At 41.0% G+C, this 124,567-nt stretch overlaps 4 protein-coding genes across 6 annotated transcripts in view; all 4 read left to right on the top strand.

The window, feature by feature from the left end:
• kifc1 (kinesin family member C1) overlaps positions 1-936 on the top strand; it is a 25,027-nt gene extending 24,091 nt beyond the window's left edge. The window contains exons 16-17 of the mRNA XM_062046297.1: positions 673-748; positions 837-936. Coding sequence (XP_061902281.1) covers positions 673-748; positions 837-881 — 121 coding nt within the window. The 3' untranslated portion in view covers positions 882-936. The remainder of the gene's footprint in view (positions 1-672; positions 749-836) is intronic.
• An 11,422-nt stretch (positions 937-12,358) lies between these two features.
• Positions 12,359-33,090, top strand: zbtb22b (zinc finger and BTB domain containing 22b). Of its 2 annotated transcripts, XM_062047409.1 has the most exons (6): positions 12,359-12,530; positions 12,750-12,939; positions 19,967-20,167; positions 22,334-23,005; positions 23,206-23,496; positions 30,683-33,090. In XM_062047409.1, exons 3-6 carry the CDS (start codon positions 19,967-19,969, stop codon positions 31,613-31,615), a joined length of 2,097 nt encoding a protein of 698 aa, XP_061903393.1. In that variant the 5' UTR covers positions 12,359-12,530; positions 12,750-12,939; the 3' UTR covers positions 31,616-33,090. The 2 variants fall into 2 exon arrangements, with proteins under 2 accessions (XP_061903393.1, XP_061903391.1); XM_062047407.1 differs by lacking the exon at positions 12,359-12,530 and having other exon boundaries at positions 12,732-12,939.
• A 1,055-nt stretch (positions 33,091-34,145) lies between these two features.
• On the top strand, positions 34,146-79,739 carry LOC133650307 (uncharacterized). Of its 2 annotated transcripts, XM_062047405.1 has the most exons (11): positions 34,146-34,178; positions 34,689-34,898; positions 39,490-39,548; positions 45,025-45,045; positions 45,127-45,393; positions 45,461-45,548; positions 54,240-54,469; positions 54,538-54,825; positions 56,646-56,824; positions 70,158-70,250; positions 78,535-79,739. In XM_062047405.1, the coding sequence occupies exons 3-11, from the start codon at positions 39,500-39,502 to the stop codon at positions 78,934-78,936; spliced, it is 1,617 nt and encodes a 538-aa protein (XP_061903389.1). In that variant the 5' UTR covers positions 34,146-34,178; positions 34,689-34,898; positions 39,490-39,499; the 3' UTR covers positions 78,937-79,739. The 2 variants fall into 2 exon arrangements, with proteins under 2 accessions (XP_061903389.1, XP_061903390.1); XM_062047406.1 differs by lacking the exons at positions 34,146-34,178; positions 34,689-34,898 and adding an exon at positions 35,720-35,851.
• Positions 79,740-85,954: 6,215 nt separating this feature from the next.
• Positions 85,955-103,315, top strand: tcf19l (transcription factor 19 (SC1), like). Its single transcript, XM_062047404.1, has 6 exons — positions 85,955-86,186; positions 90,646-91,275; positions 94,994-95,163; positions 98,038-98,425; positions 101,008-101,497; positions 101,587-103,315. Exons 2-6 carry the CDS (start codon positions 91,002-91,004, stop codon positions 101,912-101,914), a joined length of 1,650 nt encoding a protein of 549 aa, XP_061903388.1. The 5' UTR covers positions 85,955-86,186; positions 90,646-91,001; the 3' UTR covers positions 101,915-103,315.
• Positions 103,316-124,567: the final 21,252 nt, after the last annotated feature.

The following is a 124,567-nucleotide window of genomic DNA, read 5'->3' as shown; positions in this document are numbered from 1 at the left end:
ATTTGGCTGTCATCCGTCTTAATTATGAGACACAATTGTGTCAAAGTCATGATTTTTTTATTTCATGCTTGAAATAAGAAATTATTACTTTAAAAAAGTAGTTGTATACTTGTGAGTGTTAATGACACAGCTTTGCAACACTTGATATTCTAGTTTCAAGCATGTTTTACTCAATATAGCTCATAGAATCTCAGCAACAAGCTGTAATATCTTACTGAGATAATTTAGGACCAAAACACTTAAAACAAGTAAAACACTCTAACATAAAATCTGCTTAGTGAGAAGAATTATCTTATCAGACAGAAAATAAGCAAATATCACCCTTATTTGAGATATTTAATCTTACTTAGATTTCAGTTTTTGCAGTGTGTATCATAAGATTTTTTTAGTTCAAATTAAGCCAATAACATTTTTTGTGGTCTCCTTTTTATTTTGAAAAGAATTGAGATACATTTTGGTACCAGTACCAAAATATTGCTATAATTGGCCATTATGCAATTTATGTTCATGGAGGTACAAAATGTGAGCAAAAAGCACGAGAAGCAAAACAAATCAATCAGAAGAACCACAATTCCATTTCCTTCTTTTTCAGTGTCGCAAACAAGACGCAGGAAACATTTTAGCATCTCTACTATATTTGTAACACACTAAAGTGGTTTGTTTCCATTCCAGTCTGATGTTTGTCAACATTGCCCCTGAGCCAGACAGCTTTGGGGAAACTCTGAACTCCTTGAGGTTTGCCAGCAAGGTGAGGCGCCGCCATGTTGCCTTCCCAACAACCGCTACCTTCAGACGCCTCAACTTTTTTTCTGTGTGCCTTTTTGCTCCCTTCGCAGGTGAACGATTGTGTGATTGGCACTGCAAGCGCAAACCGCAAGTAGACCTGGACCACCACCTTTTTTTTTTTAACGAATAAACTATCACTTTGATTCTTTTGATGAGTTTTCATTATGTGGTCACTGGTCTTTACCATTCAGTCCCTACCTGTAATACAGTATACCAAAATAAACCACTTTCCTATTATTTCAATGATTGGACACAGAACTAACGAAGAATAAAAATGCTTACATTTTACATTGTAATATTTTTTTTCCCTTCTGTTTATGGCAGGGGTTCTTAACCTGGGTTCGATCGAACCCTAAGGGTTCGGTGAGTCGGGTTTGGCGGAGGTCAAGACACACCCGAATTGTCGTGTAAATAAAAACGTCTCCCTATTGGCGTATTACGGATACGGCAACAGCAGAAGTCAGACTGATTTGCAGGTGTGTAATTTGTTGTGAGTTTATGCACTGTGTTGGTTTTGTTCTTTGAACAAGTTGATATTCATGCACGGTTCATTTTGTGCACCAGTAAAAAAAACATGGTAACACTTTAGTATGGGGAACATATTCACCATTAATTAGTTCCTTATTAACATGCAAATTAGTTATATTGGCTCTTAACTAGTCATTATTAAGTACTTATTAATGCCTTATTCGGCATGGCCTTATTATAACCCTCTAACCCTACCCCTAATCAAATAACTCTAAATTAAGTCTTTGTTATTTAATATGTTCCCTTAGTGTCCAAAAAATGCTAAATTAAGTCTTTGTTACTTAGAATATGTTCCCCATACTAAAGTGTTACCAAAAACATATAACTTTGTCTTGAATTTGAAAAAAAATAAAATAAATTTTTTCACTAAAGAAGGGTTCGGTGAATGCGCATATGAAACTGGTGGGGTTCGGTACCTCCAACAAGGTTTAGAACCACTGGTTTATGGCATATTACATGTATTTTTGCCAACCGCCAGAAAAGTGCACTGTTTTTGTGTACCTGATATATTTGTTGATATCCAATTTATTATTTCAGTACAATTTACACAGTTTTAAAGGGCTTTATTAATGAAGTTGGTCTGGCGCCTTGCTCTGTATGTTCACTTGTATTTTGCAAGTTATGTTGTGTAAAGTATAATCTGTGGCCAGAAGGAGACACAAGTTTCATACACACGTGAACATGGCTGCCACCTAGGTATATTGTGTTTTTCAACCACTGTGCCGCGGCACACCAGTGTGCCGTGAGATACAGTCTGGTGTGCCGTGGGAGAGTATATAATTCACTTCACTTCACTTCACTTCACTTCACTTCACATATTTGAGTTGAAAATATTTTTTGCAAACCAGTAATTATAGTCTGCAAATGATGTGTTGTTGTGCTGTCTAGAGCTCGGCAGAGTAACCGTGTAATACTCTTCCATATCAGTAGGTGGCGGCCGGTAGCTAATTGCTTTGTAGATGTCGGGAACAGCGGGAGGCAGTGTGCAGGTAAAAAGGTGTCTAATGCTTAAACCAAAAATAAACCAAAGGTGAGTGCCCCTAAGAAAAAAGCATTGAAGTTTAGGGAAGGCTATGCAGAACAAAACTAAAACTGAACTGGCTACAAAGTAAACAAAAACAGAATGCTGGACGACAGCAAAGACTTACCGTGGAGCAAAGACGGCGTCCACAATGTACATCCGAACATGACATGACAATCGACAATGTCCCCACAAAGAAGGATAAAAACCACTGAAATATTCTTGATTGCTAAAGCCAAAGCAGATGCGGGAAATATCGCTCAAAGGAAGACATGAAACTGCTACAGGAAAATACCAAAAAAAGAGAAAAAGCCACCAAAATAGGAGCGCGAGACAAGAACTAGAACACTACTCACAGGAAAACTGCAAAAAAGTCAGGGGGTGATGTGACAGGTTTTGACAGTACACCTACTTTGAGACAAGAGCTATAGTGTTGCATGGTTGGTTATGGTTTAAAGTCATATCCAACAATTGCGACAATGACTTTTTACTGTTAACTGAGTTTTGTTTTTTAATGATTTCTGCTGGTGGTGTGCCTCTGGATTTTTTCAACGTAAAAAATGTGTCTCGGCTCAAAAAGGGGGCGGCATGGCGTAGTGGGTAGAGCGGCCGTGCCAGAAGCCTGAGGGTTGCAGATTCGCCCCTCGCCTCTTACCATCTAAAATCGCTGCCGTTGTGTCCTTGGGCAGGACACTTCACCCGTGCCCCCGGTGCCGCTCACACCGGAGAATGAATGAGTTGTAAAAATGAATGATGGGTTCTCACTTCTCTGTGAAGCGCTTTGAGTGTCTAGAAAAGCGCTATATAAATCTAATCCATTATTATTATTATTTTTAAAAAAGGTTGAAAAACACTGCTTTAAGATACAAGTTAAGTGTGAATCCAGTCCTGCATCTGGCACCTAATGATTCAATCCGATGCCACGGGTGGCGATTGGATTAAGAAACGATTCGCTCAATCAGAATGTATTATTTGATATAATTAAAGTTTTTCAAGACAAATGAAAAAAAAGCTAATTCTGGTTGCGTGGAGATGGCTTGAAACGTCTTAAAAACATTTGATTCCTTTTGAAAATGTTTCTTCCCCCCCTCTTTTTTGACTAAATTTTTGTAAAAGTTAGTATCGAGATATGACTGTGAATCGATATTTTTTTTTTGCACTACAAATAAAAATATTGGGTTGAATGTTTGCCGGTGAGGCAGTGCCTCAACTTGCCACCAGGGGGCGGGGGTAAAAGACTTAACCATGAGATGTTCAAAAACGAAGTAATAAAATAAGTTTTAACATTTCTTTTTTGGTCTATGCTTTCTTTGTGATTTTGGTGTGGTTCCTGTATATTTTGATCATTTTGATGGTCAAAATCGCGGAAACTCCCGTGTTTCTTGATCAAAATAAAGCGCCTCCATGGCTACACACAAAGTGTATTGAGATACACTGCTGGGAAAAGGCAGTCCGTGAGGCAGCAAGTACCTCTGCCTCACGGTAGGGGGCGATATATTGTCAACTTGCACTTCAATGCCTCAGCAGTACTCTGACTCGCCACACTGGGAGAAGTGGGGGCGCTCAAGTTTTATATTAAACTATAACAAACATAGTATTTTTATTAGAGTAAGCCAGCGTTTGTGGTTGTTTCATATATTATTATAAAATATTGTTTCATTGCTTGGAATTAAATGAATGTATGCCGATATGGAGGATTATGTACTGTATCCAAGATTAAATACTTCTCTAAACTGGATTTTAAGACAAAATGAATGTGATCATACAAAGTAGGTTTTCACGGAGGATAGCTATTGCTGCTTCAGATACAAATACAGAAAGGTAAGACACACTCACAATACTTGATTTATTTTGTTTAAAGTTTAAAAAAAAAAATTATTCTCTGCATTTGACCCATCACCCTAGATCACCCCCTGGGATGTGATCGAGGGGAGCAGTGAGCAGCAGCGGTGGCCGCGCCCGGGAATAATTTTTGGTGATTTAACCCCCAATTCCAACCCTTGCTGAGTGCCAAGTAGGGAGGTAATGAGTCCCATTGTTATAGTCTTTTGGTATGACTCGGCCGGGGTTTGAATTCACCACCTAGCAAATGGGACCAAAAAGTATATAATAATAGACTGACCATACGTCCTCTTTTCACCGGACATGTCCTCTTTTGCGGGGCTGTCCGGGCGGGGTATCTTAAATGCCTCAAATGTCCGGCATTTTGAGTTAGGGTTGCGTGTATTTTCAATGTACGTCCAGGGTTAAGAAGGGGTTAAAAACAAAAAAAAATTGTGAAGGTGTGCGCACGCAGCAGCATTCGTGAGGGAGGGGCAGAGACAGAGAGAGCAAGAGAGTGGATTGATTGAAACTTTTATTAGTAGATTGCACAGTACAGTACATCCATCCATCCATCCTTTTTCTACCGCTTGTCCCTTTTGGGGTCGATGGTAACACCCGAATAAGTTTCCAACTTGTTTAAGTCGGGGTCCATCAATTCATGGTACAAATATATACATAAAAAAAAAACTAAAATATTTTGAAATGAGGGATACATCTGAAGTTGATGTAGACTCCAGAGATTTAAGCGTTAAATATAAAATGTATGTATGCCCTGGCACACCATTATCATCATTTCATGACCCAAGCAAAACACTTTTTACATTTTTATACTGAAATAAATACACCTACAACTTATTAAATAAAAACATAGAAAAAACTAGCAGCAGCGGTAAAGTTTAGATCCCTGAAGGAAAGAAGAAAGTGAATGAATGTTTATAACTGAATACATTTACATATGCATACAAATTAGTTTTCTTTTTTTTAATGAATTAAGTAACGTTTATGACAACCTTTTTCCAAAACACAATATAGAATGTGAGATATAACAGGATAATGCATACGTTTATCATTTGTTTTCAAAAACGCTTGCAAAAAAGTGGGACCCCAAAAATGTACTGTGGGGCCCCATTTTTATGACTTGATGGGGTCTCTTGGACCCCATTTTGAAAATTGCTAGCGCCAACACTGCTGTCAACAAAGGAGAAAAAAATGCTTTATTTAAATAAATATATTATTTATAAAGCAAGTTCGAGTATCATTGGCAAATTTTCACCTTGTCCCGGCCTTGGCACGCATTAGGGCTGTGAATCTTTGGGTGTCCCACGATTCGATTCAATATCGATTCTTGGGGTCACGATTCGATTCAAAATCGATTTTTTTTTTCAATTCAACACGATTCTCGATTCAAAAACGATTTTTTTTGCCCGACTCAAAAGGATTCTCTATTCATTCAATACATAGGATTTCAGCAGGATCTACCCCAGTCTGCTGACATGCAAGCAGAGTAGTAGATTTTTGTAAAAAGCTTTTATAATTGTAAAGGACAATGTTTTATCGACTGATTGCAATAATGTAAATTTGTTTTAACTATTAAATGAACCAAAAATATGACTTATTTTATATTTGTGACAATATTGGACACAGTGTGTTGTCAAGCTTATGAGATGCGATGCAAATGCAAGCCACTGTGACACTATTGTTCTTTTTATTTTTATAAATGTCTAATGATAATGTCAATGAGGGATTTTTAATCACTGCTATGTTGAAATTGTTACTAATAATATTGATACTGTTGTTGATAATATCCATTTTTTTTCACTACTTTTGGATTGTTCTGTGTCGTGTTTGTGTCTCCTCAATTGCTCTGTTTATTGCAGTTCTGGGTGTTGCTGGGTCGGGTTTGGTTTTGGAATTGGATTGCATTGTTATGGTATTGCTGTGTATTCTTTTGTTGGATTGATTAATAAAAAAATAGATTTTTTTAAAATGAGAATCGATTCTGAATCGCACAACGTGAGAATCGCGATTTCAAATTCGAATCGATATTTTCCCACACCCCTAGCACGCATATACACTACCGTTCAAAAGTTTGGGGTCACATTTAAATGTCCTTAATTTTGAAGGAAAAGCACTTTAAACTAGTCTTAACTTTAAAGAAGTACACTCTATACATTGCTAATGTGGTAAATGACTATTCTAGCTGCAAATGTCTGATATTTGGTGCAATATCTACATAGGTGTATAGAGGCCCATTTCCAGCAACTATCACTCCAGTGTTCTAATGGTACAATGTGTTTGCTCATTGGCTCAGAAGGCTAATTGATGATTAGAAAACTCTTGTGCAATCATGTTCACACATCTGAAAACAGTTTAGCTCGTTACAGAAGCTACAAAACTGACCTTCCTTTGAGCAGATTGAGTTTCTGGAGCATCACATTTGTGGGGTCAATTAAACGCTCAAAATGGCCAGAAAAAGAGAACTTTCATCTGAAACTCGACAGTCTATTCTTGTTCTTAGAAATGAAGGCTATTCTACAAAATTGTTTGGTTGACCCCAAACTTTTGAACGGTAGTGTATGTGTCCTCTTTTCGGGATTTCAGAATATGGTCAGCCTACATAACAACTTTTATCAAATACTTTTTGGACCCATGTATCATATCATAATATCATTGAGATAACGTTTTTATGAACGCGAATATATTTTTTTAAATTATATACACTACCGTTCAAAAGTTGGGGTCACCCAAACAATTTTGTGGAATAGCCTTCACTTCTAAAAACAAGAATAGACTGTCGAGTTTCAGATAAAAGTTCTCTTTTTCTGGCCATTTTGAGCGTTTAATTGACCCCACGAATGTGATGCTCCAGAAACTCAATCTGCTTCTTCTTCTTCTTCTTCTTGTGATTTTATGGCGGTTGGCAAGCAACCTTGTGGTGAGCATTACCGCCACCTACTGTAATGGAGTGTGGATCGAGGTGGATTCCTACTCTAAATTATTTTATTTAACCCAGTGTTTTTAAAAAATGTGTGTATTGCTTTATAACCTGTGTGTTCTGAGTGCAATCCTAATATATCTTCCACTGCTAACCTAATATTCTCTTTCGCTAACTTATTTCCCAGTATTTCCCTTCCTCTATTATATTTTCTACAATGTATTAAACCATGTCTTACATGTTCTATCTGTTGGCAAGAATCACACAGTCCTGTAGCATGTTTCCCCATCAATTTCAATGAACTATTTAGATATGTATGTCCTAATCTCATTCTAGTAATAATGTCTTCTTCCTTCCTATTTCTATTGCCTCCTCTCATTACACCTACTCTCCTCTGGACTTTGTAATACTCTCTACCTTTTGTTTCCTTATTCCAATTATCCTGCCACTTTTCATTGTGTTCTATCTTAATGATGTTCTTCACTTCTTCTTTACTGTGCTTAATCTCCATGTTTACTTCTGTTTTAGTGGTTGCTTGTTTTGCGTACTTATCAGCTAATTCGTTCCCCTCAACTCCTACATGAGCAGGAACCCAAAGAAATGTTACCAGACCTCCCGCTTTATTTATTCTGTAGACTGCCTGAACTATTTCATAAACTAAATCTTGTCTTGTTTCTGACGCTATGTTTTTTATGCTAGTCAATGCACTGCTGGAGTCCGAGCACACGACTGCTTTTCTTGCTTTATTTTCTTCTATCCAATTAATTGCCATATAAATTGCTACCAATTCTCCCGTAAAAACAGATAATTTATCACTAATTCTTTTATTTAATACTATGTTTCCTTGTGGAATAACAGCTGCTGCTCCTACCTTATTATTTATAGTTTTTGATGCATCTGTGTACACCATGATGTTGTCTAAAAACGTTTCCTCAATCCATTGTTCTATCTGGTAACTACCGGTATTTAAATTTCTATTCTTTAGTAATTGCATGTTTACATTTGGGTTTTCATACATCCACGGTGGTATTGCGGGGATTGGTACTGTAGGGCTAACTTTAATATTATCAATTTGAACTTTATTACATCTGTCTCCTATTATCCACCCAAAACTATTCATTTTTTTCTTCTCTTTTTCTTGGCAGTTAAATAGTACTTGATGGGTTGGATGTCCTTGCTTGGACCCTTTTAAGTTTGCCCAATAAACTACTGACAGTTGATCTCTCCTCATATCTAAAGGTTTTTCATTCATCTCTACTTGTAATGCTGCAACTGGGGTTGATTTAGTAGCTCCACAACATAATCTTAAAGCCTGTGATTGGATCCTGTCTATTTTCCCAAGTAATGTTTTTGCAGCAGATTGATAAATAATGCATCCATAATCAATAACAGATCGTATTAAACTGATGTATATTGCTTTCAATGTCTGCCTATCAGCCCCCCAGTCTTTACCCCTCAAAGCCCTCATTACATTTAACACCTTTTTACTTTTCTCCACTATTTTGCTGATGTGGGTTGACCAGTTATTTTTATCAAACCATATACCCAAATATTTAAATACTTGTACCTCTTCTATATTTTCTCCATAGAGTTTAATTTGGATCTTGTTTTGTACTTTCCTCTTTGTAAAATGTATGACTTTTGTCTTTCCAACAGAGAATCTTAAACCCCACGCCGTTCCCCATTCTTGAACTTTATTTACCGCTTTTTGACTCTTCTTTTCTATATGATTAGTATTTCTACCTCTCTTCCACATCACTCCGTCGTCAGCAAACAGTGCCACATCCACTAACCCTTCCACTTCACTAAATACTTAATTTATCATTATTGAAAATAATACTGGACTTATTATACTCCCTTGCGGGGTCCCATTTTCCACTTCATATACTCTGCTGTATTCATTCTCTATTTTTACTAATATTTTTCTACTTGTTAAGAAGTCTTTTATCCATCTATACATTTTCCCTCTAATCCCAATTATATTTAGTTTTATCAGCAACCCCTGTTTCCACAACATATCATAAGCTTTCTCTATATCAAAAAATACTGCAATTATACTTTCTTTCTTTATTTGTCCCTTTCTAATTTCCTCTTCCAGCTGCACTGCTGGGTCGTTTGTGTTTCTTGCTTTGCGAAATCCACTTTGGTAGTTTTTTATTATTTCTTTTGACTCTAAATAATACACTAGTCTTTCATTAATCATTTTTTCCATTACTTTACCCAAATTTGAGGTCAATGCTATCGGCCTATGATTACCTGCCTCTTCCGGGTCTTTCCCTGGTTTGCATATCGGAATTATTACAGCTTCTTTCCACTCTGCTGGTAATTTCCCTTCTTCATATATCCTATTATATAATTTCAAGACCACTTCTTTGCCAATGCTGCTTAAGTTTTTGATCATCTGATAACTCACCTGGTCTTTTCCTGGTGTTGTATTTTTAACCTTTTTCAATATTCGAACCATTTCATTCAAATAAAATTTCATATCTATAGTGTTGGTTAAACTATTATCATTGTCTTCCACCATTTCCCCAATATTTAAACTAATTGTTTCTTCTCTCTTTTGTTTTTCTACATTTCTCAAATTATCATTACTGTGCACTTTAACAAATGTCTTTGCTAAAAGTTCTGCTTTTTCTTTATTTTCTACCACACACCGTGTCCCATCTTTCATCACATGATTTTTATGTTCACTTCTGATCCCTGACATTTTCTTGATCATTCCCCACACTTGGCCTAAAGGAGTAGTTCTATTTAATGATTCACAAAACGTTCTCCAATAGTGTTTTTTTGTCTTTTTAATAACGTACCTTACTTTAGCTTGGTGCCTTTTATATTGGATCATATCTTGGAAATTATGTGTTCTTCTCAATATTCTAAATGCTCTATTCCGTTCTTTTATTGCGTCTGTGCACGCTTGTGTCCACCACGGCACTATCTTCCTTCTTTTCCCTATACTACTCCTTGGTATGCTTTTTTTGGCTGCTTCTATTATGCACTTTGTAATATCTGTATTTAGTTGTTCAATATCTTGATTTATATCCACTTCCTTTAATGTCATGTCGGTACTTTCCCTAAATTGTCCCCAATCACCGTGATTATACTTCCATCATCCTTCTTTTTTAGTGCTTTCTGTCCTTTAGTTTATGTTTATGTGAATGAGATTGGGTAGTGATCACTTCCTATAGTGCTGTCTTTATTTACTTCCCACTCTACCTTTCCTGCTAACCCTTGTGACACCAGTGTTAAATCTATTGCTGTTTCTTTACCCGTAACTACATCTAATCTTGTTCCCGACCCATCATTCACACACACACCAGTTCTTTTTCCTCCAAAAATGCTTCCAATGTTTCCCCATTCCAGTCATCCCTTTCACCCCACATTGTGCTATGTGCATTAAAGTCACCACACCAAATGATATTGCCACTCCAGTGCTCGACTATTTGTTTCTAGTTGATGAATTTGTAATTTCTTGCACGGATTATAGAAGTTTAGCACTTTGTATCTTTCTTTATTATTCCATACTTCTACCCCTACTATTTCTAGTTCTTGTTTTTCTTTTAATATTGTATAATGCATGTCTTCTTTAATAAATATGGCACATCCTCCTCCTTGCCCATCATTCCTATCTTTACGTATTGTTACGTATCCTTTTATTATAAAGCTTAATTTTGGCTTCAGCCAGGTTTCTTGAATACATATTATATGTGGTTTATTTTTCATATTATTAATATATCCCTTTAGTTCCTGTCCGTTTGCTACTAAACTTCTGGCATTCCACTGAATAATTAACATGGCGTTGGATTGTGGTAACATGACTCTGTCTCATCTACTCTCTGTAGTTCACCTTGTACCTGTTCCCAAGATAGTTCTTTTAAATTTAAGAACTTTGCTGCTGCTTTGACAATTATTTTGATCTTCTCAGTTTTATTTCTTGCCTGTTCTGTACAGTTTATGACATATGCCAGGAACACGACTAGCTTGTCCATAGAAAGTCCTGTATTTGTTGCCTCTTGTTTTTTATTACTTGAACTATTGCCACTTCTGTCTCGTTCTGAACTATTCTCACTTCTATCTTGTTCTGCACTTTCTTGATTTCTTACTTTAACTGCCTCTGCGTATGTAATATTTCTTTCTACTCTGATTTGCTGTACTTCTGTTGCCTGTTTCCTAATGACACATCCCCCATACGCTGCTGTGTGATTCCCGCCACAGTTACAACATTTCACCAGATCATTATCTCCACATTGTCCATATTCATGCTCCCCTCCACACCTTCCACATCTCAACTTAGCATGACACACACTGGCTATGTGCCCATAGCGTTGGCACTTGAAGCAGCGTACTGGGGGTGGGACGTAAGCTCTAACATAAAAGCTTAAAAACCCAATCATGATTCTCTGCGGGAGGACTTCCTCGACAAACTGTACTAATACTGATTCGCTCTCCATCTTTTCTCCATTTCTATATGCCATCATTCTTGTCAACATCTTGACAGTTCCCCCTTTTATTTGTCTTTTCAATTCTTCTAAATTTTCACCTCTTGGAATTCCTGTCACTACTCCTCTTGCCCCCTTTCGTTCTCCCACTTCGATTTTTTCCTTTATTATCTTATTGCAGTTTTTGCAACCACATTGCTTTACTTTTTTGCTCTCCATTTTTGCATTTAATCAAAATTCGCCCGTCCCTAAGCACCTTCGCTATCTCCACCTCTCCGATGTCCTTATTTAACCCCTTAACCAGTGTCATTAAACTTATGTCATTCATGTCTTGACTTGATTTAAATGTATATATAATCCTATAATTATCTTCCATAGTCTTTTTCCTTTTTTCTACTTCTTCATCTTCTTCATGGGCTCTTTTAGCACTCGACTTTCCTTCATGCCCTCCGCTCCCCTTCTTTCCTTTCTCCCCTCTAGTCCTATCCACGTCCATACCTTCCTCATACATCCCGTCACTATCCCCTTCCATCTCGATCCAGTCACAAAACAGTTTATGCACAACCGCCAAGAAGATTTGGATACTCTCACGTGTTTAGCCACCACTCTTGGTTTACTTCCGCCTTCCGTCAACTCAATCTGCTCAAAGGAAGGTCCGTTTTGTAGCTTCTGTAACGAGCTAAACTGTTTTCAGATGTGTGAACACGATTGCACAAGGGTTTTCTAATCATCAATTAGCCTTCTGAGCCAATGAGCAAACACATTGTACCATTAGAACACTGGAGTGATAGTTGCTGGAAATGGGCCTCTATACACCTATGTAGATATTGCACCAAAAACCAGACCTTTGCAGCTAGAATAGTCATTTACCACATTAGCAATGTATAGAGTGTGTTTCTTTAAAGTTAAGACTAGTTTAAAGTTATCTTCATTGAAAAGTACAGTGCTTTTCCTTAAAAAAAAAGGCCATTTCAATGTGACCCCAAACTTTTGAACGGTAGTGTATATATTTTTTCTTATTATTCTAATGTGAAAAAAAACCCTCCAAAAGTATCTATGCCTCACCTGGTGTGAATAGTGTGTATTTGTAGCGAGCAGCCTTTTTTTACATTGGGTAACATTTGGCAAAAATGCCATTAAAAAAAAAATTGCATGTATTTCCACGATGGTTATGGTCTGTGGAAGGTTCTGGTGCTTTCATTTTGTGTCGGCACAGTGTCTGGCGTCCCTTAAAGGGAAAGTGTCGCCGTCGGCTGGTGTCGACTGTCGTCCGGGAGAACGTCACCTTTCCAACAATGGTTCCGAAACTTCTAGGACCGGATAGACCGGGGTCACCGACGGGCAGCGGCGCTGGCTAACGGCTCTCTTCCCGGGTGGGGAGTGAGGTTGTAGGCTAAAAGAGCGAGGTGAGTGACGGCGGGGCCGCCATGTTTGTTTGTTTTTTCCCCGCGAGCTAACATGCTAACATGCTAACGCCACAGCTGTCGGGATGGATGGAAGCGGCGAGTAATGTCTTGACAGTGCAGCCTTTTAACTCCTCCTGGTCCCCGCTGTTTGCTTTATACTGCTGAAACTCGGTGGAGAGCTACACAAAGTATTTAATGTGGTTAACTCCCGTTGTTGACTTTCGTACAATTAAAAAAAACTAAACAATTTTTGATAAGCCCGACATTTAGCAACACTACGACACAGGGGTTCACACCACCACGTTTAAAATGTTCCCCCCCAGACTTTGCCTGTTGTCTTTTGGTTAATTTGCAACAACAGTTTGACAACCGTGCATTTATAGGGTGACGTTCTTGTGAAGTCACAGGCAGTGGCGTGTCCAGAGTTCGTTAAGAAATGATCGAGATCGAGCCTATTATCGAATCCTCTTATCGAACCGGTTACTTGTCGAATCTCTTATCAAATCCAGAGTCATACCAAAGACTGTAAAAATGGGACCCATTACCTCCTGAGCTCTGTAGAACTTGCACCTGGCTCGCTGACAACAAGCTATCCATCCACTTGGGTAAAACAGAATCCATCCTGTTTGGGTCCCACATCAAACTTAAGAGAGTCAATGACTTCACCATAAAAGTAGGTGACAGTGTCATCACCAGGAAAGATGAGGTCACCTACCTAGGTTCCATTCTAGAGGCTAACCTTTCCTGTGATAAAATGGCAACCAAGGTAAACAAAAAGGTTAACCAACGAACGAGATTTCTCTACAGAATTTCCTCTCTGGTCAACAAAAGCACCTTGAGGATTCTGGCGGGAACTCTCGTTCAACCCTTTTTCGATTACGCATGCACCTCCTGGTACCCTAGCACCTCCAAAACCCTCAAATCTAAACTCCAAACATCTCAGAACAAGCTAGTCAGGTTACTTCTAGACCTCCACCCCAGATCCCACCTCACTCCTACCCACTTCTCTAAAGTGGGCTGGCTTAAGGTGGAGGACAGAGTTAAACAACTTGCACTGAGCCTAGTCTATAAAATCCGCTACACCTCCCTGATACCGAAGTACATGTCAAACTACTTCCTTAACGTAAATGACCGCCATAACCACAACACCAGGGGGTGCTCCACTAACCACGTTAAACCCAGATTCCGAACTAACAAAGGTCTTAACTCATTCTCTTTCTATGCCACATCAATGTGGAATGCGCTCCCAACAGGTATAAAAGAAAGGGCATCTCTATCCTCCTTCAAAACCACAATAAAAGTTCACCTCCAGGCAGCTACAACCCTAAACTAACACCCTCCCCGGATTGCTAGTAATCAAATGTAAACAATCAAATGCAAATCTCTCTCTCTCTCTCTCTCTCTCTCTCTCTCTCTCTCTCTCTCTCTCTCTATGTCCACTACTTGATGTCCATATCCCCCCCCCCTCCCTCCACACCCCTGATTGTAAATAATGTAAATAATTCAATGTGATTATCTTGTGTGATGACTGTATTATGATGATAGTATATATGATAGTATATATCTGTATCATGAATCAATTTAAGTGGACCCCGACTTAAACAAGTTAAAAAACTTATTCGGGTGTTACCATTTAGTGGTCAATTGTACGGAATATGTACTTCACTGTGCAACCTACTAATAAAAGTCTCAATCAATCAATCAATCAATCCCTGCTTGGCACTCAGCAGCAAGGGTTGGAATTGGGGGTTAAATCACCAAAAATGATTGTGCGCACACCTTCACAATTTGTTTTGTTTTTAACCCCTTCTTAACCCTGGACGTACATTGAAAATACACGCAACCCTAACTCAAAATACCGGACATTTGAGGCATTTAAGAAACCCCGCCCGGACAGCCCCGCAAAAGAGGACATGTCCGGGGAAAAGAGGACGTATGGTCAGTCTATTATTATATACTTTTTGGTCCCATTTGCTAGGTGGTGAATTCTAACCCCGGCCGAGTCATACCAAAAGACTATAAAAATGGGACCCATTACCTCCCTGCTTGGCACTCAGCAGCAAGGGTTGGAATTGGGGGTTAAATCACCAAAAATGATTCCCGGGCGTGGCCACCACTGCTGCCCACTGCTCCCCTCACCTCCAAGGGGGTGAACAAGGGGATGGGTCAAATGCAGAGGACACATTTCACCACACCTAGTGTGTGTGTGACTATCATTGATACTTTAAAGGCCTACTGAAATGAAATGTTCTTATTTAAACGGGGATAGCAGGTCCATTCTATGTGTCATACTTGATCGTTTCGCGATATTGCCATATTTTTGCTGAAAGGATTTAGTAGAGAACATAGACGATTTAAGTTTGCAACTTTTGGTCGCTGATAAAAAAGCCTTGCCTGTACCGGAAGTAGCGTGACGTCACAGGTTGTGGAGCTCCTCACATCTGCACATTGTTTACAATGATGGCCACCAGCAGCGAGAGCGGTTCGGACCGAGAAAGCGACGATTACCCCGTTAATTTGAGCGAGGATGAAAGATTTGTGGATGAGGAAAGTGAGAGTGAAGGATTAGAGGGCAGTGGAAGCGATTCAGATAGGGAAGACGCTGTGAGAGGCGGGTGGGACCTGATATTCAGCTGGGAATGACTAAAACAGTAAATAAACACAAGACATATATATACTCTATTAGCCACAACACAACCAGGCTCATATTTAATATGCCACAAATTAATCCGCATAACAAACACCTCCCCCCTCCCATCCATATAACCGCCAATACAACTCAAACACCCGCACAACACACTCAATCCCACAGCCCAAACTACCGTTCACCTCCGTAGTGTTGTGTCGTTCGCGAACGATTCGTTCGAAGGATCGAATCTTTTGAGTGAACGTATTGAACCGAATCACTTCATGAACTGATTAGTTCCTTTCTCAGTTCAGTTGAGCTCCGCCGCGACCATGCCGGTATGAGTGGAACTGGCGCATTCTGTGACTCACTGAACCCTCGACGTCGGCGAACGACGCAGCCAATGAGAGGGCGGGGGGAGGGACTGAGCGAACGATTCGTTCACCGCGGATTAACGACATGAATCACTCAGTGAACGACAACGCTCTCGCTCTCTGCTCTGCTTGCCCCAATGCTGCGAGTGATTCTCCCCCCGTCGCGGGGATATGTTTCATGCCATTGGCATCCTTCTCCATTCATTCTCCAAGCTAACGGCTAGTCTTGACTCAAGCCACATGAAAACAAACACACGTCCCCATTATCTCAACACATAAAGTTAAAGAAAATCCGTGCAGGCTGAGCAGCAGCGACGCGAGGGGGAGGGGCGGAGGGTAACGTGTAGGGCAGGCTGTTTTGAGAATATTTAAAATAAAAATAATAACTAATGTATGTACACATACATAGGCTATTATTTACACAGTTATTGTAACAAAAATAAATTTCTCCTTGGGGATCAATTCTGATTCATATTATTATTATTATTATTATCCATTCTACTGCAACTGTTGTTGTTGTTGTTGTTTAGTAGCTATCATCATCATTATAATAATGCTGATTTGCAATTAAACTGTACTGCTGCTGCAGAAGTGATTCGGTACACATACTGAACTGCGGCCACAGTGTGGCGTTGTCAGTCACTGATTCTAGTGATTAGTACAGTCAAAAGAACTGCCGATCCCATGAAAACAAGCCACGTGAAAACTGTTTTGAGAAGATTTAAAATAAAAAATAATAACTAATGTATGTACACATACATAGGCTATTATTTACACACTTATTGTAACAAAAATACATTTCTCCTTGGGGATCAATTCTGATTCATATTATTATTATTATTATTATCCCTTCTACTGCAACTGTTGTTGTTAGATTAACGCAAGTCCCTACGCAGTGCGCGAATGTCTGCACTGTACTGTCTGTACTACGCACGCCCCCCCAATTTTTTTTGGGGGGGGGGAGGGAGGGGGGGGTGATTCGGTGAACAAATTTTTTTGAACGAATCAATTTAAGGAACTGATTCTAGTGATTCAGTACAGTCAAAAGAAATGCCGATCCCATCACTACACCTCCGTAAAGTTCATACAGCACATTTCATACAGCATATTTCCCCAAAGTTACGTACGTGACATGCACATAGCGGCACGCACGTACGGGCAAGCGATCAAATGTTTGGAAGCCAAAGCTGCGTACTCACGGTAGCGCGTCTGCTATCCAACTCAAAGTCCTCCTGGTTGTGTTGCTGCAGCCAGCCGCTAATACACCGCTTCCCACCTACAGCTTTCTTCTTTGCTGTCTTCATTCTTCATTAAACAAATTGCAAAAGATTCACCAACACCGATGTCCAGAATACTGTGGAATTTTGCGATGAAAACAGACGACTTAATAGCTGGCCACAATGGTGTCCCAATATGTCCGCACAATCCGTGACGTCACGCGCAGACGTCATCATACCGAGACGTTTTCAGCAGAATATTTCGCGGGAAATTTAAAATTGCACTTTACTAATCTAATCCGGCCGTATTGGCATGTGTTGCAATGTTAAGATTTCATCATTGATATATAAACTATCAGACTGCGTGGTCGGTAGTAGTGGGTTTCAGTAGGCCTTTAACTTAGGGCTGGGCGATATGGCCTTTTATTAATATCTCGATATATTTGGGCCATATCACGATACACGATATATATCGCAATATTTTGCCCTAGCCTTGAATGAACACTTGATGCATATAATCACAGCAGTATGATGATTCTCTCTGTCTACATTAAAACATTCTTGTTCATACTGCATTAATATATGCTCATTTTAAACTTTCATGCAGAGAGGGAAATCACAACTAAGTCAATTGACCAAAACTGTATTTATTAAAAAGTTATTAAGCAGTGGCACAAACATTCATGTCATTTCCAAAACAGAAAGTGCAAGATTGTCAGACATTTTAAAACAAGCTATTAGTGCACTTTTTGTGCATGATGTCACTAAGATGACATATCAAAACAACACTAAATTAAAGTGCACTTTTTGTACAGAACACCACTACAATAGTTTAAAACAAAGTGCACTTTTGTGCATGATGTCACACAAGATATTTCAATAAGTGTCAAATAAAAATGAGCTGCATAATAGGAAATCAAATAGTGTATGTCCTTCGTTCTGTGGTAGGTTCCTGCGGACGTTATCTCCTTCTGTTGTTGATTTTTTTTTCATACGGTGTTGATCTGGAAATTGTTCCTTCGGCATTTTGTTGGTGTGGCACCGACATGCAGTTTCAAGCACTCTTCATTCTCTAGCGGGTGACTTTTCAAATGATGCTACACATTAGCAGTGGTGCTACATTTTGTAGCAACGCTTGGTTTACATCTGGCAAAGCTGCGCCTAAGGCACTTTTTAGTAAGGGTGTCCGAATCGACCCGAATATCGGTTTTATCGATACCAAAAGTGGTGTTAAGACTCTACACATGTTCTTCGATTGAACAGGCACAGGCAAGGTCGTTCTAAAAGAGTTTACAACATTTACTGTGCTTCCCAGGCTACAGCGCGCACCAGTATTTAAGCTGCACCCACCAAATTTGAGAAGAAAACATATTTTTCATTTATTAGCCGCATCAGACTGTAAGCCGCAGATATATACCGGTACGAAAGGGTTTGTAAGTGTTTATTTACATACCCTAATTGTTTCCAAATGGTGCCTGTAACACAGCAGTAAAACGTCTGATCAAACAAAACAGAAGTCATTGTCATGGACCCACTAGCGGCTGAAGCTAGCTCTCCAATCAGCTACACCTGGCTCAATAACTCCACGGTGACGTTTTGGTGAACTTATGAAACTGAAACAATACTAAAAGAATGCCATTGTAAGGTAATAATACGTACACAGACACTAGAAAACGTGTTAGCTTATTCGCTAATGCTAACAACGCTATGATAGCACTTACAGATATGCATGAAAAGACAGACATCACCTATGGGACGGTTTAGTAAGTAAAAATTGTTTTATCTGGAACGATGAATGAAGAATCCTTTCGAGCATAACATCTATGGACTGTTATACTTCCGGTTCAAAGCACGAGACAGGAAGTACATTTTCAACCCTCAGCACCTGCAGTGAGCAAACTCGTCCAAAAGATGGCGCTATAGCACAAACAATAACACACCCTTTCAGTGTCTCTGTTGGTGCAAAATGAAAACTATTTATTGAATACAAAACATTATGGTTGTTAGCGAAGACAAATCGATAAAGTAGCCACACAGTTTTATAAGCCGTAGGATTCCAAGCGCTGGAGAAAAAAGTAGCGTTTTATAATCCGAGAAAGACTTATTTTTTTTATTTTTTTAAATTCATGATCGTTGATACTGTTACCTGATTGGCTGTTCGTTTGTAAATCCCGCTGATCAGTGATCACTTCTTGCGTTGCTCGGTTACCAGAGAGTGAGTGCCTTTGTTCATGCAACCAACCTTGCTTGGCAACTTCCGCTTTCTTCTGACGAGGAGTACAAAAAAAAAACATCAAACGCTTTTTTATTAATATAATGTGTCTATTGCGATTTGTATAATTGTTTCATCGCCCAGCCTTACTCAAACGGACCACCTCTCCCCCCCCTACACACTCACCCCAGGGCTGTGTGCTGAGCCCACTCTCGTACGCCCTGTACACACATGACTGTGTTCCCTGTCATTCTGCAAACAGCATCATCAGGGCTCATATCGGGGGTGGGATGAGACTGCCTGTAAGGAAGAGGTCCATGTGTGTTCTCAAAACGAGGCTGAATGTAAAAACAAAGTCTATTTTACGGTGTCATAGGAGATGGCTTTTCTTCATTTTATTACTTTTTGAACACTTTTTTTTGGAGAGCACCTACATTTTGTTGTTCGTGTTGTAAAAGCTATCTTGAGAAGCGTGCCAGGTGTTAATTTGTGGACAGATAATGGTCATTTTCAGAATGGAAAGATGTTTAATTGGATTTATTTGAGTTGTTGTGTGTTTGTCACTTAATTTGTTCATTTGTGACTTTGTGTTCCCCAGATGCAGTCTACCGCCGTGGAGGTGGGCGACGGCTCTGTGCTCCAGGTGTGTTTCCCCAGCACTCAGGCCTCGGTGCTGGACAGCCTGAACCAGCAGCGAGAGGACGGTCGGCTCTGTGACCTGGCCATCCACGTCCAGGGTCACGTGTTCAAGGCACACCGCTGCGTCCTGGCCGCCTCCTCGCCATACTTCCACGACCAGGTGGGACCTTTGACTCGGAAGGTGCTAATAAACAAGCGAACAAAGGAGCAGACATCTGAATGGTCAGGGCAGATTAGCTGTCATTTGGTTATTCATTTAGGATGTCACAAAACGCTAAAGAGACAGCACCTGTGTGTGAACATAAAATCACGAATTACGAACGTGTCAATATTCTTAAATGAAAACGAATACGAATACCCTACAATTTTAAGACCAGTTTAAAAACTGCAAGAATTTACATTTTGCACTGTTTGATCTTTATGGGGAACTGCACTTTTTTCGACCATCTTTCACAAACCTTATGTAAGACAAGAACACCTCTGTTTTTCTTTTTTAATGCACTCTAACTCGTAACTAAAAATAAACTAAAAAAGACTGCTCCAGAAAGAGAGGAAATAGTGGATAAAACAGGAAAAGTCACCTCGACAGTATGGTAATTTATTTTTTTGAAAGGGATCGTAGTCAGACCAATGTGGCCTGTAAATGATGCAAGGCTCTCATCCCCACCAAGATGGGATTTACCACACCACCTAAGCCGCGCTCACCCTTTAGAGCACAGCTGTAACTTCCTGGCACTAAACCTGCAGAAAATAGTTCTTCTCAGGTTTCTCTCTGTTTACATTTTCACACTTTGTACTATTTTATTACACTTTATTAAGCATTTCTTACATATTCCTCATTTTTGCATCTTCACTTTAAGAGGTTATTGGTAAGTGTTGAAATTAATTTTGTTTACATTGTTTGAGTGTTTTCCATAGTTGTCTTGACATTTATTTTCCCTTCTGCCTTGATAACCGAGGGGACTATACTTAGAGGAAAGTTACCGTATTTTTCGAAGTATAAGTTGCTCCGGAGTATAAGTCACAACGGCCGAAAATGCATAATAAAGAAGGAAACAAACATATAAGTCGCACTGGAGTATAAGTCGCATTTTTTGGGGAAATTTATTTGATAAAACCCAACACCAAGAATAGACATTTGAAAGGCAATTTAGAATAAATAAAGAATAGTGAACAACAGGCTGAATAAGTGTACGTTATATGAGGCATAAATAACCAACTGAGAACGTGCCTGGTATGTTAATGTAACATATTATGGTAAGAGTCATTCAAATAACTATAACATATAGAACATGCTATACGTTTACCAAACAATCTGTCACTCCTAATCGCTAAATCCCATGGAATCTTATACGTCTAGTCTCTTACGTGAATGAGCTAAATAAAATTATTTGATATTTTACGGTAATGTGTTAATAATTTCACACATACTGACCAGGGCTCAGAAAATCTGCAAAGTCTCCTCCCACCCCCACCAAGGACTGTTTTCACTGCTGGACTCTAGGAAGAGGTTCCGCAGCCTCCGAAGCAGAACCTCCAGGTTCTGTAACAGCTTCTTCCCTCAGGCCGTAAGACTCTTAAACGCATCATAATTAAATGATCCCCTCAACTCCCCCCAAAATGGATTAACTCGCTGGAATAAAAAAGACAATATAACATACATCCATAAACGTGGACGCATGTGAAAAAGTGCAATATATTTATCTGTACAGTAATCTATTTATTTATTTATATATATGTATTTATTTTATATTTATATTATATATATATATATATATATATATATATATATATATATATATATATATATATATATATATATATATATATATATATATTATTTATATATATATATATATATTATTTATATTTATTTATTTATTTATATATGCACCTTATTGCTTTTTTTTTATCCTGCACTACCATGAGTTTATGTAACGAAATGTCGTTCTTATCTGTGCTGTAAAGTTCAATTTGAATGACAATAAAAAGGAAGTCTAAGTCTAAGTCGCTCCTGAGTATAAGTCGCACCCCCGGCCAAACTATGAAAAAAACTGTGATTTATAGTCCGAAAATTACGGTATATTTGAATTCTGCTACGTCGCTATCTGTGTGTGTGTGTGTGTGTGTGTGTGTGTGTGTGTGTGTGTGTGTGTGTGTGTGTGTGTGTGTGTGTGTGTGTGTGTGTGTGTGTGTGTGTGTGTGTGTGTGTGTGTGTGTGTGTGTGTGTGTGTGTGTGTGTGTGTGTGTGTGTGTGTGTGTGTGTGTGTGTGTGTGTGTGTGTTTGAAGTTAATTTTGTGCTGACTTGTCTGATTGTCCTTCAAGGTCCTCCTGAAGAACATGTCCACCGTCTCCATCCCGGCAGTGATGGACCCGCTCGCGTTTGAGAGCGTGCTGAGCTGCGCCTACACGGGTCAGCTCCGGATGCTGCGCGAGGACATCGTCAACTACCTGACGGTGGGAAGCGTCCTTCAAATGTGGCACATTGTGGATAAATGCACCGAGCTGCTTAAGGAAGGCAGGGCCGCAGGGGGAGGAGCAAGCGGAGGTGGCGGTGTCCCACAAGCCTCTGGAGGCGGAGTCTCTGCGATCGTGGGTTACTGCAGCAGCAACGGGGTTGCGGGTGGAAGCGATGACAGCCATGGATCACGGGATCAAGCTCGACTGGTGGCGTCACAAGAGACCTCGCGTGCCTCCCAGCCTCCAAACCACCTATCAGTGAGCGAGAGCCAATCTCCCAGCAGCACCAACTACTTCAGCCCCAGGGACGGCGGCGCCGTCACGGCTGGAACTTCAGTGGAAGGAGGCATGGCCAGCAACACGCCTAGCTACTGTACTCCATCTGGGGAGGAGGCCTTCATGATCGAAGAGGACGAAGAAGATGAGGCCTACCACCAAAAAAAGAGAGGAAGAGGAGGAGGCAGCGGATGTAGGAAGAAAACCAACTCTGTGTCGGAGGAGGAAGTCAGTGATGGCTTTGGCGTTTCCTCCTATCAGGTGAGGAAGTGAACAAAAAACTGCAATGGTCACGTTTCCATTTTTTCCACCAAGAGGCTTCCCATACTGCTTTCTATCTCCGCCCATTGTATTTATTACCCAAATCTGCTATTTTGGTCCCCTTTAAACGTTTTAGGAAAGCATACAAGGACTTTTCGTAACCACTCAGCTGTTTTGATTCTGTCTGCTCTCCCGCAAAGGACGAGGAAGACTCGTCGGAGTCACCGCTGCAGAAACGCCCCGCCTACATCCAGCCCAGCATCATGCCCCGCAAGCAGTGGGTGGTGGTCAAAACGGAACAGGCGGAGGACGACGACCTCATCGTGGTGTCGGGGGAAGAAGGCGGAGGGGAGGAAGAGGACGACGACGAGGAGGACGAGAGGGGAGTGGCGCCGGGCAGGGACAGAGACGGAGGGGACTTCGGCATCTCGCACGTTCGAACTCTATCTGCCGAGGCGGGAGGCCGAGCTGAGAGCGACATGGACGCGCAGGTGAGCACGTAACTTAGCAACGCCTTAAAACTGTCGTACCAATCCATAAAATAATAAATCAAACAGAAACGTCGCTAACACCTACCCCATTTAGCAGAGGTGTGGACTCGAGTCACATGACTTGGACTCGAGTCAGACTCGAGTCATGAATTTGATGACTTTAGACTCGACTTGACAAAATGTAAAGAGACTTGCAACTCGACTTAGACTTTAACATCAATGACTTGTGATTTCACTTGGACTTGAGCCTTTTGACTTGACATGACTTGCTACTTTCCCCAAAACCCAAAGCTTAAAAAGTTATTTGGGAGCGCTCCGTATTTTTCATTTTCTTCGTCTGTGTCTATCAGCGTGTTGTTTCTGTCAGCGTGTGTGCTCTCAGTACAACAGCCAATCAGATTAGATCTACGTTGTTTTCATCACACAGCATTCATCCAATCAAATTGCAGGACAACCAATGAAGAAGAGTTGTCAAACAACGCAGCAGTGAGAAACAATTATGCCAAAGTTGGTTTTCCTTCGGGTATAAAAACTACGACTTGGTCAACAAAAAACGAATTGCCTTATGCAAATCACGCAGGTGGAATATTACAGACGGAGATGCAACAACTTCCAACTTCGTTCGACATTTGAAGTTGCACAAAGAAGGGTAAGTTTTGAATGTAAGATAACGTTTATTGGCTAAGTAACGTGACTTTTATTTGCTGTGTAGTTAAAGGCCTACTGAAATGAATTTTTTTTTATTTAAACGGGGATAGCAGATATATTCTATGTGTCATACTTGATCATTTCGCGATATTGCCATATTTTTGCTGAAAGGATTTAGTATAGAACAACGACGATAAAGATTGCAACTTTTGGTATCTGATAAAAAAAAGGCTTGCACCTACCGGAAGTAGCGTGACGTAGTCAGTTGAACATATACGCAAAGTTTCCTATTGTTTACAATGATGGCCGCATGAAGTGAGAGAGATTCGGACCGAGAAAGCGACAATTTCCCCATTAATTTGAGCGAGGATGAAAGATTTGTGGATGAGTAAAGTGCAAGTGAAGGACTAGTGGGGAGTTGAAGCTATTCAGATAGGGAAGATGCTGTGAGAGCCGGGGGTGACCTGATATTCAGTTGGGAATGACTACAACAGTAAATAAACACAAGACATATATATACTCTATTAGCCACAACACAACCAGGCTTATATTTAATATGCCACAAATTAATCCTGCATAAAAACACCTGCGTGTTTGTTATGCTAGCTCCTAGCTCCTCTGCTAGCTCCTAGCTCCATAGAACACGCCAATACAATTCAAACACCTGATCAACACACACAATCACTCAGCCCAAAAGACCGTTTACCTAACCCAAGGTTCATAAAGCTTATATATTTTTAAAAAGTTACGTACGTGACGCGCACATACGGTCAAGTTATCGAATGTTTAGCAGCCAAGGCTGCATACTCACGGTACCTGATATTCAGCTGGGAATGACTACAACAGTAAATAAACACAAGACATATATATACTCTATTAGCCACAACACAACCAGGCTTATATTTAATATGCCACAAATTAATCCTGCATAATAACACCTGCGTGTTTGTTATGCTAGCTCCTAGCTCCTCTGCTAGCTACTAGCTCCATAGAACACGCCAATACAATTCAAACACCTGATCAACACACACAATCACTCAGCCCAAAAGACCGTTCACCTAACCCAAGGTTCATAAAGCTTATATATTTTTAAAAAGTTACGTACGTGACGCGCACGTACGGTACGGTACGTGTTATGCTAGCTCATAGCTCCTCTGCTAGCTCCTAGCTCCATAGAACACGCCAATACAATTCAAACACATGATCAACACACACAATCACTCAGCCCAAAAGACCGTTCACCTAACCCAAGGTTCATAAAGCTTATATATTTTAAAAAAGTTACGTACATACGCAAAAAAAAGCCAAAGCTGCATACTCACAGTAGCACGTCTGCGTCTTTGTCATCCAAATCAAAGTAATCCTGGTAAGAGTCTGTGTTGTCCCAGTTCTCTACAGGCGTCTGTGTATCCAAGTCAAAAGTCCTCCTGGTTAGAGTCTCTGTTATCCGAGTTCTTCCATCTTGACTGCATCTTTCGGGAATGTAAACAAAGAAGCGCCGGCTGTGTACTGTTGTGGCTGACTACGTTCGAAAAATACGTCCATTTCGCACCGACAACTTTCTTCTTTGCTTGCCCAGCTTCCTTCTCCATAATGCAATGAACATGATTGAAACAGATTCACGAACACAGATGTCCAGAATACTGTGGAATTATGAAATGAAAACAGAGCTTTTTCGTATTGGCTTCAATGTGGAAGGCATACCCGTGTTCGCCGGTCTACGTCACGCGCACACGTCATCCTCAGAGGCGTTTCGAACCGGAAGTTTAGCGGCAAATTTAAAATGTCACTTTATAAGTTAACCCGGCCGTATTGGCATGTGTTATAATGTTAAGATTTCATCATTGATATATAAACTATCAGACTGCGTGGTCGGTAGTAGTGGGTTTCAGTAGGCCTTTAAATCAGTGAGGCTGTAAACTCACTGCTAACGTTATAACCATAGACATCTTATAAGTAGACGCAGCATCGAGGGCTACTGCCTACTGGCGCAGACGAGACGCGGGGCCGCCATCTTGGAGTGGTGATCCGCTCCACTCAGTGCAATTCATTTGGCAGGAGCAATGAACTGTCAGCGCATTTAATTCATTTTACCTCACTGAATACCACTGATTCACATGCTTTTTTGTCATACGTGTAGCTATGATAACGGACACATGTTTTGGCGTGTTTTATTATTCATAGTTTGCTTAACATTAATAGAATATTCTCATACGCTAAAAGTGACCAGACGTCCGAGATCAAAACTGGGAATATAATCCCAGCGAAGGGGAAAAAAACGGTCAGCTATTTTTAAGTTGAAGGAACAATATGATTAGGTTATATATACATGCTACATAAACAATGTATGAATACATTAGATATCTATATATCTTATAGACCGTATCTCTGTTGCTGCAGCAGCAGAGAGTTTATTCTGTCTTGACACTTTGTATTGATATTTTGTATTACATTCTTCCCTTAAATTATCATGTTTACAGTGATTGTTATATATGTATTTTTTATGTATGTCGCTTTGGATAAAAGCGTCTGCCAAATACTTAAACATAGACATACCGGTATATAAACACCTGAAAGTCTTTATATCAGCTAAAACCACCAATCTGTTTCATTGGATTCAGAATAAAACCAAATTCTGTTTTACCCAGCAAGGTTAGTATTTGAATATTGTTACTTGAAGACTTATTCCTGGTTACAATTATACTGTTAAGAAAGTATTGTCTTATATTTTGCCTAAAATGAGAATGCATCATCATCAGTGGCGGCTGGTGAATTTAGTTTTAGGTGGGGCTGAAAGTTTGTAAACCAAACCCCTGTAGGGGGTCATCCTCCCCCAGAAGATTTCTTTGTGATTTTCACATACAAATATTGAAGATCTTTGCTCCTTCTCAACTCTGTGGTAATATTCTTTTCATAAAATACAACCAATAGTACGTTAATGTTAAATCTTACTTGTGAAAAGTAATCCCCGATTCCTATTTTCAACAGTCCGCTCATTTGAGTAGAAAAACGCTGAACACCAGCCCGGCATCTTTGTTTCCTACCTGTCAACTGTTAGTTTAGGCTGCTCGCCGGCTCCTCATCACCACTTAAAGATGGCAGACGAATTTCTCGCATCACAGCAGCCAATGCTGCGTCTACTTATAAGATGTCTGTGGTTATAACGTCATTGCAAACACTGCAATCTGTTGCGTCCACTGCAGTTTGCTACCTTATTCATATTTTTTGTCAAGTGATTTGTTTTAAGCAGGGTTGCATGAGGTACCTATTCATAACGTTACGTTAGTCAATGTATCACACACAGTAACTTAACGTTAGACAGCGGTCAGCAGCACCGCGTATTTTAGCCACCTACCAAAAGACAAACATAGTCAAATAAAGGTCAGTTAAAATGTATACTATATTAAGTATATGTGTACATGATGCATAGGGCCCTGACATCTAAAAAGTACAACTCTGTTCATTGTTTTGTTCATGTATTTGTTTTTCATGTGTACGCACACATAAACACACATATAGTATGAGATGAGATAAGGTAAGAACAGGATAGAAACTGCTGTGGAACTAGTTACAATACAATATGCCATGGAAATACAATGTTAACACTTTTGTACAAATAAGTACAGTTGCACTTGTTTTTTCAAATGTGTTTATTCTGTAAAGGAATGAGTTAAATGTTTAAAATGACTGGTTAATAGTGCTATTATGAAGTGCAATGTCAGCACTATTTTTTTTTCCTGCAATTTCAAATGCACTTGTTTTAATAAATAAATACAGCGTTTTAAAAGCATACACAATATGTGTAAATATATTGGTCTGTGGTTAAAAGGACTTGAAAGGACTCGAAACTCAAAATGCAGGACTTGGGACTTCACTTGAGACTTTCCAGTCTTGACTTTGGACTTGACTCAGGACTTGCCTGTCTTGACTCGGGACTTGACTCGAGACTTGAGGGCAAAGACTTGAGACTTACTTGTGACTTGCAAAGCAATGACTTGGTCCCACCTCTGCCATTTAGCATAGCAAAGTATCATCTCTGAATGTGACGAAGCAAAAATAAATGTTTTTATGTCGGCTAACACAGCCAGGGCTGAGTAAGAGTTGGAGAATATTTGGCGTCAAAATCCTTGTGCGTAAAAAACAGGCTCATTTTTCAAAGATTCATGATGCATGCGGACTCTATTTGCGCTCGCAACGTGTCTATTTTGCCAGTCGGATCAACTTGCAACTCAGTTGTAATACACTTTTCCGGGGGGGGGATTAGATTTATATAACGTTTTTCTTTACATTAGACACTCAAAGCGTGCACGGAGAAGTGAGAACCCATCATTCATTCACTCCACATTCACATTTGGTGGTAGTATGCTACATGCCCAGTGGTAGACTGACAGAAGCGTGGCTGCCAGTTTGCTCCTACGGCCCCTCCGACGACCACCAAACATTCATACACAGTCATACAGCAGTGTGAGTGGCACTGGAAGCAAGGGTGAAGTGTCTTTCCCAAGGACACAACGGACACTTATGGCACTAATGACAATATCAAACAAACTGAAGACGTCTGGAGCTAAAGTCATAGGGAAGTTTCTTAAGCGCAAAAATTAGGACTCAAGAGGTGAAGCTGTATTTTTTTAAAAATTTAATTTTCATTTTATTATCAGTTTATTTAGAAAACATATATATCCAATCCACTTTATTTATATAGCACATTTAAACAACAAAATGTTTCCAAAGTGCTGCACAACAAAAATAAAAATACATATAAAACCAATATAAAAACAATATAAAATAAATATGATTAAAAACAATTTTAAAGGGTAAAACCAATTAAAACAGTAAATAGAAATCAAAATTTTAAAAACACAGAGGACCACACAACTCACGTAGTGTTAAAAGCCAGAGAATAAAAGTGGGTCTTAAGACGAGACTTAAAACACTCTACTGTGGGAGCAGATCGAACATGGAGGGGCAGAGTGTTCCAGAGCTTAGGGCCGACCACAGAGAAGGCCCTGTCTCCCCTGGTTTTAAGTCTGGTCTTGGGCACTACGAGCTGGAGTTGGCTCTTGGACCTCAAAGCGCGCGCAGGATTGTAAATTTGGATTAGATTGGATTGAAAACATATATATTATTTATTATTAATTTAGTTAGAATGTATTTATTTTAGCACTGCATTATTGTATGTAAATTAATTTTTCATCAGCTTTTATGAGTCCCTTTTTTTGCAATATATTTGAATCAGCCTAACCTAAGCCTTGATCATAATCTTTGTGATAAACAGATGCTTTCATATCATTTGACACGGTTTATTTTGTTACATTTTAAGATATAATTATTGAATACCATTAATATCAAGAGTAGGTAGGATTACTCATTCTGTGTTCATTTGTTTATTGGGCCCCAATTCCCTCTGTAGTGGAAAGGTTGGGGCCCGAGGTCAAAAAGGTTTAGAATCCCTGGTGTAGAACATGCATATTAAATGTCAATATACACAACATTGTCTTATTTTGTTCAAAGCAGTGGTTCTTAACCTTGTTGGAGGTACCAAACCCCACCAGTTTCATATGCGCATTCACTGAACCCTTCTTTAGTGAAAAATAAAATGTTTTATTTTTTTCAAATTCAAGACAAAGTTATATGTTTTTGGTAACACTTTAGTATGGGGAACATATTCTAAGTTACATAGACTTAATTTAGAGTTTTTTGGACACTAGGGGAACATATTCTAAGTAACAAAGACTTAATTTAGAGTTATTTGGTTAGGGTCAGGGTTAGAGGGTTAGGGTTATAATAAGGTCATGCCGAATAAGGCATTAAAAAGTACGTAATAATGACTAGTTAAGAGCCAATATGTTACTAATTTGCATGTTAATAAGCAACTAGTTAATGGTGAATATGTTCCCCATACTAAAGTGTTACCATGTTTTTTACTGGTGCACAAAATGAACCGTGCATGAACATCACCTTGTTCAAAGAACAAAACCAACACAGTGCATAAACTCACAACAAATTACACACCTGCAAATCAGTGTGACTTCTGCTGTTGCCGTATCCGTAATACGCCGATAGGGAGAAGTTTTTATTTACACGATGAGTCGGGTGTGTCTTCACCTCCGCCGAACCCCTTAGGGTTCGATCGAACCCAGGTTAAGAACCACTGGTCTAAAGACTGTAATCTTTTCAAAAGGGACACAGTTCGATGGTAACAGTTCTCTTTGGTTGGCTCTGACCAGGAGACAGTGGGCGTTTAACGTGACCAATCTGAAAGGAGGGAAGTTCCTGGGTCGTGTATTCAATGCCTGCGGCTAAGTGCTAAAAGGGTGGAATGTCGTGGAGAAAGACACGTTGCGAATGCAAACAGAGTCCCCGAGCGAGCTTAGTCCACAGAATTTTGTCACAGTTTTGACACCCCAAGAATACCCTTTCTCATAGGCGCCGTCCCATCTCTGTTTACGGCCCTGACACGATCTCGAAGACGTCCCCCATTTTGTGTCCTATGGTTCTTGGCAAAAGTTCAATGAACCGTGTGTGTTTGTTTGTCCAGATGGACTACTGCCAGTCTTCAGAGGACTTCCTGAAGTTCGAAGGCAGTTTATTGGACCCGTCTTTAGCTCATCACCTTCACGAAAACTCTGCAGGTCAGAACCAGAACTCCAATCGTGCAGTTTCTGCGCTGTTGGGCCAGGTTCAGGCTGCGGCCACGGCCCGCGCCCAGCTCTACCCTCTGGACATGCAAGGGAACCAGCTCCTTGTCTACGGACAGACGCCTGGACTCTCGATGGACGCCGCCGCACCGCCTCCTTTGGGCATGGCGGGTGCAATGATGGTCGGCGCCTCCTTCAAAGGTCCCAGTGTGGAGCATGGCCCCGCCCACCTGTCGGCTCAGGGCAGCTTGGGAGGCGAGGGCGCAGATGGCAGCGGCGTGAGTATGGGGAAAGTGTTCATGTGTCACTGCGGGAAGACGTTCACGCACAAGAGCATGAGAGACCGCCACATTAATATGCACCTCGACCTGCGACCGTTCCACTGCCCTGTGTGCGCCAAGAAATTCAAGATGAAGCATCACCTCACCGAGCACATGAAGACGCACACGGGCCTCAAACCGTACGACTGTGTCGGCTGCGGCAGGAAGTTCATGTGGCGCGACAGCTTCATGAGGCACCGCTCGCACTGCGAACGCCGCGGCGGGCCGAGCCAGGGCTGTGACAGCGGGCTGAGAGGAGGAGCGGGAGACGATGTCTCAGATCTAAATCCCGCTAATCACCTCCTCCCACCAGGCGAGGGGGGTCTGGGAGGAGGGGGAAGAGGAGGCGTGTCCGCCTCTGGGAGCAGCGGCGCCAGCATGATGGCCACAGGGGCGCTCGTGGGCGTGTCCTCATCAAGTCATGGGTCAGGGATGTTCGGTGGTCCAGCTCTAGGTCACACCGTGTGCAGTGACCGCGCGTGTGAAGTCGGCGCCAACGACAGCGTGACTTAACCCAGACTGGACTCGCGCAGATGGTCAACCTTTTTCTAATGGACCTTTATGTTGCATATTAGACCACTGGGAAGCTTGAATCTATTGGACACAGTAAAAAAAAAAAGGCTGACCTGCGTGATAAACACAATCAACTTTGGAATTTAATTAGCTGGCAGGTGAAGCCATTAACAGAATAGTTTATAGAACTGTTTGTTGATAGGTAGATTTCATAGGGCTCAATGATAAACCGCCCCATTTGCTAATGCAAAACATTTTGTATACATGCCACGCCCACCAGGCACTCAGGAACAACACTATAAGGAATAGTATGTTTGAATTGAATCTGTAAAACAGTGCTATCTGCTGGATTTGTTTGGTCAAAGGTCTGAAATATTCAACTTCCCAGTTTTTTAGAATGCAACATGGCAAAGAAACGAAGGAACGCTGCGGTGTCGTGCTGTGATCTTGTAGTTGCGTCTTCATGGCTCTTTAAAACCGTTCCATTTGTGCTTTTTTCCCCCCCATATAAAAACACTTCTTGTCGGCGCGCAGGTACTTGAATTGAAGAGGGGGAGGTTTTTAGACGTGGAGGCGGTTGTGTTGACCCTGCAGAGGTCAGGGTTAATCTGCCTGGCAACATAAAAAAGACACACGCCGTTGTGACTCTGAGAAGACAGATTGGGAAAATAGAGAACTTTTTTTAGGAAATAATGTTGACTACTACTACGACTACTAGATGACTGTAATACTGAGAAGGATTTGAAAGTTTAAATGCTGCTATAGCATTGAATGTATTTAAAGTCTATATTTGGTCTCCTTGGACAGAAACACCCATGTTCTATGTTAGCACATTCTGAATCCATTCCACGGGTCTTACTTTGCAGCTGGCAGCTCACACACTGTGTGGACATTTGTTTCACCTGCTTGTTTTTATTTAAACAAACAAAAAAAAATCATATTTGCCTCCAACAACCCTGACTTACTGTGTGAGACAAGAATAATGCGTCAGTTCGTTGTTCTCTGCGTGAAAGGTGGAAGTAATGTACACTTTTGACCTCTCCAGATGAGCAGGATTCCCAGCAAACACTCGACGACCTCATAGTTCCTTTGACTTTGTTGAAGAAGCGGTTTCCTTGTTTAACAAAATGTCTCCGCATTTCTTCCACAGTCCACTGTTTGCATCTTTGACTGCTCTGCTTCTATTGTTCACCAAAATAACAATAAATTATTAGGTGCACAAACCATTGTCTTTGTTGACTTTGATGTCATACATATAGTCTTTTTTTATTTTTTTGTAATCCGCCAAGCTCCAGCTGGGCAGTGATGATTAAAGCAGGTCTTCAGAGTCAGTTAAGCAATGAACTACTGTGTGGTTTAAATCCTAATCTATTTCCCCCTCCAAAATTAAGTTAAAGTTAAAGTACCAATGATTGTCACACACACACTAGGTGTGGCGAAATTATTCCCTGCATTTGACCCATCACCCTTGATCACCCCCTGGGAGGTGAGGGGAGCAATGGGCAGCAGCGGTGGCCGCGCCCGGGAATCATCTTTGGTGATTTAACCCCCGATTCCAACCCTTGATGCTGAGTGCCAAGCAGTGAGGTAATGGCTCCCATTTTTATAGTCTTTGGTATGATTCGGCTGGGGTTTGAACTCACAAAAATGTACATCTTTCCCAGCCTAGAACTTAAAGAAAATTATTTTAACCCATATGAAACCATCTGGTCAAGATGCCACCCGAACGCCTCCCTAGGGAGGTGTTTCGGGCACGTCCGACCGGTAGGAGGCCACGGGGAAGACCCAGGACACGCTGGGAAGACTATCTCTCCCGGCTGGCCTGGGAACGCCTTGGGATCCCCTGGGAGGAGCTGGACGAAGTGGCTGGGGAGAGGGAAGTCTGGGCTTCCCTGCTTAGGCTGCTGCCCCCGCGACCCGACCTCGGATAAGCGGAAGAAGATGGATGGATGGATGAAACCATAGTGACACATTGTATTTTCCAAAAGGTTTATTATACAGCTTTGCCGTCATGCTTTTGAATTTTGTGAACAATAATTTTTCAACATCAAATTATGCTGAAAATGTAATTGAAAAAACATTTGTGAGCAAAATTTTTGTTTAAATTTCAGTTTGTCACAATACAGTGGTTTAAAATTCAGTGTTTAAAAATCATTGTAAAAATAAAAAATAAAAAAGATTCAGTGCAGAAGTATTTAGCACGTCAAAACTCCAGACCCACTTCCGATTGGCCAATGTCACGTGACTGAAAACCTGACCCCTCATTGGCTTGTTTTGAGACCGGCTCAATTGCTTCAGTCTTAATTTACCGGAAGTGGGTGTTTGCAATTAATTTTTGTGACTGAATTTTTACGCACTGTATTTTAACAAACTGAATTTTTATACACCAAAATTGTTGTCAGCATACATTTTATGTAAAAAAAACGTAAGTTAATATTAATTCTTTAGAGGTTTCTGAAAATAAAGAGAACTGACACAATGTCGACGGTGTTCCACTGGTATCGATACCAAGATAGACATTTGGCTCGACCCTCACGGCTTCCCCAAAATGGCAGCGTTTCAGGTAAAAAAAACTGCGAATAAGCTAGCTCATTTCCTCAAGCTTAATTTTTGGCAGTAAAAAGTATTTTTTTTAAATCTTTTTGACAAGTGTAGCCCTTTACTCTGGTGTCGAATATTAGCAAACTGTTTTCTATACTTCCCGAATGAGCTCGTTCATTAAAAAAAACAAGCCAGGAAAATATTGCTAGCTGGCTTTTACACTACTGAAAATGCTAATAATTATGAAAATAAATGTCACTATTTATATTATTTTCAGTGAGTATATCTTCTTCGCTTCAGTTCAAAGTACATGTGTGGTATTAAGCACGACAAACGTGCTTAATGTTAGTTTTTTGTATTTTTAAATAAGGAATGCCCGTTAACAATGTAAGACAAGTAACATCACCCATCTTCGACATGAATTAATATTATTTTAGTACGAAACATATATGTATTGTATCTTAATTATTAACGTTATAATTAACAATAATAAAAGTAGAAGTGACCATCAAATGTGTGTGTACCCAAACAGTCGCCACGAGCTGCGAACGCAGCCGATAATTGCCGAGCGTCGCCGAGCCCAGTAGATGCACAAAGCAGCACCACGGGAAACCTCACTCCTGTTGTCCGCCGAGCTGTGCTGTTGTCGCCTTCTGTTCTACCGCGGTCGTTAAAAGGAGAGAAAAGGTGGTTTACCACAAAAAAAAACAACAACACTTCTCTGCATCCTCATTTGACGAAGGTAAGCTTCTCGCACCACTGCAACAATATTTAGCATTTTCATTGCTGACAGGATTGGGTCCAAAACGGGGATGCATGCGTTTGGACCTCATTTAGGGCGTGTGAGCACAGGAGCAGACTTGATGGGCTTAAAATCACCTCCACACCATGGTGGCTAATTTACTGCTCATTATTTCACACACACACACAGACCCTCCCTCCTTCCACCCATTCATCCTGAATGTCCTGATGCTTGCATGCCTTTGTCCAGCCTGTGTGGAGTTCTGATCCAGCAAAGTGCTGGTTGCCTTCCAACATCCCAAAGTGTCAATGGTGGAGCCGGGCTGCCAGGTGTGGCAGTGAAACATTCACAGTGTTGGAAGTTGGGAGTGTGGTATGGCGGGGGGACACTCTCCCATCAGCCTCCATTCTTTTTTTCCCTCTATCACCATGGTGACTTCTCCTCCGCCCCCTTTTCTTCTAAAAGGAAGTGGGCCAGGCGGCATGCATGTTGGTGGTCCCGACACACCCTAAAGGTCTGCACCATCAGCTGCATGGAGGATAAGGTTGGGGAGGGGGGTAAGTAGTAAGTACACACACAATCCCCCCACCCCCTCCCAGCCCGGCACCCTGCAACACCATTTTGACTGGTGTCGTGTTTGCAAGTGCTAACCACTGAGATGGATGATACAGAAAGCTGTAGACAAAAAGTGTAAGAATGACGGAGACTCTACATCTCCTCCTCCTCCTCCTCGCTGAGTGGGCGGGACAAAAGCGCAGGCGGCTGGCTGACAGGATGGAATCTGCATCGCCGCTGCTGCACGCTTGTTGTGTGTCAGCACACACTTGCTAATTGGAGCTGAATGGCGAGGCGGCGGGACAGCAGTGGCCGCAACATCTGCAGTCAGAAGGTGTTCCACGTTCCTTCCGGACAAGGCTGGTGCCTTCACACTAGTATTTCAGTCGTGGTTGTTGGTACGTACTAGGGATGTCCGATGATATTGGACTGCCTATATTATAGGCCGATAAATGCTTCAAAATGTAATATCGAAAATTATCTATGTTTGTTTAAAAAAGTAAAATGTATGACTTTTTAAAACGCTGCTGTGTACACGGACGTAGGGAGAAGTACAGAGCGCCAATAAACCTTAAAGGCACTGCCTTTGCGTGCCGGCCCAGTCACATAATATCTACGGTTTTTCACACACACACAAGTGAATGCAAACCATACTTGGTCAACAGCCATACAGGTCACACTGAAGGTGTGACCTTATAAACAACGTATAAACAACTTTAACACTGTTACAAATATGCGCCACACTGTGAACCCACACCAAACAAGAATGACAAACACATTTCGGGAGAACATCCGCACCGTAACACAACATAAACACAGCAGAACAAATACCCAGAACCCCTTGCAGCACTGACTCTTCCGGGACGCTACAATATACACACCCCGCCCACCTCAACCTCCTCATGCTCTCTCAGGGAGAGCATGTCCCAAATTCCGAGCTGCTGTCTTGAGGCATGTTAGAAAAAAATAATGCACTTTGTGACTTCAATAATAAATATGGCAGTGCCATGTCGGCATTTTTTCCCATAACTTGAGTTGATTTATTTTGGAAAACCTTGTTACATTGTTTAATGCATCCAGCGGGGCATCACAACAAAATTAGGCATAATAATGTGTTAATTCCACAACTGTATATATCGGTATCGGTTGATATCGGTATCGGTAATTAAGAATTGGACAATATCGGAATATCGGATATCGGCAAAAAAGCCCAAAGATTATCAGAAATCCTCTCGGGCACATGTGGCAAACTCAAGGCCCGAGAGCCACATCTGGCCCGCCACATCATTTTAAGTGGCCCGCCACGTTATTCAATGTGGTCTTTCACGATATTTAATTGTCACGGGTGGTTACACCAGGCCGTGCCTTTATGTTGCGTTTTGTTAGCGTTCTCCGGTGTTTTTGTGTTAGTTCCTGTCCTGTGCTTTTATTTTGGTGGCCCTTCCGGTTTTGTTGGTGTTTTCCCCTGGCTGCTTCACAGCATTTCCCCTCACCTGTTTTCTGTTTGCAATCAAGACTGTTTAAGTTGATCCTTTTCCCTACCTTGGTTGTCGGGACATTGTTAACTACACTGCAAAAACTGAAATCTAAATAAGATTAAATATCTCAAATAAGGGTGATATTTGCTTATTTTCTGTCTGATAAGATAATTCTTCTCACTAAGCAGATTTTATGTTCGTGTTTTACTTGTTTTAAGGGTTTTGGTCTTAAATGATATCAGTAAGATATTACAGCTTGTTGCTGAGATTTGATGACCTATATTGAGTAAAACATGCTTGGAACTAGAATTTCTACTGATGCAAAGCTGTGTCATCAACACTAACAAGTATAAAACTACTTTTTTAAAGTAATAATTTCTTACTTCAAGCATGAAGAAAAAAAATCATGATGCCGAGCGCATATCATTATGTCAAGATAATGGCACTAGCATTTACTTAATTTAAGAATATTTTTCAACATATTGAGCAAAAAGGTCTTTTTTTTTCTACCAAGAAAAGTGCACTTGTTATTAGTGAGAATATACTTATTTTAAGGTATTTTTGGGTTCATTGAGGTTAGCTAATTTGACTTGTTTTGGAAAGTCTTGACAAGCCGAATTTTCTTTTCATAATTTTGCTTAGTTCAAATAAAATACCCCTAATTTTTGGATTTTTTTTTTTCTTGTTTTTGAACACTGACTTTTTGCAGTGTACTCTCTGTTGTACTGGTGACTATTGACGATCCTTTGATGCCAAGCTCTTGTACACTCCAACTTTGTGGAGGCCGTCTGCTCCACAATTCCTGTGAGTGTTTTGCTGGCTTTCAGCAGTTTTCTTTCATAGTCTGTCCCGTAGTCGGGCAGAGTACTTTCCCATTGCTCTCGCTTTTTGTTCTATTATTATATTATTAATAAATCCCCTTTTTTACCTCACGCTACCACCTCGTTTGTCTGCATCCTTAAAATCACAACAACCTCCTGCGTCTTCCACGACGCACCGCTTGACATGAATGTGGTCCTCCACGTCATTTGATGTGGTCCACCACTGCATTTATTGTGGCCTGATACGTCATTTAACGTGGTCTGCCACATAATTTAACGTAGTCCGCCACATAATTTAATGTGGTCTTTCACGTTATTTAATGTGGCCCGCCACATAATTTATGTGGCCTACCACGTTTTTGAACGTCGTCTGCCACATCATTCAATGTGGACTTTCTCGTTATTTAACGTGCCCGGATACATCACTTGACGTGGTCTTCCATGTAATTTAACATACAGTCGCGATCAAAAGTTTACATACACTTGTAAAGAACATAATGTCATGGCTGGCTTGAGTTTCCAATACTTTCTACAACTCTTATTTTTTTGTGATAGAGTGATTGCAGCACATACTTGTTGGTCACAAAAAACATTCATGAAGTTTGCTTCTTTTATGAATTTATTATGGGTCTACTGAAAATGTGACTAAATCTGCTCGGTCAAAAGTATACATACAGCAACGTTAATATTTGCTTACATGTCCCTTGGCAAGTTTCACTGCAATAATGCGCTTTCGGTAGCCATCCACAAGCTTCTGGTTGAATTTTTGACCACTCCTCTTGACGAAAATGGTGCAGTTCAGCTAAATGTGTTGGTTTTCTGACATGGACTTCTTTCTTCAGCATTGTCCACACGTTTAAGTCAGGACTTTGGGAAGGCCATTCTAAAACCTTAATTCTAGCCTGATTTAGCCATTCCTTTACCACTTTTGACGTGTGTTTGGGGTCATTGTCCTGTTGGAACACCCAACTGCACCCAAGACCCAACCAAGATTTTAGGTTGTCCTGAAGAATTTGGAGGTAATCCTCCTTTTTCATTGTCCCATTTAAAGCACCACTTCCATTGGCAGAAAAACAGGCTCAGAGCATAATACTACCACCACCATGCTTGATGGAAGGATTGGTGTTCCTGGGATTAAAGGCCGCACCTTTTCTCCTCCAAACATATTGCTGGGTATTGTGACCAAACAGCTCAATTTTTGTTTCATTGTTTCAGTATTGTAAAAGCTTGTTTTTGATACTAAATATTATAATATGCCTTTCACAGTTATTAAATTCAGTTTTACACATTAAATAACATTTACAGACGTCTGTGGTACGGTACACAGCATGGCATTACACAACATTGTGTCTTGTCAAGGCATCTTCCTGCTGGGAAATGTTGAGTAATGTGAAACAGCACCCTCTGCAGGACTCTTTCTCTACTGCAGATAGCACCATTAAAGAAGAATTGCATACATTTAAAGCAGAGTGGACTTTGTAAATGGGCGGAGGTCTACTGTCCTGCAAAAAGGCAAGTCAAAGAACCTTTATATGTGACAGGAGTGCTATTCCTTTGTAAAAGGGCCTGCTGCCGCAAAAAGGCGAGTCAAAGATCCTGTATGTGACAGGTGCTCCATCCATGCTGCTATTAGGAACCTGCTGCAAAAGCATTCCTCCCTTTTGAATAGATCTCAAAGTCTGACACAAAACACAATAACCTTCCTCTTGTTTTGTGTGTTTTCTCTTTTTCTTCCAGACTGACAAAGATGATGAGAGGGATGGCGTGTGTGTTGCTGGGCAACCTGCTCTTCACGGGTAAGCACAAATGTGACGGCTCGCCTGGGAGGTGGTCAGTTGAGATTCCATGCGAAGCTCATCACAGAGCACTTACCCTGCCTTTTTTGTGCTGACTCACCTGGAATACTGTTAGCTGTGGCAACATGGCGACACATGTAACCCATGTGCAAGCTTAAGATTTACTATGGGTCCAAAAGGACTCCGCTCATAAAAGTGTCATAAGTCAGCAATACATGTCTATTTTTTGACTTTCAAAGCTTGAAACTTCAAATCTTTCAATTGATATCAAGTTTTTATTATTACAAAAGGGTTTTTGTTTGGGTGATTACATCATTGAATAGGTCAATAATTCATGACAACATTGATTTTGATACAGGTAGGGATGGGTACAAATTTTCGGTACTTTTGTGTGTGTTAGGGTTGTCTCAATACCAAAATGTATTTTGATACTTTTCGATACTTTTCTAAATAAAGGGGACCACAAAAAAATTGCATTATTGGCTTTATTTTAACAACAAATCTTAGGGTACATTAAACATCTATTTCTTATTGCAATCAAAGAACAATTTAGTCCTTAAATAAAATAGTGGACATACAAGACAACTTGTCTTTTAGTAGTAAGTAAACAAACAAAGGCTCCTAATTAGTCTGCTGATGTATGCAGTAACATATTGTGTCATTCCCCATTCTATTATTTTGTCAAAATTACAAAGGACAAACTGTACAAAATATTATTAATCTACATCTTTCTGTGTGGAGTTTGCATGTTCTCCCCGTGACTGCGTGGGTTATCTCCGGGTACTCCGGCTTCCTCCCACCTCCAAAGACATGCACCTGGGGATAGGTTGATTGGCAACACTAAATGGGCCCTAGTGTGTGAATGTGAGTGTGAATGTTGTCTGTCTATCTGTGTTGGCCCTGTGATGAGGTGGCGACTTGTCCAGGGTGAACCCCGCCTTCCGCCCGAATGCAGCTGAGATAGGCTCCAGCACCCGCCTCTACCCCGAAAAGGGACAAGCGGTAGAAAATGGATGGATGGATGTTCATTTACTGTTAATATCCGGTTATTTTCCATTTCAACATGTTCTATCTACACTTCTGTTAAAATGTAATAATCCCTTATTTTTCTGGATACTTTACATTAGTTTTGGATGATAACACAAATTTAGGTGTCGATCCGATACAAAGTAGTTACAGGGTCATATATTAGTGATTATTTAAGTTCTCATTTGTCCAGGGACGTATTTCCTGAGTTTATGAATATAATATTACCGTAATTTAAAAAAAGAAAAAAGATTTTGTGACCATAAAAAATATTGATGTAGTATCATAGTAGTATCGACTAGATACGCTCTTGTACTTGTTATCATTACAGTGGATGTCAGGTGTAGATCCACCCATGGCATTTGTTTACATTGTGACGCCGGTGAGCTATCGTATCCTCCTACGGTGTGTAGTGAAGCATGTTTAGCTCTTCCTCGTCCTGCAGGGATGATACTTGTAAAAACTCACTTTATTTGTCGCCGTGGAGGAGAGGATTAGTGACGGATGGACATTAGCCGCCAACTGCCCTGAGATCGGTAGGTTGTGAGTTCAAACCCCAGAGTCATACCAAAGACTATAAAAATGGGACCCATTACCTCCCTGCTTGGCACTCAGCATCAAGGGTTGGAATTGGGGGTTAAATCACCAAAAATGATTCCCGGGCGCGGCCACCGCTGGTGCTCACTGCTCCCCTCGCCTCCCAGGGGTGATCAAGGGTGATGGGTCAAATGCAGAGAATAATTTTGCCACACCTGGTGTGTGTGTGTGACAATCATTGGTACTTTAACTTTAACTAGCTAGTCATGTTTTAAAACACCTCTTCCTGAGGGCGTTTCAGTGTTACCTTTATCGTCAGTTTTTAAGCCAAAATGCGTCCGTTCTCCCTTTTCTGTCTACACACTGTGTCTGCTTGTAAGTACTCCGTGATTGTGCGCTGCTGAACATGCTCCTCTGCTTGTAAAAAAACGGCAATGTCACGACGTGACGACGACGCCCCGTCATGCCTGTACTATACTCTTTTCAAAAAGAGTATAGTACCGTTTTTTATTCATTAGTACCGCGAAATCATACCAGTACCGGTATACCATACAACCCTGAACCATGGATTGATTAACGTGGACCCCGACTTAAACAAGTTGAAAAATTTATTGGGGTCTTAACATTTAGTGGTCAATTGTACGGAATATGTACTGTACTGTGCAATCTACTAATAAAAGTCTCAATCAATCAAAAAAAAAACCTAGTGTGTGTTAATGAATATTCATTGATTTTGATAATAAAATACAATTTTATCGCAAAATTAAAAAAAATAGCTGATTATGACAAATTCTATGCACTTGTTATACAGTATCTTGTTCTATTGTCACATTTCTAAGTATGTAGATATGACATTAAGTTGCATTTACAAATCCAAGATGTTAAATGACACTTAAGTATAGTTTATGGTGTGTTGTTTTGTTTTTACTGTGCTCCAGAAAGTGTTAATACTGTAAGTATTGTAATTACGACACACCAGCTTTTTGATTATAACGTGCATCTTAGTTGTCGTTTTCATTCGCAAATTTGGAGGTGTTAAAGCCGCCATGTAAAATCGTTAATGCTAAAAGCAATGCCAATGTATACCTTAGCATCAAGCTTGCGCATTTTTGGAAAATTGAAGCCTTCTTCGACTTACATTTGAGTGTTTTTTGAGTCAGTTACTTTGTTGGCATTGAAAATTGTGACATTACCTAGAGGTAGCATGACTGAGTTCGCTGGAGGGATCACTATGTACCAAAGTGCTCAAAGAGCACTGGCTTAGTCGGCAAATGGGAGTGACGCCACGCGCAACCCAGGTACCGAAACATGGAACCGTTGGATTTTACGTGGTGCCCCGTAGGAGTCAGTGCCAAAAAAGTACCAGATTCAGTACCCATCCCTGAATACAGTAGACAACAAAAGATTATGTTTACATAGCCTACTGAACTAGAATGAGAGGTGAGGTTGAGTTCATTGAGTTCACAGTTCATCTTGTATATAACTGCCAGAGGTATTTTTTTATTGTATTTGCAGTGGTCTAATGGCAGTTTAACTCATTTACGCTCATCAAAGCGAAGAAGAATTATGCTCATGATTTTCTGAAGCCAAGCCAAGGGTTAAGGGGCACAATTACACCAAAACAATATTTTCTTGTTTTTCATTCGGCAAGAATGGGATTTATTTGGTTTTCATGTAAAAAGCATAGTGATATACCAGGATTACAGTCTGTTGAAAAATAGCAGTTATAATGGAAGTCAATTGGGCCGAAAGAGAAAGTGTGTACCGTATTTTTCGGACTATAAGTCACAGTTTTTTTTCATAGTTTGGCCGGGGGTGCGACTTATACTCAGGAGCGACTTATGTGTGAAATTATTAACACATTAGCGTAAAATATCAAATAATATTATTTAGCTCATTCACGTAAGAGACTAGACATATAAGATTTCATGGGATTTAGCGATTCGGAGTGACAGATTGTTTGGTAAACGTATAGCATGTTCTATATGTTATAGTTATTTGAATGACTCTTACCATAATATGTTACGTTAACATACCAGGCACGTTCTCAGTTAGTTATTTATGCCTCATACTACGTACAATTACTCAGCCTGTTGTTCCCTAATCTTTATTTATTTTAACTTGCCTTTCAAATGTCTATTCTTAGTGTTGAGTTTTATCAAATAAATTTCCCCCAAAAATGCGACTTATACTACAGTGCGACTTATATAGGTTTTTTTCCTTCTTTAATATGCATTTTCGGCTGTTGCGACTTATACTCCGAAAAATACGGTATACTTTATGTTTATATCATTGTAATCAAAAACACAATGCAATTCTATAAATAAATAAAAACTCCAAGGCGAAATTTCAGACCACTAACCTTCAAACTGAACAGTCATATCGCATAAGGAACACATGTAACACCTGTTTTACAAAACCCAAACCCAGTGAAGTTGGCACGTTGTGTAAATGGTAAATAAAAACAGAATACATCCATCCATCCATTTTCTACCGCTTGTCCCGTTCGGGGAGTGCTGGAGCCTATCTCAGGGGGTGCTGGAGCCTATCTCAGCTGCTTCGGGCGGAAGGCGGGGTACACCCTGGACATGTCCCCACCTCATCGCAGGGCCAACACAGAGAGACAGACAACATTCACACTCCAAAATAGAATACAATGATTTGCAAATCATTTTCAACTTATATTCAATTGAATAGACTGCAAAGACAAGATATTTAATGTTCGAACTGAGGAACGTATTTTTTTTTTTTACAAATAATCATTAACTTAGAATTTAATGGCAGCAACACATTGCAAAAAAGTTGACACAGGGGCATTTTTACCACTGTGTTACATGGCCTTTCCTTTTAACAACACTCAGTAAATGTTTGGTAACTGAGGAGACCAATTTTTGAAGCTTTTCAGGTGGAATTCTTTCCCATTCTTGCTTGATGTACAGCTTAAGTTGGTCAACAGTCCGGGGTCTCCATTGTGGTATTTTAGGTTTCATAATGCGCCACACATTTTCAATGGGAGACAGGTCTGGACTACAGGCACGACGTCCACAGTTTCCAAAAAAAATTTGAAATGTGGACTCTTTAGACCACAGAACAATTTTTCCACTTTGCATCAGTCCATCTTAGATGAGCTCGGGCCCAGCCAAGCCGGCGGTGTTTCTGGGTGTTGTTGATAAATGGCTTTTGCTTTGCATAATATAGTTTTAACTTGCACTTACAAATGTAGCGACCAACTGTAGTTACTGACAGTGGTTTTCTGAAGTGTTCCTGGGCCCATGTGGTGATATCCTTTACACATTGATGTTGGTTTTTGATTGCCTGAGGGATCGAAGGTCATGGGCATTCAATGTTGGTTTTCAGCCTTGCTGCTTACGTGCAGATATTTCTGAAGATTCTCTTAACCTCATGATGATGTTAAGGAACGTAGATGGTGAAATCCCTAAATGCCTTGCAATAGCTGGTTGAAAAATGTTGTTCTTAAATAATTTTCTCACGCATTTGTTCACAAAGTTGTGACCCTCGCCCTATCCTTGTTTCATGGAAGCTGCTTTTATACCCAATCATGGCCCCCACCTGTTCCCAATTAGCCTTTTCACCTGTGGGATGTTCCAAATAGGTGTTTGATGAGTATTCCTCAACTTTCTCAGTCCTTTTTGCCACTTGTGCCAGCTTTTTTGAAACATGTTGCAGGCGTCAAATTCCAAATGAAAAAAATAAAGTTTTCCAGTTTGAACGTTGTCTTTGCAGTCTATTCAATTGAATATAGTTTGAAAAGGATTAGCAAAACATTGTATTCTGTTTTTATTTACCAATTACACAACGTGCCAACTTCACTGGTTTTGGGTTTTGTAGGCCCTCGGGGGTCCAAAAAGGTTGATGTTAATTTCATCTTGTCTGTTCTTTCTTTCATTCGCAGTTGCATCAGCGTCGCTGAAAGGTAAACTTAAAATGTCCACATTATCCCAGTGCACCGTTTGATGACTTAAACACCAATTATTGTCTTGTGTTCTCCGTCTAGTCAGAGAAGAACACAGGACGGCCTTCTTCGGCGAAGATATTCACATCGACATCCCGCCCGGCGACGTCGGCGAGGTGGTGTTCACACCCAGGACCAATAAGTCCTCCCATGTGGTTCTTCTTCGCTCGGGCGTAGTGGTGGACCAACGAGGGCGCCTCAATTCTTTTGGCCACCTGGTGTTGGAGGACGTGCAGGAGGAGGACGAGGGCGTCTACTTAGTCAGCAAAAGCGGCCATCTGCTAAAGCGCCTTGTCCTCATCGTCAGAGGTAAAGACGCACACCTACCGCCGTCGTTCAAGGTTCATGTGGTGTTTTTTTGTCTGCGCTTGTTTAGACTGCGCCGTGGAGCAGGTGGTCAAATACGGAGACACGTACTACATCCACTTGAACCAGGTGAAAGGTCCAATCAGCCTGGAGTTCAGGTACGCCGGTCGAGAATAAATCGCCTAGTAGAGGGTAGGGTTTACCGTATTTCCTTGAATTGGCGCAGGGAATATAGTATTTGCACGTCTAGAATTACTGCCGGGTCAAACTCGTTCCTCAAAATAATTAACGCATGCTTGGCCTTATCGCCGGTTCATTATTAACGCAGGATCAAATTCGTTTCGCAAAATATTAATTTTATTATCACATGTCTATAATTTTCGCCGGGTCAAACTCGTTTCGCAAAATATTTAGCATATGTCTAGAACTTCCGCCGGGTCAAATTCGTTACGTCACGAGTGATGATTTACCTGTCCTCCTTTTCAAAATGGAGGAAGCTGATTTCAGTAGTTTGCAATCGCACAAAGGAAAACAGATAAAGAGTTATTCAGTAGGATTTAAAGTCCAAGCTATTGAATACCGGTACGGTATGCTAAAAAGAACAGTAAGCAGCTATGTTTTATTAATATACCGTAGCTGCGTGTGTCAAATACGGTATGAGTCATTAAATGACTCCCGCCTCCTGGTGGTAGAGGGCGCTAGTGATCCTTCTTGCGACTTCCGGTACTGCAGAAGAAGTGACAACACGCAGCAACAGATCGTCTTTTTTTTCCTCTCGCCTGAACTTTTAACATGGAGGATTACATACCGGTATCTAAAATAAAACAGTTTTCTAAACTGGACTTTCAATCGAAGCAGGAGGTAATAATTAAAGGAATATCTCCATCGAGACAGAGAGACTTTTAAAACTGAAGAAAGAAAATAAGAAAGACTTCTATAAACAAGTTATCGATGCTTTTGGTCAGAAGGAGCTGCAAATGGACTCCATTTATAAGTACAGGTAAGACCATAATAACGTTTTTTTTCTTAAATGTGCTTTTCATGATGGTATGCTTACATCACACTCAAAGCGCACGCCTAAATTTACCGCATTCCTTTTGGTAAACACCGGAGTGAGAAGAGGTTTTAAAATAATTAGCGCATGCACGGCCATCCCGCAGGCTTCCGGTAAACGGCGGAGTGACAGGAGGTTTTAAATTAATTAGCACCCCTGCGGCTATTCAAGGAAATACGGTAAGCGGTATATGAATTCTGAATCTGGTTTGGTTCAGTTTGGTACAAAGGCATACACCTTAACTGAGGGACAGGAAGTGTAACAAAAACAGTGCCTGCCTTTGGCGAGCGGGAGTCACGGCTCGCGATAGTGCCAAGGAGAAGTCAGAGTTTGAAACCCTCTTCCGTCTTGGTAACACTTGGTCTTCCAATTGAAATATGTATTGGGAAATACGCGACAAGCTAGAACTACTCATGCTGCATGCCAAGCAATAAGAAACTTTACCTCATTTTAAATAATTTTCAAAGATTTATATTTATGGTATTTTCCGGACTATAGAGTGCATATAGGGCGCACCCACAAAATTTTAGAAGAAAAAAATGTTTTTCTCATATATTAGCCGCATCAGACTATAAGCCCCAGATACACTACCGTTCAAAAGTTTGGGGTCACATTGAAATGTCCTTATTTTTTAAGGAAAAGCACTGTACTTTTCAATGAAGATAACTTTAAACTAGTCTTAACTTTAAAGAAATACACTCTATACATTGTTAATGTGGCAAATGACTATTCTAGCTGCAAATGTCTGGTTTTTGGTGCAATATCTACATAGGTGTATAGAGGCCCATTTCCAGCAACTATCACTCCAGTGTTCTAATGGTACAATGTGTTTGCTCATTGGCTCAGAAGGCTAATTGATGATTAGAAAACCCTTGTGCAATCATGTTCACACATCTGAAAACATTTTAGCTCGTTACAGAAGCTGCAAAACTGACCTCCCTTTGAGCAGATTGAGTTTCTGGAGCATCACATTTGTGGGGTCAATTAAAGGCTCAAAATGGCCAGAAAAAGATAACTTTCTCTGAAACTCGACAGTCTATTCTTGTTCTTAGAAATGAAGGCTATTCCACAAAATTGTTTGGGTGACCCCAAACTTTTGAACGGTAGTGTATATACGTTGTGAAATGAGTTATTTACACAGAAAGTTTCTGTAAATGCTTATTTACATACCTACCGTATTTTTTGTATTATAAGTCGCAGTTTTTTTTCATAGTTTGGCCGGGGGTGCGACATATACTCCGGAGCGACTTATGTGTGAAATTGTTAACACATTACCGTAAAATAGCAAATAATATTATTTATCTCATTCGCGTAAGAGACGAAGCAAATGTCCGCAATCGTCACACACACGTCAGCAATTGTCACACACGTTAACCAATAAGAATTCGGCGGGGGCGAGTCATGGCAGAAGTGCATTGTGGGTCATGGGATGCTAACTGCTGCTACATCCGTAGCTATTAAAATGGATTATTTCAACATTGGCGGTAACTAGGTATGTCCGATAATGGCTTTTTGCTGATATCCGATATTACGAAATTGTCCAACTCTTAATTACCGATACCGATATATACAGTCGTGGAATTAACACATTATTATGCCTAACTTGGAAACCAGATATGGTGAAGATAAGGTCCTTTTTAAAAAATGTTATAAAATAAGATAAATTAATTAAAAACATTTTCTTGAATAAAAAAGAAAGTGAAACAATATAAAAACAGTTACATAGAAACTAGTAATGAATGAAAATTAGTAAAATTAACTGTTAAAGGTTAGTACTATTAGTGGACCAGCAGCACGCACAATCATTTGTGCTTACGGACTGTATCCCTTGCAGACTGTATTGATATATATTGATATATAATGTAGGAACCAGAATATTAATAACAGAAAGAAACAACCCTTTTTTGTGAATGAGTGTAAATGGGGGAGGGAGGTTTTTTGGGTTGGTGCACTAATTGTATGTGTATCTTGTGTTTTTTAAGTTGATTTAATAAAAAAAAAACGATACCGATGATAAAAAAAATGATACAGATAATTTCCGATATTACATTTTAAAGCATTTATCGGCCGATAATATCGGCAGGCCGATATTATCGGACATCTCTAACGGTAACTTATAAAAACTGAGAAGGGCTGAACTAAAATGGCACCGAAAAGGAAATCATATACTGCAGATTACAAGCCGGACATAGTGAAATATGCAGCAGAAAACGGCGATCGAGCAGCAGAAAGAAAGGAAACGGCGCATACCAGAGGCGACACCGGGGAGGAAGATTTCATCGGATTTAGCGATTAGGAGTGACAGATTGTTTGTTTGGTAAACGTATAGCATGTTCTATATGTTATAGTTATTTGAATGACTCTTACCATAATATGTTACGTTAACATACCAGGCACGTTCTCAGTTGGTTATTTATGCCTCATATAGCGTACACTTATTCAGCCTGTTGTTCACTATTCTTTATTTATTTTAAATTGCCTTTCAAATGTCTATTCTTGGTGTTGGATTTTATCAAATAAATTTCCCCAAAAAATGCGACTTATACTCCAGTGCGACGTATATATGTTTTTTTTCCTTCTTTATTGTGCATTTTCGGCCGGTGCCACTTATACTCCGGAGCGACTTATACTCCGAAAAATACGGTAAATTTTTTCCAAACGGTGGCTGTAACACGGCAGTAAAACGGCTGATCAAACAAAACAGAAGTCATCGTCATGGACCTACTAGCTGTGGAAGCGGGCTCTCCAATTAGATAACAGACTCAACAACTCCACGGCGACGTCTTAGTGAATTTACTGAGGAATTTGTGAAACTGAAACAATACGAAAAATAATGGCATTGTAAGTTAATAATACTAACACAGACACTCGTAAACGTGTTAGCATATAAGCTAATGCTAACGACGCTAGCGCCATTACATTACAATAGCACGTACAAATATGCATGAAAACATTCCTACAGACATCACACATGTTCAGTAAGTTTTAGTTGTATTGTAAAACTTACGAACGTTGCCTGGAGTGATGAATGAAAAATCTATATGAAAATAAACACTATGCACGGCTGGAAGAGAAACACTGCACTCCAATTGCTTGGATTTTACTGACGTCACGTCCAGCTCACGTCCCATCCCGTTAGATACGCGTGGTGGTCAAGTTAGCTCGGTTCTCGATGGACATTAGGTGTCAATTAAGCCTTTCTCAAAGAAAAATGCCCTATGTTTGCTTTTTTATTGGCTGTATGGATTGTTCAAATCGCGAAAAATTTTAATGTTTCATCGGAGTTCCTCGAAAGGTAGTCAAAAAGGGCAGAAGAGTGCAAGATTTTACGAAACGGCGTCTAGAAAAGTCCAAGGGAGCAGAGTGGATGAATGCACGAGTTTGCAGTGATCGCTTTAAGTGTTTGTTTGATATACTTGAAATGTTTATTATTTCCCATTGAAGTATTATCTTGATATCATTTGTATTTCTTAAACACATGTTTGCTATAAGTGTTTCAAAAAGCACCAACTTGGCGAGACTAAACCAAAGAAATCAAATGTGAGCAAAACGAAGCTTTCAGCGCATACACACATACTTGCCAACCTTGAGACCTCCGAATTCGGGAGATAGGGGGGGTTGAGGTGGGGGGAGGGGAGGCCGGGTTTGGTGGTAGCGGGGGTGTATATTGTAGCCCGGAAGAGTTAGGGCTGCAAGGGATTCTGGGTATTTGTTCTGTTGTGTTTATGTTGTGTTACGTTGCGGATGTTCTCCCGAAATGTGTTTGTCATTCTTGTTTGGTGTGGGTTCACAGTGTGGCGCATATTTGTAACAGTGTTAAAGTTGTTTATACGGCCACCCTCAGTGTGACCTGTATGGCTGTTGATCAAGTATGTCTTGCAGTCACTCACGTGTGTCTGTAGAAGCCGCTTACAACATGTGACTGGGCCGGCACGCTGTTTGTATAGAGAAAAATCGGACGCGACGACAGGTTGTAAAGGACGCTAAAGGCAGTGCCATCACGGCATGCCCTCAATATTATTGTCCGGGTGAAAATCGGAAGAATGGTTGCCCCGGGAGATTTCCGGGAGGGGCACTGAAATTCGGGAGTCTCCCGGAAAAATCGGGAGGGTTGGCAAATTTGCATACACAGTGTTGACATCTATAGTTATATTTTGATAAAGACGGGGAAAACACACTACTCATAAAACAGCGCGTGCAACAGCAACAAACATGGCTTATTTAGACGCAAAGTTAAATCGGGAAATGCAACCTTGCCCGAGCAAAAACGAGTCTTGATATCAATTTCCTTGACTCGGCCACACACAAAGAAGTTGTAGACCACCCTCCTTTTTCCAGTTTCCATCTGTTTTTGTTGTGTATAATGATGTCTGGAGCGCAATCGTTCGATATGTCTGGGAACGCGACCAACATATAATCCTTAATCACGTGACAAATCTTTTTTTTTATAAAGTATAGGGATTTATTCCATTGCAGAGTTAGATTTTTTTGCTCGTATCTGCTTTTTTTGCAGGAAGATTTAGGCCTCTTTTGTACTCAGATAGTTTGCACGCAGCTTGCTGTACAGCAGCCATCTAGGCTTGGTTGACCACCACTGGTTTTCACTTCCGGGAAGAAGTCACGTGAAGAAATCCATGCAATACCCGTAAATGCAAGGACACCTGCAGTGAGCAAACTCGTCCATAAGATGGCACCATAGTACAAACAATACAACACTTTCTCTGTGTATTAGCTTGCTTTTTAAAAAATTGTTTTATTTATTTTTAGTATGACTGTTATCGGAGAAATACCATGAATAAGCCACATGGTTCAAAGTGTAAGAAAAAAAAATATTATAATTATATTACAATTTACTGTATATATTTTCTTCGTAATATTCCGACTTCTTTCTCGTAAAATTGCTGTATTTTCTCATTTTAAAGAAACTCTTGCAGGAGTACATCTTTTTTTTCTTGTAAAATTTAGAATAGAATAGAATATATCTTTATTGTCATTGTACATTGTACAACGAAATTGTAAGCAAAACTAATTTAGTGCAAATTCATAATAACACATAAAAACATGAGAACATAGATAAATAGATAAAAATACATAAAAATACCAAGCACACAGCTCACATGCACAGTCATTCTTGTCTTGTGTTCAGTGACACTATTGCTCTCGGGTAAAAAGTGTTCTTAAATCTGTTTGTCCGGCATTTTATTGTCCTGTATCTCCTGCCCGGGGGCAGCAGTTCAAAAAGTTTATTTCCAGGGTGAGATGGGTCCTTTTTGAGGCACCTGGCACTGTACATTTCATCTAGGGAGGGGAGAGAGCAGCCAGTGATCTTCATGGCAGTTTTTATGACCCTCTGAAGTGCATTTCTCTCTGCCGCCGTGCAGCTGGCATACCATACACACATGCAGTATGTCAGCACACTCTCTATTGAGCAGCGATAGAAAGACACTAGCAGTTTTTGTGACAGGTGGTTCTTTTTGAGGAGTCTCTGAAAGTAAAGTCTTTGCTGTGCTTTTTTGATGGTCCCTGAGGTGTTCATACTCCACGACAGGTCTTCCTCGATCTGGATCCCCAGGAACCTGAAGTTAGAGACCCTTTCCACATAGTCCACATTGATGTACAGTGGTTGGATGTTCATCGTTTTTTTTCTTCCGGAAATCCATGATCAGTTCCTTCGTCTTGGTGGTGTTAAGGACCAGGTTGTTTTCCCTGCACCACCCAGTCAGCCGCTCCACTTCATTTCTGTAGGCAGACTCATACCTCCCGGAAATGAGTTCCACTACTGCGGTGTCGTCTGCAAATTTAATAGTGTTATTGCTGGCATGAGCAGGGGTGTAGTCATGAGTGTAGAGGGTGTAGAGTAGGGGGCTTAGCACGGTGCTGATGCTAATGGATGCTGAGAGGTGGGAGCCTACTCTCACCCTCTGAGAGCGATTTGTCAGGAAGTCCAGGAAAATGTAGACCTTCATATTGTAAAATGGTGACTTCTAGGTTTTTAAAAAAAATTTTAATTCCGACTTTTTTTCCTATCTTTTTCTTAAGAAAAAGTCGCAATTTAAAAAACCTTGAAGTTATAATCTTCCAAGATAGAAGTCGCAATTTTACAAGAAAAAAAGATGTTCTTCTCCAAGAGCTTCTTTGAAATGAGAAAATATGGCAATTTTAAAAGAAAGAAGTCTGAATATTAGAAACAATCTCAGTTTTACAAAAAAATACATTAAATAAAAACATACATCTTAATATTAGGAGAACAAAGTCAGAATATTGTCAATCAATCAATCAATGTTTATTTATATAGCCCTAAATCACAAGTGTCTCAAAGGGCTGTACAAGCCACAACAACATCCTCGGTACAGAGCCCACATACGGGCAAGGATATGTGTGTAATATATATATATATATATATATATATATATATTTTTTTTTTTTCATAGTTTGGCCGGGGTTGCGACTTATACTCAGGAGCGTCTTATGTGTGAAATTATTAACACATTACCGTAAAATAGCAAATAATATTATTTAGCTCATTCACGTAAGAGACTAGACGTATAAGATTTCATGGGATTTAGCCATTAGGAGTGACAGATTGTTTGGTAAACGTATAGCATGTTCTATATGCTATAGTTAATTGTATGACTCTTACCATAATATGTTACGTTAACATACCAGGCACGTTCTCAGTTGGTTATTTATGCATCATATAACATACACTTATTCAGCCTGTTGTTCACTATTCTTTATTTATTTTAAATTGGCTTTCAAATGTCTATTCTTGGTGTTGGGTTTTATCAAATTAATGTCCCCAAAAAATCTGACTTATACTCCAGTGCGACTTATATGTTTTTTTTCCTTCTTTATTATGCATTTTTGCCCGGTGCGACTTACACTCCGAAAAGTACGGTATATATGTATGTATATATATATATATATGTGTGTGTATATCACACACACACACATATACATACATATATATATATATATATATATATATATATATATATATATATATATATATATATATATATATATATATATATATATATATATATATATATATATATACATGTGTGTGTGATATATATATGTATATATATATATATATTGTATATATGTTCTGAAAATGACAAATGGTGTGTGGCCCCTCAGGGGAAAGTTTGGACACCCTTGTTTTAAAGGGTAGTATTTCAAGAGTACACACACAATTTTGTACCAACATTTTTTATGAAGTGAGAAAAAATTTCCAATACTACGAGCATAAAAATAGGTAAACAAAAAAAACAAAAACACATTTTTTTAAGAAAAATGTTTTGTTTAATGTGATGTAAAAATCTTAAATTTACATTAAATAAATTGCAATCTTAAAAGAAACATTTTTATGTTTAAATATTTTACAAGAAATAATTAAATGTTATTAAAAAAATATCTGAATTTTACAAGAAATTGTTAAAATAATACATAAGTCAAAAATGGTATTATTACGGGAAAATTGTGGGAATTTCACAAGGAAATGTTGTTATTTTACAAGAATAAAATTGTAATACTACGATCCAAGATTGGATTTATCGGAGAATTACTTACTTTTTAAAAGTCAGGTTTATATTTTGCATATTTTTCCTTTAGTAGCCCAAAATGAACTGAACCGTGACCTTAAACCTGAGGTAGCGTACCGTACAGTACGACACAACAGAAAGTAGTTACAATCCACCTTAGTGGAAGTCATGTTCAAATATTCCAGAGGCTTCCGCAAGCTTCGTCACTTCACCTCCCGTTGATGCTGTCTTTCCCCGGCCGTGCTCAGGCCCGGTCCCGTCCTGCACATCAATCATTCAGACCCGCTACACGCTACGGAGCCGCCGGCCGTGCTCCTGTACCCCCAGCCGCTGGGGCTGGCCGACGCTTACGCCGGACGTCTGAGCGTGTCGGAGAAAAGCGTGGCGCTGCACTCGGTCAAGAAGGCGGACGAGGGGAGTTTCACCGTGCTCGACTTTGAGGACAAAGTCCGGAGGAGGAACTGCCTCCACGTGCGAGGTAAGAAGCGGTCCCGCCGGCAGTGTGGTGTTTTCACTCGGTTTTTACACTTTTTCATTGGACCGCAGAGCACCAGGACTTCATGCGCCCTTCAAATGGAGAGGACGTGGCCATGAAGCTCTACTTACCGCATTCCAACGTCAACGTGGTCTACAGGCCCAAAGCAGCCCAACAGGGCCGGCTGGTCCTTGAGCAGGGCGTTCTGGTGACAGCTCAGGACCCCCAGCTGGAGGGGCGCTTGAATGCAGAGGGCTCTGTGCTGGTCTTGAAGAAGGTGCGCATGTCTGACGCCGGCGTCTTCAAAGTCACTGACCTGGCCGGGTTCCCTGTGGCTCACATCTACGTCGACGTGGTCGGTAAGAACTGAAACACTAGTCTACTGCATCGCTATTTGGATGATTGATTAATGATACCAGCTGCTAGGCTTGTCACCATACCAGAGTTTCAGTGATCGATACCAATACATTTCCACAGTTTTCTGTGCTTATTCGATACAACAATAAACATCTGAACTCATGTGCTGAATAATTCACTACTTTATTGAAGTGTTTGAAATGTCGGTATCAGCTGCCAACTACACATTCAAAAATGAAGTGCAGTGTTCTTTAGCCTCCCAGTATATCAAAACAAACAACACTCTGCTTATAAATACGATTATAAATACAACAACAGTCAACTATTTTACATTCTAAAAAGAACAGCCAGGAAATTCTTTGTTGATTTTTCAAAAACAATTTTTTTTCATATTTCCCCCAAAATGTAAATGTCTTTAATTACAAATGATCCAACACGCTGTCATGAAGTTGAATGTGATTAAATAATAACATATAACATAAAAAAATTGTACTATTATTATGTTCATGTTAGCATTTGAGATAGGTAGCGATTAGCACACTAGTTGCCAAGTAACGATTAGCGCTCTAGTTGTTGGCTTGCAAATAACGCCCTAGTTGTCAGCTAGAGGTTGGCGTGCTAGTAGTCAGCTAGCAATTTGCACATTAGTTGTCAGCGAGCAGTTAGCCCAGTTTTTGACAACTCACGATTAGCACGCTAGTTGTCAGCTCACCATTAGCGTTTTAGTTGTCTACTAGCAATTAATGCCCAAGTTGTCAGCTTGCGATTGGCGTGATAGTTTTCAGCTCGCAATCAGTGCTGTCATTGCCAGCTAGCGATTAGCGTGTTAGTTGTCACCTAGGGATCAGTGCTGTAGTTACCAGCCAGCGATCAGCACGTTAGTTGTCAGCTAGCAATTAGCCTTGTAGTTGCCAACTAGCGATTAACGCTTGAGTTGTCTTCTAGCATTGAACGCCCTAGTTGTCAGCTAGTGATTGGCATTATAGTTGTCAGCCAGTGATTAGCGCTATATATATTTTCTAGCTCGCGATTAACGTACTAGTTTCCAGCTTGCGATTAGTGCGCTAGTTGTCATCAGCTAGGGGTTAATAATGCGGCAGTTGCCAGCCGGTAACTAGTGTGTTAATTGTCAGCAAGCGATTACCGCTGTAGTTGTCAGCTAGTGAATAGCGTGTTAGTCGTCAGCTAGCAACCAGTGCTCTAGTTGCCAGCTAGCAATCAGCCTGCTTGTTTTAGCTAGCAATCAGCGCTTTAGTTGCCAGCTCGCCATTAGCGTGTTAGTTGTCAGCGAGCGATAAGCGCACTAGTTGCCAGCTAGCTCTTAGCGGCATCATACAGTTATTATTTGAATATCTTAGTATTGCCCAATAACAAGGTAACTTTCAGACCAGTTTAATGTAAAATACAATCATAATCTTATACAAGACATAGAAGTAGGGGTGCCCTTCCTCAGTGTGGGGGTCTTTAGCCTGGAAAACCTTGAAGACTCCTGCTTTATTCTGTGTTTTCTTAGCACTATGTGTTAAAGGTTGGCTTGCATGCTTCTGGAGGTTTTCTGCACGCTGTGGTAATGCACACTCCCTGGGCTTGTGGTGGCGGATCTCAGCTTCTTATAGAATAAATGCATGGCACAAGATTCCCCTCTCATCCAGGTACATTTACTGCGCACTCAAAATACTAAGCGTAAGTACGCCAATTGAGGCCTTTAGGACATACCTTATTTACTGAATCACCCATGTGGTTATCTGCTTTGTTTTTAAGTGTCGTAGAAACAGTGAACAGACTTTATTGTGGCGCTGGCTGCGTTCCGATTGTGTTTCAGCCTCCCAGCTCCCGCCGCTGACGGTGGCCATCATGTCCATGCTGAGCTTGATCGCCGCCATGCTGCTGCTCTGCCTGCTGTCCTGCCTCTATAAAGTCCACAAGAGGAACAAGAAGAACCAGAAGCTGACGCTGCTCGCCCAGCAGGCCAGCAAAGGGGAGGGCGAGGCCTTCAGACAGGTAACACTCCTCCTTCCGGCCCAAGGTTTTACTTCTAAAGTCTTCTTTTGTCGTGGGAGTGATGATCCTTTTTTACACTCCTCCTGTAGACCCAAAGGGGGCAGCATGTAACGCCCTGAGATCGGTAGGTCGTGAGTTCAAACCCCGGCCGAGTCATACCAAAGACTATAAAAATGGGACCCATTACCTCCCTGCTTGGCACTCAGCATCAAGGGTTGGAATTGGGGGTTAAATCACCAAAAGCGATTCCCGGGCGCGGCCACCGCTGCTGCCCACTGCTACCCTCACCTCCCAGGGGCTGATCAAGGGTGATACTTTCACCACACCTAGTGTGTGTGTGTGTGACAATCATTGGTACATTAACTTTAACTTTAAATCACACAAAAAATGTGGGCATTTCATTAGGCCCAACTTCTTTGTTTGTCGGTGTTAGCTGCACTGGCTCATGCTGAATAATAATGCTAATACTTAGATAGATAGATAGATAGATAGATAGATGGATGGATGGATGGATGGATGGATGGATGGATGGATGGGTGGGTGGGTGGATGGATGGATGGATGGATGGATGGATGGATGGATGGATGGATGGATGGATGGATGGATGGATGGATGGATGGATGGATGGATGGATGGATGGATGGATGGATGGATGGATGGATGGATGGATGGATAGATAGATAGATAGATAGATAGATAGATAGATAGATAGATAGATAGATAGATAGATAGATAGATAGATAGATAGATAGATAGATAGATAGATAGATAGATAGATAGATAGATAGATAGATAGATAGATAGATAGATAATACTTTATTGATTTCAGGAGAGTTCCTGATCTATCTTTATTGATTCCTTCAGCAGCAGTGTACAGAATTGAGATCGAATTTAAAAAGTAAAAAGTAAATAATGGGGGTATAAATGGAAGCAAAATAGAAAAATATTACAATAAGAATAAAAATAAAAAGCAACAATGAGAATAAAAATATAACAGTAAAATAAGAATATAACAAGAGAAACTAGGCAGTAGTGACCATGTTATGAAAAAGTATTGCACTGTTATTGATTGGACTCAGTCTGAGAGTCTTTGGAAGTGCCATGCCGATTTTTTTCACGTCTGATCACGTATTAACGAATCGGCACGATTCTTAGTACATACTTTGATTATTTTGTAAGTGTAGTGTTAGAAAAGGTTCAATCAAGTGAAATTATGCAATAGAGAACAATGGTAGGTATGAAAAATGCTAAGCTATTTATCAACTGGAATGGGGTCTTTAAAAGGGAACTGCATTTTTGGGGGAATTTTGCCTATCGTTCACAAGAGACAAGAAGACAAATGTTTTTTTTTGCATTCTAACGGTAAAAATCGCCTTGTTCTAGGTGGCTAGCAATGCAGCTAATGGGAGTAATCCTACCTCTAAATCACTTTAAAAATGCATTCAAATTTGACCACTACTGTTTTGTGTTTCTTTGTTAATGACTGTGGCAGGACACCTCTGCCTCTGTTTCACTTTATGTTGCTGGTAAATAATATGGTTGTAGTAGTAGGCTAAAGTTAAATTATTTAGTATGCACTAATTAAAGGGGCAGACCTTTAAGAGACATTTTAGCTTTTATATTTTATAAGATATATTTTTTGTAAGAACCACAATTAATAAATATATTTCAGTGAATAACTTATTATTCAAATCTGTATATAAATACCGTAATTTCCGGACTATAAGCCGCACCTGACTATAAGCCGCACCAGCTAAATTTAGGGAAAAATACAGATTGCTCCATATATAAGCCGCACCCGACTATAAGCCGCAGGGTTTTGATGTGTAATTACCGTAGTATATAGGGGTTCCTGCTACCACGGAGGGGATTGTCGGGACAGAGATGACTGTTTGGGAACGCAAAGCGTCCCATTTATTAACAATAAATCTTTCAATCATTCAATCAAACTTTCACATCTTTGACATGGCGAACAGCATTCGTGCAGAGTACAAATAATACAACGGTGCAAAGTAATACAAAGTGCTCGCCTGTACTTTATCAAAATAACCAGCCTACCGGTATATGAAAAGTCAGTCTTTAATCATTGTGTCATCGTCTTCCTCCTGCGTACTAAAACCACCGAAATCCTCTTTGTCGGTGTCGGAGAAGAACAGGCCGTAAATAAGCCGCACCCTTGTATAAGCCGCAGGGACCAGAACGAGGGGAAAAAGTAGCGGCTTATAGTCCGGAAATTACGGTATGTACATAAAGTGTTGTAATTATATTGTAAAATGGATGGATGGATGGATGGACGTTTAAAACAAAACGGTTATTATTAATTAGTAAGTATATATTTTTTTAGCCTTTTTAGAGAAAATCATATCATTGTAGTAAATTATGCAAATTACTCGATGATGTCATGGTGACCACGCCCATAGCCACGCCCCCACCGCCACAGGTATCTTGGCAGTTTATGGGAAACACTACACATAATATCTACGGATTTTCACACACACAAGTGAATGCAACGCATACTTGGTCAACAGCCATACGGGTCACACTGAGGGTGGCCGTATAAACAACACTGTTACAAATATGCACCACACTGTGAACCCACACCAAACAAGAATGACAAACACATTTCGGGAGAACATCCGCACCGTAACACAACATAAACACAACAGAACAAATATATAACAGAACCCCTTGCAGCACTAACTCTTCCGGAACACTACAATATACACCCCACGCTACCCCCCCCCCCCCCCCCAACCTCCTCATGCGATCTCAGGGAGAGCCTGTCCCAAATTCCAAGCTGCTGTTTTGAGGCATGTTAAAAAAAATAATGCACTTTGTGACTTCAATAATAAATACGGCAGTGGCATGTTGGCATTTTTTTCCATAACTTAAGTTGATTTATGTTGGAAAATTGCTTAATGCATCCAGCGGGGCATCACAACAAAATTAGGCATAATAATGTGTTAATTCCACGACTGTATATATCTGTATCGGTTGATATCGGAATTGGTAATTAAGAGTTGAACAATATCAGAATATTGGATATCGGCAAAAAAGCCATTATCGGACATCCCTAGTACTAACACATTGGCGTGCTACGGTATTAGCCATAAAAGCTAGCTACAGAAAGAGATAAGCTAGCTTCTACGACAACAAAAAAAACGTGTTTAAATTTGTAATGCACAACACTGCGATATGACACCAATATGTACTGAATGAAAAACATGAACTGTCATATTACGCATATTGGAGCCAATACCCATAATTATCTGATACGATATATCGGCTCAAATGGTATTATTTAGTCGTGTGGAATGTTAGAAAATGTTTGATCAAGTGAAATCAGTCATCAATGGTAGTTTTGAGAAACAATAACATATTATTAACAGTCTGGAATGGACCGCTGCTGTCTTTGAGTAGAAGTGGAGTGGTAATTGTTGTTTTTTTTGGCAACGCATGATGCGGACACGTTCATTACTGGATACAATTTCAATACGCTGCTCCCTTGGAGACTTAGTATCTGTTAAGTTAAGTTAAAGTACCAATAATTGTCAAACACACACTAGGTGTGGTGAAATTCGTCCTCTGCATTTCAACCATCCCCTTGTTCACCCCCTGGGAGGTGAGGGGAGCAGTGAGCAGCAGCGGTGGCCGCGCTCGGGAATCATTTTGGTGATTTAACCCCCAATTCCAACCCTTGATGCTGAGTGCCAAGCAGGGAGGTAATGGGTACCATTTTTATAGTCTTTGGTATGACTCGGCCGGGGTTTGAACTCACGACCTACCGATGTCAAGGCGGACAGTCTAACCACAAGGCCACTGAGCAGGTAAAGCCGTAAAGCAGGGGTGCCCATTTCGTCGATTGCGAGTTACCAGTCAATCGCGGAGGGTGTGTAGGTCTATCGCCAGCCAGGCATTAAAAAAATAGTCCTAAAAATTAGCGATCATCAATCTTTACTATGACGTCACTTGATTGACATCCGCGGCACCCGAGGATCTTGTGGGATGACGCTGGTTCCTGCGAGCTCAGTGTGAAGAAAAAAACGAGTGACAGGAAGACGAGAAATACTTTATTTCAACAGACTGTTATGTACGTGTCTGTTACTACATTGTATATAAAATTGCAGTGTACATATAAAACGTTGATGAAGGGTTTTGAAGTTGTTTTAGAGGGCTTAATGCTACAACGGTGACTCCCATTAGCCGTGTCTTTCAAGCATTTTTTTCATCTTTAAAATCCTAATAAAAAAAAAAGACACGTGTGTTCTTGTCTCTGATAAATAATGGTTGTGAACGATATGCAAAGTTCCAAAAATAGTGCAGTTCTCCTTCTTCAAATTGAAGTGGAGTGGTAGAAGTTTTTGGCAACATTTAGTAATCACAATAATTCATTATGTTAAAGGCCTACTGAAACCCACTACTACCGACCACGCAGTCTGATAGTTTATATATCAATGATGAAATCTTAACATTGCAACACATGCCAATACGGCCGGGTTAACTTATAAAGTGCAATTTTAAATTTCCCGCGAAACTTCCGGTTGAAAACGTCTATGTATGATGACGTATGCGCGTGACGTCAATGGTTGAAACGGAAGTATTCGGACACATTGTATCCAATACAAAAAGCTCTGTTTTCATCTCAAAATTCCACAGTATTCTGGACATCTGTGTTGGTGAATCTTTTGCAATTTGTTTAATGAACAATGAAGACTGCAAAGAAGAAAGTTGTAGGTGGGATTGGTGTATTAGCGTCGGACTACAGCAACACAACCAGGAGGACTTTGAGATGGATAGCAGACGCGCGAGCCACCGACCTCACCTTGATTTCCTCCGTCTCCGGGCCGCCGACCGCATCTATGATCAAGCGAAGTCCTTCGTCGCTTCGTCGATCGCTGGAACGCAGGTGAGCACGGGTGTTGATGAGCAGATGAGGCCTGGCGTAGCTGGATAGCTAATGTTTTTAGCATAGCTCTGTGAGGTCCCGTTGCTAAGTTAGATTGGCAATGGCCAATCTAACAGCAACAGCATTGTTAAGCTTCGCCAGCCTGGAAAGCATTAACCGCGTAGTTACATGTCCATGGTTTAATAGTATTGTTGATCTTCTGTCTATCCTTCCAGTCAGGAGTTTATTTCTTTTGTTTCTATCTGCATTTAAGCCCGATGCTATCACATTAGCTCCGTAGCTAAAGAGCTTCGCCGATGTATTGTCGTGGAGATAAAAGTCACTGTGAATGTCCATTTCGCGTTCTCGACTCTCCTTTTCAAGAGGATATAGTATCCGAGGTGGTTTAAAATACAAATCCGTGATCCACAATAGAAAAAGGAGAAAGTGTGGAATCCAATGAACCCTTGTACCTAAGTTACGGTCACAGCGAAAAAAGATACGTCCTGCACTGCACTCTAGTCCTTCACTCTTACGTTCCTCATCCACAAATCTTTCATCCTGGCTCAAATTAATGGGGTAATCGTCGCTTTCTCGGTCCGAATTGCTCTCGCTGCTGGTGTAAACAATGGGGAAATGTGAGGAGCCTTTCAACCTGTGACGTCACGCTACTTCCGGTACAGGCAAGGCTTTTTTTTATCAGCGACCAAAAGTTGCGAACTTTATCATCGATGTTCTCTACGAAATCCTTTCAGCAAAAATATGGCAATATCACGAAATGATCAAGTATGACACATAGAATGGATCTCCTATTCCCGTTTAAATAAAAAAAAATCATTTCAGTAGGCCTTTAAGTTCATGATGCAAAAAGTTGAATGATGCGGACACGTTTGTTACTGGATAGTTTTTAATACACGTCTGCCTTGGAAACTTTGTATGTCTGAGCACTATGCAGCTATAATATTTGATACTTGTTTATATTAACAAATATGCTGTTTTAGACGGCAATATTTTATTAAGGATAAATATTACATATGTCTAGCTTGTGTGCTATTGTGTGTTTAGCTGTGGTGTAGCTGCTGCAGTAGCTCTTGGTAACCTATAGCCTACCATGTTTACCTTTTTGTAAATAACTTGACTAAAATAGAAGAAAATACCAACCTTGTGTGCTTGTTGTAGGACATTTAGACTTTAAATGGCTGTCTTTAGATGCAAGCCGATATCGGACCAATATCGGGTCGGCACACCCCTAATCAAAAGTAAGCATTATGCTTTTTGCAAAAGCCAATTTTTTTTTTGATATTTGACATCCTGTTTATCCAGTCAATTGGATGCAAGCGATGGTGCCTTCCTGTTTCAGGATGTTTACTCCCTGTTGTGTTACTTTCCATTTATTTTCCAGGTTTAATGCTCATGTGAAGGTGTTTATTGTAGTTATGTTTAGTTTAAGATTTAAATAACATTGTCACCTGTGTCTTTGACTTTTAAGGAGCCTCAAACGGAGCGTCTTCTTGGTGAGACAATTGTGTTGTGGCTTCGAATAGGTTCATTTTGTCTTCCTTTTGAATATACGTTTAGTTTCTTAAATTCAGACATTATTTTTTATTTAGGTGTATCAGATAGTTTCTGCCTTGCAGGTTTCAACTGTTGATGCTTCTAAGACTGCTTGGGGGTATTCCAAAAAGCAGGTTAATACAAAAAATCTTGAGTATGTAAACCCTGAAATGAAGAAAGTTTTAGAAAGGTGAGTCAAATTCAAAATTAGTTGCCATGGCAACTTACACTGTGAACTTAACCTGCGAGCTGGCAGGTTTTATTGAACAAACTCCAAATTCGTAAAATGTTTCCTCCTTCCTGATCAACATGAATCAAACTGTCACACATGACATGTCTGTTGTTTGGTGACCAGTAGATGTTGAAACAGAATTCATTCCTGAAGATTCATGTGAGAGGATTATGAGGCTGTGGTTACCGGTAGTTAAATATACTATCATTATAAAAGACTGTAATGAAAAAAATATGGTGGTCAATAAAAAAATACATATTAATTGAATTTGTTTGAATTAAAAAATTTAAATGATTTAGATGTATTTATTATTGTAAACATAACTAAAATCTGTGCTATATGCAGCTAAAAACTGGAGCGTCCTCGAAACTAATGCTAAAATGTCCACCGGGGAGGACGCTGGTTCTCAGGAGTATTCTACTGAAAATATTACAAACATCAAGTAAACTGGTAAAAAAAAGAAAATACAACATTTTTTTTTTTTTTTACCTTGATTTTACATATCTTATCTGTTTTAGTTATTTAAAAAAAAAAAAAGATTTGTTTTTGGCATTTCTTTATTGTGAATATTAGAAGTTAAATAACCTGCCAACAAGAGCTTAAACGCCACATACATTTTCTTATTTCAAGAAGTATATCTCACGTTTTACGATATAATACTGAAGCAAATTGGTCTATATCAGGGGTGTCCAAAGTGCGGCCCACAGCTCAAGTTTTGTTGGCCTGCAGAATATTGTCAGAAAGAAGAAAAAAAAACAGTAAGAAAATGCAAAAGAAAGCAAAAAGATGTCACGTAATGAGAAAAAAGCTGAACTTTTGGTTATATTAACCCAGGGGTCCACCAAGGGCTGCATACTAAAAAGTCGAAGCATGTGAGGGCAATTTTTATATATTTTAAATTTTGTAAAAAAAAATTAAGTATATATTTAAAGACAACACTTAGTGTCAGCTTTGCGTTATGAGTGACAACTGCCTTATTATTGGTTATTACCATCAACATTTCACCTTTTTCTCATTACATCATGTCTTTTTTTTCTTCCAATTTTACTGTTGTTTTTTTCCCGACAATGTTCTGCGAGTGAACAAAATTCAAGCTGTGGGCCCGCACATTTGACACCCCTGTAATAACTAATGATAATATACTTTGTCATCTATAACACAAAGGTGACACTAAGTTATGTCTTTAAATGTATGTCTATTTTTTTTTTTTAGCATTTTCTTCTTTTTTTTTTTTTACTAAATAAATCTATATGGGGGAAAAAGTTTGGACACCCCTGATCTGTATAGTTTTCTACGAAATTTGCCTTGCATTTGAATCCACTGAATGTGTCAAATATAATTAAAACAAATATTATTTTCAGCTGCCGCCATGTGCATTTTTCACCCGTGGGATTGCAGTTACATTAAAATTAGATTTTATTTTATACCAATCCTCCACTTTTCAGTAAAAATGTGCATATAAACATACACATTGACTCAGGCAGTAACTCTCTCACTAATAATGAATGAATGAATTTGTAACGCACTTTACATTTGTTAAAATCTCAAAGTGCTACAAAGTATAAAAAAATAAAATAAAAAAAAGGTAAAAAATAAAAATAGAAAGTTAGAATATATAATAGAAATTTTAAATAGAAATAAAAACATGAAAAACACTAGATAAAACATAGATAAAATAGAAATAAAAACATGAACAAACTGGATAAAACACTACAATCCAATATTATTTAACTCAAGTCACTGCATTATTTTTCTTTCAAAAAAAGTTCACACTTGCAATAAACAAGCATTAACACTTTCAGCTCCTGCTGGGTAAAGAAAGAGGACTGTCAGAGTTTGTAGTTGACGAACCCCAAGATGCAGAGATGATGGCAGGCATTGAATGGGAAAACATGATTTAATTCAGATACTATAGCAAAAAACAAACAAAAGGGAACAAACAAAAGGCGCGCACAAGGCGGAGAACAAACTAGGCTATAAACTAAAATAGCACCAAGGCTAACTGTGGACAATAAACAAAAACACTTACTGTGACACGAAGGAACTATGACTAAAGCGGAGTGGACAAAAGTAGACGGAGCTACAACGACAAATGGATAGAAGCTACAGGTAGAAGTGACAAGTGACAAGTATTATAATGACAATGATCCAGCCGTGACTGGAGGGCAGGACAGGTTTAAATAGCAGCTGGCTGACTGGCACCAGGTGTGGCCAGGTGCCAATCAGCCACAGCTGAGGGGACAAAACACTCAGGGAACATAATCAGGAAATGAAGACAAAATAAAAGCACTGACAGGAAACTAAGACAAACGCAGAGGAAAAACTAAAACATAGCCAAACTGTCAGGGACAAGCCTGACAAGGACCTTTTCTTTCCCCGGTTGCTATGGTGAATTGTATAATCCTAACGCACAGAGTCAACATACCCACGATTGATTGAACTAACTCAGATCAGCTGTTCTGGAACCTGACCCATTTTAGGGTAAATCAACTCAGACATCAGGTTTACACTCCGAGTTTTTTTGAACTTCCCCCCCCCCCCCCCCCAGGTGACAGTTGAAATCTGATCATAAGAAACTAAACATGTGTTGTGGCTTCTTAATTATGCTTTTCGTTAAAAAAAAAAAAAGCGCTTTTGTCGCAAATAAGCTCCCCGATCAACTTCCTGTTGTTGTCGTGGTCGGTGGCCCCTTGACAAATGTGTTTATTTTGTCGTGTCCCTGTAGACCGCCTAATGCATGCTGCAGTATTCTAAGCAGAAACTGCGATCAATGTTAATGAACAGGGAGAAGTTGATCGATGGACTAATTTGACGAAAAGTCTTTAGTCCCTGCGACAGCTGCAGCTGGCTCAGCGAACACACACAAGTGCACATTGTGCGGCTACCTCAGGCTTGTGTTTTTGTGTAGTTAGCTGATTAAAGCCGCTAATTGTTGCCGCAAAGTAGATTTCATGTGTGCGTGTGTGTGTGTGTGTGTTTGTTGGTCTGACTTCCATGTTGTTGTTGTTATCCAAGTTGTCATCTAAAGCCAACACCACATACAGTCATTACAGTATCTGACAAAAGCTAGCTCGTACTTTAGAGAGCATTTCTATGACTTTGGTCAATCTTAAGGATGATACTAGAAAGTGACCATTTAGAGGAGTCACTGTACAGCTTGTTTAGCAGTGCAAATGTACGATCCAATATTCAGCCGTTATTGTTTAAACAGCTGGCAACACATTGTGTCCTGCCTAGGGATGTGTTTTGATCACATATGAACCGATATGGTACCAATTCCCGGACCCGGGAATCGATACCAGCACTCAAAGGTACCAATTTTTGTGTGTGTTGACAAATGTTAATTTTCACAATAAAATCAAATTTTTTTACAACATTTAAAAATGAGCTGATTATGATAACGATGTTTTCCGGTTGTTATATCTCATACTTGCCAACCTTGAGACCTCCAATATCGGGAGGTGGGGGGCATGGTTGGGGCGGGGGGCGTGGTTAAGAGGAGAGTATATTTACAGCTAGAATTCACCAACTCAAGTATTTCATATATATATATATAAATACTTGACTTTCAGTGAATTCTAGTTTTATATATATATATATATATATATATATATATATATATATATATGTCTTAATTAGATTATCCAAAAAATAGTGCTCGATACCGTGGTAGAGCGTAATATGTATGTGTGGGAAAAAATCACAAGACTATTTCATCTCTACAGGCCTGTTTCATGAGGGGTTTCCTCAATCCTCAGGAGATCTCCTGAGGATTGAGGATTGTTTGCATTGGCTCATATAAGTTAATGCTGTGCATGAAACCATTCAGAGCATAATTAAAGGTCATTGACCTGAATTACTCACATTGTCCACTAGATGGTGGCAAAATAGCAGTTTAAAAATTGTCAGTCCATTAAAGGCCTACTGAAATTTTTTTTTAAATTTAAACGGGGATAGCAGATCCATTCTATGTGTCATACTTGATCATTTTGCGATATCGCCATATTTTTGCTGAAAGGATTTAGTAGAGAACATTGACGATAAAGTTCGCAACTTTTGGTCGCTGATAAAAAAAGCCTTGCCTGTACCGGAAGTAGCGTGACGTCGCAGGTTGAAAGGCTCCTCACATTTCCCCATTGTTTACACCAGCAGCGAGAGCGATTCGGACCGAGAAAGCGACGATTACCCCATTAATTTGAACCAGGATGAAAGATTCGTGGATGAGGAACATGAGAGTGAAGGACAAGAGTGCAGTGCAGGACGCATCTTTTTTTGCTCTGACCGTAATTTAGGTACAAGCTGGCTCATTAGATTCCACACTCTCTCCTTTTTCTATTGTGGATCACGGATTTGTATTTTAAACCACCTCGGATACTATATCCTCTTGAAAAGGAGAGTCGAGAACGCGAAATGGACATTCACAGTGACTTTTATCTCCACGACAATACATCGGCGAAACACTTTAGCTACGGAGCTAACGTGATAGCATCGGGCTTAACTGCATATAGAAACAAAAGAAATAAGTCCCTGACTGGAAGGATAGACAGAAAATCAACAATACTATTAAACCATGGACCTGTAACTACACGGTTAATGCTTTCCAGCCTGGCGAAGCTTAACAATGCTGTTGCTAACGACGCCATTGAAGCTAACGTAGCAACGGGACCTCACAGAGCTATGCTAAAAACATTAGCTATCCACCTACGCCAGCCAGCCCTCATCTGCTCATCAACACCCGTGCTCACCTGCGTTCCAGCGATCGACGAAGCGACGAAGGACTTCACCCGATCATCCGTGCGGTTGGCTAACGTCGGATAGCGCGTCTGCTATCCAAGTCAAAGTCCTCCTGCTTGTGTTGCTAATACACCGATCCCACCTACAACTTTCTTCTTTGCAGTCTTCATTGTTCATTAAACAAATTGCAAAAGATTCACCAACACAGATGTCCAGAATACTGTGGAATTTTGAGATGAAAAGAGAGCTTTTTGTATTGGATTCAATGCAGTCCGAATACTTCGGTTTCAACGATTGACGTCACGCGCATACGTCATCATACATAGACGTTTTCAACCGGAAGTTTTAGCGGGAAATTTAAAATTGCACTTTATAAGTTAACCCGGCCGTATTGGCATGTGTTGCAATGTTAAGATTTCATCATTGATATATAAACTATCAGACTGTGTGGTCGGTAGTAGTGGGTTTCGGTAGGCCTTTAAAATGAAAGTAATTTTCCTGTGGTAAGATTCCTTATTATGCTCATGACATCTCAGTGGCATAGTATGGACACCCCTCCTTTATATTGTAATGTCTCCTAACAATATTAACTGCAGCTCCCTGGTCTCGTCAGCACTCGTGCAGCACCATAACCAGGACGCTACCAGCACCATGCTTAGAAAAAGTTGCCAGTTTGATCACCAAAGACAATTTAGGTCGCAACGATTTAGTAACCAAGTGTGTTTGATGTGCAGCTACGTCAATGTTTTCCTACTAGGAGGACAATGCATGATATGCTGCATTCCGTTATGTCTTATTAAACACAACACATGCTAGAATTCATGTTTCCATGCAGATGCACCAGCACTCGTGCAGCTCATGCAGTAGAACCACAACCGCGCTTGACTTTGGGGAAGACACAAGTATCTAGTATTGGGGCGGCATAGCTCGGTTGGTAGAGTGGCCGTGCCAGCAACTTGAGGGTTCCAGGTTCGATTCCCGCTTCAGCCATCCTATTCACTGCCGTTGTGTCCTTGAGCAAGACACTTTACCCACCTGCTCCCAGTGCACCCACACTGGTTTAAATGTCCATCCATCCATCCATTTTCTACCGCTTATTCCCTTTTGGGGTCACGGGGGGCGCTGGAGCCTATCTCAGCTACAATCGGGCGGAAGGCGGGGTACACCCTGGACAAGTCGCCACCTCATCGCAGGGCCAACACAGATAGACAGACAACATTCACACTCACATTCACACACTAAGGTAACTTAGATATTGGGTTTCACTATGTAAAAGCGCTTTGAGTCACTAGAGAAAAGCGCTATATAAATATTATTCACTTCACTTCACCTCTTGCCCAGAAGACCAGATGAAAGGCCTAGTGAACCACAGCTCCACAGGGCTTGTCAGCACTCATGCATGCTACCATGTGTGACTTTAGGCAGGATAAAACTATCTTGCCATGTACAGCTATGTCGACAATAATGGCTGTGCACAGCCTAATTTTCAGTGCGGAGTTAATGGCTACGCAAGCTGCACACTGACTACTCTAAAGTATGTACTTTCGAAAGTATAGTCGATGTGCGATGGCTGTACTCACTTTTGTCATGTACAGTATTTTTCACTCTATGTGGCAGTGGCGTTTTGTGTTTCATGTCTTAACCTATATTCGTGTGTGTATTTGTGTGTGTGTGTGTGTGTGTGTGTGTGTGTGTGTGTGTGTACGGGCGGAGGCGGAGTTTGAGAACCCAGCGTAAGTGTATCCTCAAAGGCAGCCCGTCTACGTGCACCTGACTGCCCTGGCCCTGTCTCGCTGCCACGTTAGGCCCCTCCCACTTCCCGTTCCACCTTTGCTCAACCTCCCAAGCCCCGCCCCCCTCAAGAGCTCCCCGTGGTGTTTTCACGTTGGTATTGCGGTGTGCTCTGACGGCGGTGTGTGTGGGTGCAGGTGGTGCAGGAGGCGTACACCAGGTTCGCTGAGGAGTCGGCCGTGCAGTCGGCGTGCGACAACCCATCAGAGGCCACCGAGGTCGCCATTAAGGTCAGCGCGCAAAGCGACAATGGCAGCGTTCATTTTGCGTTGCATGTTTAACGAGCCGCCAGCAAGCTGAGGATGAATCTATAAATACTGCATGTTCCTCCATAAAGTGTCTTCATAAATGAATTATGTTGTTTTTTTTCACTGACCTCATTCTCCCTCATAACCTCCTTTTTTTTTTTTTTTTTTTACCCCCACTTCCACTAGAAAACATCCTGTGAGGGATTATATTTATCATCAGGCTTGTGCAAAATTCTGAATCTGAAACTCCAATTTGATTGTTTTGAAAAACTGAATTTGAATTGGCTCCACCCCCGCTGGATGTTGAATTGGAATTATACAGGAAGTGGAATTAAGACCGATTGCAACACAGATAAATTCCTTATATAGCCTAGTAACAGGAATAATTTGTCATGTTTAACAGAAGTTTTGGCTTAAATACTTACAAACACTAAAATTAAACACAAATGAAATACCCGAGTTAAGTAAAGCATTCCGGGAAATTAAGTGTTTTTCTACCATTTTCCAAAGCGTGAAACTTATGGTGCATTCCATTTGTCCCTCTCAGTAGAGAGTCGGCCCTGAGATCGGTAGGTTGTGAGTTCAAACCCCGGCCGAGACATACCGAAGACTATAAAAATGGGACCCATTACCTCCCTGCTTGGCACTCAGCATCAAGGGTTGGAATTGGGGGTTAAATCACCAAAAATGATTCCCGGGCGTGGCACCGCTGCTGCCCACTGCTCCCCTCACCTCCCAGGGGGTGAACAAGGGGATGGGTCAAATGCAGAGGATAGATTTCACCACACCTAGTGTGTGTGTGTGTGACTATCATGGATACTTTAACTTTAACTCTAACTTAACTTACTAAGAAGGCGGAATTTTGGAATTCCGAGTCGGAATTTCCACTGGAACGCCTGTTGAGGTTAAAATGTTCTACTCGGATAATCAGAGCATTCTCACCACCCCAGAGATGGCTGCTCTGAATGTAAACAGTAATATAAGCCTCTATAATAACCAATATTACCACTTCCGGTTAGCCATATAGGATGCATTGTTGGACGTTTACCGTAATTTCCGGACTATAAGCCGCACCTGACTATAAGCCGCACCAGCTAAATTTAGGGGAAAATACAGATTGCTCCATATATAAGCCGCACCCGACTATAAGCCGCAGGGTTTTGATGTGTAATTACCGTAGCATATAGGGGTTCCTGCTACCACGGAGGGGATTGTCGGGACAGAGATGACTGTTTGGGAACGCAAAGCGTCCCATTTATTAACAATAAATCTGTCAATCATTCAATCAAACTTTCACATCTTTGACATGGCGAACAGCATTTGTGCAGAGTACAAATAATACAACGCTGCAAAGTAATACAAAGTGCTCGCCTGTACGTTATCAAAATAACCAGCCTACCGGTATATGAAAAGTCAGTCTTTAATCATTGTGTCATCGTCTTCCTCCTGCGTACTAAAACCACCGAAATCCTCTTCGTCGGTGTCGGAGAAGAACAGGCCGTAAATAAGCCGCACCCTTGTATAAGCCGCAGGGACCAGAACGAGGGGAAAAAGTAGCGGCTTATAGTCCGGAAATTACGGTATATATGTAACGTTACTGTAGTGTAAATGAAGTATTTTTCACGTGTTATATACGTTCTACATCGCGAGCAATAATGTGTTTCCTCTTCATCCACCGTGTTTAAAGGTTACAGAAAGAGTGCACATTTTCCCACAAGTTGTTTATATTCAAACAAGGCAGGAATTGCTTGATTTCTGACCTCGTAACTGTAACGCTCATAACTTTTTATTTATTTCTTTATTCATTTATTTACAGACGGATATAATTTTGTATTTAGTTATTGTTTCTTTTGTTGATATCAAAGTCCAGTAACTCGGCTGCAACATCATTCCCAGCTCCCACTTCCAAGATAAAAGGAACACAGCGTTATCATACATCAAATTAAGGTATAGGCAGTAATGGGCAAGCTACTTGGAAAATGTGGTAAGCCAAGCTACAAGTTACTCTCGATTAAATGTAGCTAAGCGACAGGGGACGCTATCCCCAGAGAATTGTGGCAAGCTACACTACAAGCTACACGGCAAAAGTAGCTTTCTACATCAAATCTACATTTATATTAAATTACCTTCAGTATGACATGCACTCAGCGACAGACCCCCAATTAACGGCAATTATATATATGGGCCGACATGTGTAATATAGATGTTAATGTACTTGAGAGTGTACAAATGGACAACTACCTCTAGGGCAGTGGTTCTTAACCTTGTTGGAGGTACCGAACCCCACCAGTTTCATATGCGCATTCACCGAACTGTTCTTTAGTGACAAATAAAATGTTTTTTTTCAAATTCAAGACAAAGTTATATGTTTTTGGTAACACTTTAGTATGGGGAACATATGCTAAGTAACAAAGACTTAATTTAGAGTTATTTGGTTAGGGTTAAGGTTAGTGGGTTAGGGCCAGGGTTAAAGGGTAAGGGTTATAATAAGGCCATGCCGAATAAGGCTTTAATAAGTACTTAATAATGACTAATTAAGAGCCAATATGTTACTAATTTGCATGTTAATAAGCAACTAATTAATGGTGAATATGTTCCCCATACTAAAGTGTTACCATGATTTTTTTACTGGTGCACAAAATGAACCGTGCATGAACATCACCTTGTTCAAAGAACAAAACCAACACAGTGCATAAACTCACAACAAATTACACACCTGCAAATCAGTCTTGACTTCTGCTGTTGCCGTATCCGTAATACGCCGATAGGGAGAAGTTTTTATTTACACGATGAGTCGGGTGTGTCTTGACCTCCGCCGAACCCCTGAGCCCGACTCACCGAACCCCTATGGTTCGATCGAACCCAGGTTAATAACCACTGCTCTAGGGGTCCCTGCACCCCACTGTATGTATTTATTTTAGTTTTCCTTTTCTTTGACCCACCTCTATAATGTTATTCATTTTCTCTGCCTATAGTAAAAAAAAACAGCATCTATCTATATCTTGACAAAAAAAACAATGACTTGTGTTGTTTGGGGACTGTCGGTAATAGCTTTTCATTAACTCAACTCACCTTAAAACCTCTAAAGCAGGGGTTCTTAACCTGGGTTCGATCGAACCCTAGCGGTTCGGTGAGTCGGCCTCAGGGGTTCAGCGGAGTCTGCGCCGCGGAGGTCAAGACACACCCAACTCATCGTGTAAGTAAAAACTTCTCCCTATCGGCGTATTATGGATACCCCCAAACAATGTTATCTGTAATTTTCCATCTGATTTGCAGATGTGTAATTTGTTGTGAGTTCATGTGTTGGTTTTGTTCTTTGAACAAGGGGATGTTCATGCACGGTTCATTTTGTGCACCAGTAAAAAAAACATATAACTTTGTCTTGAATTAGCATTTTTTGTTTATTTATTTTTTCACTAAAGGGGTCGGTGAATGCACATAGGAAATTGGTGGGGTTCGGTACCTCCAATAAGGTTAAGAACCACTGCTCTAAAGGCTTTAGTGGACAGCACCTTTTAGCTCTTATTTCCAAAATTGTGTACACAACTGAATTGGGGTCTCATGGCCGCATATGTGGGCTTATGTGGACACTTATACTGCCATCTGGTGGTGTCAGAAGAGTATAACATACAATGGAATTTGGAGGGAAAAAAAGTGCAAAAATAAGAATTAGCATGTCACTAAACATGAAGTACACTGTTTGTGTACTTATGGACTAAGTACATCATATCAAAATATGATTCTTATTTTTTATTCTAATTAGGGTCCAATAAGCCCAAATAGCAAAGAGAAATAAAAAAGAAGCATGTAAACAAACAGCTTGGGCCTTAAGAGGTTTTTAATGAGCGTTTCCTGCACGTTGTCGTCATCACTAAAGGAAAAATGTAATGTGGGGGAGAAAATTCCTCTGCCATTTTCAAATATGTTTCCTTTTTTTTTGAGTCGTCAGCTTGAAGCGTCCCTCTGTCTCTGACTCCCTCGTCATGTGACATGAGTGCGTGACTGTTATGATTTCGCTTACTTGTTTCAATGACCCGCCTTATCTTGCCTCTGATTGGCCAGTCCGTAATGTTTCACCCTAACCTTAGCCAATTGTGACTCATCATACGAACATCAACCAATTATCATTGATTTTCTCCGTATGTATGGATGGTCTCATTCATTTTCTCTGTATTCACAGTCCACTTTCTCTCGTTATAGCTTGTAGCTTTGATGTAAGCTACCTAGCTACATGGGTCTAAAAAATCGTTAAGCTACAGGAATCGCTACTCGTTCAAAAAGCAGCGAAGCTACCACCAAGCTACTGGGAAATGTAGTTAAGCTATGTAGCTTGTTACCGCCCATCACTGGGAAATGTTGGTTTTGCATGATAAGGCCTCTTTAACTGAAAGTATTTTATCAACACTAATTGAATTAATTGTGTGAATGCTCCAAAGCATTCTTCTTCTTCTCCAGATTTTGGCGCGCTCTACCTTCCACATTTTTCACCCGATTCAAACCGTTCCAACTTCAAACTGTTCAGCCTATTTGGGAATCGCGGGCTTTCCCTTGACAAATTCCAAAAATTCCCAGACTTGCCAGAATTCCAGGTTTTCCGGGACATTTTTCCCATTGAAAATGAATTGGCCATTTTTAAAACTTCCACCATTTCCACATTTTTCAACCAATTCAAACCATTCCACCTTCAACATATTCCACTCATCCTGGAAATTCAAACCATCATTTTTCCAAGTTCAAAAAAATTCCAGGAATTCCAAGAATTCCCTTTTTTTCAAACCCTTTTTTCTGGCGACTACTCCTTCCACATTTTTCAACCCACTTCAATCGTTCCACCGTCCAAACATTCCTCTTAATCAGGACAAAAAAACAAAGTTGTTTTTTGAACTCGAAAAATTCCCAGTTATCCCGAATTCCTGGAATTCCTTAATGATAAATACCATTTCTCAATTAAAAATGTCAACATTTCTCGACTGATTTGAAAAATTCCAACACCAACCATTTCAACTCATTCAGAACATTCAAGCCTTTTAACATTTTCCAAAAAATTCCCGAAATTCCCAAATTTCCATGAAATTCCCATTAAAATCAATGGGACATTTCTCAAAGTTCCACAATTCCCACATTTTTCCTCCAATTCAAACCGTTCCAACTCCAAAATATTCAGCCTGTTCAAAATTGTGTGCTCTCCTTCAACAATTAAAAAAAAATTCCCGGATTTCCAAGAATTCCCAGTTTTCAGGGACATTTTCCCCATTTAAAATGAATTGTCCATTTTTAAACTTCCACAATTGTCCACATTTTTCAATCTATTCAAACCATTCCAACATCAACACGTTTCACTCATCCAACTAACACTTTCCCAAGATCTAAACCAAATTCCGTTTTTCCTGGAAATTCAAACCATTCCAACATTCAAACTATTCTTACATTCATACTACATTCTGTCAGGGTTTCAGTTCAACTTCAGCTCTGGAGCATTCACACGCAATTCCTTCAGGAATTGCTTCTTCTAGTTCATGATTATTTTTAGGATTATTTTATTCTATTCATGATTGTATTTGCCTTCTTGTAATTTTATCTACACTAATTGAATTAATTGTGTGAATGCTCCAAAGCATTCACACGTTTTTTTATTATTCAACTTCTTCTTCTTCTTCTCCAGATTTTGGCGCGCTCTACCTTCCACATTTTTCACCCGATTCAAACCGTTCCAACTTCAAACTGTTCAGCCAATTTGGGAATCGTGGGCTTTCCCTTGACAAATTCCAAAAATTCCCAGATTTGCCAGAATTCCAAGTTTTCCGTGACATTTTTCCCATTGAAAATGAATTGGCCATTTTTCAAACTTCCACCATTTCCACATTTTTCAACCGATTCAAATCATTCCACCTTCAACATATTCCACTCATCATGGAAATACAAACCATAATTTTTCCAAGTTCAAAAAAATTCCAGGAATTCCAAGAATTCCCTTTTTTTCAAACCCTTTTTTCTGGCGACTACTCCTTCCACATTTTTCAACCCACTTCAATCGTTCCACCGTCCAAACATTCCTCTTAATCAAGACAAGAAAAACAAAGTTGTTTTTTGAACTCGGAAAATTCTCAGTTATCCCGAATTCCTGGAATTCCTGAATACCATTTCTCAATTAAAAATGTCAACATTTCTCGACCGATTTGAAAAATTCCAACACCAACCATTTCAACTCATTCAGAACATTTCAAGCCTTTTAACATTTTCCAAAAAATTCCCGAAATTCCCAAATTTCCATGAAATTCCCATTGAAATCAACGGGACATTTCTCAAAGTTCCGCAATTCCCACATGTTTCATCAAATTCATACCTTCCACCATTTCCACATTTTTCAACCGATTCAAACAATTCCACTTTCAACATATTCCACTCATCCTGGAAATTCAAACTATAATTTTTCCAAATTCTAAAAATTTCCAGGAATTCAAAGAATTCCCTTTTTTCAAGCCCTTTTTTGACCCTTTTTTCTGGCGACTACTCCTTCCACATTTTTAACCCACTTCAATCGTTCCACCGTCCAAACATTCCTTTTAATCAGGACAAAAAAACCAAAGTTGTTTTTTTAAATCGAAAAATTCCCAGTTATCCCGAATTCCTGGAATTCCTTATTACCATTTCTCAATTAAAAATGTCAACATTTCTCCACCGATTTGAAAAATTCCAACACCAACCATTTCAACTCATTCAGAACATTCAAGCCTTTTAACATTTTCCAAAAATGTCCCGCTTTTCCCGAAATTTCCAAATTTCCATGAAATGCCCATTAAAATCAATGGGACATTTCTTAAAGTTCCACAATTCCCACATGTTTCGTCCAATTCAAACCTTCCACCATTTCCACATTTTTCAACCGATTCAAACAATTCCACCTTCAACATATTCCACTCATCCTGGAAATTCAAACTATCATTTTTCCAAATTCAAAAAATTTCCAGGAATTCCATTTTTTTCAAACCCTTTTTTGACCCTTTTTTCTGGCGACTACTCCTTCCACATTTTTCAACCCACTTCAACCGTTCCACCGTCCAAACATTCCTCTTAATCAGGACAAAAAAACCAAAGTTTTTTTTTAAGTCAAAAAATTCCCGGTTATCCCAAAATTCCTGGAATTCCTTAATACCATTTCTCAATTAAAAATGTCAACATTTCTCGACCGATTTGAAAAATTCCAACACCAACCATTTCAACTCATTCAGAACATTTCAAGCCTTTTAACATTTTCCAAAAAATTCCTGAAATTCCCAAATTTCCATGAAATTCCCATTGAAATCAATGGGACATTTCTCAAAGTTCCACAATTCCCACATGTTTCATCCAATTCATACCTTCCACCATTTCCACATTTTTCAACCGATTCAAACAATTCCACTTTCAACATATTCCACTCATCCTGGAAATTCAAACTATAATTTTTCCAAATTCAAAAAATGTCCAGGAATTCACAGAATTCCCTTTTTTCAAGCCCTTTTTTGACCCTTTTTTCTGGCGACTACTCCTTCCACATTTTTAACCCACTTCAATCGTTCCACCGTCCAAACATTCCTTTTAATCAGGACAAAAAAACCAAAGTTGTTTTTTTAAATCGAAAAATTCACAGTTATCCTGAATTCCTGGAATTCCTTAATACCATTTCTCAATTAAAAATGTCAACATTTCTCCACCGATTTGAAAAATTCCAACACCAACCATTTCAACTCATTCAGAACATTCAAGCCTTTTAACATTTTCCAAAAAATTCCCAAATTTCCATGAAATTCCCATTGAAATCAATGGGGCATTTCTCAAAGTTCCACAATTCCCACATGTTTCATCCAATTCAAACCGTTCCAACTCCAAAATATTCAGCCTGTTCAAAAATTGTGTGCTCTCCTTCAACAATTAAAAAAAAAATTCTCGGATTTCCAAAAATTCCAAGTTTTCAGGGACATTTTCCCCATTCAAAATGAATTGTCCATTTTTTAAACTTCCACAATTGTCCACATTTTTCGATTTTTCAAACCATTCCAACATCAACATGTTTCACTCATCCAACTAACACTTTCCCAAGATCCAAACCAAATTCCGTTTTTCCTGGAAATTCAAACCATTCCAACATTCAAACTATTCTTACCTTTTACACAAAATTCCTTCAGGAATTGCTTGTTCTAGTTCATGATTATTTTTTAGGATTATTTTATTCTATTCATGATTTTATTCGCCGCCTTGTAATGACATTAGTCGTTACTTCCTGCAGGGCTTGGAGGTGTCCAAACCGGGCCGCTACCAGGCTCTCACCTCAGATGTTAACTTCCTGGAGATGAGTGACTCTGGAGTTGAGTTCACCTCCTCGGGCCTCCCTCTGGACAGCGACACGGACGCCGTCACCTGCGCCTCCCACAAGCCCCTCCTCAGCGCTCATTACCTGGGTCGCCGTGACAGCCAGGAGGCCACCCTGGTCCCCGACGGCGACCTGAGCGCCGCCCGAACCCCCGATTCGGCCACGATTGCCAGCCCTGCTGCCTCCGGCAATCACTCATTCTCCGTGGCGTCGCCCGAGACGCCTCCGGTGGGTGGAGCCGGGTCCGCAGAAAGGGCGGGAGCTGCTGAGGATGGAGAAGAAGCTGGGCGGAAAGAGGAAGTGGCTCAGAGCACCTGAAAGGTTATCAACTCGGTCACACGCGTCCAACACAAGAACAATCATGGAGCCGGACATCAGTGTCAACAAGAAGAAGCTTTTCAACGAGCCTTTGCACTTAAAGCACAACAACAACAACGCGGGCAATGCATGCGTTTAACATAACCACGGATTGTTTAGACTAGGAAAGGACTGCATGTGAGCCAAAAAACTAGATTAGATGAAAAGTTCTCCCCTGGGACTTTGTTGAAGCAGCCCTTCTTGAACGATGAGAGGGGTGGACGTGAAACGCAATAGCGTAATAACTTACTTATACTGAACAAAAATATAAACACAACACTTTTGTTTTTGCTCCAATTTTTCACGGGTTTAACTAAAAGATCCAAAAATTTTACTAGATGAGCTTCCCTGAGACGGTTTCTCACAGTTTGTGCAGAAATTCTCTGGTTATGCAAACCAATTGTCCGGGCAGCTGGTCTCAGACGATCATGGAGGTGCGCCTGCTGGGTGTGGAGGTCCTGGGCTGGTGTGGTTACACGTGGTCCGCGGTTGTGAGGCCGGTTGGATGTACTGCCAAATTCTCTGTGCAATAATCACGCTGTTTAATCAGCATCTTTATATGCCACGCCTGTGAGGTGGGGATGGATTCTTGGCAAAGAAGAAATGCTCACTAACACAGATTTGTGAACAATATTTGGGAGGAATATGTAAAAGTTTTAGATCTTTGAGTTTAACCCGTGAAAAATGGGAGCGAAAACTTAAGTTTTGCGTTTATATTTTTGTTCAGTGTATATTTTGACACATACATACTCACTTTAGGGGGGTGGGGGGAGAAAATTCTAGAGGGTGGGGTGGGGGTGGGCCAGAGGTGTTAAAGGAAAAGGGTGTGAGAGGCAATGGCATAATAGCATTTTTGCTGTTAGTAAAGAACTATCCTGACACATACAGATTAAAAAGTAAACATTAACTTTGGGGGTGCGTGAAAAAAATAAAGTCTCTTAGGGGGGGGGCGTGAGAGAAAATAATTGAGAACCACTGGTATAAACGATGTGCATAGCGACAGGACCCTGATCGTTGCCCATGGAGACGATCCAAGCAAGCATCCACAGCCAAACACAAACAACGCCCCGTCCTGTCGGGTAGCAAAACGTTTTAAGGCCACAAACGTGAATGGAACAAACGTCAAATGGATTTATTACTCTCCACAGTCCTGTGGGCGGGAAAGTGAATGACACCAAAGACTAAATGAATAATCCACATCATAAATCCACTAATTGCAGCGCTTTGCAGCCATCAGGGAATCCCATACACACCCGCCAGCCCATGACAGCGTGTGTGTGTGTGTGTGTGTGTGTGTGTGTGTGTGTGTGTGCGCGATCTAATTAGTGATAACACAAACACATGTGTCAGGTCGCTGGAGGGGGAAAAGCACAACATTTTTAACTCCCATGCAAATAAGTAGCAGCTAATGTACTGTACATAAACACGACGCGGCGATACTTAGCGTATTTTTTGTATGGCATGTTTCTTATTCAAATATAAAAACACCGCTCGAGCTTGACTAATATAAGCAATATTCATGATAATAACACTGGGTTTAAGGCAGAAATATTTTTTTGAAAACATGACTTTTTCTGACTATTCTATTTACATCTATCTAATCGGCATGTTTATTACGTAATAAAAACACTTGCATATTATATTCCACTTAAAAGGGAAAACTACAAACCCAATTCCAGCTGTAAAGTCATTCAAAAATCACCATTTGTAAAACAACAGGACTTAGCATTCATTATATGTGTGTTTTGCTAGTATTTACTAACTATTGAGTGCACATACTGAATGCAAGTATTATAGATCTTAGTAATTTTGGTAGATTTAGTATTAATAAAGCTATAAACACACAAGCCGCCTTCGTTTTTTTAACGCCAAAGTTGCCGCCATATTGGTCAGGGCATGTCTGGACTATACTATATATGCATGGCTGCAATGCCCTTTTCACTTCTTTTGAAAGCTTATATAGAAGATGCACTGTCTCTAAAATGCTACCATGCACCGCTGGACGTGTTTACTTTAAATGTTAACACGGAAAGGTAAAAAAAGACACGATCGAAGTATTGCAGTCAAATGCAGTCCAATGTGATTAAGGGAGTTGATTCGGGACTTTTTTTTAAAAAGAAGGCAGCGTATTTCACGCTCCGTTAAACATGTTCCTAGTTAGTGAGTGCGCAACATTCGTAAAGTGTTTTTCATTTGTTGAAAATAACGCTTTGTGTGCATGCCGTGACAAATCACTTGCATAAATGTTTCATTAAATATACTCCCTGACGTTAACGCTTCGCTGTACAGTCACAAACTTAACGTCAGCTCCAGGGATGACTCACTGTTAATTATATTTAGATACCGAATACAACCTTTTGCATCCTGCGGAGTTTTTTATTGCTTCTCTTTTTCTGTATTTATGCTAATGATTCACTCCAATTAAATGGATTTTCAGCAGAATACAACAGGCGTGTTCTTTCTCACCTTTTCAATGCACTAAAAAGTGAAGTCGTAGTTTTTGCAGTCATTGTCAGACAAATTGAAGTTTGGATTTCTCACTATGAAACTATTTTATAACTGGTTTAACAAAGACTAGGATGTTTGATTGAGGGATTGACTGGTTTAAAAAGTCAAAAAGGGACAAGTTACAATGGCCCGACTCCCAATTGAAAGAAAGCAGGAGTAGGGGAAGGCAGATCAGTCCAAATATGATCAACACCAATTGTAGTATCAGTACTGGATCAATTTAAACATAAGATTGATATTTTTATTTAACATTATACAAATGTTATAATAAAAAGTTATTGTTAAAATGTTTCTATTTTTATTTGTTGTACATAATTTATATATATTAAATTGTTCACAAATTAGTGATAATACGCAAAAACGTTTGTTAATCAAAAAAAGTATTTTTTGTTTACATCAACCTTGAATTGTTTTTATTTTATACAATAAATCCTCTTTTTTTGTTTTGCTGTAAATCGAATATTTTTATAGATAGAACATTCACAACCTGTTCATGGCCTCCTTATTTAACACGAGAGCCCCTCAGATGAGAAACAACACCCACATAGTCACTTTTACACTTGTTTAATTCCATCTAGTAATGCTGTCTGAGGCTGAGCCAATCAGTGGCCACGATACTGAACAATGCGCTCTAATTGGTTTGGTCTCGTCTAGTGGAAAATACTACTGTGACATACATATTTTTAGTCAGTTTAATATCCTTAATTTAGGCCAGAAATACTTATAGGCTTACATTTTTTTGAAAAAGGGACTGTATTTATAAATAGATACATTCATAATAAACACTGTAATTTAATAATGTATTATTTTAAAAAAAAGCAATAATATTTGATGGAATTATGTATTTATTTAAAAACATTTTTAAATAATTATAATTTATTTATAAATATTTATATTTAATCTGAAATATTATTCATTTATAAATACATAAAATGTGCTTTAAAAAATTAAGCAATGCGCAATGTTGCGAGAGACAACTGTATTTATGAATACATATTAATATAGAACAATAATTATTTATAAATAAAAAAATAAATAAACATTATTTATGTATATCGTGTGTACCCCACCTTCCGCCCGAATGCAGCTGAGATAGGCTCCAGCACCCCCCGCGACCCCAAAAGGGACAAGCGGTAGAAAATGGATGGATTGATGGGTATTTCATAATAGAATAGAATAGAATAAAAAGTACTTTATTGATCCCTGGGGGAATTCAGCACCACAGTTCGCTCACAATAAACAATAAACACTTAGGTATTTTTTTTTACATGTGAATAATAGGGCGTTGGAAAGAGCACTTTGAGGAACTCCTGAACCCAAATACATCAGACACACCCTCCCTGATAGGAGCAGGGCCTGAGGATGATGGGGGATCGATGTCGATCTCTCGGGGTGAAGTCACTGAGGTAGTTAGACAACTCCACAGTGGCAAAGCTCCGGGGGTTGACGAGATCCGTCCAGAAATGCTGAAGGCTCTGGGTGTTGATGGGCTGTCTTGGTTGATACGCCTTTTCAACATTGCGTGGAAGTCTGGGACAGTGCCGAGGGAGTGGCAGACTGGGGTGGTGGTTCCCCTTTTCAAAAAGGGGGACCAGAGGGTGTGTGCTAATTACAGGGGTATCACACTACTCAGCCTCCCTGGGAAAGTTTACGCCAAGGTACTGGAAAGGAGGGTCCGGCCGATAGTCGAACCTCAGATTCAAGAGGAGCAATGTGGATTCCGTCCTGGTCGTGGAACAACTGACCAACTCTTCACGCTTGCGGGAATCCTGGAGAGGGCCTGGGAGTATGCCTATCCAGTCTACATGTGTTTTGTGGATTTGGAGAAGGCGTATGACCGCGTCCCTCGGGAGATCTTGTGGGAGGTGCTGAGGGAGTACGGAGTGAGGGGAACCCTGCTGAGGGCCATCCAATCTCTGTACAACCAAAGCGAGAGTTGTGTCCGGGTGCTTGGATGTAAGTCGGATCCGTTTCCAGTGGGGGTTGGTCTCCGCCAGGGCTGCGCTCTGTCACCTATCCTGTTTGTGATTTTCATGGACAGGGTTTCTAGGCGGAGTCGTGGCCATGGCGGAGAGGGTATACGTCTCGGGGGGCTAAAGGTTGCATCACTGCTGTTTGCAGATGATGTGGTCCTGATGGCACCTTCGGTTCGTGACCTTCAGCTCTCACTGGATCGGTTCGCAGCCGAGTGTTCAGCGGCTGGAATGAGGATCAGCATCTCCAAATCTGAGGCCATGGTTCTCAGCAGGAAACCGATGGTTTGTACAGTCCGGGTAGGGGACAGGACTCTGTCCCAGGTGGAGGAGTTTAAGTATCTCGGGGTCTTGTTCACGAGTGAGGGAAAGATGGAGAAGGAAATCAGCCGGAGAATCGGAGCAGCTGGGGCAGTATTGCAGTCTCTCTGCCGCACTGTTGTGACGAAACGGGAGCTGAGCCAGAAGGCAAAGCTCTCGGTCTACCGAGCTATCTACATTCCTACTCTCACCTATGGTCATGAAGTGTGGGTAATGACCGAAAGAATAAGATCGCGGATACAAGCGGCCGAAATGAGTTTCCTCAGAAGGGTGGCTGGCATCTCCCTTAGAGATAGGGTGAGAAGTGCAGTCACCCGAGAGAGACTCGGAGTAGAGCCGCTGCTCCTTCGCTTGGAAAGGAGCCAGCTTAGGTGGTTCGGGCATCTTGTGCGGATGCCTCACGAGCGTCTCCCTAGGGAGGTCCTCGTTGCACGTCCCACTGGGAGGAGGCCCCCTGGCAGGCCAAGGACCAGATGGGGGGATTACATCTCCTCTCTGGCCTGGGAACGCTTCAGGATTCCCCAGGAGGAAGTCGCAAATGTTGCTCTGGAGAGGGAAGTCTGGGGGTCTTTGCTGGAGCTGCTGTCCCCGCGACCCGATTCCGGATAAGCGGTTGAAGATGGATGGATGGATGGATGGATGTGAATAATATAAATACAGTCTATTATACAGCATTATTCACATGTGAATAACATAAATACAGTCTATAATACAGCATTATTCACATGTGAATAATAAAAAAACAGTTTATTATACAGCATTATTCACACATGAATAACATAAATACAGTCTATTATACAGCATTATTCACATGTGAATTACATAAATACAGTCTATTATACAGCATTATTCACATGTGAATAATATAAATACAGTCTATTATACAGCATTATTCACATGTGAATAACATAAATACAGTCTATTATACAGCATTATTCACAAGTGAATAACATAAATACAGTCTATTATACAGCATTATTCACATGTGAGTAATATAAATACAGTCTATTATACAGCATTATTCACTATTATTTAATAATGATTAATTATTTATTCATGAATACTGTCTTTTTGATTGATTGATTGAAACTTTTATTTGTAGATTGCACAGTACAGTACACATTCCGTACAATTGACCACTAAGTTAAGTTAAAGTTAAGTTAAAGTACCAATGATTGTCACACACACACTAGGTGTGGTGAAAGTTGTCCTCTGCATTTGATCCATCCCCTTGTTCACTCCCTGGGAGGTGAGGGGAGCTGTGAGCAGCAGTGGTGGCCGCGCCTGGGAATCATTTTGGTGATTTAACCCCCAATTCCAACCCTTGACCAATTGACCACTAAATGGTAACACCCGAATAAGTTTTTCAACTTGTTTAAGTCGGGGTCCACGTTAATCAACTCATGGTAGATGGTATGTTGTCCCTTGCCACATTGTGCATTGCTTAAATTTTTAAAGCACACTATTATTTTTGGCCTATATTAAGCATTTTTAACGCGAAAAATGCCTAAATTGTAGGGATGCCCGATAATGGCTTTTTTGCCGATATCCGATATTCCGATATTGTCCAACTCTTAATTACCGATACCGATATATACAGTCGTGGAATTAACACATTATTATGCCTAATTTGGACAACCAGGTATGGTGAAGATAAGGTCCTTTTAAAAAAAATAAAATAAGATAAATAAATTAAAAACATTTTCTTGAATAAAAAAGAAAGTAAAACAATATAAAAACAGTTACATAAAAACTAGTAATTAATGAAAATGAGTAAAATTAACTGTTAAAGGTTAGTACTATTAGTGGACCAGCAGCACGCACAATCATGTGTGCTTACGGACTGTATCCCTTGCAGACTGTATTGATATATATTGATATATAATGTAGGAACCAGGATATTAATAACAGAAAAAAAACACCCTTTTGTGTGAATGAGTGTGAATGAGGGAGGTTTTTTGGGTTGGTGCACTAATTGTAAGTGTATCTTGTGTTTTTTATGTTGATTTAATTAAAAAAACAAACAAACAAAAAAAACCAACACAAAAATCACAAAATACTTTAATGATCTTACAATAATTCCGCCACACCGAGTGTGTGTGTGACAATCATTGATACTTGTGTACTATCCGTGTAATAAGTAGCTCTTGAGGGGGCGTGTTCTTACTAAAGGCGCCCTGGCCGCCAGCCAATCGGGGAGGAGCCGGATATGACGTCACTGAAAGCGCAAGGAAGCTGGTGGCCGGACGCGCCAAATTTCAAAGCACTTCCTCCCGGGAGGAAAGAAAGCCAACGACTTTGTCCAAACACCGACGAAAGGGGTTCGATTAAACGACAAAAACAACAACTTCCCCCGCAGCTCGACGCTCGTCGTGGAGGAGAGAAGCCGGTCAAAATGACTTTGTTGCCGTAAGTGTCATTTTTTCGACGGTGGTGTGTTCCGCGAGGAAGCGACGTCAGCTAGCTTGTTGTCGTGTTAGGGCTACTAGCTAGACGATGGCTGACTTTATTTACGCCCATCCGGTCAAAACACTCGGAAAAGTATAAATGGTCAAAGTTTGCCAGGTGATTAAGAAGTATTCCAACAAATGTGACCTACTTCTTGCGTTTCCGGAAGCTTTAGTGTCCTTTATTGCAGCTTGTCGGTGCTCGGCATGCTGGCCCTTAAAAGTGACAGCTTAACGCGTCAACTGTGATATTTACATTTCTATCACCGCGTTGTCACCTTTAAACACATCACATGTTTTTTTTAATGTAAATGTCTTGGGTGAGCAGGTTATAATTTTAATAAACACAATTTTTTGCAAATTAATGCCATCATTCTATCTTCTTCCGCCTATCCGAGGTCGGGTCGCGGGGGCAGCAGCCTAAGCAGGGAAGCCCAGACTTCCCTCTCCCCAGCCACTTTGTCCAGCTCTTCCCAGGGGGATCCCAAAGCTTTCCCAGGCCAGCCAGGAGATATAGTCTTCCCAACGTGTCCTGGGTCTTCCTCATGGCTTCCTAACGGTCGGACGTGCCCTAAACACCTCCCTAGGGAGGCGTTCGGGTGAAGCCCGAACCACCTTATCTGTCTCCTCTCCATGTGGAGGAGCAGTGGCTTTACTTTGAGCTCCTCCCGGATGGCAGAGCTTCTCACCCTATCTCTAAGGGAGAGCCCCGCCACCCGGCGGAGGAAACACATTTCGGCAAATTAATGTATAAACAATATTCCCCATAGGAAATAATGGAACTAAGTACCGTATTTTTCGGAGTATAAGTCGCTCCGGCCGAAAATGCATAATAAAGAAGGAAAAAAACATATAAGTCCCACTGGAGTATAAATCGCATTTTTTGGTAAATGTATTTGATAAAACCCAACACCAAGAATAGACATTTGAAAGGCAATTTAAAATAAAGAATAGTGAACAACAGGCTGAATAAGTGTACGTTATATGAGGCATAAATAACCAACTGAGAACGTGCCTGGTATGTTAACGTAACATATTATGGTAAGAGTCATTCAAATAACTATAACATATAGAACATGCTATACGTTTACCAAACAATCTGTCACTCCTAATCGATAAATCCCATGAAATCTTATACGTCTAGTCTCTTACGTGAATGAGCTAAATAATATTATTTGATATTTTACGCTAATGTGTTAATAATTTCACACACAAGTCGCTCCTGAGTATAAGTCACACCCCCGGCCAAACTATGAAAAAAACTGCGACGTATAGTCCGAAAAATACGGTATAATCCGTTCCAGGGTTAAATTGTTGCTGCTTTCTTAAAATATAAACATGCAAAACTTAAGGTTGGGTGATATGGCTGAAAACTGTCTCATGTGTTTTGTATTAGTCCATCCATCCATTTTCTACCGCTTGTCCCTTTTTGGGGTCGCGGGGGGTGCTGGAGCCTATCTCAGCTGCATTCGGGCGTAAGGCGGGGTACCCCCTGGACAAGTCGCCACCTAATCGCAGTGCCAACACAGATAGACAGACAACACTCACATTCACACACTAGGGCCAATTTAGTGTTGCCAATCAACCTATCCCCAGGTGCATGTCTTTGGAGGTGGGAGGAAGCCGGAGTACCCGGAGGGAACCCACGCAGTCACGGGGAGAACATGCAAACTCCACACAGAAAGATCCCGAACTCAGGACCTTCGTATTGTGCAGTCAACATTGATCATTATTAGAGATGTCCGATAATGGCTTTATTGCCGATATCCGATATTCCAATATTGTCCAACTCTTAATTAACACTGCTTCCACAGTGGATTGTTTTAAGTCTCGTCTTAAGACCCACTTTTATTCTTTGGCTTTTAACACTACGTGAGTTGTGTGGTCTTCTGTCCTCTGTTCTCTGTGTTTTTTTTTTTTTATAAATTTTGATGTCTATTTTACTGTTTTAATTGGTTTTACCCTTTAAGATCGTTTTTAATCATATTTATTTTTTATATTGTTTCTGTATTGGTTTTCTATTCATTTATTCTTTGTTTTTTTCAGTCATTGGTGTAGCATAATATTGTTTTTAATATTGTTTTTAATATTGTTTTTAATTTTGTTTTAATATTGTTTTTAACATGGCTGTGCAGCACTTTGGAAACATTCTTGTTGTGTAAATGTGCTATATAAATAAAGTGGATTGGATTGGATTAATTACCGATACCAATATATACAGTCGTGGAATTAACACCTTCACAATGCTTCCCGAGGGCAGCACGGTGGTACAGGGGTTAGTGCATGTGCCTCACAATACAAAGGTCCTGAGTAGTCCTGGGTTCAATCCCTGGATCTTTCTGTGTGGAGTTTGCATGTTCCCTCCGGGTACTCCGGCTTTCTCCAACCTCCAAAGACATGCACCTGGGGATAGTTTGATTGGCAACACTAAATGGTCCCTAGTGTGTAAGTGTGAATGTTGCCTGTCTATCTGTGTTGGCCCTGTGATGAGGTGGCGACTTGTCCAGGGTGTACCCCGCCTTCCGCCCGAATGCAGCTGAGATAGGCTCCAGCAACCCCAAAAGGGACAAGCGGTAGAAAATGGATGGATGGACAATGCTTCTCGAACTCACCGCTGGCTTTTCTGATGGTAGTGCGTCAACTAAAAGGAAAGTGAAGCGAAATTAGGCATCGTGAAATGTTGCTTCGGCGGGCACTCTTGATGCATGCGGGGAGATTTTTTCCATAACCCCCATAAAAAATGTCTGGACAATCGTAGCATGAGGAAGGAAGTCATGACTTTTATACAGTAAGTTTCTACCACAAATTCACAAGTAGAGATGTCCGATAATGGCTTTTTTGCCGATATTCCGATATTGTCCAACTCTTAATTACCGATTTCGATATCAACCGATACCGATACATACAGCCGTGGAATTAACACATTATTATGCTTAATTTTGTTGTGATGCCCCGCTGGATGCATTAAACAATGTAACAAGGTTTTCCAAAATAATTCAACTCAAGTTATGGAAGAAAATGCCAACATGGCACTGCCATATTTATTATTGAAGTCACAAAGTGCATGATTTTTTTTTAACATGCCTCACAACAGCAGCTTGGAATTTGGGACATGCTCTCCCTGAAAGAGCACGAGGAGGTTGGGTTGGGGGGGTTAGTGCTGCAAGGGGTTCTGGGTATTTGTTCTGTTGTGTTACGGTGCGGATGTTCTCCCGAAATGTGTTTGTCATTCTTGTTTGGTGTGGGTTCACAGCGTGGCGCATATTTGTAACAGTGTTAAAGTTGTTTATACCGCCACCCTCAGTGTGACCTGTATGGCTGTTGACCTGTATGGCTGTTGACCAAGTATGATTTGCATTCACTTGTGTGTGTGAAAAGCCATAGATATTATGTGACTGGGCCGGCACGCAAAGGAAGCGCCTTTAAGGTTTATTGGCGCTCTGTACTTCCACCTACGGGCGTTTTTTAAAAAGTCATGAATTTTACTTTTTGAAACCGATACCGATAATTTCCGATATTACATTTTAAAGCATTTATCGGCCGATGATATCGGCAGTCCGATATTATCGGACATCCCTAGTCAGGACCTTCGTATTGTGCAGTCAACATTGATAATTATTGATATTTTTGATGACCTCTCGATATAAATTATTTCAAATGTAACCTTCCTCAGCTGTCAAGGCGAAAGTAAATGTCAACATAACCATGGAACACATTCAATCAGTGTAAACCAAATTTTGAAAATCACATGGAACGCTTAACAATAGCTTTCAAACTAAGGAATATGTAAGAAATGCCCAATAAAGTGTAACAAAATAGTGTGAAAATGTAAACAGAAACCTGAGAAAAACTTTTCTGCAGGTTTAGGCCCAGGGAAGAACAGCTGTGCTCTAAAGGGTGAGCACGGCTGAGGTGGTGTGGTCTTGGCAGGGACGAGCGCCTTGCGTCATTTACAGACCTTGGTCTGACTACGGTCCGTTTAGAAAAATAACTAAAATCAAAAATTCGGCATACTGTCAAAGTGACTTTTCCTGTTTTAGCCACAATTTCTTCATTTTTACTTGCTCTTCTCCCTCCTTGCAAAGAAACAACCGCGAGATGACAAGATGGTACAGCCAAACATGATAGTTAATACTGTTACCTGATTGGCTGTTAGTTTGTTCCTCCCACTGATCAGTGATCACTTCCTTTGTTGCTCGGTTACCAGAGAGCGAGTGCCTTTGATCATGCAACCAACCTTGCTTCGCAACTTCTGTTTTCATATCAAACGTTTTATTGAACACATTTTTTGGTTATATCGATCACGTGTCTATCGCGATGTATATTTATATATCGTTTTATGGCCCAGTCCGAGCAGAAGTAGTGTTATTTGGAACACTTATGTGTGTGCCTAATGGGTGTTTATCTTGTTTTTCTTCCAGATGAGACCCAAAAGGAACACAGATGATGAATTATTAAGGAAAAACTACTCTTTTTAGAGGGAGGCAACACACCTGCAAGCCTCTGGACTCCCAAGTCCCCTGCTGGAGAACCTTCGATCAGTTATTTATTTATGTCTTCGCTCTCTCAAACGCTAATGCTAACACCTGTTGGCCAGTGCCTGTGCACCACGCACCCCTGACCTCCAGGATCCTGTCTAGCGAGGTTGACGACGCCCTCTATAGCAGATGCCTTCCACGAAATTATTTCCCACGACCAGAGCGACTCCCTGAATGCATCACAGCCTGCTGTAGCGTAGGGAGGGCTGGGGGCCCGGGGGCTTCAAGTTCTGTCAGTCATGCTCTCGGGGGTGCAGCCTTGCTTCCAGCTGCTCCGCATCGGTTCTTCTTCGGCGGAGGACTCTGCGCGGGACCTCTACACCTTCCGGCCAGCGCTCGGCCACTCCGTGTTCCGCCTGGGCCGAGCGGCCGAGCTGTGCGATGTCACGCTGGACTCGTCGACGGTGTCCCGCATCCATGCCGAGCTGCATGCCGAGCGGGAGGCGTGCGGGGGCGAGGCCGTGTCCCAGGAGGAGGGATGGAGGGTCCACATCAAGGACAGGAGCAGTCACGGTGAGACATGTCGCTCTTCAAACATGATGGAGCTAAATTGCTACCATCCTCTATTTTCCCCAATTTCTTCAATCAATCAGTGTTTATTTATATAGCCCTAAATCACAAGTGTCTCAAAGGGCTGTACAAGCCACAACGACATCCTCGGTACAGAGCCCACATACGGGCAAGGAAAACTCACCCCAGTGGGACGTCAATGTGAATGACTATGAGAAACCTTGGAGAGGACCGCATATGTGGGTAACCCCCCCCCCCCTCTAGGGGAGACCGAAAGCAATGGATGTCGAGTGGGTCTGACATAATATTGTGAAAGTCCAACACATCAGCGAAAGTCCAGTCCATGGTTGACCTCCGATTTGTCACATTTTAAGTTTTCCTTTCGGACGTAAACATCTAAGGATGTCCAGATCGACATTTTTGCCCTCAGACCCGATCCGATCTCGAGTCCCGATTTAAAACTTTGACAATAGATTAGAGAAGCCAAAATGTTTTATAGCAAGTAACTGAAGTACACACAAAAACACCTTTTTATAAAGCTTATCCTATTAAATGTATAATTAGCTCATATTACTCTAAATCAGAAGACATTTGTGGTATTAAATGCTACATAGAATTTTTTTTTTTTACAAAATAAAGTGGTTAGTTCACGACAACTAAACAAAAAAACTAACAATTACCTGTATTAACTGTACAATTTTTTATTTAATTATGGTGAGGGTTATTAATAATTTTACAAAATCAACACTATGTTAAATAGTTATTTATTCTCTTTCTCTGTGTAACATGTTGTTAAATAGTTCTTTATTCTCTTTCTCTGTGTAACATGTTTAGTTTTCCTCCATTGATAATAATACGTAAGATTAGGGCTGCAATGAGGTGGCGACTTGTCCAGGGTGTACCCCGCCTTCCGCCCGATTGTAGCTGAGATAGGCTCCAGCGCCCCCCGCGACCCCGAAGGGAATAAGTGGTAGAAAATGGATGGATGGATAGGGATGTATACCGAATACCGGCATTTTTTGGGTACCGGTTCCTAATTAGGTCGGTCCATGAGGACTGTGAAGATTATTATAGTATTTACCGTTCCAGCTGACCAACATTATTATGACATGCTGTCACATTCAGTTAAGCTGCCGCTGCTACGCATTGAAATCAGTTTGGAATAATGACAAATAAGGAAGCAACACCACAAAAAGTTTGTAACACAATATTTCCTCCTCAAAAGTTCCTCAGTCACGCACGCTATGTCAGTTTGAAGTGAACGCTCTTTACACTTTGGGGATGGCGTGGCGCAGTTGGGAGAGTGGCCGTGCCAGCAACCTGAGGGTTCCTGGTTCGATCCCCACCTACTATCAACCTCGTCACGTCCGTTGTGTCCTTGAGCAAGACACTTCACCCTTGCTCCTAATGGGTCGTGGTTAGGGCCTTGCATGGCAGCTCCCGCCATCAGTGTGTGAACGTGTGTGTGTGTGAATGTGGAAATAGTGTCAAAACGCTTTGAGTACCTTGAAGGTAGAGAAGTGCTATACAAGTATAACCCATTTACTCATGACGAGTCACGACTGCGTTTTATCAGCCGCCCTCCTAGCGATTCATTAATGTACAGGCCAATATAAATCCACTCAAAAATGTAGGTAATAAAATATTCCATAAGGTTGCTGTGAAGCAACATATATCTTATCAACATATATCTGTGACTGACAGGTTTCTGGTTGCTGCCTGACGTCACTTCATTTCACAATTTTTCTTAAATGTGTTTCAGTTATTTCTGTCTCTTGACTACAAATTGGACGATCGAGCATTACATTTGCTCACTGAGGCTTTTAATTTATATAACACACACATACACGTCGGTGGTGCAACACCCAATATAAGTTCCGGTCCGTCACAAATACGTATGTGTGCAACACAAATAACCATTCCTGTTGTTACAAAATGCACACCCACATAACATGCTAATTGATTGTATTGATTTATATGACACATCTGATATGATATATCATGTACAATTTGTGTTCTCTGTTCTCTAAGACAAAAAAAAAAAACAGCTGCTCTGAGATGTTACAGTACACCATGTTGAAGGTGTTCAACTTCTTGAGCTGATATAAATGCGAATTAAAATGCATTTTTTCATGTCTTCATTTCCACAAATTATATATAGTACTGATAAGAGTACCGATAAATACCGGTATCGATAAAGGTATCTTATCGATAAAATCTTAACGATATACTGTACATCCCTACTTAAGATGCATAGAATTGCAGTTCATTTGCCGTAATGGAAGTGATTATTATTAGCCTAAAGGAGCGGCTCCACATTGTGTAGAAACACACATTAGCTGCTTGTCAGCCGTGGCACTAAAAAGAAATACATAATTAGCCAGAGGGGATCTGCGTTTGTGATCGGCAATAAGATTAATTAATCGGCAATGACAATCACATACTTTTACATGAAAAACGATTCTTACCGATCGGTGGGCAATCCATCAAATTGGCTCCCATGTTAAATCATTTGGTTTTGTCCCTCAAAGCCTTGCTGTATCTGTATATTTCTGTTACTCCCTGAGTTTGTAAGCTATAACAAAACCCACCAAAAATGATTTTGTAATAACAAAAAGAAGAAAAATTACAGATCTAGTCACTTTAGTATTATTTATTGATACTACATCAGGTATCGATAGCATCGACATCTGGATCGATCACCCTTACTTTACATTGAAGCTTCAGTGGTGAGCGTCGGTCTGTGTCTGTGTCTCTGTCTGTCTGTCTGTCTGTGTCTCTGTCTGTCTGTGTCTCTCTGTCTGTCTCTCTGTCTGTCTGTGTCTCTGTCTGTCTGTGTCTGTCTGTCTGTCTCTCTGTCTGTCTGTGTCTCTGTCTGTGTCTCTGTCTGTGTCTCTGTCTGTCTATGTCTCTGTCTGTCTATGTCTCTGTCTCTGTCTGTGTCTCTGTCTGTCTGTGTCTCTGTCTGTCTGTGTCTCTGTCTGTCTGTCTCTCTGTCTGTCTGTGTCTCTCTCTGTCTGTGTCTCTCTCTGTGTCTCTGTCTGTCTGTGTCTTTGTGTGTGTCTCTGTCTCTGTCTCTGTCTGTGTCTCTGTCTGTCTGTGTCTCTGTCTGTCTGTGTCTTTGTGTGTGTCTCTGTCTCTGTGTCTTTGTGTGTATCTCTGTCTCTGTCTGTGTCTCTGTCTGTCTGTGTCTCTGTCTGGCATGCTGAGCCATTCCTTTTCCTCTAGTCCTGCAGTAATAATGATACTTGGAAGAAAATTATAGTTTATTTTCCGCTATGGTGGTGAGGATTAGTATTTTAGAAGCGGCTTCGCACCGTGGATTGTCGACGTCTTTGTTGCAGCTCGCTCTCAAATTCAAGCCGGGTTTCTGGCAAGACACGCACCCTTCTGGAATTCATGCAACTCCGGCATGTGTGTAACAAGGAATATGGAAATGTAATTGTTTCTTCCTGATGGTGCATCTCTTTTAAAGGAATCTTTGACCGGAGTACAATTTTAAAATGTAAAAACTGGGTCAGTTAAAAAAGCCAAATATCATCCCCCGCTGATCTAATCCTAAAGTCAGAATCGAGGCATCTCTGTAAATAACATAAACATAAATACTTGTTTAGTACAGGGGAAGTTTGAGGTTTAACTGTCATGCAAGTGTAAAAAGAAGTGAAACAAATTGACATGTCCTTCACACTGGCTCCGCCCTCCACAATTCTGCCTTCCCTAGGCACCTGGGTCAACGAGGTCCGCCTCCGGCCCGGCATCCAATGGGAGCTCTCGGACGGCGACGCGCTGACGTTCGGTGGACACTCGCCTCCCGGTAGCTCCGAGTTCTACTTCCTCTTCCAGAAGGTCAAAGTTCGCCCGTTGGACTTTGACGCCATCACCATTCCAAAGGCGAGTTGTCCCACTCATGCTGCAACGATCAATCGATTAATTTGATTGGGGGAAAAAAGCTTTGATAGCCTGTTGCTTTGATTAATCGTTTAAGTGTAGCGAACAAAGGTCCTGGACTGTAAAAAAAGACATAATTTCTGCAATAGAGCGCACATGAGAGCATGAGCTTAATTATGGGCCTGCTCATATTGTTTTTGCTTAAACTTCAAACTTTATTCTTCATCTTATTATAGTTTCAACACATTTCTGTTACCGCCACTATGAGACAAACCGGCCTACGTACCCCACATATAATATACCGTTGGAAAGGTCTCGTCCGCGCCCATGGCAGAAATCTAAATTGGGAACAATTCGTGTTAACATGGAAACGCTATTCACGAACAAACTAAAACACCTTTTGTTTAATATGAGACGAACCCCCACATATGTTATACCGTCGGACAGGTCTCGTTCGTGCCAATGGGCGTATTTTAAATTGGGAACATTTCAAGTTACCATGGCGACGCTATTCACAAATAAACAAAAACATGGGCCAATTGAATGGGAACGCACCTTTAGAATGACGAATATTTCCAGCACACCTGTGAGATTCCTCTTATAGCTCAGCCATTCTTTCACGTAGCTCTGTGCTTAACGTCTAATTTTGTTCAGACACTTGTCTACTTTAACCCTGGCTAAAAAGTTTTGACGTCCACTGTTTGGTTTTGGCTGGATGGCCATTGGAGTAAGTACGGCGGTTTCAGGTCCAGGGCACAGATAGCCGGCCCATCCAAATTTCCGCAGAAATTTTCTAGTTATTATTAATGCACACATAGGACTGGGTGATTAAATGATATCAATATATTTCGCGATAGACATGTAATTGATATTAAAAAAAAAAAGCATTATCTATACATTTTTTTTCTCCTTCCTCGGAAGAAAGCGGAAGTTACAAAGCAGGTTTGGTTGCATGAACAAAGGCACTAGCTCTCTATTAACCGAGCATCGCAGTGAGATTTATCAGTGGGAGTGACACGCTAACAGCCAATCAGGTCACCGTATTAACTATCACGTTTGGTTGCGCCATCTTGTCTCGCGGTTGATTCTTTGCATGGAGTGAGAAGAGAAAGTAGAAAAGAGTGCTGCAGAGAGCAAATAAATTGTGGATAAAAGCGGAAAAGTCACCTCGACAGTATGGCAGTTTTTATCTAGATTTTTAAAAAAACAGAACGTAGTTAGACCAATGTGGTCGGTAAACCTCCCTGCTTGACACTCAGCATCAAGGGTTGGAATTGGGGGTTAAATCACCAAAAATTATTCCCGGGCACGGCCACCGCTGCTGCTCACTGCGCCCCTCGCCTCCCAGGGGGTGATCAAGGGTGATGGGTCAAATGCAGAGAATAATTTTGCCACACCTAGTGTGTGTGTGACAATCATTGGTACTTTAAATGATGCAAGGCGCTCGTCCCCACCAAGACCGGTAATACCAGACCACCTTAGCCGCGCTCACCCTTCAGAGCACAGCTGTAACTTTGTGGCACTAAACCTGCAGAAAACTCAGGTTTCTCTGTTTACATTTTCACATTTTCCACTATTTTGCTACACTTTATTAGGCAATATTCCTTATTTTTGCACCTTTATTGTTAAGTCTTCAATGTGATTTTATAATTTTGTTTATGCTGATTGTTTTCCATGCTTTTGTTGACATGTCCTTTCCTTTCCGCCTTGATAGCTGAGGGGATTATAATAACAGGAACGTTACATTTGAAATACATTTCCCATATTTTTTTGTCTTGGTCCCTATTTTCTATAGGCCATGAAAATATAAATTACTAATATCGACCAATATAAAACACTTATATTGCCCAGCAGTGTGCACACATGTTAAAAGTCTTTTTTTCAACGTTTATGTGCATTTATTAGAAAAAAAAAGGTTATGACAAGCCAATTTTTTTTAATTTAAACTAAAACACGCATTGAGGCTATAAAGTGTGTTTTGTCTGATTATTCGATTAATCAAACAAACTTGACTTCTAATTAGAGATGTCCGATATTATCGGCCGATAAATGCTTTAAAATGTAATATCGGAAATTATCGGTATCGGTTTTAAAATTATCGGTATCTGTTTCAAAAAGTAAAATTTATGACTGTTTAAAACGCCGCTGTGTACACGGATGTAGGGAGAAGTACAGAGCGCCAATAAACCTTAAAGGCACTGCCTTTACGTGCCAGCCCAGTCACATAATATCTACGGCTTTTCACACACACAAGTGAATGCAATGCATACTTGGTCAACAGCCATACAGGTCACACTGAGGGTTGCTGTATAAACAACTTTAACACTGTTACAAATATGCGCCACACTGTTAACCCACACCAAACAAGAATGACAAACACGTTTTGGGAGAACATCCGCACCGTAACACAACAGAACAAATACCCAGAACCCCTTGCAGCACTAACTCTTCCGGGACGCTACAATATATACCCCCTAACCCCCAACCCCCTCACTCAACCTCGCCCACCTCAACCTCCTCATGCTCTCTCAGGGAGAGCAAGTCCCAAATTCCAAGCTGCTGTTTTGAGGCATGTTAAAAAAAATAATGCACTTTGTGACTTCAATAATAAATATGGCAGTGCCATGTTGGCATTTTTTTCCATAACTTGAGTTGATTTATTTTGGAAAACTTTGTTACATTGTTTAATGCATCCAGCGGGGCATCACAACAAAATTAGGCATAATAATGTGATAATTCCACGACTGTATATATCGGTATCGATAATTAAGAGTTAGACAATATCGGATATTGGCAAAAAAGCCATTATCGGACATCTGCAACTACAATTTCTTCTCAGCACTTTATGGTATTCATTTTTGTTCTTTTTTTATTTAGGCGGGAACCTTTTCCTCCGACTTGCAGAACCGAATCCGAACCAACCCGGACCGCAAGGCGGCGCCCGCCGTGGAGTCCATCAACCGGGCCACCGTCATCCTCAACTCCATCGGCAGCCTCAGCAAGATGAAGGGTAGCGCGTGGACCTTCCAGAGGAGCCACAGCCACGAGGGCACCGCCTCCGACCCGGGCTCCTCCTCCTCGCCGCCGCTCCCGCCGCTAAGGGCAGGCCCCTCCCCTTTGCTGCACTCTTCCACGCCGCCTCCCTTCTCCACCGCCCCCTCGCTCGCCTCCAAGGCCCTCCCGGCGGCCTCCAGGAGCCGCAGGAAGTCTGCTCACACGGTCTTGCTGGAGGACGACAGCTCGGACGAGCCCAGGAACAGAAAAGGTAAGACTCGTTAAGTGCTTCACTTTGACCACAACTTTCTTACGGCCATTTTAGGAATATCACAGCATATCTTACAAATATTCCTCTAAGCACACACAATGAAAATGATATTTTGGACCAGGGGTGTCCAAACTTTTACCATTGAGGGACGCACACTAAAAAATCAAAGCATGCGGTGGCCATTTTGATATTTTTCATTTTAAAAACCCATCCATCCATCCATTTTCTACCGCTTGTCCCTTACGGGGTCGCGGGGGTGCTGGAGCCAAACCATTATGATGTATATCTTTAGTTTTTTTTCGTTTAGTGCTCCCACCTATAGTTTGGTCCCGGGGACCAAGTAATTACCGTATTTTTCGGACTATAAAGCGCACTTAAAATACTTAAATTTTCTGGAAACTCGACAATGCGCCTTACAACCCGGTGCGCCTAATGTTTGGAATAATTTTTGGTTGTGCTTACCGACCTCAAAGCTATTTTATTTGGTACATGGTGTAATAAGTGTGACCAGTAGATGGCAGTCACACATAAGAGATACGTGTAAACTGCAAAATGATGGCAGTCACACATTAGAGATGCGTGTAGACTGCAATATGACTCAAGTAATCAACACCAAAATGTTATATGTTCCATTGTTATTATAGAACATTACACACAGCGCTCAAAAATGTATCAAAATGTTTTAGTACGAGTTTGGTAAGCTATGAAGCCGCACTGCTCGATGGATTGTACTGTGCTTCAACATACGAGTATTATTATGGTGTGTGTATAAGGTTAGACATTATCTGGCGTTTTGTTTAGCAATATTATGCAAAAGCAACTTTTCTTACCTTCTGGTACCTGCTGATCTGTATTTGGGATCTGCATAAGTACTGAAAATGTTCGTGCGTCCGCCTTGCCGACACCGTAGTCGATAAGCTTCTTCTTTTTCCTCTATCTTCCTGTTATGTGACATTCATCTTCCACTGTTGCCATTTGTAATACAAAGTAGTGTAAATTTCTTACTTATATCTGTCAGTAAACTCACCATGAAAGCGCTAAAACATACCGGTCTAGTGAGTTTACATTATTCACCCAAGGAACTGTAGTTATTAGAGAGTTCTGGTCGGACAGTTTTTCACGCGACACATTTCCTGTGTTGTTGTTGCACTAGTGAGCCACGGATGAGGAGATGCTGCTCCGTTATTGATTGAAGTAAAGTCTGAATGTCATTAAAACAGTTAGCTCCATCTTTTGACACTTCTTCCACCCCCCTCCTTGCACGCTACACCGCTACAACAAAGATGACGGGGAGTAGACGCTGCCGAAGGTGAGCCACGTAAATAAGATCGCCCACAAAACGGCACATCCTGAAGCGACTGTCAGAAATCGACTTGAAGATGATCTGTAAAACATCATCCATGCAACATTTTGACCAAACAACCACCATTACATGTTATGTAGACCACAAGGAAGTGTTTTACATTTAGAAAAAGAATAAAATAATACGACCCTTTTAATGAGCCTTATAATCTGGTGCACCTTTTGTATGAATATAGACCTGAATAGACCCGCTCATCGGCAGTGCGCCTTATAATCCGTTGTGCCCTATGGTCCGGAAAATACGGTAATGTTTTTTTTCAACACTTAAATCTCCAACACGACTTCAGATCTATCTATCCATCCATTGTAATTTTATTTTATTATTTTTTGTTTGTTTAATGCCCTTTTTGGCAAAGAAATCTTAGTTTACTTAGTTCACACAAAATATGCAATATGTTCCCCAAAAAAACATTTCAAAGTGGAATATAAATGAATTGGAGCCTTCAATAGGTCAATAATTCAGAACATTGATTTTGACACATTTTTTGAGTACCGCATTTTTCGGACTAAAAGTCACTCCGGAGTATAAGTTGCACCGGCCGAAAATGCATAATAAAGAAGGAAAAAAACATATAAGTCGCACTGGAGTATAAGTCGCATTTTGGGGGAAATGTATTTGATAAAACCCAACACCAAGAATAGACATTTGAAAGGCAATTTAAAATAAATAAAGAATAGTGAACAACAGGCTGAATAAGTGTACGTTATATGAGGCATAAATAACCAACTGAGAACGTGCCTGGTATGTTAACGTAACATATTATGGTAAGAGTCATTCAAATACTTATAACATATAGAACATGCTATACGTTTATCAAACAATCTGTCACTCCTAATCGCTAAATCCCATGAAATCTTATACGTCTAGTCTCTTACGTGAATGAGCTAAATAATATTATTTGATATTTTACGGTAATGTTAATATTTTCACACATAAGTCGCTCCTGAGTATAAGTCGCACCTCCGGCCAAACTATGAAAAAAACTGTGACTTATATTCCGAAAAATACGGTAATGACAATTTTAAAGAAAAAGCTTTTGTGCTTTGTTTTATCAGTCAACATTTTCAACTTTTTCTCGTTACATTCCACTTGTTTGCTCTTTTATTTCACTTCTTTACGTGTTTTTTCCTAATAGTATTTTTAGAATGTGCCACGGGCCGTTAAAAAAAGGCCCCCGGGCCGCACTTTGAACGCCATTGAGCACGTGTGTCTATTACAGTGCTGGCAGGACCGGAGGACGAAGGACAGCGGGCGCGCGGTAGGAAGAAGCGGCGTCTCTACAAGTCTGAGTCGGAAGATCTCGGCTCACCGCCGCCGCCTCGCCCGTTTCACCCCAAAGGCCAGAGTGAGCTGCGGCTGCCGCAGGAGTCCAAACCCTTCCCTGTGGGGATCCGGACCATCGGCAGCTTCCACGGCGCTATGACCAACAGCAGACTGGACCAGCACCTCCTCCCCAAGCCCGCCATGCTCCGACAAGAGCAAAAGGCGCCGCGACATCTGCACAGCGGCGCACGCGGCAACTCGGCCGCCTTCTGCCAACAGCGGCCCGCCCTGTCGGCGCAGAGGGGCCGCAGGAGAGCTCACAGCTCACCGGTTTTCTCCCCCCTGGTGGTGGGAGGGGAGAACTACAACCTGGCGTCGCCCTCTGTGCGGATCCGCGCGGCCACGAGAGGCAGGGCGGCGTTCAACGGGTTTCACCAGCAGCCCAGGTAAGACGCCTGTGGACGGAGTCTCCGTCGAGGGGCGCCCAAGCATCCATCATCTCATTTGTCCCGCCTCTTTCTGTGTGCGCTCGCAGCAAGCGGCGAGGCCGACCCCGCAAGCACCCTCTTCCTCCTCGACCTTCCCTTCCCTCGCCATCGTCCTCGTCCTCATCTTCCACCTCCTCGGCCTCGTCCTCCTCGGGCTCCTCCTCGTCGTCATCTTCCGAGGACGAGGAAGAGGCGGCGGCGTCCGGGGCGGTGGAGCCGTGCGCGGCTCCCCGCTGCCTGCTGCCCCAGCAGGACACGGTGCAGTGGATCCAGTGCGACGTGTGCGATGCCTGGTACCACATCGACTGTCTCCACGTGGACCGCAAGAAGCTCCTACGGGACCCCAGCGCCGACTTCAACTGCGGCTGCTGCTGAGGGCTCTTTCGCTTCCACGTAAGCCTCGATTAACTGCCGAAGAGCGCGCTGGACCGTCACTTCCTGTTGCTTCCTCGCGCTTTCATTTTGGAGGAATCAAACGTTTCAGGTGTGACGTTGTCCTCATATCGACATGGCCCCCTAAATACCGTAGTGGTAATTAAACCTCATGCGATGGGCGTGTTCTTGCCTCATGGCGATGAAGACGAGAGGCCTCATAAGCAGCTGCGCTCAGACTCACTGGTCACTTCATTAGGTACACCATGCGTGCCCAGGTTTTAGCTGTCCCTAATGTTTTGAAGTTATTCACAAGCAAAATTCTGCATATTATATATTTTTAAAGGTTCACTTTTTTTGTAATGAATCTCATCAGTGGGTGTACCTAATAAAGTGGCCATCTCCTCAACCGTCGAGTCTTCGCGGTCGTGTTTGGCGCCCCCCCGAGGTCGTTGGTGGAGCTGCAGTCATACTTAGCGAGCTAATACTCGAGCAATAAAATTACATGTTAAACAATCTATGCGCTTGTTAATGAATGTGGCGGGAAAACGCGCGTCTTATCCGCGCCGTTCAAAGATTGTGTTCATGTTGAAAGTTATGTCCCTCATTAATTAGACGCTTTACTACTTTTTCTACCGTGTTCCGTTCTTTGTCGGCAGAGGGCAGCAAAACTCCAGGGAAGACTCCCGCTGCCGCAGCGCACTACCGCCGCCTGAGGAACAAAGTGGTATTGCATGACAATGTGCATCCACTTCCAGGTGGAATTAAACTCTTTCATCTGGGCAGAAATAAACGAGTTACACCAGGACAGTCCATTCAAATACACAAAAATGATTTGTAATGGATTTTTATTTTTTACAAAGATGCCATCAAATCGTTTAAATAACCAAAATGTAACCGGAATCTTGATTTGCCTTCGGGCCACCAGAGGGCAGTGTTGCTTTTCACTTATTACACAGCATTCATCTCACTTTCTTCATCTTCTCGCCAACCTGTTCAAAGATCATTCTGTCCTTCTAAAGCAGTGGTCCCCAACCTTTTTTGCACCACGGACCGGTTTAATGTAGGCATTATTTTCAGGGACCGGCTTCCCACTTGTGAAAAATGCAACTCACTATAACAGTTAATTAGTGGGAGCCCTGGGCTTGTTTCTTTGCAATTAAATGCCGATGGAAATCTGCCTTTGGCTACAATCTGTCACATTTATATTTGATAGGTTCATTAATGTGCATTGTATCATGTCACAAAGTTATAACAAATGGCAACTTCCTATGAGGAGTTTTATTGTACATCTATAAACAAGCTCATTGGTGTGTCTAGTGCACAGGTGTCAAACTCAACATTTTATATGGCCCGCAAAAGCCTGAAAATAACGTCAATAAAATACCTTATTTTCTTTCTTTACTTATTTATTTTCTTACTAAAGGTATTAATTTTTTTTAATTTTTTTTTAAAGTTTAACAGTGGAAAAAAAATTATTTTATCTAACTTTGTAGGTCAAAATCCAAATAAATACTTAAAAATCTGCTTATGTTTTTGAAGCAAGTTATCCATCAAATTGTACACTATAAAAATGACCAATAGATTTTACTGTAAAATTTCAGGAGTTTTTTTTTACAGCATATTACTGTAAGTTGAAAAAAAAAAGACCAATGTTTGTTTTTTTACAGTAAAATTCTGTCAACTGAGCTGTCCTTTTTTAAAAAAAATTTTATCCATGGTTGCTGATTTTATGGTAAAACAAACTGTCAGCTGAGTTGCCAAACTAAAATTAAACAGCTGTATTGTATTTTTTATTTACAGTGATATGTTGTAAAAAATAATAATAAAATACCACAATATATTTTACAGTAAAAGTCTGGCAACTAAGCTGCCAGTTTTTTTCTGTAAAAAACTGGTCAAATCCACAGATTTTTTACGTACATTTTTTTTAAATATTAAAATTTATTGACAAATTCATTAACTATTTACTGTTACAAGCGGACCTCTATTGGCAGCCATGACTGCGGTGTGGCCCTCAATGAAAACAAGTTTGACACCCCTGGTCTAGTGGGACAGGCCAAAGTGAAGTTGAAGAAAATGCAGTCCTTTATAAATTAATTTTATGTTTCTCTCCGGCCCGGTAGCGAATGCTTCACAGACCGGTACCGGTCCCCGGACCAGTGGTTGGGGACCACTGTTCTAAAGCATCAACTCGGCCCCAAAATGTGCTTCACAAGTGTCCTAATTGTCTTGTCCGGGTGTACCTAATAAAGTGTCCCACCAGACAGAGCTCTAATATCAAATTGTAATTTGGAAAACAGGCCTGTGACGCATTAGAGCAAAAAACAGGAAAAGGAAAACACTTTTTTTTTTTTTGGAGAATTTCACATGCCCGTGCGTGCTTTTAGAAGGGGGAGGGTGACAAGACCTGTTGCTCGTTAAGAAGAGCAGTGTGTTTTCTTCTCGGTCTGAATATCGTTACATACAAACCCCGTTTCCATATGAGTTGGGAAATTGTGTTAGATGTAAATATTAAAGGAATACAATGATTTGCAAACCTTTTTCAACCCATATTCAATTGAATGCAGTACAAAGACAACATATTTGATGTTCAAACTCATAAACTTTTTTTTTTTTTTTGCAAATAATTAACTTAGAATTTCATGGCTGCAACACGTGCCAAAGTAGTTGGGAAAGGGCATGTTCACCACTGTGTTACATGGCCTTTCCTTTTAACAACACTCAGTAAACGTTTGGGAACTGAGGAGACACATTTTTTAAGCTTCTCAGGTGGAATTCTTTCCCATTCTTGCTTGATGTACAGCTTAAGTTGTTCAACAGTCCGGGGGTCTCCGTTGTGGTATTTTAGGCTTCATAATGCGCCACACATTTTCAATGGGAGACAGGTCTGGACTACAGGCAGGCCAGTCTAGTACCCGTACTCTTTTACTATGAAGCCACGTTGATGTAACACGTGGCTTGGCATTGTCTTGCTGAAATAAGCAGGGGCGTCCATGGTAACGGCGCTTAGATGGCAACATATGTTGCTCCAAAACCTGTATGTACCTTTCAGCATTAATGGCGCCTTCACAGATGTGTAAGTTACCCATGTCTTGGGCACTAATACACCCCCATACCATCACAGATGCTGGCTTTTCAACTTTGCGCCTATAACAATCCGGATGGTTCTTTTCCTCTTTGGTCCGGAGGACACGACGTCCACAGTTTCCAAAAACAATTTGAAATGTGGACTCGACAGACCACAGGACACTTTTCCACTTTGTATCAGTCCATCTTGGATGAGCGGGCCCAGCGAAGCCGACGGCGTTTCTGGGTGTTGTTGATAAACGGTTTTCGCCTTGCATAGGAGAGTTTTAACTTGCACTTACAGATGTAGCGACCAACTGTAGTTACTGACAGTGGGTTTCTGAAGGGTTCCTGAGCCCATGTGGTGATATCCTTTACACACTGATGTCGCTTGTTGATGCAGTACAGCCTGAGGGATGGAAGGTCACGGGCTTAGCTGCTTACGTGCAGTGATTTCTCCAGATTCTCTGAACCCTTTGATGATATTACGGACCGTAGATGGTGAAATCCCTAAATTCCTTGCAATAGCTGGTTGAGAAAGGTTTTTCTTAAACTGTTCAACAAGTTGCTCACGCATTTGTTGACAAAGTGATGACCCTCGCCCCATCCTTGTTTGTGAATGACTGAGCATTTCATGGAATCTACTTTTATACCCAATCATGGCACCCACCTGTTCCCAATTTGCCTGTTCACCTGTGGGATGTTCCAAATAAGTGTTTGATGAGCATTCCTCAACTTTATCAGTATTTATTGCCACCTTTCCCAACTTCTTTGTCACGTGTTCTAAAGTTAATGATTATTTGCCCAAAAAAATGTTTACCAGTTTGAACATCAAATATGTTGTCTTTGTAGCATATTCAACTGAATATGGGTTGAAAAGGATTTGCAAATCATTGTATTCCGTTTATATTTACATCTAACACAATTTCCCAACTCATATGGAAGCGGGGTTTGTATAATCGCCGTCAGTGGAGGTGTTCTGGGCTTTTTTGTAAATTTTGAATATTTTTTTTCCTTTCATTCAAATAAGCGTGATGGAAAAAAAAAAAAAAAGGTCATGAACGGTGATATAAAATTAATATACCCGTGAAAATTCATTATCAAACATTCCAAATGGCTCGTTCTACCTTTTTAAGCATTCGCAGCACCAGCCTGTGGGAACAAAGATGAAGTCATAGAAGGTTAAAATATTATAAATCTGTTTGTGTCGGCATAAGAGAAAGTTGTATACACGTTCCACTTTTGCATCTAATTGCCCATAACTGATGCATTCAAGGACCCTAGATTAAAGTTGGAAAAGGAGGTGTCACTAGTTTTTGTAGACAAGGGGAGATCTAACTAATAATAATATCAGAATAATGATTCATTATTATGATTTATTTTATCAATTGATGGTGATCAGCTAATCTATACTTTACACTCTGAAGTAAAGCAAAACTTGACTTATTAATAATCATATTTAAAGGCCTACTGAAATGAATTTTTTAAAATTTAAACGGGGATAGCAGATCCATTCTATGTGTCATACTTGATCATTTCCCGATATTGCCATATTTTTGCTGAAAGGATTTAGTAGAGAACATCGACGATAAAGTTCGCAACTTTTGGTTGCTGATAAAAAAAAAAGCCTTGCCTGTACCGGAAGTAGCGTGACGTCACAGGTTGAAAGGCTCCTCACATTTCCCCATTGTTTACACCAGCAGCGAGAGCGATTCGGACCGAGAAAGCGACGATTTCCCCATTAATTTGAGCCAGGATGAAAGATTTGTGGATGAGGAACGTGAGTTTTTTTTCCGCTCTGACCGTAACTTAGGTAAAAGGGCTCATTGGATTCCACACTTTCTCCTTTTTCTATGCGGGGCGGTATAGCTCGGTTGGTAGAGTGGCCGTGCCAGCAACTTCAGGGTTGCAGGTTCGATCCCCGCTTCCGCCATTCTAGTCACCTGCCGTTGTGTCCTTGGGCAAGACACTTTACCCACCTGCTCCCAGTGCCACCCACACTTGTTTAAATGTAACTTAGATATTGGGTTTCACTATGTAAAGCGCTTTGAGTCACTAGAAAAAAGCGCTATGTAAATATAATTCACTTCACTTATTGTGGATCACGGATTTGTATTTTAAACCACCTCGGATACCATATCCTCTTGAAAATGAGAGTCGAGAACGCGAAATGGACATTCACAGTGACTTTTATCTCCACGACAATACATCGACGAAACACTTTAGCTACGGAGCTAACGTGATAGCATCGTGCTTAACTGCAAATAGAAACAAAAGAAATAAACCCCTGACTGGAAGGATAGACAGAAGATCAACAATACTATTAAACCATGGACCTGTAAATACACGGTTAATGCTTTCCAGCCTGGTGAAGCTTAACAATGCTGTTGCTAACGACGCCATTGAAGCTAACTTAGCTACGGGACTTCGACAGAGCTATGCTAAAAACATTAGCTATCCACCTACGCCAGCTCTCATCTGCTCATCAACACCTGTGCTCACCTGCGTTCCAGCGAAAACTTCTTCACCCGATCATCGATGTGGTCGGCGGCCCGGAGACTGAGGAAGTCAAGGTGAGGACAGCGGTGCGGGGGCGGGCGTTGTAGCTTTCGACGACACCCCGGCCGCCATCAGAGTCGGCAAGAAACGTATATTTCCCCAAAGTTACGTCCGTGACATGCACATAGCGCCACGCACGTACGGGCAAGCGATCAAATGTTTGGAAACCAAAGCTGTACTCACGGTAGCGCGTCTGCTATCCTCAAAGTCCTCCTGGTTGTGTTGCTGCAGCCCGCCGCTAATACACCGATCCCACCTACAACTTTCTTCTTTGCAGTCTCCATTGTTCATTAAACAAATTGCAAAAGATTCACCAACACAGATGTCCAGAATACTGTGGAATTTTGATATGAAAACAGAGCTTTTTGTATTGGGATACAATGTGTCCGAATACTTCCGTTTCAACCACTGACGTCACGCGCAAACGTCATCATACATAGACGTTTTCAACCGGAAGTTTCGCGGGAAATTTAAAATTGCACTTTATAAGTTAACCCGGCCGTATTGGCATGTGTTGCAATGTTAAGATTTCATCATTGATATATAAACTATCAGACTGCGTGGTCGGTAGTAGTGGCTTTCAGTAGGCCTTTAAGTGAATATTGAGCGGTTATATGGTTACTTTTGGTATAGATTTTTTTGTACAAAATGGACTAATTTAGGGGTGTTAGAGATATGCTAGTCCCAGCTTTAAAGGTTTATACAAGTTTTAAAAAGCTGGTTTCAACCAAATCAATGCAATAATTAGCTTTTTAGGTCATGTAAACATACCAAGTATGGGGACGTTTAGGGTGGGATGGGGGGCCCGTTAGGGGTCTTGTGTATGCGAGCCCAGGAATTTGGTGCTACGGACCTGACCGCTATAATATTGGCAACACTGATCCGTCTTATTCTCTGGCAGACAAGGGGCCTCATGTACAAAGAGTTGTGTGGCTTTCCTGCTAAAAAATAGACGTACGGTCAAACCCAGAAAATGGCGTACGCCAGTAAAAAATCAGATGAATGAAAGTGTTTGCACACATAAATGCAAGCACATTTCTTTGTTACGCCGCAATGTGTTTCAAATAGACCGCGGACGTGTGCGCATACTTGCCAACCTTGAGACGTATGAATTCGGGAGATGGGGGGGGGTTGGGTGGTAGCGGGAATGTATATTGTAGCGTCCCGGAAGAGTTAGTGCTGCAAGGGGTTCTGGGTATTTGTTCTGTTGTGTTACGGTGCGGATGTTCTCCCGAAATGTGTTTGTCATTCTTGTTTGGTGTGGGTTCACAGTGTGGCGCATGTTTGTAACAGTGTTAAAGTTGTTTATGCGGCCACCCTCAGTGTGACCTGTATGGCTGTTGACCAAGTATGCATTGTTATGCATATGTTATGTGACTGGGCCGGCACGCTGTTTGTATGGAGGAAAAGCGGACGTGACGACAGGTCGTAGAAGACGCTAAAGGCAGTGCCTAATATTGTTGTCCGGGTGGAAATCGGGAGAATGGTTGCCTCGGGAGATTTTCGGGAGGGGCACTGAAATTCGGGAGTCTCCCAGGAAAATCGGGAGGGTTGGCAAGTATGCATGTGCGTGGCCTGGCACGCCCAGACCTTGGCCCCTTTTATAAAGCGTATATCATATTGAAATTAGCCATGTCACTCCCACCGCCACCCCACCCCAGACACCACCATCCCCTGTTGCCAGTATGATATTGATTTATTGTTTAGACCAACCCGGGTCCTAAATTATTGTTACATTTCGGCAAGTCCTACACGTTCCGGTGCGTCACTCAATAGGGCCCCCGTTGCAACATGTTTTGCTTTAGCAGAAAAACAAACAGCCCCAGGGAACATATGTCTTAATAGTTCCTATTGTTACCTCATATTTACTTTTGAGTTTATCCTTTATCAGAATCAGAATACCTTTACTGTCATTGTATGGAAACAACAAAATTGGACAGCAATCCAGCACAGTGCTTTTAAAACAAACCTACATAAAATAGTCTTAAGACAACAACAATAATAATTTAAAAACACAATAAAATTGCACAGTAGATCTTTATCAGACGTAAGCAAGTAATAAAGTGGTGAGTGTTCAGGTAAGTGCAGAGTTTAGGGCAGGGGTCGGCAACGCAAAATGTTGAAAGAGCCATATTGGAGCAAAAATACAAAAACAAATCTGTCTGGAGCCGCAACAAATTAGAAGATATTACATACAGATAGTGTGTCATGAGATATACATTGAATTGAGATGACTTAAAGGAAACTAAATGAGCTCAAATATAGCTACAAATGAGGCATAATGGTGCAATATGTACATATAGCTAGCCTAAATAGCATGTTAGCATCGATTAGCTTGCAAGTCATGCAGTGACCAAATATGCCCGATTAGCACTCCACACAAGTCAATAACATCAACAAAACTCACCTTTGTGTATTCACGCACAACGTTAAAGGTTTGGTGGACAAAATGAGACGGAAAAAGAAGTGGCATAAAACACGTCCTAAAAAGTCGGAGAAAGTTATACACTACGGTGAGTTCAAGGACCGCCAAAATTAGTAGGACAAAACGGCGCTCGCCAAATACTCGAATCAGTGAAGCATGTTTAATATAAACAGTGTGCTTTATAACAATTAGGGAGGTTTGTGTCATGTTTGTCCTCCTACAGAAACCATATTAAAACAAAAACTTTTTTTTTTTCCCCTCATCTTTTTCCATTTTTCATACATTTTTGAAAAAGCTTCAGAGAGCCACTAGGGCGGCGCTAAAGAGCCGCATGCGGCTCTAGAGCCGCGGGTTGCCGACCCCTGGTTTAGGGCAATAACAGCTCTAGTATAGAAACTGTTTTTCAGTCTATTTGTCCTTGCTTTGATGGTCTTATAACGCCTCCCTGAGGGCAAGAGTTCAAGCCAGTGGTGACCTGGGTGGGATGAGTCCCTGAGGATGCTGTTTGCTCTCCTGTTGCAGTGTCTCTTATGCAGGTCCTCTAGAGATGTAAGAGGACATGCAGTGATCTTCTGGGCCGCGTTTAGGACCCCCTGTAATCTCTTTCTCTCTGCCACCGTGCAGCTAGAAAACCACACGGAGATGCCGTAGGTAGGTCAGTATTGACTCAACGGAGCAGCGATAGAAGGACAGGAGCAGGTTATCAGCCAGATTTATTTTCCTCAGCCTTCTCAGAAAATAGTCTTCGCTGACCTTTTTTCTGGAGTGCAGTGGTGTTGCTTTTCCATAGCAACACCACATTGCTTTTTTTTATAGCAGCAGTACGAAATGGTATACCTCACATGACGGCATTTCACAAACATTAGCTGAGTAAATATCCCTGAACATTGCAAATCACCATTGCAGCAAGAACCTACATCAACATTTCTGAGAACTTAAGTACAAATATTTTCAACACTTGCCCTTTCCCCCCCCCCCAAGAGTCGTTGGTGTCATGCCGTTCTCTTTAAGTCACAAAATCCTTGAAGCGTCTTGGCGTCATTACCGTGCGACCTGTTCTGGTGGTTACACTGGCGCCAATGACAGTGGTTGTGTTTCTCTCAGAGGCAGTTTGCGAAGGGGCTGACTCAGTGTGATCAGGGTCCTCAGTGTTATTGTCCTTATACTGACTGAGTCCTTTCTGGAGCATGTCTGAGGTGTCTCTGGTTTCCTCTAAGAACATTACTAGAAGGTAACTGGACATTCAGCACCTTTTCTTCACCAAGTGTGAGGTGTGAGTGGCTGTATTCTCACAGAGTCACTCGGTTTCAGCGTGTCAAGGTCTCTTGCTGACTTGTTCGTAGTAGGCTGGCTGACTGTCGTTGGTTGTTTCTGAGTGCCTGGTGTGCCTGTTCAACTTTTGGCTGGAGACGACTTGATGTAGTGGGCAGCAGTGTTCTGGTACGTCCAGCTTTTGTGGTGAAGTGTTGCGGTGGTCTAGCATCGTGAGATAAGGGTCCTGTCCAGGAGCTTTTGCTTTGAGCGTGAGTCTCTTTGCAGTCTTGTCATTGCTCTGCGGGTAGAATGGCAACTAAGTCCAGTGCTGGTATTCCCACAGTTGACTAAACCTTTGAAACTCCTGCGATATACGTATTGCGGTCCGTTGTCTGAAATGACAATATCAGGGATACCTTGGCGAGCAAAGTGGGCTTTTAGTGTCTTTATCACTGTGGTGGACTTTGTGTCAAACAGTCTTATTTCCCAGAAATTGAAGTAGTAATCCACAGTGATGAGGTAGGCACCCTTCCACACTCCCAGAAGTGAAGAGTGTAAGCGGTGTGTGATCTTACTCTGCAGTGCATCAGGTATGACGGCGCCTTCACCTTTTGACCACTATTCCATCTTGATAGCACAGCTCCTCCTGGAATGAGACGTATGGTAAGATTCCACTCTGTGCCGGTTATTTGTCAGCTGGCCATCCCTGGTTCATTGTTTTGATGAGACTTTGCTGCGTCTTATCCTCTTTTGTTGCAAAGCGGATTGCATTGAGCCGATCTCCAGAAATACATAAGTGCTGTACCATATTAACAGTCTCTTTTTCAGCTTTTCCACTTTGTCTCAGTCCATCTTAGGTGAGCTCAGGCCCAGCGAAGCCGACGGCGTTTCTGGGTGTTGTTGATAAACGGTTTTCGCCTTGCATAGGATAGTTTTAACTTGCACTTACAGATGTAGCGACCAACTGTAGTTACTGACAGTGGGTTTCTGAAGTGTTCCTCAGCCCATGTGGTGATATCCTTTACACACTGATGTCGCTTGTTGATGCAGTACAGCCTGAGGGATCAAAGGTCACGGGCTTAGCTGCTTACGTGCAGTGATTTCTCCAGATTCTCTGAACCCTTTGATGATATTACGGACCATAGATGGTGAAATCCCTAAATTCCTTGCAATAGCTGGTTGAGAAAGGTTTTTCTTAAACTGTTCAACAATTTGCTCACACATTTGTTGACGAAGTGGTGACCCTCGCCCCATCCTTGTTTGTGAATTACTGAGCACTTCATGGAATCTACTTTTATACCCAATCATGGCACCCACCTGTTCTCACTTTGCCTGTTCACCTGTGGGATGTTCCAAATAAGTGTTTGATGAGCATTCCTCAACTTTATCAGTATTTATTGCCACCTTTCCCAACTTCTTTGTCACGTGTTGCTGGCATCAAATTTGCCAAAAAAAAAAAGTTCATCAGTTTGAACATCAAATATGTTGTCTTTGTGGCATATTCAACTGAATATGGGTTGAAAAGGATTTGCAAATCATTGTATTCCGTTTATATTTACATCTAACACAATTTCCCAACTCATATGGAAACGGGGTTTGTACACTATATTGCCAAAAGTGTTTGGCCATCCATCAAAATGATCAGAATCAGGTGTCCTAATCACTTGGCCCAGCCACAGGTGTATAGAATCAAGCACTTAGGCATGGAGACTGTTTCTACAAACATTTGTGAAAGAATGGGACGCTCTCAGTGATTTCCAGCGTGGAACTGTCATAGGATGCCACCTGTGCAACAAATACAGTCGTGAAATGTCCTCTCTCTTAAATATTTCAAAGTCAACTGTCGGCTTTATTATAAGAAAATGGAAGATTTCCGGAACAACAGCAACTCAGCCACCAAGTGGTAGGCCATGTAAACTGACAGAGAGGGGTCAGCGGATGCTGAAGCGCATAGTGCAAAGACTTTCTGCACAGTCAGTTGCTACAGAGCTGCAAACTTCATGTGACCTTCCAATTAGCCCACGTACAGTACGCAGAGAGCTTCATGGAATGGGTTTCCATGGCCGACCAGCTGCATCTAAGTCATACATCACCTAGTCCAATGCAAACCTTCGGATGCAGTGGTGTAAAGCACGTCGCCACTGGACTCTGGAGCAGTGGAGACGAGGTCTCTGGACTGATGAATCACGCTTTTCCATCTGGCAATCTGATGGACCAGTCTGGGTTTGGAGGTTGCCAGGAGAACGCTACATTTCGGACTGCATTCTGCCGAGTGTGAAATTTGGTGGAGGAGAAATTATGGTGTGGGGTTGTTTTTCAGGAGTTGGGCTTAGCCCCTTAGTTCCAGTGAAAGGAACTTTGAATGATCCACGATACCAAAACATTTTGGACAATTCCATGCTCCCAACCTTGTGGGAACAGTTTGGAGTGGGCCCCTTCCTCTTCCAGCATGATAGTGCACCAGTGCACAAAGCAAGTTCCATAAAGACATGGATGACCGAGTCTGGTGTGGATGAACTTGACTGGCCTGCACAGAGTCCTGACCTGAACCCGATAGAACACCTTTGGGATGAATCAGAACGGAGACTGAGAGCCAGGCCTTCTCCACCAACATCAGTGTGTGACCTCACCAATGCGCTTTTGGAAGAATGGTGGAAAATTCCTATAAACACACTCTGCAACCTTGTGGACAGCCTTCCCAGAAGAGGCAGTATAGTACCGTTTTTAATTCATTAGTACCGCGGTGCTTTATTAGTACCGGTATAGGGATGGACAGATTCACCGATTAGCACCGGTGGTTCGAATCAAACACCTGCGATGCGACTGCACCGATACATTCCATCATGCATCGATAAACAACAGGGGCAAGTTTGTGATTCATCGGCTCTTGCCTCTCTGTATCGGTTAAATTCATGCGTTCGATCGATATTAATATGTTGTAAATGTTCCAGCTCAGCCCAGTGTCACTTGTTGTAGAAACTACTTTTTATACAGTCTTGGTTGTTTATTTTTCACGTAAGATCCATGGAGGTCTGCGGTGAGATGGGACTGGCAGCCCTGACTCTGTCCTGTTTCTGGGGCGGCCACAGAAGGAAACTCACTTCCGGAAGAGACGTAGAGTACTTCCTGCCAATAGTATTTTATCAATCAATCGATCAGTGTTTACTTATATAGCCCTAAATCACGAGTGTCTCAAAGGGCTACACAAGCCACAACAACATCCTCGGCTCAGATCCCACATCAGGGCAAGGAAAAACTCAACCCAATAGAATGACAATGAGAAACCTTGGAGGGGACCGCAGATGTGGGTACCCCCCCCTGGACGACCGGTGCAATGGACGTCGAGTGGATCTAGCATAATATTGTGAGAGTCCAGTCCATAGTGGATCTAACATAATCGTGAGAGTCCAGTCCATAATGGATTTAACATAATATCGTGAGAGTCCAGTCCATAGTGGATCTAACATAATAGTGTGAGAGTCCAGTCCATAGTGGATCTAACATAATAGTGAGAGTCCAGTCCATAATGGATCTAACATAATAGTGAGTGTCCAGTCCATAGTGGATTTAACATAATATTGTGAGAGTCCAGTCCATAGTGGATCTAACATAATAGTGTGAGAGTCCAGTCCATAGTGGATCTAACATAATAGTGAGAGTCCAGTCCATAATGGATCTAACATAATAGTGTGAGAGTCCAGTCCATAGTGGATCTAACATAATAGTGAGAGTCCAGTCCATAGTGGATCTAACATAATAGTGAGAGTCCAGTCCATAGTGGATCTAACATAATATTGTGAGAGTCCAGTCCATAGTGGATCTGACATAATAGTGAGAGTCCAGTCCATAGTGGATCTAACATAAGAGTGAGAGTCCAGTCCATAGTGGATCTAACATAATAGTGAGAGTCCAGTCCATAGTGGATCTAACATAATATTGTGAGAGTCCAGTCCATAGTGGATCTAACATAATAGTGTGAGAGTCCAGTCCATAGTGGATCTAACATAATAGTGAGAGTCCAGTCCATAGTGGATCTAACATAATATTGTGAGAGTCCAGTCCATAGTGGATCTGACATAATAGTGAGAGTCCAGTCCATAGTGGATCTAGCATAATAGTGAGAGTCCAGTCCATAGTGGATCTAACATAATAGTGTGAGAGTCCAGTCCATAGTGGATCTAACATAATAGTGAGAGTCCAGTCCATAGTGGATCTAGCATAATAGTGAGAGTCCAGTCCATAGTGGATCTAACATAATATTGTGAGAGTCCAGTCCATAGTGGATCTGACATAATAGTGAGAGTCCAGTCCATAATGGATCTAACATAATAGTGAGAGTCCAGTCCATAGTGGATTTAACATAATATTGTGAGAGTCCAGTCCATAGTGGATCTAACATAATAGTGTGAGAGTCCAGTCCATAGTGGATCTAACATAATAAATAGTGTGAGAGTCCAGTCCATAGTGGATCTAACATAATCGTGAGAGTCCAGTCCATAATGGATTTAACATAATATCGTGAGAGTCCAGTCCATAGTGGATCTAACATAATAGTGTGAGAGTCCAGTCCATAGTGGATCTAACATAATAGTGAGAGCCCAGTCCATAGTGGATCTAACATAATAGTGTGAGAGTCCAGTCCATAGTGGATCTAACATAATAGTGTGAGAGTCCAGTCCATAGTGGATCTAACATAATAGTGTGAGAGTCCAGTCCATAGTGGATCTAACATAATAGTGAGAGTCCAGTCCATAATGGATCTAACATAATAGTGAGTGTCCAGTCCATAGTGGATTTAACATAATATTGTGAGAGTCCAGTCCATAGTGGATCTAACATAATAGTGTGAGAGTCCAGTCCATAGTGGATCTAACATAATAGTGAGAGTCCAGTCCATAATGGATCTAACATAATAGTGTGAGAGTCCAGTCCATAGTGGATCTAACATAATAGTGAGAGTCCAGTCCATAGTGGATCTAACATAATAGTGAGAGTCCAGTCCATAGTGGATCTAACATAATATTGTGAGAGTCCAGTCCATAGTGGATCTGACATAATAGTGAGAGTCCAGTCCATAGTGGATGTAACATAATAGTGAGAGTCCAGTCCATAGTGGATCTAACATAATAGTGAGAGTCCAGTCCATAGTGGATCTAACATAATATTGTGAGAGTCCAGTCCATAGTGGATCTAACATAATAGTGTGAGAGTCCAGTCCATAGTGGATCTAACATAATAGTGAGAGTCCAGTCCATAGTGGATCTAACATAATATTGTGAGAGTCCAGTCCATAGTGGATCTGACATAATAGTGAGAGTCCAGTCCATAGTGGATCTAGCATAATAGTGAGAGTCCAGTCCATAGTGGATCTAACATAATAGTGTGAGAGTCCAGTCCATAGTGGATCTAACATAATAGTGAGAGTCCAGTCCATAGTGGATCTAACATAATATTGTGAGAGTCCAGTCCATAGTGGATCTAACATAATATTGTGAGAGTCCAGTCCATAGTGGATCTGACATAATAGTGAGAGTCCAGTCCATAGTGGATTTAACATAATATTGTGAGAGTCCAGTCCATAGTGGATCTAACATAATAAATAGTGTGAGAGTCCAGTCCATAGTGGATCTGACATAATAGTGAGAGTCCAGTCCATAGTGGATTTAACATAATATTGTGAGAGTCCAGTCCATAGTGGATCTAACATAATAAATAGTGTGAGAGTCCAGTCCATAGTGGATCTAACATAATCGTGAGAGTCCAGTCCATAATGGATTTAACATAATATCGTGAGAGTCCAGTCCATAGTGGATCTAACATAATAGTGTGAGAGTCCAGTCCATAGTGGATCTAACATAATAGTGAGAGCCCAGTCCATAGTGGATCTAACATAATAGTGTGAGAGTCCAGTCCATAGTGGATCTAACATAATAGTGTGAGAGTCCAGTCCATAGTGGATCTAACATAATAGTGTGAGAGTCCAGTCCATAGTGGATCTAACATAATAGTGAGAGTCCAGTCCATAATGGATCTAACATAATAGTGAGTGTCCAGTCCATAGTGGATTTAACATAATATTGTGAGAGTCCAGTCCATAGTGGATCTAACATAATAGTGTGAGAGTCCAGTCCATAGTGGATCTAACATAATAGTGAGAGTCCAGTCCATAATGGATCTAACATAATAGTGTGAGAGTCCAGTCCATAGTGGATCTAACATAATAGTGAGAGTCCAGTCCATAGTGGATCTAACATAATAGTGAGAGTCCAGTCCATAGTGGATCTAACATAATATTGTGAGAGTCCAGTCCATAGTGGATCTGACATAATAGTGAGAGTCCAGTCCATAGTGGATCTAACATAATAGTGAGAGTCCAGTCCATAGTGGATCTAACATAATAGTGAGAGTCCAGTCCATAGTGGATCTAACATAATATTGTGAGAGTCCAGTCCATAGTGGATCTAACATAATAGTGTGAGAGTCCAGTCCATAGTGGATCTAACATAATAGTGAGAGTCCAGTCCATAGTGGATCTAACATAATATTGTGAGAGTCCAGTCCATAGTGGATCTGACATAATAGTGAGAGTCCAGTCCATAGTGGATCTAGCATAATAGTGAGAGTCCAGTCCATAGTGGATCTAACATAATAGTGTGAAAGTCCAGTCCATAGTGGATCTAACATAATAGTGAGAGTCCAGTCCATAGTGGATCTAGCATAATAGTGAGAGTCCAGTCCATAGTGGATCTAACATAATATTGTGAGAGTCCAGTCCATAGTGGATCTGACATAATAGTGAGAGTCCAGTCCATAATGGATCTAACATAATAGTGAGAGTCCAGTCCATAGTGGATTTAACATAATATTGTGAGAGTCCAGTCCATAGTGGATCTAACATAATAGTGTGAGAGTCCAGTCCATAGTGGATCTAACATAATAAATAGTGTGAGAGTCCAGTCCATAGTGGATCTAACATAATAGTGTGAAAGTCCAGTCCATAGTGGATCTAACATAATAGTGAGAGTCCAGTCCATAGTGGATCTAGCATAATAGTGAGAGTCCAGTCCATAGTGGATCTAACATAATATTGTGAGAGTCCAGTCCATAGTGGATCTGACATAATAGTGAGAGTCCAGTCCATAATGGATCTAACATAATAGTGAGAGTCCAGTCCATAGTGGATTTAACATAATATTGTGAGAGTCCAGTCCATAGTGGATCTAACATAATAGTGTGAGAGTCCAGTCCATAGTGGATCTAACATAATAAATAGTGTGAGAGTCCAGTCCATAGTGGATCTAGCATAATAGTGAGAGTCCAGTACATAGTGGATCTAACATAATATTGTGAGAGTCCAGTCCATAGTGGATCTAACATAATAGTGAGAGTCCAGTCCATAATGGATCTAACATAATAGTGAGAGTCCAGTCCATAGTGGATTTAACATAATATTGTGAGAGTCCAGTCCATAGTGGATCTAACATAATAGTGTGAGAGTCCAGTCCATAGTGGATCTAACATAATAGTGTGAGAGTCCAGTCCATAATGGATCTAACATAATAGTGAGAGTCCAGTCCATAGTGGATTTAACATAATATTGTGAGAGTCCAGTCCATAGTGGATCTAACATAATAGTGAGAGTCCAGTCCATAGTGGATCTAACATAATAGTGTGAGAGTCCAGTCCATAGTGGATCTAACATAATAAATAGTGTGAGAGTCCAGTCCATAGTGGATCTAACATAATAGTGAGAGTCCAGTACATAGTGGATCTAACATAATATTGTGAGAGTCCAGTCCATAGTGGATCTAACATAATAGTGAGAGTCCAGTCCATAATGGATCTAACATAATAGTGAGAGTCCAGTCCATAGTGGATCTAACATAATAGTGAGAGTCCAGTCCATAATGGATCTAACATAATAGTGAGAGTCCAGTCCATAGTGGATTTAACATAATATTGTGAGAGTCCAGTCCATAGTGGATCTAACATAATAGTGAGAGCCCAGTCCATAGTGGATCTAACATAATAGTGAGAGCCCAGTCCATAGTGGATCTAACATAATAGTGTGAGAGTCCAGTCCATAGTGGATCTAACATAATAGTGTGAGAGTCCAGTCCATAGTGGAGCTAACATAATAGTGAGAGTCCAGTCCATAATGGATCTAACATAATAGTGAGAGTCCAGTCCATAGTGGATTTAACATAATATTGTGAGAGTCCAGTCCATAGTGGATCTAACATAATAGTGTGAGAGTCCAGTCCATAGTGGATCTAACATAATAGTGAGAGTCCAGTCCATAGTGGATCTAACATAATAGTGAGAATCCAGTCCATAGTGGATCTAACATAATAGTGAGAGTCCAGTCCATAGTGGATCTAACATAATAGTGAGAGTCCAGTCCATAGTGGATCTAACATAATAGTGAGAATCCAGTCCATAGTGGATCTAACATAATAGTGAGAGTCCAGTCCATAGTGGATCCAACATAATAGTGCCACTTCAATCAGTCTTTTTGTTTATGCGAACTGCTACCCAGCATCACTTATGGGTGTTGCTAAAGTATCCACAGCTTGTAGGAATTCCCATGTCAACGTCAGTTTTGATACATCTCATCTTTGCCTTGAAAAAGGGCCACACGCAAGCTTTGTACATGGGGCCCCAGGGGCGCTGCGATGCCACCTGCTGTACGGAGTTGTAACGACAAGCTACATTGGCAGACAGTCCCATTATAATGTGTTTTGAGCTCGGGCAAAAGCGTCAAACCAAATCTAATTGTAATTATAGTGCCAAATAATCTCTTACATTCCTTTAATTTCTACTTCCATCTTGTTTCTGTCAGGAAATTAGATTTGGGATTATTCACTGCTGTCCCCAGGTTAACCTTAGCATGTATCTCTCTCTCTCTCTCTCTCTCTCTCTCTCTCTCTCTCTCTCTCTCTCTCTCTCTCTCTCTCTCTCTCACACACACAAGTTCACACACTTTAATAATGTCATTAATCATTTCTCCGTAGAAGTGGCCCCAAAGTGGGTTGGGATGCGAGTGGCAGCCCCCTAGCACTGACACGGGCCCCCAACAGTTGGGAATTAATTGGCTTTTCATCTTCAGCGGAAGGCAGAAAAGGACCAAAAATAAAACGGGCTTACAGCCGTGGTCAAAAGTTTACATACACTTGTAAAGAACATAATGTCATGGCTGTCTTGAGTTTCCAGTCATTTTTACAACTCTTATTTTTTTGTGATAGAGTGATTGGAGCACATACTTTTTCACATAAAACATTCATGAAGTTTGGTTCTTTTATGAATTTATTATGAGTCTACTGAAAATGTGAGCAAATCTGATGGGTCAAAAGTATTCATACAGCAATGTTAATGCTGCATGAATACTTTTGGTAGCCATCCACAAGCTTCTGGTTGAATTTTTGACCACTCCTCTTGACGAAATTGGTGCAGTTCAGCTAAATTTGTTGGTTTTCTGACATGGACTTGTTTCTTCAGCATTGTCCACATTAACTCAGCGCATTCTAAAACCTTCATTCTAGCCTGATTTAGCCATTCCTTTACCACTTTTGATGTGTGTTTGGGGTCATTGTCCTGTTGGAACACCCAACTGCGCCCAAGACCCAACCTCCGGGCTGATGATTTTAGGTCGTCCTGAATAATTTGGAGGTAATCCTCCTTTTTCATTGTCCCATTTAAAGCACCACTTCCATTGGCAGCAAAACAGGCCCAGAGCATAATACTACCACCACCATGCTTGACGGTAGGTATGGTGTTACTGGGATTAAAGGCCTCACTTTTTCTCCTCCAAACGTCACATGGACAAAGATAAGACCTTCTGGATGAAAGTTCTGGGGTCAGATGAAGCAAAAATTGAGCTGTTTGGCCACAATACCCAGCAATATGTTTGGAGGAGAAAAAGTGAGGCTTTTAATCCCAGGAACACCAAACCTACCGCCAAGCATGGTGGTGGTAGTATTATGCTCTGGGCCTGTTTTGCCGCCAATGGAAGTGGTGCTTTAAATGGGACAATGAAAAAGGAGGATTACCTCCAAATTATTCAGGACAACCTAAAATCATCAGCCCGGAGGTTGGGTTTTGGGTGCAGTTGGGTGTTCCAACAGGACAATGACCCCAAACACACGTCAAAAGTGGTAAAGGAATGGCTAAATCAGGCTAGAATTAAGGTTTTAGAATGGCCTTCCCAAAGTCCTGACTTTAAACGTGTGGACAATGCTGAAGAAAGAAGTCCATGTCAGAAAACCAACACATTTAGCTGAACTGCACCAATTTTGTGATCAAAAATTCAAGCAGAAGCTTGTGGATGGCTACCAAAAGCGCCTTATTGCAGTGAAACTTGCCAAGGGACATGTAAGCAAATATTAAACATTGCTGTATGTATACTTTTGACCCAGCAGATTTGCTCACATTTTCAGTAGACCCATAATAAATTCATAAAAGAAGCAAACTTCATGAATGTTTTTTGTGACCAACAAGTATGTGCTCCAATCACTCTATCACAAAAAAATAAGAGTTGTAGAAATTATTGGACACTCAAGACAGCCATGACATTATGTTCTTTACAAGTGTATGTAAACTTTTGATCGCGACTGTACATCTGTCAGTTGACACGCTATGGAAACGCTAAAAACAGGGAGAGGACAATGTCGAAGGTGAGCCACGTAAATAAGACAGCCCGCAAAACAGTGCATTCTGAAGAGACAGTCAAAGTGAAGATGATCTGTAAAACATCATCTATGCAATATTTTGACCAAAGAACCACTATTACATGTTATGTAGACCACAAGGAAGTCTTTTACATTAAGAAAAATAATAATAATAATATGACTCCTTTGATGCGCATTTTGTATGGAAAATGTACCTGAATAGACCCGCTCATCGGCAGTGCGCCGTACAATCCGGTGCGCCCTATGGTGCGAAAAATACTAATATTAAGTATTTCCACGCCCCGGATTAGATGTAGTGGCCGGGTGACAACCATATCCATGTCGCTTGGAGGAGTGAATACAGTAGAACAGTGTTTTTCAACCACTGTGGCGCGGCACACTAGTGTGCCGTGAGATATTGTCTGGTGTGCCGTGGGAAATTATGCAACTTCACCTAATTGGTCCCAAAAATTTTTTTTGCAAAGCAGTAATTATAATAATGTGCCGTTGTCTAGTAGAGCTTTTACAAACCCTGTTTCCATATGAGTTGGGAAATTGGGTTAGATGTAAATATAAACGGAATACAATGATTTGCAAATCATTTTCAACCAATATTCAGTTGAATATGCTACAAAGACAACATATTTGCTGTTCAAACTCATAATGCGCCACACATTTTCAATGGGAGACAGGTCTGGACTACAGGCAGGCCAGTCTAGTACCCGCACTCTTTTACTATGAAGCCACGTTGATGTAACACGTGGCTTGGCGCTGTCTTGCTGAAATAAGCAGGGGCGTCCATGGTAACGTTGCTTGGATGGCAACATATGTTGCTCCAAAACCTGTATGTACCTTTCAGCATTAATGGCTCCTTCACAGATGTGTAAGTTACCCATGTCTTGGGCACTAATACACCCCCATACCATCACAGATGCTGGCTTTTCAACTTTGCGCCTATAACAATCCGGATGGTTCTTTTCCTCTTTGGTCCGGAGGACACGACGTCCACACTTTCCAAAAACAATTTGAAATGTGGACTCGTCAGACCACAGGACACTTTTCCACTTTGTATCAGTCCATCTTAGATGAGCTCAGGCCCAGTGAAGCCGACGGCGTTTCTGGGTGTTGTTGATAAACGGTTTTCGCCTTACATAGGAGAGTTTTAACTTGCACTTACAGATGTAGCGACCAACTGTAGTTACTGACAGTGGGTTTCTGAAGTGTTCCTGAGCCCATGTGGTGATATCCTTTACACACTGATGTCGCTTGTTGATGCAGTACAGCCTGAGGGATCGAAGGTCACGGGCTTAGCTGCTTACGTGCAGTGATTTCTCCAGATTCTCTGAACCCTTTGATGATATTACGGACCGTAGATGGTGAAATCCCTAAATTCCTTGCAATAGCTGGTTGAGAAAGGTTTTTCTTAAACTGTTCAACAATTTGCTCACGCATTTGTTGACAAAGTGGTGACCCTCGCCCCATCCTTGTTTGTGAATGACTGAGCATTTAATGGAATCTACTTTTATACCCAATCATGGCACCCACCAGTTCCCAATTTGCCTGTTCACCTGTACTTACTTACTTACTTAGGCCTTAGTATTCCCTGAGGAACATAGGCCGCCGACGAAAGCCTTCCATCCCTTCCGGTCTTGTGCCCTTCGGTCGAGTTGTTGCCATGACAGCCCCTCAGCCCTCATCTCCTGTTCCGTGCTTCTTCTCCAGGTTGTTCTTGGTCTCCCTCTGTTTCTTTTTCCCTGTGGGTTCCATGTTAGTGGCTGTTTGGTGATTGATTTATTTGGTTTTCTGAGTGTGTGGCCTATCCAGCTCCACTTCCTTCTCCTGATTTGCAGTTCCACTGGTTCTTGTTTGGTGAGTTCCCACAGGTTGGCATTGGTGATGGTGTCTGGCCAGTAGACTCCTAGGACCCGACGGAGGCAACGGTTTACGAATGTCTGTAGTTTATTGAGTATGCTATTGGTGGTTTTCCAAGTTTCTGATCCGTACAGCAGGATGGATTTGACATTTGAGTTAAATATTTTCAATTTGGTTTTGAGAGAAATGTTTTTTGCTCTCCATATTTTGTTTAGTATGTTGAATGATGTTCTTGCTTTCCCTATTCTGGATTTGACATCTTCATCTGCTCCTCCATCTACACTGATTATGCTCCCTAAGTATGTAAAACTGACTACCTCCTCTAATTGATTATGGTCCATTGTTATTGGTGTATTGTTCTTGTTATTGATACGCATGACCTTTGTTTTTTGTGAATTGATCTTAAGCCCAAGAAATGCAGCAGTTCTTTGTAGTTTTTGTGATTTGTCCTGCATCTGTTGGTGAGTGTGAGCCAGGAGAGCTAGATCGTCTGCAAAGTCTAGGTCCTCTAGTTGTTCGGTAAGGCTCCACTGTATGCCGGTTTTGCTGTTTTTGGTTGTTTGGTTCATGGTCCAGTCAATACAGAGGAGGAAAAGGAAAGGCGAGAGCGGACATCCTTGCCGCACCCCAGTCAGGACCTCGAAGGCCTCCGATGGGCATCCGTCATGTAGGACACGACATCGCATCCCTTGGTAGGTGCTCTTGATGATGTTGATGAGCTTCGGTGGGATGCCATAGTGTGCCATCAGCTTCCACAGTGTCTCACGGTCGACACTGTCAAACGCCTTTTCAAAGTCTATGAAATTAATA

Source organism: Entelurus aequoreus, linkage group LG05 (assembly GCF_033978785.1).
Source record: "Entelurus aequoreus isolate RoL-2023_Sb linkage group LG05, RoL_Eaeq_v1.1, whole genome shotgun sequence".
NCBI classification, from domain to species: domain Eukaryota; kingdom Metazoa; phylum Chordata; class Actinopteri; order Syngnathiformes; family Syngnathidae; genus Entelurus; species Entelurus aequoreus.
This window is presented reverse-complemented; position numbering and strand designations above follow the sequence as displayed.

Excerpts from the sequence above, each read along its gene's own strand:
- LOC133650307 (XM_062047405.1), top strand. The coding sequence starts at position 39,500 with ATGATGAGAGGGATGGCGTGTGTGTTGCTGGGCAACCTGCTCTTCACG. Across the intron at positions 45,046-45,126 it reads TGCATCAGCGTCGCTGAAAG|TCAGAGAAGAACACAGGACG; the intron begins GTAAACTTAAAA and ends TTCTCCGTCTAG. Across the intron at positions 54,826-56,645 it reads CATCTACGTCGACGTGGTCG|CCTCCCAGCTCCCGCCGCTG; the intron begins GTAAGAACTGAA and ends ATTGTGTTTCAG.
- zbtb22b (XM_062047409.1), top strand. The coding sequence starts at position 19,967 with ATGCAGTCTACCGCCGTGGAGGTGGGCGACGGCTCTGTGCTCCAGGTG. Across the intron at positions 20,168-22,333 it reads CGCCATACTTCCACGACCAG|GTCCTCCTGAAGAACATGTC; the intron begins GTGGGACCTTTG and ends TTGTCCTTCAAG. Across the intron at positions 23,497-30,682 it reads AGAGCGACATGGACGCGCAG|ATGGACTACTGCCAGTCTTC; the intron begins GTGAGCACGTAA and ends TTGTTTGTCCAG.
- tcf19l (XM_062047404.1), top strand. The coding sequence starts at position 91,002 with ATGCTCTCGGGGGTGCAGCCTTGCTTCCAGCTGCTCCGCATCGGTTCT. Across the intron at positions 95,164-98,037 it reads ACGCCATCACCATTCCAAAG|GCGGGAACCTTTTCCTCCGA; the intron begins GCGAGTTGTCCC and ends TTTTTTATTTAG. Across the intron at positions 101,498-101,586 it reads GGGTTTCACCAGCAGCCCAG|CAAGCGGCGAGGCCGACCCC; the intron begins GTAAGACGCCTG and ends GTGCGCTCGCAG.